Source organism: Cyprinodon tularosa, unplaced genomic scaffold, assembly GCF_016077235.1.
Source record: "Cyprinodon tularosa strain WSP-4 unplaced genomic scaffold, ASM1607723v1 ctg100, whole genome shotgun sequence".
Classification (NCBI taxonomy): Eukaryota; Metazoa; Chordata; class Actinopteri; order Cyprinodontiformes; family Cyprinodontidae; genus Cyprinodon; species Cyprinodon tularosa.
Genome location: NW_024037783.1, coordinates 8938 through 153116, shown reverse-complemented (window position 1 = coordinate 153116; position 144179 = coordinate 8938). Strand labels below are relative to the sequence as shown.

At 37.7% G+C, this 144179-nt stretch overlaps 5 protein-coding genes across 5 annotated transcripts; 3 read left to right on the top strand and 2 right to left on the bottom strand.

The window, feature by feature from the left end:
- The first annotated feature begins 858 nt into the window (after positions 1-858).
- Positions 859-3128, top strand: LOC119798111 (von Willebrand factor A domain-containing protein 5B1-like). Its single transcript, XM_038307494.1, has 4 exons — positions 859-1053; positions 1279-1384; positions 1570-1693; positions 2308-3128. Exons 1-4 carry the CDS (start codon positions 933-935, stop codon positions 3067-3069), a joined length of 1113 nt encoding a protein of 370 aa, XP_038163422.1. The 5' UTR covers positions 859-932; the 3' UTR covers positions 3070-3128.
- Positions 3129-6455: 3327 nt separating this feature from the next.
- alg3 (ALG3 alpha-1,3- mannosyltransferase) lies at positions 6456-12567 on the bottom strand. The gene is made up of 9 exons (XM_038308690.1): positions 12348-12567; positions 10519-10618; positions 10280-10427; positions 9988-10148; positions 9747-9867; positions 9458-9663; positions 8227-8303; positions 7200-7344; positions 6456-7112 (listed from the first exon to the last, which is right to left on the bottom strand). Exons 1-9 carry the CDS (start codon positions 12526-12528, stop codon positions 6932-6934), a joined length of 1320 nt encoding a protein of 439 aa, XP_038164618.1. The 5' UTR covers positions 12529-12567; the 3' UTR covers positions 6456-6931.
- Positions 12568-20121: 7554 nt separating this feature from the next.
- On the top strand, positions 20122-26894 carry mul1a (mitochondrial E3 ubiquitin protein ligase 1a). Its single transcript, XM_038308586.1, has 6 exons — positions 20122-20255; positions 22273-22414; positions 22811-22898; positions 23000-23120; positions 25549-25780; positions 25868-26894. The coding sequence occupies exons 2-6, from the start codon at positions 22298-22300 to the stop codon at positions 26384-26386; spliced, it is 1077 nt and encodes a 358-aa protein (XP_038164514.1). The 5' UTR covers positions 20122-20255; positions 22273-22297; the 3' UTR covers positions 26387-26894.
- A 13083-nt stretch (positions 26895-39977) lies between these two features.
- camk2n1a (calcium/calmodulin-dependent protein kinase II inhibitor 1a) lies at positions 39978-41616 on the top strand. Its single transcript, XM_038308477.1, has 2 exons — positions 39978-40435; positions 40864-41616. Exons 1-2 carry the CDS (start codon positions 40267-40269, stop codon positions 40932-40934), a joined length of 240 nt encoding a protein of 79 aa, XP_038164405.1. The 5' UTR covers positions 39978-40266; the 3' UTR covers positions 40935-41616.
- Positions 41617-59841: 18225 nt separating this feature from the next.
- On the bottom strand, positions 59842-123702 carry ece2a (endothelin converting enzyme 2a). The gene is made up of 4 exons (XM_038308287.1): positions 123415-123702; positions 115009-115153; positions 111380-111663; positions 59842-60948 (listed from the first exon to the last, which is right to left on the bottom strand). The coding sequence occupies exons 1-4, from the start codon at positions 123700-123702 to the stop codon at positions 60658-60660; spliced, it is 1008 nt and encodes a 335-aa protein (XP_038164215.1). The 3' UTR covers positions 59842-60657.
- Between the last annotated feature and the right edge of the window lie 20477 nt (positions 123703-144179).

The window sequence follows — 144179 nt, the reverse complement described above, 5'->3', positions numbered from 1 at the left end:
AGTTTTTTTTTGATAAATTCAGCTCCTTAAGTGGTATTAGCTCTCTTTCTATAAGCTTCTCTCTCTGTCCTTCCTCTGCTTGTCATGGTCGGTCTTGCACATAGGTTTGTAGATTTTCAATCCTCTAAAGAGTACGCTGTTTTCTTTATGCTGATCAACCAACACATTTTAAATCATTTCAAATTGTTGTGCCAAGTCTTGACATTTCCACAATTTCTAAATTTTGATACTTATGCAATACCATCTTCCTCAACATTTTACTTCCCATCCTTGAGCTACTCATATTTTCTTCAACCAGATAAGATTCAAGTTTTTCTTTGTAATTTCTTTTCTGATTCAGCTAATTTTATACTTTTCAGCTTCTAAGATGAGTTTGTTTCTGCCATTTTACTGCCAAATGATTCTACCCTACAAAATCTTCAGATGATTCAACTGTTTTCTGCAGTTTGAAGTTTCTGATGACTTCCTATCACATTTTCATATGTTCTTCAGGTAATTTCAGCTTTTTTCATTCAGCAAAAGCATTCCCACTTGCTGTTTCTCTGAAACAGCTTTTTCTAGTTTTTCTTATTATTGCAAACACATAAAAACTCAAAATGTCTAATGGAAGGTGAATATTAAAAAACTTAAATTCCTCTCAAAAAATAATTTTAATGTATATCTGTTTTCCATATCGTAACCTACGCAATCATGAGGACAGCTACTGAGTTGACAGTCATTGTCATGTCAATATATTGAGTAAAAAACAAACATCAGTGCTCAAGAAGGTGGTTGTTCAGAGTGCTGTATCTGGGAAGATGAAAGGAAGGAAAAAGTATGATTTGGGTTTAAGAATAAAGTCATAAAATGTTTTTTCTGTGTAATAAATCTATATAGATATGATTTTCACTTTCTCAAAAAATGTATTGTATGTTTTTTAAGCAGGAATTCATATGGGAAATAGGCAAACTTCTCAGACTGGCGCTCGCAGGCAGAGGGTCTATTCTGCCGGTCTAGGAAGACGGCGGATCAGTGGAGAAACAGAGGAGGTGGAAGACACTTGGAACTTTACAGGTAGACATACCAAAATTACCTTTATCCATTAGCCAGACTACATCAGTCTTTGTGTTTCTCTCAGGTAGAGACCCTGGTATGGAGAAAACTCTCTAGCACACCACAAAATATCTTATAAATAATTTTTAAAGGAAATCTCCAGTATTTCCAAATTACCTTTGGTTTTGAGAAAATATACACTCAATACAACAACACTGCACATTCTAGTCAAAAGTCTTCTCTCAGATGCAGGTGGATACTGCACCATGGCTCCTGTAACAACAGGAATGTCGTGCAATCGTTCGCAGCGATCTATAGAGAGCAAGTCGATGGAGAGCTTCTTTAGTACCAGGTAAAGCTAACATCCATCTCCCTGTAAAATGTGGAGAATTCCCTATGAAGTTAAAGGATAAAAAAACTGATAAATGAGGAGCCTAAAGGACTGAAGTGCTAATCAGAGCAACATTGTAGTATATCTAAACTTCTCTTTCTTTCTTCTTGTGTTGTTTTTAAAGTAATATTTTTTTATATTCCCAGGTTCCAGCTGGGTAGACTCAGGTCCTCTATTTCTTCAGGAAAGCAAGTTCCCCTTAAGTCTCACTGTTTATCAGCAGAGGCCGACAAACAACCTGAGAGCGAAACTCCAGACTACCAACCCCTGGTGAGGTGAACCTGCATCACTCCAAGCTCCAATTTTATCTTCATTTTCACTTATATCACTAATTGTTTTAGCTTATATACGTATATACTGGTTCTTTTTATATTAAAATATATGTTACATGTTAATTTGTTTAGTAATTCAAAAAATTCTGAATCAGAGATCAACCAATAAAGGTTTATTTAAGGGTGATACTAATCCAAATTAATTTGACATCAATGTAAATACTGGACGTACAGTCTTGCTGTTTTTTTGGTTGGTATTTTCTTGTAACAGAATATATTTTTTTCTGATAGTGCTTGAATAGCATTATCCTTTAATATTTATACATATATTATTGCCAATGAAGCCAATTTCTAAAACATCTAGTTTATTTAGTTGGTCTTTTATTATAAAACCCTTAACCCCAGACTGCTCCCTGGGTGCCACACAATGGCAGTCCACTGCTCCCCAAGGGGATGAGTCAAAATGCAGAGAGTGAATTTGCCTATTGTGGGACAATAATGGGATTTTTCTTTTTTTTTAATGCAGGGACTTTTGCAAAAGTAGCACATATATATCCTGACAAACAAATAATTTTGTATTGGTCTGAACACTGATTTATGGTCCTTCCATAGGTGCATCTGCAGCTTGCATCTGGAGCTTTTCTACTTACGGAGATCTACTCAGAATGTGTACAAATTCCTCTTGACCGCCTTAAAAGAGCGTCACCTTACAGCCTTCACCGACGAAGCCTGAGCCCAGCATTCCGCTGCACTTCTCCCAGCGCTCCCTCTTTATCCACCTCCGCCAAGATGCCAGGTGCTCCCACCATTCACCATGTCACCTTTTCTCCTTCCTCGTGCTCTCTGGCTAAATCGGCTGCTCCTCCCTTCCACCACACTCCAGTCGACAACCCCTTAATTTTGGAGTCAAGGCTTTTGAGAAGACACTTGTCGGACCGAGACCCCGTCACCTCGCCCCCTGATCTCCCAAGTTCTGAGGAGGGCTCCTTAGAGCTGTCAATTGGCCGATCTCAAAGTCAAAGCCTCGGACAAGCAGACAGTGGCCGTGGTTCAGAGACAGACATATGTGAGGGGTCCTCAGTAGAGCCGGCAGACCTCCAGGGCAGCAGCCAGTTGGCTCAAGAGGATTTAGAAGGCTCGACCTGGGCAACCGCGGTGGCTCTGGCGTGGCTGGAGCACCGGTGTGCTGGCTACTTCATGGAATGGGAGCTGGTGGCGGCCAAAGCAGATTTCTGGCTGCGTGGTCAGAGTCTGCCGGAAGGAGTGGACCTTGCAGGGTTGAGAGGAGCAGCCAGACAGCTGTTTCTGCTGCTGCGCCACTGGGATGAAAACATCAAACTCAACATGCTGTGTTATAACCCTAATAACATGTGAGAGAAATGGCTCAAAGCAGCAAAAAAAAAAAAAAAACGATTTATTGTAATGTGGAAAAATTAGGACCCTCCATATATATTATGTCTCATTAAAAAGTATTTTTGTTGGTATTAAGAAACTGTAATTTTTTATTTTTTTCATATCTAAAAAAAAAAACTTACCGGTAAACAAAACATTGGGTTTTGAGTACGCACTGGCCTTTCTCGTTTCTTACATCAGCACATCCTTGTTTGATATACTGCTTGGCTTTGATGCTGCAAGGACCAGTTTTGCTGCAACTTTAGGCGTTTTAAGAGGGCATCTTACATTTCCTTCAAACATCCATTGACAAAAATCAAATGTGAGCGGCTGGTTCCTGCTTGAGCAAAGCGCCCTTAAATCATGACACTTCCACCTCTGTGCTTTACAGTAGGTGTAAGGTTCTGTTCCCACAAAATTATGCCAAATAATGTCATCTGTTCTGACATGCAAATAGTTTAAAATAATCTGCTCAAAGAAAATGAACTCCTGTTCCAAGTCCTGTGTTTTTTCTTGGAGAGCAAAAGGAGACCTGTTTGAAGAGCTCCCATGATGTTAATTAGTTTTAAAGCAGAAGCTTGTTGTACTGTAAGTCCCATTGAGGCTTCTAGATATTTTATAGACTGATGATTTTTGGAAAAATCTTTACTTACTTGGACAGCAAGACCTGGGAAAGTGGGTGGAATGTTTTGAATGTTCCCCATCTCTAAACAGTTTTAATTCAAGTCGAAATTATAATTTCAAGCCATTGAATTAAAGAATTAAAGAACAGATTCATAGGCTACTATTAGGGACAACTCCTTTATGACGCCTTTTCCCAGGCTCCACTTGATCTGGCTTTAAATTTCTTTTTCGGTACCAATACCGGCTTTTTTTAACCCTGCTCAGAGAAGGTACAGTTAGAGTTCTACAGGGGTGAAAAAGAAAACTGCTATCAAAACAGTTGAAAATAAGTGGAGTGGAATAGACAGAGACCAGGTGGAGTCAGAAGGGAAAAGGAAGATAACTCCTGCCTTGGTTTTCACTCTTACTTCCACAATCAGGGGCAAACCAGATGAAATGATAAATATAAACAAAGGAAACCTCCTTTACGAAGCATTTTTTTCAGTCATGCACTTATCACTCTAGAAATCTTTTTTTTTTTTTACATTGACACATTTTGAATGTTTCTTTCAGTTGTCAGTTTACAGTACATGAAACCATTTTTTATTTTATATAAGATATATATATATATATCTAATATATCCAAGTCTGTCAGAGAAAGGCATAGGCTGTTTTTGGGCGTCCTAATTTTTTCACAGCTGCTTAAACATTATTAGCAGATATTTTAGCCAGTGCCAAATCCATAATAGTTTAATCAAAGTGACCTTTTATTCCAACTTTGCTTTATGGAAACACAGGAATGCCTTGACCATCTGAATAAGCTTTTTGTAGTTTAGAACAGACCATAAGTCTTTGTTGTGTCTACAATGCCAAATAAAAAAAAAAGAAAATCAACTGATGAATGTATGGCTTTGTTAGTTCTTAAACAGGTGAAATTTTAGCTTTTGCAATAATCAATAAAATAAGAAAAGTAACATGATGAAAGCCATGTATTTGTTATACTATGTCGAAATGAATAAAAAGGAATGAAACATTTAACCCGTGTTTGATTTATTTTAATCTGCCATGTTTTGTCCATTTAAAGCACAGGTCAGAGAAACAGAAAATTATAAAACTTCATAAAATTAACCTTTTTAAGCTGCAGCCATTTATTTGTCAGCAGATGAAAAAAAAAAAACAAGACTAAAACTGAACTTTCTGTGGACCGTTAGTCTCTGTCACAGCTTCATACTGATGTGCACTCGCTTATCATAGCCTACTTTCACCAAGCACCTTTACTTGTATTAGGACTCTGTGGTCAATCAGTATATTGAATTTTTTCCAATTCCGTTCATTTTCTTCTCCAATCATTTTTATTATTTTTTTTACCCATTTGAAATATGGACTAGGGAAAAAAACCTAAATGTAATTGAACCTGATCCATGTGTCCTCTGGTTGGCAATGAAACCGACATGAAGGGAAGGAGCTAAATGATCGTCCCCTCCTTTGAAAGGAAATTTGACCCAAGATATAATTTACAGAGTAAAATTAGGACCATGCTAAGAGGTATGTTCTTCCAGTTAGGAGTCTGAATTCAGAATGATAGATGTACCAGATTGAAGTCGTAACCTTAGCGTAATTAAGTCAAGTACACAAGAAAAAAAGTTGTAATACTGTGAAAATAAAATATAAAAGGTTGTTTTACACTTCTTATAAAACAAATATTACAGCTTTATATGCCAATATGATTTTATTTTGCTTATATTGGCTTTATATTTACATTGTAACCCCATATGTCAGGAGTTTCTGGTAACCTCAGGAGGATTTTCCTTAACACACTGTAACATACCAATGCATTTTAAAACTCAACAACGCATGCAAATAAAAACTGGTTCATCCCAAAGCATCTAAACCAAAGCTGAGTTGCATTGTTAATGCGGCCCAGTGCAGCGAGGACTATTCAGAGTCCAATGTTGGACAAACCACCAACAACCAAACACACGGCACAGCGAAGGAGAGCCAGCAGCTCTGGGAAAGATCCAGCTGTACTCTTCCGTCTCAAGAAAAAGGACATACCTTTAAAGACCTAAATGCTGAGAATTTGGAAGAGATAAGCCGTGAGGGAAGCCGACTTTGTTCAAAGGGAAAAGCCATTTTGTCCTGGAATTCTCATCATGATTCCAGCCTAAAACATAAAAACCCATAAGATACAACAGACTAAACAGCCCAGGAGAACTCCAGGTGGGTCTTTAATTTGCAATGTGCAGAATTTGCATATTTAATCATAATCAAGTTGACTTCTTCAATAAAGCTATTGCAATAACTATCAAACACTACCAATAGGGCTAGGTGTTTAAATGATTATTCCTTGTAAAGATAACTTATTTTATCTCTCCCCCCCACCAATGCGCGCCATAGGTTTTTATAGCTCCTAGTGACATCACTTCCTGTTCCTAGATTTACACCCATTACTAATAACCTAGCTCACTGTTAATACCAGTAGCTGCAAACTAGCATTTTTCATAGCTTGATTTCATTGCCCTTTAAACTAAAAGTCACCAACTAGAGGGCATGATTAAAACAAAAGTTAGTCTTTAAAGTAATGTATGTAATTTGTTAATTTATGACAATGAAACTTGAGGGATAAAAAAAAAAAAAAAATGATTCATTGGATTAGGGGAAAAAAATGGAAAATTGTGATTTTTAAGCCATATTGCCCCGTGTCAGTGACTAATGGTTTTTGTGCCCAAAATAATGCAGATGTGTTAAATGCAAATTCAGACTGGTGACCATTACTGTTTACAGTTTATTTTCAGTATTGCCTAAAATACAAAAAAGAAAAGAGATAATGCAGGACTTAAGTAATATCAGACTCAAGATGATATACAACAATATGATTGGGGTCTTTAGTCCATCGCATTCTTTATTTGCACGCCAATAAATAAAGAGTTGTTTTTAGAGAATCCATTTTTTTTTCATGTTGCAGATCATTTCTAAACAGCGATGATATGCACACAGCTCTTTGGCACTTTGAAACTTCCAATTATGTAACAAGAAAACTACACCTGAGAATTTTCTGACTGCAAGCCACAGCAGTGAGCACGTCTGTGTGCATCAGCAGCTTGAATGACTTAAACAGGAACAAAGATGAGAAGCTTAAAATGGTTCCTAAAAAAATTGTCTTTCACATTCACTTCCCTCGACATGGATGCATGCCGATCAAAGGGAGGAGCATCCGATCAAAAGTCCTTTTCCCTCAGGCTCAGCGTCTCTTGTCCTTGATCTTTGAGTGTTCTTGGTTTTCCGTCTGGGACAAGGTCAGGGGTGGCGCCAGCCACAGACATAGGAGGATGATGAAGTGACAGACATGAAGGGCTGCAGAGCTGCTGCTAGTGGAGGGGTAGGTATTCCACGAAAGCTCAATCAGGCCCAGGATGAGTACTCTGCACATCAGAAACAGCTTGTTTTTCCCCCCATGTACACGTGGCACAAATCTGGCCTTTTTTTTTTTTTTAAAGACATCATCTTACCTGAGTAGATGGGCCAGCTTCTTAACGCCTCCACTCCAAAGCAGGTAAGGAAGCGTATGGAAATACCACACGTAAAACTGGTAGTGCAACGAGCGGCTGAAGCACATGCCGATGAAGTTAGACGTAAAGAGTATCAGCACTAGCTGTAGGTCGCCGTTAAGGATTAACAATACAAAGGATATTATTTCATGACCAATATTAGTTGCTTTCAGGTGATTTTAAGTACAAAAAAAATAGAAAATAGTTTTTAAAATTCAAATCTTGATTGATACCCTCTGAGTGAAGAGCTGCAAAAATGATAGGTGAGGACAGCTAAAAGTATTGCTGAGTGGTCTTGAAAAGATTTAAGATTTAGAGATAAAAGAATAAGTCAACAATCCTGAGTATTTAGCTTTTAGCAAAATAAAGCACAATTTAATTCTTGCAATGAAGCAAGAAAATGCAGGTAATGCACAAATAGGTTTCCAACACCATTCATTATTTCCTGGATTGTTTTTCTAGAAAAAGAAAACAATCTGAAGGTATTTCTGTTGGTTGACTGGAAAAAAAACAGAGAAAACAACATCTCCCCTTAGAAGCCTGAAAGTGGAATAAAACCAGCTGGTCGTTTAAATCCTTATCACCAGCTTTCAAGAAATGAATGTTTGGGATCCATCTGTACTAATAAATATTTTTTTTTTTTATAAATGTTTTTAAAGAACATCATAGGATGTGCTGACATCTAGTGGTGGTACAGTAAACTGAAGGAAATAGAAACCAGAACCTCTCCTCTGTGATGGTGTAACATAGAAATATTATTCATAACTTAAAAACTACAAAAACTCTCCTTGGAGCCAGATTCAGTTTCTATAGACCTGGACTAATAAAAAATATAATTATCACAGACTCGGAGGATGGGAAGCTGGCATATTTTTCAGAAAACAAACCCACAATTGTTGGTATTTTCCACTAGAATTAAAAATGAAAGTTAAATCCATTTAAGTTGCATAAACAGATCCAAGGATGCATGCTATAACTGAAAGGATATGATCTGCAGTGATGTTCTGAGGAGGGGTTTTCCTCTTGCCCGGTTCCTTAAGAAGCTCAAAAATGCTTTCTCCTGGTCTAGTAAGCGAGAAACAGAAAATACAAAAATTAATGTTCACAGACAAACACTATAAAATAGAATAAAGTCATTTAAGGTGGACTAAATACTATAATACTGCTGACTTACAGTTTATGGATTGCATTACAGGTTACAAATAAAGCACAGTAAAGGGAATTTAGTAGGGCTTCATTATACTCGAAGATCAAAATACAGACTAGTAGGCAACATAATTCAAATTACAACAACAGTACAACTCAAAACTAGAGCTACGCTATATGCATTAACGTCTCAGTTCCACACAGATCTCCTCCTCCTATCCACTTATAGTTCCCCCTGCTGTGTCTTTGCTCCTTACTTTGAGGCAATATGACAGCAAATGGAGATTCACAGAGAAATCAGCTGGTGACTGAAACCAGGTAGTTTTCAGTTTGATTTCTTTGACTCCTGATTATTATCTGATAAGTCAACGACCCATTACCAAAGTCGCGCTGACAAAACTGCTCTGTGTAAACACATTTACTGAGAAGAGCAACTCAAATGTTGGTTTTCGTTGTAGCATTTCAATATTTCGTCAAAGGAAAGGAAACGTGCATCATGCTTTTTATAACATAGCTGTCAAAGATGGACCAATACAGGTTTTTTCGATGCCGATACTGGTTGTATTGACATCGGTCAGACCCATTCCCAATAAGCACACATCAGTTGATGCAAGAAAAAACGAATATAAGCTGTTATTTATCATATAAAATCAGGAGGAAAATACTTTTTTAGCAGAGGATGATACTGAACCACCTGTTGTTGATTGGACAAAGCTTCAAGTTGACCTAAGGTTAACTTTTATCTCCTCTTTTTATGAATCATTCTTTATTTGGAGATGCTTTTGGAAGTTTTAATTCATCCGACACAGAAAATACTCTTTTTAGTTGTCAACACCAGCTGAGCTTATGGAAAATAAAACATGTAGATGGCAGTTTCAAATATTGTTCATTTGAATTCAAATGTTTTGTGTTAATTATGGGTCATAAAGTATAACTTGTACAAATGGGAAGTTTGTACAAGAGGTTGGCAGTGGGCTGCAAATTCTCAAAAATAAAAAAATAAAAAATCAACAAAATCATATAATCTCTTTTAGATTAATGTCTCTAGAATCTAAGCATAGTATTCGGCTTACCTCTTCCAACGGCGGAAAGCAAAGAGCAGCAGGGTGAGAAGGTGAGCAGCCAGCAGGAGCAGGTGGAAGTAGCGATTCAAGAAAAGCCACTCCGGCAGGAAGCGCCAGTTCACCGTCCACTTGAACATGAACTGACGGCCCAGGTCAAAGGCCCGGCTCATATAACCCACAGGGTTGTTCAGAAGGAACGGCAAGCCCAGGAGAAGCTACAGTAATCAAAGAAAAATATTGGAATAATTATTGGTGAAAGTCTTTGTTCAAGGTTATCATGTTAGAAAGGAGTCTTTACCTGTATGGCTGCACATAGAGAAAGTTTAGGGATTGTTCTGATGAAGCCAAATTCCCACAAGAGAAGGAAAAGTAATCCAGGGGCAAAAAGAAGGACGTTCATTTTCACCGACACTGCTAAACTGTCAGAAAGAGGGAAATATTAAACTGCAATTTCATCACCACACTTATTGAAGGAAAATGATGATGAATCTGAATGTATATTTATGGTGAAGTCTGCTGCTGCTTTAAGGAAGACTTGCCTGTAAACCCCACAGCCCAGGGTCCAGTACCCATCCATAAAGAGATTGATGGCTGCAAACAGCAGCATCATGGCTACCGGATCGTTAAAGAGACGCAGCACAAAGATGGAATGGATCCGATAAGAGGCACAGCACACAAAGAAGAACACATAAGGGGGAACCTGGGGAAAAAAATGGGTACAGAGATTAAAAAATTTATACATTTACAGTATAACAGCTTGAGTGTTCTATTCTACATAACAACTTGATTTTTTAGGGTGTAGCAAATGCAATAGCCAGAAAAGCGACGGACCTTTTTGGTGCGATTGTATATTCTGAAGACAAGCAACAGCGTAACCAGATAGAAAACCGCAAAAATGTACTGGCCCAGACGGATGTTCACGCCGTGGCTGGTGATATAGTATAGGGCCGTGAAGATGTAGACGAATCCAGCAGGGTACCTACAATAACAGAGGGACCAATTTATCAAGACTTTCAGAATTAAAAAACAGAGAGGCCTACATTGGAAAAATTAAGTTTTTCAAATCTTACACCAAGGGGCCAGTGTCTCCTTTAAGCAGGGTGTAGTCGTAGGTACCATTGATGACTCCTTCTACCTCATCCATGTAAGCCTTCCAGTCGATCTCTGTGTCTGCACAACATGACATCAATATTAATTTACAATTATTAGTATCTTTATTAGAACATTTCTTTAAAAATGGCATTGTACTTTGAATACTGAAAAGTCAGCAATTAATTGTTTTATAAAGGATATTACTGGGTAAAAACACAAATTTTAATTTGACAGGTATGATCTATTTCCAAGCCTCAAATTGGTATGAGCCACTCGAATACATCTGCACACTATATCCGACAACTATTGCAATGCTACGGGGTCTAAAAATTACAAAATAAAGGACTGCTCATAGACAATAAATCTTTTTTAGGACAGAGAGAATTTTGTGGTGAAGTAAAATTAAGAGTAAAGTCAGGAATACGTGAAGTAATCATAATTAATATCACTAATCACTAAACAATTGTATTTACATGTTTGACTGATATGGTCAGCCTTGGTTTTATGCTTTCAGGTTAATTTATAACCTAGATTTAAATAATTATCTAATGGCATTTATAAAAGACAAAAGTAACATCTATTCCTTCAGATGCATAAATATTATAAAAATAATATAATTGCAACCATATTGTGATGATATGACCAGAGCTCCTTCAGTGACAGACTGCTGCACCCTAAATGCACCATGGAGCGTTATCACAGATCCTTCCTCCCAGCAGCTGGAAGACTTTATAACCACCACTGTTCCCAACAGCTTCAATAACTTGTTACATTAATGCTGATTTTGTAGTTTCTACCTCAGTTAGTTAATTAAATAACATGCTGATCTCATTTTGCACATCGCTGATGTTGCAACCATTTCCAGGTGCACAATTTTATATCGTTAAAACACTTTATAATACAGTATTTTATTGTTCATCTATTAACTCTTCGCTATTATGTTTTTCTTATACATTTTCTAAGGTCCATGTTTGTGACAATTTTTTTTTTATATATCTTTGTGTTGCTGGAAAGTTTACAGCTGTAAAGTTTACAGCAACACAAAGAGGCCAGTACAGTGTAAACACCAGAATTTCCCCATTGTTGGACAATAAAGGAATTTCTATTCTATTCTCCTTTGGGAATCACCTCGCTACTTTACTCATCTGGGCAAGGGTTAGAATTAAATAAAACAGATGTGTAGCAAAAAGTACCAAACAACCTTTTGATTTACAATACATATAGACCATAGTTTATGATCTTATTTTAAAGTACTAAGGCTTTCGATAATGTTACATCAAATACAAAAAAATTGTTATTTTGTGTAGTTTTTTTTTTTTTTTTTTTTTACAAAACATATTAACATATATATTTTTCATGTATGGTTAAACACCCACTCTTGTTTAACCAAATGCATTATTCTATTTAGTACATTTTTTTTTTTACTTTTGTAATTGAACGGTTTTATTTAATCTAGCTTTATTTCAGACACTAAAAAGAATCCATATAAAAATAACAATAAAACACACAAAAAAAAACTGTATCCATCTATTCACTTTATTCGTAAATAAACATTCGTATGTGTATTATTTATATAGCAAAAACAGCATATTCCGTGTTGAATTGTTATACGCGAAAACAAAGATATTAAAGATATTAAATATTTCCTTATTTAAAACAGCTCCTCCTATGACCAAAGTGAGTGTAACACAGTGACAGGTGGTAGGGTAGCTATGCTAAGCTAATGCTGAGCTAATGCTAGCCACCAGGCGCCTTCAATAACAGTGAATCACACTGCAGCATGCTAACTAGCAGCGCGGCTACTTACATGCTACTTTCTGTATCACCCAGATGTTTATTCCAATTTCCAGGATCCACAACACTGCAACAACCAATAACGTATGCTCTGTCTTAAACAGGACCAAATGCTTGTCCTGCCAAAGTGTGTGAAGTTTTCCCCACAGCGGGGACGGAGCACTGGGACTTTTTCTCCGCAGACCTCCTGCCATTCCTGCGCGTAGATTAAAAGCGACGTGGAGTTGAGGCGCTTTCTATGGCAAGCCAAGAAGGTCATATTTCGCATTGAATTCTCGCGTTAAGAATGAAGTTAACCCGCAAAAAACGCGCGTTCTCCCGAGATTACGCCGCTTTTTACGCCGTCTTTTACCAACAAGCGCCGCCTTTTACGCGCGTCATGATAGTACCGCAAGACGCGCGTATTCAACGCGCGTTGTGTCGGTCAGAACGCGCGTTAAATACGCGCGTTGTGGCTTGCCATAGCGCCGCCTTTTACGCGCGTCATGATAGAACCGCAAGACGCGCGTTGAATACGCGCGTTGTGTCGGTCAGAACGCGCGTTAAATACGCGCGTTGTGTCGGTCACAACGCGCGTATTTAACACGCGTTTTACTAATATGATAATGATGTTCTTCCTTCTTTTCCTACAGCCAATGCATTTGAACTGGTTGCATCCAATGGCTGATCAAGGCAGCCAGACCAAGAAAGTTCATCACAGATCTGCTTTGTGGAAAACTGCACAGAGCTCAATGTTGCAGCATTGCCAGAATTCACTGCATTGCCGTTTCACAAAGGAATAAATCCACTACATACACTTTGCTGTTATTTTGAATCCATTCCATGCCTATTTTCATGTAAAAACGTTTTGCATCAACATACATCGCCAACTAATGTTTTGTATTTACAGGTATTAGTAGGAATGTTTCACCAACTATCACCACCGAGAGGTGGCGTGGTGGCTTAAGTGACCTCCTTCAATGCAAACGTTTTGCTTCGTGGCAGGTTCGAGTCCGACTTTTCCCTTTATATTCTGTCTTGTCTCCAACCAAGCCCATTTATTTATTTTTTTTTTTCTGAGAATATAATCATAAATGTAGCCTACTTCACTGTTTTTGATCCATCGCCATGCATTCTGTCATGTAAAAACCTTTTATATTGTACTAATAAAATGACAATAAAGGGGACACTTGTCTTCCAGAAAATGTGTCGGTCTGACTTGTTTTCTGAATATTTTCCTGCATATCACCAACCTTTTTCCATAATGCTTTCTACAGCCATGGAGCAACTGCTGTTAAAATTAAATTAACAGGAAGATTTCTTATTAAAAGTGTTATTAGTGCAATGAGAAAAAACTTGCTTAGTTGAGCCAGTGGAGGTTTGATGATCCCCATAGCTCATGTTCTCTGTCTCATACATATACATACATATATATATATATATATATATATATATATATATATATATATATATATATATATATATATATATATATATATATATAAGAGGTCGCCAACTTTCTGCAGAGTCAATCACTACAGACCTCCAAACTTTATGTAGCTCAAGAACAGTGCGCAGAGAGCTTCATGGAATGGGTTTCCATGGGCGAGCAGCTGCATCCAAGCCATACATCACCAAGTGCAATGCAAAGCGTCGGATGCGGTGGTGTAAAGCACGCCGCCACTGGACTCTAGAGCAGTGGAGACGCGTTCTCTGGAGTGACGAATCGCGCTTCTCCATCTGGCAATCTGATGGACGGGTCTGGGTTTGGCGGTTGCCAGGAGAACGGTACTTGTCTGACTGCATTGTGCCAAGTGTAAAGTTTGGTGGAGGGGGGATTATGGTGTGGGGTTGTTTTTCAGGAGCTGGGCTTGGCCCCTTAGTTCCAGTGAAAGGAACTCTGAATGCTTCAGCATACCAAGACATTTTGGACAATTCCATGCTCCCAACTTTGTGGGAACAGTTTGGAGCTGGCCCCTTCCTCTTCCAACATGACTGTGCACCAGTGCACAAAGCAAGGTCCATAAAGACATGGATGACAGAGTCTGGTGTGGATGAACTTGACTGGCCTGCACAGAGTCCTGACCTCAACCCGATAGAACACCTTTGGGATGAATTAGAGCGGAGACTGAGAGCCAGGCCTTCTCGTCCAACATCAGTGTGCGACCTCACAAATGCGCTTCTGGAAGAATGGTCAAAAATTCCCATAAACACACTCCTAAACCTTGTGGACAGCCTTCCCAGAAGAGTTGAAGCTGTTCTAGCTGCAAAGGGTGGACCGACGTCATATTGAACCCTATGGATTAGGAACGGGATGTCACTTAAGCTCATATGTGAGTCAAGGCAGGTGAGCAAATACTTTTGGCAATATAGTGTATATATATATATATATTAACCACGTCACATAAATGTTCTTTCAGTCTACAATGCTTTCAGTCTGCAGATGGCGCCATATAACGAGTAGGCTACTGGCAGAGCAGCAAACAGGTGTTTGCACCAAAGCTGTGGAACAATATAGGCAAGGTGTGTCTCTTTTTCAAGAGAGAACTGGATACTGGATTCTTTCATCTTTTTTATTTATTATGAACTATTATCTATTTCCCACTACCTTTGACCACTAGTCAGTACCTTTACTTATGTGTACTAGAACAAGATCCAAATGTGCAAGAGTCTAATTACATTTTCATTGTGGAGTAGGAGACAAGGTATGGGTGCAGCACCTTCCATTGGGGGTGTATCCAGAAAACAGGTACTACGTTATTTAGATGTTACATTTAATTTTAACTGCAGTTGTTCCGTGGCTGCAGAAAGCATTATGAGCTTGGGAAAAGGTTAGCGATATGCAGGAAACATACAGAAAACAAGTCAGACAGACACATTTTCTGGAGGATAAGTGGCCCCTTTAATGTCATTTTATTAGCACAATGTAAAAAGTTGTTACATGACAGAATGAATGGCGATGGATCAAAAACAACAGAGAAGTGGGCTACATATATGGATTATATTCTTGGTTAAAGGCAAGAGAGAATATCAAAGGCATAGGTTTGATTTCAGCTTTGGCAGGGACACTATTGGTCTTCAGTTTCATTGGTCTAATGTCATTGGTCCTTTGCAAAAAGATGCATACTCTTTTTTTTAATGCTTAATGTGAGCATCAGGCTTTGATGTGTTTAAAGAGAACAGCATAATTTCTTCCTAGATTAATACAAATCTTATAAGCACTACACTCACTAGATGCTGTTTAGCAATGTTTAAAGCATCACTGGCTCTGATCAATGTGCAATTAGGACTTTTTCCACTTTGAAAATGTTTGCATTTAAACTTACCAGTAAGACAGAAGGTAAATACATTCCTATTTAACCAAATATAGTCTAAATATGCCTGTTATATGTTGACGTAGCATGTGTTTTCTTTTGAAGATGTATAACTGTACAGAGGTAAACAGGTGAAACCCACTCTTATTCTAGGCTAAAACAGGCGAAAGCTTCTGACTGCAGTTCTGTGAAGAAGCAGGAGATAGTTTGGATTTTTGGAACTTGAGAAATGAAAGTAACCAAAGTTAGGATTTCTTCTATAAAACAAAATATTCTGAGTCAGACAGGAGTTCTGAAAGCTGCTGTTGAAATGAGCAGTCTGTAATCTATCAACATTTCTGATTCCCTTTCACCAATATTTCTTTTCTATTACTGTTTCCTGTTTTTTGACGGCAGTTCAGGTGTATATAAAAGCTGTTAATTTATTTTGTAGAACATAACACGAGAAGGATGCTGACGTTCTTCTATTTTTTTGTTTTCCACATAAAAATAGTTCTATTTAATTGATTCTACTTCTAGAAATAGGATGAAGACAAACAGAGGAACTCTATTTACACTGATTCTATTTTTCTAGATTTCCACATGGTCCATAAGTAAATTAGTACATTAATGTCTGGTAAATAATGCTTCAATCTGGCTGTTTATTTTGGATACTATTACATTACAGATAAGATAGTGTTATATTGTCTTTTATAATTATTAAAAGTGATTTTATATTTGAATAAACTTAGGCTGATTCTTAGTGTTGTGTTTATAGATGATGCCACTAAAAAAGAAAATAGACATAAGGAGCTATTTAAACAGCAAGCAATATAGGATGATGATAAAAGGTTGTTACACATAATCCTTTACTATTATAAACGCACTTGTATAATAGAAACATTATATGATTGTAGGAAACAGATATAATGATGCAGGGCAGCCTCAGGGTGAAGCAGCTGCCCTTCACTGCTGCATGATGGAAGAAATGTGTTTGGAACGTTACCATAAAATATGGGTTGAAACTAATGATTATTCTGCAAATTGATTAATCTGTTGATTATTTTTTTGATGAATTGATTAATAATCAGATCACCCAAAGGTTCCTTAAAGTAGATTTTTTTACGAAATGACCCCAGGTGAAACAGAAACGTTTCCTCTGGAGGAGTTCTGGATGGAGAATATTGACAGACTAAAACTTTTTTTTTTGTCCTAAATGCAAAATGTTTACATATTTTTTCATAATCTTGGTATAATTCCTGCTCTAAGTGGGTCGCTCTATTGGCTAAAGGCACATTTTAGTGGCTCTATACTCCAGTTATTGATTAATCAATTACTAAATCAGTTGACGATTATTTAAATTATTGATAGATGTGATTAATTGTTTTAGCCATAGAACAAATTTATGAAATGGGCTACATAGACTAACTACAACCCAGATGTACAACTTGTATAGTGAAGTTAATATTTCAAAATCCTCAGTGTCAGTTCCTTTTATAGTTCCAGTGCACATGTAAATACAATACATTTATTTGCCGTCCGTTGAATGTATTATTTTGCATGACAAAGAGAGAGCATATTAGATAAAAAAATAAGAGTGGGTTTCACCTGTTATACATCTTCAAAAGAAAACACATGATACGTCAACATATAACAGGCATATATAGACTATATTTGGTTAAATAGGAATGTATTTACCTTCTGTCTTACTGGTAAGTTTAAATGCAAACATTTTCAAAGTGGAAAAAGTCCTAATTGCACATTGATCAGAGCCAGTGATGCTTCAAACATTGCTAAATAGCATCTAGTGAGTGTAGTGCTTACAAGATTTGTATTAATCTAGGAAGAAATTATGCTGTTCTCTTTAAACACATCAAAGCCTGATGCTCACATTAAGCATTAAAAAAAGAGTATGCATCTTTTTGCAAAGGACCAATGACATTAGACCAATGAAACTGAAGACCAACAGTGTCCCTGCCAAAGCTGAAATCAAACCTATGCCTTTGATATTCTCTCTTGCCTCTAACCAAGAATATAATCCATATATGTAGCCCACTTCTCTGTTGTTTTTGATCCATCGCCATTCATTCTGTCATGTAACAACTTTTTACATAGTGCTAATAAAATGACATTAAAGGGGCCACTTGTCCTCCAGAAAATGTGTCGGTCTGACTTGTTTTCTGTATGTTTCCTGCATATCACTAACCTTTTCCCAAGCTCATAATGCTTTCTGCAGCCACGGAACAACTGCTGTTAAAATTAAATGTAACATCTAAGTAACGTAGTACCTGTTTTCTGGATACACCCCCAATGAAAGGTGCTGCACCCATACCTTGTCTCCTACTCCACAATGAAAATGTAATTAGACTCTTGCACATTTGGATCTTGTTCTAGTACACATAAGTAAAGGTACTGACTAGTGGTCAAAGGTAGTGGGAAATAGATAATAGTTCATAATAAATAAAAAAGATGAAAGAATCCAGTATCCAGTTCTCTCTTGAAAAAGAGACACACCTTGCCTATATTGTTCCCCAGCCAGTAGCCTACCCGTTATATGGCGCCATCTGCAGACTGAAAGAACATTTATGTGACGTGGTTAATATATATATATATTATAATATATATATTATAATATATATATATATATATATATATATATATATATATATATATATATATATATATATATATATATATATATATATATATATATATATATATATGTATATGTAGGAGACAGAGAACATGAGCTATGGGGATCATCAAACCTCCACTGGCTCAACTAAGCAATTTTTTTCTTATTGCACTAATAACACTTTTAATAAGAAATGTTCCTGTTAATTTAATTTTAACAGCAGTTGCTCCATGGCTGTATAAAGCATTATGGAAAAAGGTTGGTGATATGCAGGAAAATATACAGAAAACAAGTCAGACCGACAAATTTTCTGGAAGACAAGTGTCCCCTTTATTGTCATTTTATTAGTACAATATAAAAAGTTTTTACATGACAGAATGCATGGCGATGGATCAAAAACAGTGAAGTAGGCTACATCTATGATTATATTCTCAGAAAAAAATAAATAAATAAATAAATGGGCTTGGTTGGAGACAAGACAGAATATAAAGGGAAAAGTCGGACGGCCTCTGCCGGATTCGAACCTGCCACGAAGCAAAAGATTCGCATCAATGGCAGTAACTTAACCCACTACGCCACCTCTCGGTAGTAAGAAGTGGTGAAACATTCATAGTAATCCTGGTGAATACAAAACATTAGTTGGCAATGTAAACCGTTTTTACATGAAAATAGGCATGGAATGGATTCAAAATAACAGCAAAGTGTAAGTAGTGGATATATTCCTAACATTAAGGCTTTGTGAAACGGCAATGCAGTGAATTCTGGCAATGCTGCAACTTTGAGCTCTGTGCAGTTTTCCACAAAGCAGATCTGTGCTGAACTTTCTTGGTCTGGCTGCCTTGATCAGAGATTGGATGCAACCAGTTCAAATGCATTGGCTGTGGGAAAAGAAGGAAGGACATCATTATCATATTAGGAAAACGCGCGTTAAATACGCGCGTTCTGACCGACACAACGCGCGTATTTAACGCGCGTTCTGACCGACACAACGCGCGTATTTAACGCGCGTCTTGCGGTACTATCATGACGCGCGTAAAAGGCGGCGCTTGTTGGTAAAAGACGGCGTAAAAAGCGGCGTAATCTCGGGAGAACGCGCGTTTTTTGCGGGTTAACTTCAATCTTAACGCGACAATTCAATGCGTAATGTGACCTTCTTGGCTTGCCATAGCTTTCTACCATAAACGATAGACTCCGCGTCATCGGGTGAGAGGCGTGCCGACAGAGCGGCCATCTTGGGTCAGACCAAACTGCTGACAGATAGAATACACGTAAATTGAGGCAAATGGTAATTTAGGACTTCAGACACACACAGAACCATATTAGCGAAGAAAAAAATGTATTGAAGAAAGAGAACAAAACTCTACCTCTCCAAGATTCTGTGTGAAATATTGAGTGAGGCAGGAGTGCCCCTTGTCACCCTATCCATTTGTTCTTTCTGCACAGCTCCTAAATTTATATAATCTTTAATCACATTATACGTATATACTTAAGTACTTAAGGAGCACAAATAAGGAGCAATACATATATACACACACACACACACACACACATTATATATATATATATATATATATATATATATATATATATATATATATATATATATATATATATATATATATATATATATATATATATATATATATATATATATATATATATATATATATATATATATATGTTGTTGTTTTTTTTTAGCATTTTCTAATTGCATATTTTTGTGGAATTGTACATTTTTCATTAAAGTAATTCCAGTAATTAAATACCGGAATTTGAAAGTGTATGCTTTTGAAATTTGATTTCAAATTGCATGATTTAAATTTTTTTTTTATATATATATATATATATTGTTTATATTTTTCTTTTTCAGTGACTCTATGGTCCTCCATACATGATCCTTTCTATGGGCATAGCGGTTGAGTGACGTAACGAATCTTAGACCTACATCACGTGACATGGGTACCGCAGCTAACGCAGATGTGTCAACTTGACAGCTTTTCATTTTCTTTCACAGGTAACGGAAGGAAAACACTAACTATTTGTTATATAATATTTCTAATCTTTGCTTGTATTTCTAATATGTCAAGGCGGACTTGTTATTTTAGTTACAATGTGAGCAAAATGTAGAGGTCAAAGATTGTTCCTGGAAGCCTTAGCTGGCTAGCAGCTAGCATCACAGTTGTAGTGGCATTTTTTAAGTTCAGATACTTGAGATGATAAAAGCTTGATAGCCAAAGTACATCCCCACAAAGCAGCATCTTTTTTCTTTAAAAATAGGCTGACCCATTTCTTCTTTTGTTTTTCAGTTGATTTACTTAGTCTTAATAAACTAGACCTGTCTTAGTCTTATTTCAAAAACATTTGTTCAACTTATATTTTAAGTATTGAGTTATTATGTTTTATAGTAACTTTATGGGTATTTTTTGATAGAAAACGTTAACAACTTCCCTAACAGTCAATGTGTTTTATTAACTGTAATTGTGTAAATATTATGGACAGATGAATGTCATAGTTGAAAGAAACTAGACCTTAAAGTGGTTCAATTGATTGAAGTTGTAAGTGAATTATTCTTAACTTGCATTCAATAAAAAACTACAGTTTATTGCAATCAATGGAATTAGACTAAAATGAATAGACATGTAAATAAAGATATTTGAATAGTTTTATGTTAACCTTCAAAGCTCCAGTTATCTCTAGTGCTTCAAAAACACAGCTTTTTTGTTTCTGTGCTATAATCTACAAAGTAAACATACTATTTCTATTATTGATTCAAGCTGATATAAATGTTTGCTGAAATGTAACCCACTGCTAACTTGCCAATTGCAGTTTAACTACAGTTAAAATACAGTCCACCTTAACAGGAGTGATGGAGAGAACTCCTTTAGTTTATAGATTGAGACTGATAGTTTTTTTTTGGTTTAAAGTAGTTGATGATGGCTGAAAAGGGTATTCTTGTAGGAAAAGTATGTGAGCTTTTTTTCAGACAGTTGACCAGTAATGCCTTACAACATCTGAGTGGGTGAGGGGGAGTATTGAGTACCTCATAGAGATACAAAAAACTTAAAATGACTAAAAGATAAGAAACGACATCTTTATTGTTAGTATTTATTTTTTACATTTTGAAATGGTATTTCTTTTTTGTGAGATGTTTATAGCTGTAGGCAGAAAGGGTTTTATATGTAGTGATCTGTCTTACACCAGATCTGGAGAAACCAATGGAAACTGTTGCTGTATGAGAGTCTGTTGAAGAGGAGGCTGATGGTTAACCTTAATGTTCCTCATTTTAGGAAGAATTCTTCTTTGTAAATCTAGGGATGTCCCGATCTGATATTGATATTGAATATAGGTCCGATATTAGCCAAAAAACTCAAATTGTATTTTCTACAATCTCCAATATTTTCATGCTGATAGAAACACTCCGCCTCTGTTAAAAGTTTCAGTAACTCATTGGTTTATTTAACATTGGTCCGTTTTTCTCATATCTTTTGTTGTTGACTTTTGTTCCTTGTTTTTGTAATATTTTTGATAAAGCTTTTTCTAGCATCCTATAGTATAAAATAAGTAATAAAAGTCGGTATAATTCGTGCTAATATTGTATTGGCTCAATATCTGTATTTGTGAGTTCTCAAAGCTGCAGCATTAATATTTTATCAGAAATGAAAAATTTGTATCTGGAAACCTTATTTAAAACATTTCCAAAGTTCTAGAGGAGCTTCTTTAAGTTTCTTGCTGAAGGACTTAAACTTCCCCAAGAAGTTCAGTCTACCCTTCCTTTCGTTTAGAGGTTCTCACTTATGTATATCCAGTTTGTATTATTTGAACACAAAAAAAAGTTAAAATTCCTGTTTCTATAATCTAAAAAGCTAAAGGGAAAAAAAAAAATAAATAACATTCCCAATTTGCAGAAGGGTTTATTATTATTTCTGTTTTTCACTTAGTATTCAGTGTGAAACATATCAAACTATCTGTAGGTCTTGAAAGGCACTGGATGGTTGTTGTGATGATATCTTCTTCCTTTTTTCTGGATTCAGAGCCATTACAAGACATCCAGGGAGAATGGATGGATTTTCCCTGAGCCTAACAGAGGTGGTATGCCTTGGGACCAGTTTAGGCCTCACTGGCATCTTCTACTATGTACACAAACAAAACCGCAAAACTGTCACCAAACTTGAAGTAAGTTGTTGTTTTTATATCTTTTAAACATCCTTAAAAATGTTTTCTAACTTTGTATCAATCAAAGAGTGTTTGGAACCTTTAAAATGTTTATTCAGAGTAACCAAGGTTTTGTAAAGCTGCAACTTCTGTTTTAAGAAAATCATATGACAAGTAAAAAAAAACTATATATATATATATATATATATATATATATATATGAAGATATATTGCTCAATACAGTGGATTATACTACACAAAAGACAAGTAAATTGTTTTTATAAGCTAAAATTTGCCAAAATTTCAGCCTTTGTTGGAAAATTATGCTAGTCAAAAGTTTTATTGTACAATGTGCAAAATCTGAAAATGTGGGGTGTTGTCCAAGTCTACAGATTTGTGCATCTTTTTTTTCCCCAGAATGCTCCACGCATTAGTATAGATGGAAAACTCAAAGACCTTTTAAATGTTACTCCTGGAGCCTGTCTAAATTATGCTGTGGTTGAAGGTAATCGCAACTTCACCGTTTTGACACAGAAATGAAGTGAATGCAATGATTTAGTGATTTGTTCTTACTCTGTGTGTCTGGATGTGTTCATCTATATGTAGGTACCGTAAAAGCGGTGGGTGAGCCTCTAAAGAGTCAGTGTCACAAGGAAATTTCTGGCGTGTTTCAAAAATTTACAATAAAGGAGCACAGGATTGTTTGGAGCAGCTTTTCTCGGACATGGTGAGACTTTGATTCAAACACTGGATGTTTTAGCTGGATATCAATCATCACAATGTTCTTTCATATCAGGTTCTATGTTTGCCATTTAGATACCCAGCAGGCGCTCTTTAATTTAGACTGTGGGCATTTCCCCCTGGCATTTATACACTATTTTATTTCAGCCAATTCAAAAAGAGTTTGTATTAAAAGCAAAATAAACTATCTATTGGATTATATAAAGACTGAACAGCTTCCCTTTTGCTTTCTGAAGAAAATAATCCCCACAGCATGATGCAGCCACCTCCATGGTGTTCTGGGTGATGTCCAATGTTAGTGTTTTGCCTCCCCTAAATGGGTTGTAGCAAATTTTAGCACAATGTCTGATTCAATTCTTTTTTTTCAATAACTTCTTCAAAGAAGAAGAAAGGAGTAGTTTTAGTGTTGTATACTTTTTGTTTTCACTTACATAACATTATTTTGAAGTGCTCTAACTTGATCACAAGTGATGCTACTGAACCCACCTCTTTACGTCACTAAGGGAAGACATTTTGACGAAACAATCACCAGACTGAGAAGCTTAACTACATAGTTTATGACAACATAAAGTGAATGTATTTTTCTATTATTTTATATTTTCCTAATTTCTTATGTTCTTTGCCATCTTCACAGATACTTAGTTTTAATGTTGAAAGCTAAAGTTTAGTCAAAAGTAATCTTTTGAAAATATTTCTTTCACCTGCAATTTGCTCTTTATAAATTTATTGTTAACTAATTTCTTATTGTATTGTTTAAAAAGGATGAATTATAACCAATCATTTCATTTTTTCAGTCTGATTAACATATTTTTTCAGCAAATTATGTTAGCTGTTACAATCAGATGTTCCTCAGTTCTTTGGTAGAATCTTTACCAGTTATTTTTTTTAACTCTTGAAGATTAAATTTTTTCCTGTACTTAAATAAAAATATATATAAATGTTACTCTTACTTGAATATAAGCCATCTCTGCCCATCCTTGTTTTCCAACAAGCAAATTTTTTTTGCTGGAGTTATGGAAGCTTCTTCAGAGTTTTTGTAACTGCAGAAAGCTTGAAGTCACATTTTAAAACCCGATTCCTTTCTTAAACTTTATCTTTCTAAACTTTATCCCTGATCTTTGTGATGTGTTCATTGGTCTTCATGATGTTTTTGTTTTTCATTAATGATCTTTAACAAATCTCTGAGGCTGAAAAGGTCCATTTATATTGTCTTCAACTATCAATCTGTGCTGCTGAACAAGAGAGAAAACTATTCACAGATATTAGAAGTATTTACTGAGTCTGAAAAATGATGAATTTATTGCACTTGGTCAAATGTAGGATTTTGCATAAAAGAGGAAGAAAGGTTCAGCATTAACTTGCTATGGTGAAAATAAAAAAATATGGGAAAAAAATGAATTTCAAAATCTGATTTAAAAAAAAGAATAGAACAATAAAAAAAGAAGAAAGCAAATTATGCTAAGTCATTTTAATAGATAAGACCCTCTAATGGTGCTGTCTACAGCGAGGCATTACGTACTGACCATGTTTGATTGCGTAATGAAGAGAACTTCACTTCAGTTTCTTTCCTCCTGCTGCCATTTTTACTTGCAGTTCAAGACAGTACTGGAAAAAAGCACAAATGTTCAGTTTATGTATGCCAAAATATTAATAAGAATAATATATTTTTGATGATTGCTTTGTTTATTTTATCTTTTTTTTTTCAAAGAAGTTTTAAATAAAATTGATTATCTCTATATGAAGCCCAGTTAGTCTTATTCCCAAATAAGAGGCTCTGATGGCAGTTCTTTGCACATTTCAATACTCTGCATTTCAAAAACTAGCCTTTGTAACCTGGTAGGGTGGGTTCCGTCCCTGAATTACTTCACAGCAGCCTGAGCTCCATTTAAACACCAGAGCTATCTAAGATAAAAGTTTATTATAAAAGATTATCTGATGTAGGATTTATTGTAAGGAATGATGTCTTTACAAGTAACTCCTTGACTTCTAACTGCTGCTCCAAAGTGATCCTCTATCGATTCCAAAGCATAGAGGGAGACCATTTCTGTCTGCAACAGTTGCCTGGAAGATACAGTTGTAGTGCCCCTAGTGGTTAAAAGTTACACTGTTTTACTTTAATCTACTAATCTACTTGTTTTTTCAAGAAATAGTTTGATTCGTTTCACAGCTATAAAAGTTTTTCTTCGGTACCTCACTTAAAATCACATTAAATTATGTTGAAGGTTTTGATTTAAAGCCACAAAAACCTTAAAAGTTCAAAGGAAAGGATGAATATGTCACTGGCTCTGTTAGGATAAAATTGCAGCTGTAAGCTCATTAATACGGGCATGGCATTACTACACATAGTTCAAAGCATGAGTTTTATTTTTTTGCTGAAGAGAACCAATTTCTCTCTCTGTCCCTTCGTGTTACAGGATGGATTCAGAACGCATCTTACACCAAAGAGTAAATATGGTGCCGTTTGCTCTGGCTGGATCGGACCAGGCTGCAGTCAAAGTCCAGTCTCCTCTGCAAGCCAATGGAGTGTTCACAGAGGTCATCAATGAGAAATTTCACCAGGCCAGTTATGGTTTTGGAGACCTTGTAGGGCTTTACATTATTGGAGAAAAGTCCAAAGGTCACCTGGAGATTGAAGAAATGCTAAAGGTTGGTAGTTGGAGGAATCAAACAAGATGTAACTTTGATGCTTTCAACTAAATCAGACATGTGAAGGTATCTCGATCTCTTCTACAGGTGGGTACGACTCTTACTGGTGTCGGCGAGTTGACCCTAGAAACAGATGGTACTCTGACTCTTCGACCCCCCTCTGATAACTCGCAGTATTTCTTGAGCTTGGCAGACTTTGAATCCCTGCGAGATGAAATTGAAACCGTGGCCGTTTGGTGGAAGGCGCTGGCCGTTGTTTCTGCTCTGGCAGGGGCAGCAGTCCTCTTCTGGGCCGGCTTTCGCTTCTACCGCACCCTACAGGTCCGCTGGGAGCAGGAGCGAATTAATGCGGAGTTTGCACAGCTGCAGGCTGAAGCCGCCAGACAGCGTGCAAACAGAGGAAACGCAGAGGGTCCTCATGATGAGACTAACGGCAATGATATACAGAATGTGTGCGTGATCTGTCTGGGTGAACCAAGGGACTGCATCCTGTTAAATTGTGCACACGTGTGCTGCTGCTTTGTTTGTTACCAGGCCCTCCCACAAAAAAAGTGCCCCATCTGTCGACAGGACATTGTCCGGGTTTTACCATTCTACCATGCGTAAAGCACCTGTGCGTCTATTTAACCTCTGCACTGAGGATAGATCTTAGTTTAATAATACTTTGAAAACGGTTTTCCAGTTGGCCAGGTAATATATAAAACACCTCATGACAATAAAAAGAGTTGTGTGTATTTTTCAGCAATATAGATGTTTATTTTTGGTAAATGTGCCTTATAGAAAAAATAAGGCAGTTGCTGTATCTGAGTGATAATATTGTACTGTGTACGTTTGCTCATAAAGGTTTTAATCTAAATTAAAAAGGGAAAACAGGTTTTCCAATGTAGTTTAAGTCACACACCTACAAACAGAAGGTTTTAAGTATGAACATCACTAGGTTAAAAGTGGATAAAATAGTGTGATGAAAGATTTAACTAATTAAAAAGCGACACTTGGAGACTTGTTATAAGTAGAGGATTAAATGAGCAAATGGGGGTTGGGTACTGTACCCAATTTCACTAAAAGCTGAGATCACAATAAATTTGCAATAATATTTAAAGGTTTTCAAAAATAATCTCATTTTAGTCACTTCCTAATGTTTTGGGGGTTTTTTGTTTTGTTTTGTCTTTCACTAAACCATTCTGATAACTGGATTCCTAAAAAAAATCTGAGCCATTTCTTAAGAAACTGCAGTAAATGACCAGACCTTTTGGAACCGCCTTAAATCTTTACTTTCTTAGGTGTAACAAGATGATTGAACATTGAAAAAAATAACACATTTGCTGCTAAATCTAATTAAATAACCTTTATAAAAATATTTGAAATGTGTTCTAACTGGGTGTTTTCTGGAGGCTGGAAACCATTTGACTTCATTGAATTCTAAATGTTTGAGATCATTTGAATTTTGAGACATTAAAAATAATTTTAATAGTTCAATTTACTTTGATAAAGAGTCAGATTGTCTGCTACATAATCAGATAAGCTGTGATGTTTAATATGTTAAACTAGTGCTAAGAAACAAAGACTAATCCATTCAATATTTCTAATATTATTACCCTAACTAACCCAACGCTGGTATTACCAACTCTGATGTGAGCTGATGTAAACTTGTTGCTTAGGTTCCTCCTTAACAGCAGCAGTTGGTCTCGCATCTGTTGATCAGTATAAACTTGATAACTTTAAAAAAAGAAGAAGATTTGGTGGTGTTTAAAGTGATTTAAATTACTTTATTTTGTTATTTGTTGCTACTTTAACATTTTACCTTTTATTATCCTGACATCTTTAGTTCATATATGTGTGATTTGGAACTAGAGATTATCGAATAAATTAAATGCTCTCTTAAAAATAATGAATTGGATTCAGTGTAGCACCTCAGCTGAGAGTTAGACACCTTATTACTTCCTGCAGTGTGCACATTATGCACAATGTTCACTGTAAGAGTATTTAAACTAAGCTTTCTTTCAGGAAGCAGCTGCTGAAAAACTTTTTTTTTTTCATTAAATAGTCCCAGGAAGCCATGCCGCCCTGAGCACAAAGCAAAAACTAGCCACATCAAAAATCTTCAACACTTTCAATAACCTGCAGCATATTATCAAAATTAGACTAAACTAGTTAATTGCAGAGACCTTAATGCAAACAAACATTAAATGCTCAGAAAAATCTGATATAAATTAGGGCTGAAACAATTGGATAATCTTGATTAATCGATTATTGAAATAATCCCCAACTAATTCAGTAATCAATTAATTGTTAGCCGGAGTGAAGAGACTCTGCTGACTACCAAAAAAATAAAACGATATATATATATAAATAAACATTTTGTATTTAAGTTTAAAAAAATATTTTCCGTCTGTCAATATGCTCCAGCCAGAACTCAATTGGAAAAGTTTTAGTTTCACCTAGTTTCATTTTGTAAATAGTATTGTTTTGCTATCCGATTATTAATCAATTAATCGCAAAAAAGAATGTAAAATGTGTAAAAATAAATGTAAATCCCTTTATTGCCCCACAATGGGGAAATTCACACTCTGTATTTGAACCATCCCCTTGGGGGAGCAGTGGGCTGCCATTGAAATAATCAATAGATAAACTGACAGCCCTTACATAAATACAGATGAGATCTTTATTTACACAAACAACTTGGGATTTGGTGTACATTTTAAATATCAAGAATATGGCATAAAATAGCCAAAAAATGTAAATTAGAGAATATGCTTAAAATCTTTATATGATGTGCATATGATACAGAGTTTAAAACCAACTTAAATGATGGGAGATTCAAATTGTAAGAAAGAAATGGACTAACAACTTTCCTATCATTTACACACAAAGATATACTCTGCAGTTTCTAGTCACTACGAACAAACAATGGATTGGAGCAGAGCTTCTTCTTCAGGTTCCTACAGATACAGACTACTTCAAACAGTGCAACATTGCTAATGTTGAACCAGAACAGTATGATTTCCTTATAAGCATTAAAGCACCAAATCGATGCTCCTTGAAAAAAAGCAATCTCCAAGTTATATAATGTCCTCTTACTACAATAAAGGAGAATACACTTTACATTAAGGAAAAGTGGGAGATTGAAGCGGGAGTAGTTATCTCCACTGACAACTAGGAGAATATTTGTAGGTTCCGGTTGACTTTCATTAGTTCTCTGGCTTGGCGGGAGCATTGCTGGAAGAACAAGATTGTTTTGGAACAGCCCTTCAAAGCAAATATGAGAATTTGAACGCAGATTTTTGGAGAAGATGTGGATCTGTTAAGGCAGAACATTTTCATGTATTTTAGTCATGCCTTGCATTAAATCTATTCTAGTCAGGGAGTTACAAGGTTCTAAACGAGGTCCATATTAATGATTTTATAAGCATATATTTTGGTCTTATTGTGACTCTGGATAGAGGAGGTAATATAAAGCTGCCACAGGCTCTACAAACAGCCAGTAAAAAAACGCAATAACCAGAAATTGGCTAAAACCAACCCCTCCAATACTAGAAGATGGGTTTAGCATTGTTTTAGTTATATTTAAATTGAAAAAGTTGACATTTTCCTTAAAAACCTAGTGGGAAAATCTTATATTTGGGATAAATGGTGTACTCCCCTTCCGAAATGATTTTGTATAAGTCTTATTTCTTAGTGAGGCTCTGCCACGACCTTCTTAAACTTGGAGGAAAAACAAAAGACTAAAACTTGCTCTTCTTTAAGAATAAGTAAAGATATTCTGGAGCTCCCTCTTAAAGCCATCACATCATACTTAAACACATATAATTCATTTCTGTCTCTTCATGTTTTATTTAAATATCCTTTTTTTTTCTTTTTTCAACAATGTTAAACCAAAAATATGACTCATTGTCTGTGTAAAACTGACTGTAATTTCATCTTTATATAAAAAAAAAAACAATGAATGAAAAAAATAATTTAAAATATCTATTTTTCTATGTTGCTGACTGTGTAGGGAGTCATTTAGTGGGATATTTCTGCCTTTTCTAACTAGCAACAAGTTCCTTAAAAAAAAAAAAAGTAAATTCAAATCTTTATTTATTCAGAAGCAAACACAAGAATTGAATTAAGAAAACAAAGTTATCAGATCTCAGCATGTTATTTTAACAATCAGTTCCAAGAGGAAAAGAAACAGGTGAAAGACTCAAATCCTCCACAGTTAAGATAAAAGACGTTTTCCTGACAAATAAGTGCTCTGAGGAGGACTTTTGTTTCTTAAATATGTATGAAAAAGATGAGTTCTTCCTCTTAAAATGTCTGTGTTCTGGTGCTATTGTGTTATTTTTCTCAGTATTAATTAGTAACTTCATGAGGATTTTTATTTATTTATTTATTTTTTAACAAATTTGCAGTTTCTACCACTAGGTGTCCATCTTTGTTCACCTTGAGTCTGGGAAACAGTGCAGCAGGGGTTGACAAAGAGGGGAGACCGTGACTCCTGTGGATGTTCCCACATCCCATGCAATTATGACACGTTGACGTCCGAATTAAGCTGAGCTGATGGCTGTCAAACTTTATAGATAACATGATTATTCCCTAATTGGATTTACTTAATAGGAGCAGACTGAATTCTTATACGGATTCAGGGGACAATTTAAAACTCAGTGCTCTGAATGCTTTCTATTATTTAGAAAAATGTCAGTTTAGTGCATTTTCTTTTAAATAGATATCTCACATTGCCATGGTTTCAAATATTGCTTGTTTGTCACTAATATTTTGGTTCCAGAGTTAGCCCATAAGCTACAAGCACAGCAGATGGAGAATTATTCTTTGTTTAGCAGCACAATAGAGCTTCAAATAGAAATGGCACAAGTCCATCTCTGCAGAAGTTCTGAAAAATCACTTCGTGACCTCATGTGCTTTAGCTCCTTGCAGTTGAGGCCAGCATGGGGAGCTGTTTCCCTTTGCTTTGACTCTGCTTGCCAGTTTTTTTCGCAGCCACCCCTGCAGAGATGCATTATCTCAGGAGACAGAGCCATCACAGCACGCCTCGGCCCCTGATGCCAATTACCGCTGTCACCCATCTGCTTTGGGCATGCAGTGAAATGTGGGATAGGTTGACCTACTTTCTGACAGCAGTGCGGCTGCAGTGTTTCTCCTCTCACTAACAGACGAAGAGCTCAGTCCCTGGGGAGAACCGGGCAGGGAAGGGATCAAGGGAAATTCACTTTGACTAGATATGATTCTTTTTTTTCTGGATTCTTAATGAAAAACTATTATATTCTTAAATTTACATAATGAACCATAATGTTTTCCATCAGTGCTAAAGTTAGTCATCTTACATTAAATTCTAAATAAACAGCATAAATAAACACAATGAGCCTCTCTGTTAATTTATCAATGCTTGAATTATTGCCAAAGATATTTTATGAGCAAAAGTACCATTTAGATAAAGAACTATACTGCAAATGTTGTTATTGTTGATACATTTTCATTATGTTCAAGAAGCTTTAAAAGTTTAAACAACGATGTTAAAAATAATCAAAGCTAAGATACAAAAAACAAACCTCCTTATCCAGGAATTTTGTATAAGGCTAAAATATTTATTCACTGATGCTTTATAAAAAAAAAAAAAAGGACCTCACCTGTTTGATATGATAGATGGGCTATGTTGCATTAAAGGAATAGTACACCCAAAACATGATTAGCCTTCATTTTCTACTCACCCCCATGCTGAACAACACTCTGGAGTACTTTTTTGATATCTCAAAAGCATCTGGAGATCTGGGAGGCTTCTTGCTGTCTGCTGACATTCAAATTATGGAGGTCTATAGCGCCCGAAGCAGAAAGGTCCATAAAAGTCCACAAAAAACGTGTCAATATTCCTCCATACTGCTCGTCCAATGTATTCCAAGTGTCTTGAGTGGATAGCGTCCATAATTTACTGGAAACGAAGTCATTTAGAATGTTTTTAGAGCATAAACAGTAGAGTATAGGATTTCCTAAAAGCGCGTTCACGAGCCTACGGAAACCGCGGCAGACCAAACCAGATGAAAGTGCGCATTCAGCGCCTGCTCTGCCAATAATGCAAGCGTAGAAGAAGAAATGTGCTGTTTACCTGTGCAAAGAAAGAAACAACAAAAGAAAAATGTCTGAGGACTTCAGTGTTGAGGACATATATATATATATATATATATATATATATATATATATATATATATATATATATATATATATATATATATATAGTAAGTTAACTAAGTTCAATATAAAGTTCATTATATAGTCCCTGCTCTATGTAGTGATTGAGGTATTTAGAGGTTAGGGCAAATGTTCGGGCACATTTAGCTTGTATGAGCTATGAAAACAGCACCTTTAAAACAGAGCTTGCAGGACGAGAAATGGGATCATGCATGCTCTCGCATGCGTTAAATAGGCGTTCCCTCTCAGGAGCGGGTACAGGGTTGTGCATGTGCATTTTTGTGAAGGGGGAGGGTTTTTTCAAAAATTTGTAAAAAATCCTCACCAATGCCTTTAAAATATTTCGAAATATGCTTATGTATATTTTTTAGATATGCAAGATAAATAATTAATTTTTGATAACGAGTAAAGCTGTTTTCCATTTTCGTTGTATTGGTGACGGATTTCCGCCCTAGAGTGCAAAAATCTTTGGCCATAGACTCTTGCTAAAAGTTGTACGTGCGCAGTGGCTCCTCTGCAATACAGAAGTATAGAGCGCCCAGGGCACACGACCCCTGCGCCCTGAGGTGGCAGGAACTGTTGTCACAGTTGTAGTGCGGCTGATTGACAGGTCAAATCACGGATGTGAAATCCCTTAAAGCAAACTTACCAAGAGAAGCTGGAGAAGAAACCATTTGGACCTGATCTAAATGAATCACCAGTCCAAAGACAGATGGAGAGGGTTCACTCTGTCTTTTTCCAGGACCTGGTTTAGCTGCAAGGCTTGGCTAACTGCATGCAGCAAGGCTAACAATATATTATTCTTTTCTGTCTCCTTTTTCAAATGTCAGGATCTCACCCAGCATGAATAAAGACAAGTAGGACTGATTTAAAGCACTTTTTAGAAAAGGCAAATAAGAATGACCAATCTGGGATTTACATGGAGAAATATATAATATAGTGTACTTTTCTAGGTGTTTCTTAATTTACAAAATTGCTCTTAAATAAAAACATTCTCAGAAATAGTTTTTATTTATATAGTTTTTATATATTAAAAAAAATATCCATAATCTTCATTATTAAACAGGTACACAGGTATTGGACCATACAAACTACAGATTTGCCTTCAGAAAAACTCAGAAGGGAAATTTTTATGTACAAAAAGTAAACCTGCACATGAAATTATGTTATGAACTGATTTAAGTTTTGATTTTGCATAAATTCATGAGATCTTACAAACATTTTTTATTTGCAGATGAGTCTCTTTAAATAGCTTTATTACATAAAACAATATAAATATATTTGCTTCTGTTGCTTGCGCTGCATTCAGTGAACAGCCTAATAAATCTCTGAGCACAAATAGAGAACATCTATACAAATATGAGATCTATACATTTTTCTAAAATTCTTTAAACATTCTAACCTTTTTTTTTTTTTTTTTACATTTTTAAAATTATAAATCTAGGTTGTTTAGAAAGAAATCAAAAAGAGGGTCAGACTGAATGAGATGACACTCCATATAAATAGCCCTCCACCAAACTGCCCCTTATTAGCAGTAAATTACATACCATTAAAAGATCTATCTCCCTCTTTTCCATCACCTACAAGCATTTGAGCACTCATGCACATTGAAATGCTCCATTATTTGTGACAAAAGTTATGTTTAACAAGGTGAGCTGTTTTGTTTGTAGAGGACTCACAGTGGTCTGTACAGGTCTGCTGTCCAGAGATAGCTCTGTTTTCTGTTCCACCTGCTGATCATCTCTATCTCGCCCATAATGAGGAGGCTGTGCTACCACACAGTCGACCTCACCCCTGCATGCCTCTGTTAATCATCCTGCATGCTTCAGCTTCCATCAGCAAGTGGGAAAGCTGTTGTTTTATGGCCTTAATTTAAGCAAAGGAAGGCCTGTTATAGAAGGGATCCATGGGGGGGAAGTTTGCGAGTCATAGACCGAGCAAGACTGCTTTTCCTTCAATGTTGCTGAAGATGCAATTAGCATCCGAAATTATCTGTTCAGGTAATTTATTACACATAATAGACATTCCTATGTGACGGAGAAGCCTAACCATAACTCTCTCTTACCTGAACATCGATAGTATCAAATGATTTTCTGTTAACTCAATCACATTTGTGTGCCACAGAAAAGTGTTATATCTTAATCATTATCATTAAGAAGGAATTGTGATTAAAAAAGTACTCTGCCTGCTCTAAAGTTATTTGTAAAATGTGGCCTTTGTGGTAATGTTGTAAAACCCCTCCAAAATAATATATATATATATATATATATATATATATATATATATATATATATATATATATATATATATATATATATATATATATATATATATATATATATATATATATATATATATATATATATATATATATATATAGCATATATCCTTATAACCTCAAATACACACTTTTTATGGTACAGCAAACAGGTGGTTTGCCAAGATATTCAGCTTCTGCTGCATATGGGAACACACCACAAGTAAAACATCCATGCAGATAATTACTGGGATAAGCCAACAGGTTGAATGTGTCCTGAAACAGACTTCTAAAAGCCATTTTCAATATAAGTTCTACATCATCTACAATGTCATCCAAAGATGGACATCCTGTTGTAAACTAAGTGTTTGGAGCTACTTATGGCCTGATGTAACGGTAATGGCTTTATCAGCTGTTTTCCCTCTTTATTAAAGCGTATTCTCTCAAACTTCATAATTATGAACTTTATTTGTAGAGCACTTTAAAACAACTAACAGTTGAAAACAAAGTGTGTAACATAGCTAAAAATTATACACAATAAAAGAATAAAATACTGCATAGAGATATAAAATAAGGCAATAATCAGAATTTGTTTAAGCTAAATAAACAAGGTCACAACAATTAAATCCTGCCAGTGTTAGAAGCCAGCGAATAAAAGTAAGTCTTGAGCAGTGATTTAAAATTTGTCAGTAAAAGAGGAGCAGCGATAGAGAAGGCTCTGCCCCTCTGAATGTCCTCTTAAACCTTGGTACCTGCAGCAGCTACAGTTCTGCTGACCTGAGGGACCAAGCAGGCAAATCAGGCTCAGCGGCTCAGAGAGGTAAGACAGGGCAAGGTCATTTAAGCACTTACAAACAATATTAAGACATAAAATCAACTGGACAGAAGTGATATGATCATACTTTGGGTTAGCAGTTAAAAGAAGAGCAGCTGCTTTTTGCACCAGCTGTAGGCGAGACGGCAAAGACTTTACACACCAACATGGAGTCCATTACAGTAATCAAATCGAGATGAAATAAAAGCATGGATAATGGTTTCAAAGGGCTGCATGAAAGAAAAGGTTTAAGTTTTGCCAATAGTCTTAACTGATGAAAACAGGATTTGACATCTGCTCCAATTTCATTGTGAACTGCAATTTTTTCCCAGCTTTTTTTTTTCTTTTTTTACATTACACTGTCACAAGTACAGAGCAATGAAATTTACCTCTGCATTTAACCCATTCCCTTTGGGAGCTGCCATCGTGCGGCGCCCGAGGAGCAGTGAGGGGTTAAGTGTCTTGCTCAAAGAGACAGAGTGGCAGTCTGTGGGAGTGGGGCTCGAACTCAGAACCTCAGGATTTTAAGCTCTATGCCCTGCCACTGTCGCCAATCTTTTCAAACACAGATGAACATTAACAATACTCTAATGGATAATTATAACGTTAATCATAAATATATTAAAAATTATAACTGTTTTTGACCGAATGTCAATATGTATCAGTGGTATTTAAACGTAGGCATTTTTAAAAAAAATCCCCAAATACACCAGTAAGAAAACAGATTTACGGAAATGTGTGATGTTGAAATCCTACGATATGAAAACAACAAACATGAAACATTACATTCATGAATGACAGTCCAAAGGGCTTGATGTTAAGTCGAAGAGAAAGCAAAACAAAAAAATTGATAGGGCAGGTTAGTCCAGTTTCAAATGATGGGACTCCATAGCTTGCACAGCTTGATCAGCGATCAACCACCCAATCAATCTTTCAATGACGTTACAATCAGCACGATATCTTGCACAGCTTCTTTAGACCCTTTCATTTATGTCACAAGAGTTTAGAGTGAACCTGCTTCTATCAATGAAAGGAATAAAGGCCAGTGTTGAACCTGCCAATTAGGGGGGTTCCTGTTAAATGCCAGTCAAGCTTCACAGTAGAGTGTAATGAGCAAAGAGCCTATCGGAGAACTTGAAGACAGATTTACCCCATTATATCTATTCTAATGAGTTGGTCAGAGACACTCACACATTATACATGTTTGAAGTCTCTTTGTGGGGCACTATGTGAAATTATCCTATTCCTCCTTGCTAAGAGCAGCAGGGCCTCATTCCAATGAAGGGTTAGGGACCTCTGTTGATTATGTACAGCTCTCCTAGGGTAAATGCATGTCTCCTGCAATCTCCAACATTGCTCCTCAGACTGTGGGGGGAGACACATCAAACTTTTTTGCAATGTCAGGAACTGATGTGCTGTGCTGTAGAGTTGGACTGACTGCAACCTCTGCAGAACCCAGATGTTGCCCCATGCTCTTACTACTGACCCTGATGTTGGCCAAATGCAAAAGCACTAAAAAGAAGTAAAAAAAAAATGTAAAGGGTGTTACTTTTTGGAGCCTCCACCATTGTATCATTGTTTTCCTTTAGTGTACCTTTTGATCATTTCATTTACACCAAGATACTAGCTAACTTGCCTTACCTTAACTTGACTACCTTAACTTTCCACATAGCCCACCAGATCAGTAATCCATAAGGTTAATTTACTGGATATTAAACTGTGAATAAATTGTTTGTTTCTTTTTTATCAGTGTTTTTAATAGTTTCCCGATAAATATTTTTTAAATTATATTTTATCATTCATAATATTAATTTTAATGTTGCAAATAAGCCGTGCTAGCTTAAATAGTAGGTGCCCAAATAAAACTGTGAGAACTGCTGTAAAACCAGCTATGGATAAAAAGTCTGCTGAGACCCATCACTTTAGATAAAAAAAAATAGAAAAACAGTCAATGACCAGTGCTGTCTTGATACACCACTTATTAGAACTCTTAAAGCAAAGCCCCCATTCTAATAAAACAATATCTCTGCTGCATCCCATGGCATTCAGTCCAGCAAATGCCAACTGTTTTGAGAACAGATTTAGCTTGTTGGTAGGTTTTTTGAGGTTGGACTTGCAGCCTTGCACCTGTGTAGCTTCAAAGTGCTGCACACTTTCTCTATGAGCATTTTTTTATTCAGCTGTGCACTTACTGATCCAAGACAAGGATCTGTGTCAATCCCTTAATAAACTGGAAGATGTTATTCCCTGAGAACCAACAGCAATAATCTTCATGAAGAGAAATGAAGACAGAGTGCTTTGTTATTCAGTGTGTGCAGAGGGCGTGAGAGTAACTTCCTTATGTATAGGCTTTATTAATAAGGTTTTTTAAATTCCCCAGCATATAAAAGCTGGATCTATCTTTCCTCCCTAAAAACAATAAACAAACCTGCTAACATGCAGTCATATACATGCCTTAAAAATTGCAGATAATTGCCAGAAAGTAACAACATTTATGTATAATCACTAATCTCCAAAGAGATCTTGCTGTATCTCTCTAGCCAAAACACACACTCTGATACACCTACGCAGAGGGACAAATTGATCCTGGCTCTGAGCTCTGGGGTCGTTATTGGTGTTTTTCCTCAGCTATAATGTTCCTCCAGGAGGAACTCGATGTGTTTACACAGAGTGTGGAATATTTTTGAGTCTATCTATATGGCCAAGTTGTTATTTTAACCTTATGGGGACACTGTAAGGCCAGGAATATAGTAGGTTGTGGGGACTGACAGGTACTTGCAGGGACCAGTCAACTAGTCCCAATGGGGAAAAGTCATCTTGGTTTTGGGGCTAGGTTTAGTTTGAGTTAAAGTAGGGATCTGGGTATAGTTGTGCAAAAAAATGCAAAATGTATAGAAGTCCTTGGAAAATCCCCGTAGGGATAGTTGAACATAATGTATGAGTGGCTGTGTCTGTGTATATGTGTGAGAGAAGAAGAGATAGAGAGGGGGGGAGAATGTGTAGTTTATTTGGTTCTGCTCCTTGAGAGAGAGAATGGGAGTGACTCAGCACAATGATTAATTTGTCCTTATAAGCAGTGCTCTCAGAACTCACACACACATATGCACACATTGGCTACTTTAGGGTGGTTGACCTTGTCAGAGATGCTGAGATCTATATAGCGAGGAAGATCATTAGCAACTGTTACCTGCTATGACAGAGATAAGCTGTGATCAGATGTGACATGAACAAAGCAGTGCATCCAGTTGGTACAGTATATTATGCACATGTGAAGCAGCATCTGGTAACATCTCAGGGCAGTAGGTAACATTTATTCCAACAGTCCTGAAATTAGTAACAAAACAAGGAAAATGCACCTGGTCTTTGTTTTAAAGAAACTACATTGCAGCTCATTGATGGCAAAAGGCTGCAGTTTATGAAGAAGGAGCAACTTTGTTTTGAAAGAAATCTGCAGGGACGAACCCGACATCTTAAAATTCAGGAGCCCTTCAATCAAAATGATGACATCAGTTTGCCATAATGTAAGTGTGGTCATTTGTGGGTGCACAGTGACACACTCATTCTCATCTTGCTATTCCCATGAACGTTCATTGATTTTCAGCCATTTTCAACCCTTTCTATGCCTCAAACTTAAAAATAACGCTACCATAACCATTCCCGTGCATACTTAACTCTTACGCGAACTTAATTCACACCTTCGACTGAAACTCAGCTGGAAGCAAAATAGGAACTGAGGACCAGCAAAATGTCCACATTTTGGTACAAAGGATCCTCAGTTGGATGGTGAAATTGAAAGTACCTGCAGGAGCACCCGCAGACACACACACGCATGTTAGGTTTCATTATTCCGGTGGAGATTTCTATTGACTTCCATTCAATCTTAGGCGATTTCAACAGCCTGACCCTGACTCTTACCCTAAACCTAACCATTTTGGGTCCCAAACCCTAACCAAGACTCAATTCATACCTCCTCCAAGGCAGAGGCAGAGCTAGATGGGGGCAAGGGGTGGCCGTTTCTTTCTAATACAGATGTTTGCAACATTAATAATCTCAAGTGCAATATTAAAAAAAAAAATGTTCATATGTTAACAATTACTTGACAAAAAAAAAAGTAATTAATTATATACATCAATATACTAACATTAAAAATGATAAGAATAAAAAAATAAATAAATAGATTTTGTGTTTTATGGGGTAAAGAGAAAATGATGTGTCTCTGCAAGTCATCTAGGAGTCTTCAGTGAAATCATAGATAAATAACTATTTTAATAAAAACTTATTGAATATTCAATTTATGTAGATATTAGTGCTTGTAAATATCAATTTTATGCATAATGATTATTAATAAATTTAGGTAAGTAATAACAATGGAAAAGATGTTCGCCCAAAACTCAAATCTGAAAGAATTTTATCCATTATACATTTTATATAGAAAGCACAGATGTTTGAATATATTCGTCTATTTGTTAACAAAGGCAATGGGAAAGTATAATTTGTCTTTATTTAGAAAATATGGATGTTTTGCTTGTTAATTTTCCTGTTGGAACAGAGTAGATTGAACGTGAGGTTTTGGTGCTTATCTATTTTCGGCCACCCCTCAGTGTACATTGATTATTGCCTGGCCACCCTTATAAAATTTTCTCGCTACGCCTCTGCTCCAAGGGGACCTGGCAGAGGTCCCCATAAGTTAAATGTTCATTAAGGCCAGATTATGTAATGCACATCTGGCCGGCCCCTACCAACATGCACAGTTATGTCGGATGGAAGCTATTTTTTCTGATATTAGTGGTAAAATGCCCAGCAGGGCCTGATCTAACCGGAGCTATTCCACCAATAGTCTGATGGTGTCACTCTTGCTCCTCGATCACTCTTATTACCCAACTCTCCCCCCCACTGGCACGCGCACGCTCTCGCGCTTCAACCCCGGATGGATGACTTCACCGCTTCGCCTGGGTTTCCTTTATGATCCCGGGATCTCCCACATCCCTCGCCAGACATCAGCCAGCAGCACCACTGAACGCAGCTCCCTCCCTCCCTCTCTCTCTCCTTCACGCATAAACACCATCTCTGGCTGCAGCTGCACCGCATCCACAGACCTCCCCGCACCGGGCTCCAACCTAAGAGAAGAGAATAACGGCTGCAACTCGCACCAAAGGGGATCTACAGCAACTCTTCCGAGGAGGGAAGACTACTTTGTGTTGCCTTTTCTTCCTTTCCTGTTCTACCCTTGCCGCGATGTCCGAAGTGCTGCCATATAACGAGGGGAAAATGAGCGGCTACGGAGCGGACAGCGAGGTCAGCCAGATGTCCTTTAGCTGCGGACTGCAGGACTCAAATGCCTTCTTCGCTGCGTCGCAGGCGAAAAGACCCCCAAAGCTGGGACAGATCGGCAGAGCCAAGCACGGTAAACGATGCTCTACACTAAAATCCATCAAAACTTAAAAAAAAAAAGATGCAAAAAAACAATAGCATATAAATAAATTGAGCATATGTGTTAGTGCGTCTGGAATAATCCAGCCAAATCTATCAGTGCGCAATAGAGCTCTTTATTCTAGATGGCATTATGTTTAGATTCATAGACAGATTATCTCTGTGCAGGCAGGGACACACCCTGAGGGACTCTGTTAAACCCTAAGAATAAAAGGGCCATTAAAGATGCGCCTTTAACCACAATATGTGCCAGCATTTACTTTGGATAGCTCGCGCGTCTCTAATAGACACGGATAAAGGGGAAACAAAGCGTGTGGTGTGTTATTATTGTAATCTTTTCTTGACTCTAAAGCACTTTAATATAAACATCGTCATTTCTTTTTTTCTCCCTTATGTCAACAGTGGTCATCGAGGACGACCGAATAGACGAGGTCCTGAAGGGAATGACGGACAAGTCCTCACCCGGCGTGTAAAGCGTCTCCGATGGCCTTGCAGACTTTTTTAATTTTCGATCACCCGATTTGAAGCACTTGTCGGCTGTGCATGTTCGAGGATTGCAGGAGAGAGGGAGACAGATGAAAATTAAAAACATGGGCAGCTCTGAGCAAGAATGAGGATGATAAAAGGAGGAGAGTGGGGAAAAAGGAGGGTAATGGACAAGGCTTTGAGGGGGAAAAATAGACAGAGGTGAAGAAAGACTGGTGGACTCTAGAGGAAGGGGAATAAAGACCAAGTTTTATTGTGGGATTGCTGGCAATTCTTCATAAGAATCCCGATTTTAACTATGTTGAGATGGCTGCTGTGTATCTCAACCTCTGCTGACTTAAAATGATGGATTAACTTGTCATTTTTTCTTCACGATCATCTCTTTCAGTTGTTCTTTTCCAGAAATATATATATATCTATATATACATAAAGAAGCGCTGTAAACAACAAAAGACTGCAACTATAGAGGGCAAAACTAAATCCGGCCCTATTTCAGTAAGTTGTACAATAGGTAAAGCTATAAGCTCTTAAACGACCCCCCTCCCTGTTCCTTTCTCAGCCCTTTAGGCTTTGTTTTGTTGATCCAATCAGCCACGAATTTTAAGGGAGCTGTCCTTTCAGCACTGATCTAATGCATCCCCTGTTGCTGCTAATACTTTTACAGAAAAACAAAAATCAACCAAACTTTATAGAGTAAAAGGAGATTCATTGTATGTATAAAAGACATATTATCCGAGGATGGTGCAATGTTTATATCTTCTGTAGTGGAACCCCCCCCTTTCCTGTTTGTTTCAGTGTCTAAACAGCAGACAAACAGACCACTATGCTCATCCTGCAGTTACCCCTCAGTGGTGAATGGTGCAGGATGGCACCTCCATGTAGCTGATTTATTCCTGCACATATCTTTTTTTTCTCCTCCTCATTTTTATTTTATTTTATTTGTTTGTTATGCATTTCTTCAAATATCTACAGGGGCCTACAGAAATGTGGAGATTTCCTGTATATGATTTAAATATTAGCCATGAGAATCATGGGGTAAACACGGTTTGAGAATTTTATTTTCCAGTTCCTAGTGGAAGTAGCTTTTTATTTATTTTATTTTATTTTTTTGCCTCCATCTATTTTGCATGAAGAGTCCCATTCTGGTGCCAATGCAGGTGCCGCAACTTGTAACCCTGGCACGCTTCTTTTTAACAACAACAAAGAAGTCATATTTGTATTTTTATATCTAAATATTTGTTATTTGAATTATATGCTAGTCTATCGTCTTACGGTTCATCAACAAAGATATTTGTACTTCAGAGAGGGTTTGACTATAGGGACTGGGCCTCACACTGGTAAATCTCAGTTTAGTAGACTGGTCTTGTTCTATATCAAAGGTCAGGCTTTTTTTAAAGACTTACTGAATGTGTCTGGGTTTTTTGCACACATCAATGTTAAACTATTATTAAGAAGTCGTATACTGTGAGTTCAGCTTCGTTGATGAATTTGTTAGAAAAAATATGGCAGTTTTAGAGTATATTGCACTGTTTACGAGTATCCACAAATAACGCATTGTTATTTGACCTATTTTGAACATGACAATTTTTTTGTTTTGTTTGATTGATTTGTTTGACTTATTTTATTTATTTTGTACCATACTTTTCAACAAATGGTTGTGCATGAAACCTTAATATTTTCAAATATAAAAAAAAAAACATTGTTTTACGAAGCAAAAAAGCAACAAAAATGTCATGACATTCTAAGAATGAGTCATTGTATATTATGATGCCATTTTCACTGTATTTGGTGAATTAATAAATGGTGACAGAAAATGTTAATGTGATTCCTTGACGTGGCTTTTGTTCTGAGACATTCAGAGAGAAACAATGAGCCAGCACTTAGGAGAACTAGATCCGTTCTATGAATGAAACTGAAGGCAAAAAATAAAAGGTCACAATTTGTACCAAGTTAGCCACTGCAGGTAAATCTAGCCTTAGCCAGCCAGGGAGAGCTTGCATCATTGCCAGTTTGGGCCTCTGCAGCTTCTGGAATTATTAGCTATGGTCCTAATGATAGAAAACACAGATCCTTAATTAAAGAGACACAAATGAATCAGTGATCCAAGACTTGAGCTGTTAAACAGCTCTGTGCTGGCCTACACAAGTGAATCCATTAAATCACAAATCCCCAGTGAGCCACAACTAGGCACATAATCGCCCATAGGCATGTGCATGCTCACTTTACACAGCGGACTAATATATCAACTCTACAAGGTAAAGGCACATTTTAGGATCCTGAAAGTTATGTTTTAAATGTCATAATTTATCACAGGGTTAAGCTTATTGAATTTGTTCTATTTGCTATATCCTTCTACGGAACTGAATTTTTCTATCAGAAAAACACAGGGCCAGTGATGACTGAAATCATTCAGTTATTTGGACCAAGTGTGTCTACAGAAGACAGTCATCTGACTGCAGAAACAGTGTAGGTTTCTGGCTCAATATTATTTAATTTTTTCCTCTGGTAACTTAAGAAATACTCTGACCCAGGTGGAGAATCACTACCTTGACACAATGAAAGATCTGCAAATTCATCTTTTTAAAATTGTACAATGTATTAACCTCCTCTTCAGTGTATTTTAACTCTGAATTTAAGGGCATAAAACACAGAACATAAGCTGTAAAGAAAGGGAAACATGGGTCTCCTTGTTTTTCCCAAAACTAAACAGTGTGCCATAATTTGGTTGTATTTAGCCCTTCAACTCTAACATATACCATGCATAAAGTTTAAGACACAACAAGGTTATAAAAGAACGAGGTTTAAATATCTAATGGAGGACTGTTCAATGCACCATCCGGAGCTCTACCAACCTGCCAAGACCCACCTGTCCTCCTAAAATTGAAAAGTGATGCAAGAAGATAAATAATTAGAGATGTTCAAGAGATATTCAGGGTTACTCTGGAGCAGCTGCAAAAATGCAGAGCTCAGGTGAGAGAAGACCACTGTTATTTGTGGACTAAAAAATCTTGATGTAATGCAGCTTACCACAAAAGCAGGGTAATGTGGAAGAAGATGTTGTAGTTAGAAGAGAAGAGTAATTTTTTACTTTATTGCATGCAAAATGCTACACATAGTCAAAAAAGAAGCATAGTTCTTCACTCAGAAAACACTATTCCTGAAAGAAGGCTGCACAACATTGCAGACTGAAAGGCAGAGGTCCAATCGAAAGGTTTAGCTCAAAGCATACAGGTGCTGGTCATAAAATTAGAATATCATGAAAAAGTAGATTGATTTCAGTAATTCCATTTAAAAAGTGAAACTTGTATATTATATTCATACATTACATACAAACTCATATATTTCAGATGTTTATTTTGTTTAATTTTGATGATTACAAATGACAACAAATGAAAATCTCAAATTCATCATATCAGAAAATTAGAATATTGTGAAAAGGTTCAAAATTGATGGCCCCTGGTGCCACACTCTAATCAGCTAATTAACTCAAACCACCTGCAAAAGCCTTTAAATGGTCTTTCAGTCTAGTTCTATAGGCTACACAATCATGGGGAAGACTGCTGACTTGACAGTTGTCCAAAAGACGACCATCGACACCTTGCACAAGGAGGGCAAGACACAAAAGGTCATCGCTAAAGAGGCTGGCTGTTCACAGAGCTCAGTGTCCAAGCACATTAATAGAGAGGCGAAGGGAAGGAAAAGATGTGGTCGAAAAAAGTGTACAAGCAAGAGAGATAACCGCACCCTGGAGAGGATTGTGAAACAAAACCCATTCAAAAATGTGGGGGAGATTCACAAAGAGTGGACTGCAGCTGGAGTGAGTGCTTCAAGAACCACCACACACAGACGTATGAAAGACATGGGTTTCTGCTGTTGCATTCCTTGTGTCAAGCCACTCTTGAACCACAGACAGCGTCAGAAGCGTCTTGCCTGGGCTAAAGAGAAACAGGACTGGACTGCTGGTGAGTGGTCCAAAGTCATGTTCTCTGATGAAAGTAAATTTTGCATTTCCTTTGGAAATCAAGGTCCCAGAGTCTGGAGGAAAAGAAGAGAGGCACTTCATCCACGTTGCTTGAAGTCCAGTGTAAAGTTTCCACAGTCAGTGATGGTTTGGGGTGCCATGTCATCTGCTGGTGTTGGTCCATTGTGTTTTCTGAGGTCCAGGGTCAACGCAGCCACATACCAGGAAGTTTTAGAGCACTTCATGCTTCCTGCAGCTGACCAACTTTTTGAAGATGCAGATTTCATTTTCCAACAGGACTTGGCACCTGCACACAGTGCCAAAGCTACCAGTACCTGGTTGAAGGACCATGGTATCCCTGTTCTTAATTGGCCAGCAAACTCTCCTGACCTTAACCCCATAGAAAATCTATGGGGTATTGTGAAGAAGAAGATGCAATACACCAGACCCAACAATTCAGAAGAGCTAAAAGCCACTATTAGAGCAACCTGGGCTATCATAACACCTGAGCAGTGCCACAGACTGATCGACTCCATGCCACGCCGCATTGCTGCAGTAATACAGGCCAAAGGAGGCCCAACTAAATACTGAGTGCTGTACATGCTCATACTTTTCATGTTCATACTTTTCAGTTGGCCAACATTTCTATAAATCCTTTGTTTTTATTGGTCTTCAGTAATATTCTAATTTTCTGATATGATGAATTTGAGATTTTCATTTGTTGTCATTTGTAATCATCAAAATTAAACAAAATAAACATCTGAAATATATGAGTTTGTATGTAATGTATGAATATAATATACAAGTTTCACTTTTTAAATGGAATTACTGAAATCAATCTACTTTTTCATGATATTCTAATTTTATGACCAGCACCTGTATTCATGTGATAGCATGCCCCAGTCAAAGCCCAGACCTAAATCCAATTGAAAAATCTATGGCAAAAACCTGAAAATGTAAGTGCACAGATAATCCAAAACCACCCAACCAGGCTTGATTAATTTTGCAAAGAAAATGATCAGCATAAACTATCAGCATCTAGATATGCAAGACTTGAAGGTACTCTGAAAACATACTACTGTGAGGGGGTTCTTCAACACTTTTCAAAAGAATTTGGAGACATTCTAAAATAAAACCTGTCTACATTTCCTTCTATTTTGAAATGATACACTCATTCATGTTGTTGTATCACATGAAACCCATTAAAAACATGAACAGACTAAAGGTTGTAATGTCAAGATACTTTTTGAAGGTAAAGTAGGAAGTTATATCTGATGGGATAAGAAGCAAAAAATAAATACTGTACTACAGCCTTTGATAGCAGTATCAAGGAGGAAATTAGGTCAGCTGGTAGCACCCCTCTCCCACCTGTAGGACACAAACATGACTGATAACCACTCAGCAGTAATGACTTCCATGCAGCCGCACCATAATGTTCCTTGAAACAGGCTGGTTAGATTAACTGTTATTGGTTTAAAATAGCATCTTCAATTCCAGGACACATCCATAAACAGTTGCATGTACTGACAACAGCACATGCACAGCTATCTGTACGCTGTTCCCACTTGCGCTTTGAAGGACATAAACAAAGCATCACCAGTGTAACGCTTCCATTCCCATCAGCAGGATTATTGACTTCTCTGATAACACCAGCACTGCGCTGAATGAACAAATAGTGCTATTGATCATGTTGTTGTGGATGCTGGGGATGAACTGCTTGTATGCGTGTGTCTGTTTGGTGCCATGAACAATTACTCTTTAGCAGTAATGGGTAGCCTCTGCAGACCGGAACCGGACTGACATATTTGGGCAGATATTGGATTGTGCTACAGTAGCTCAGCTTCAAGCGGCTCTTCCTGTCATATGAGTGTCTGTTTGTTTATAGATAATTTTTACTGCAATTTATATTAGCTGACAAATATCTATTTAACAAATCAGTCAGTCTCGACTCATAAAGACTCAATAGATCCACATATTGAATTTCCTACAGGATATTAGGATGGACCATATCCATCCACAATCTGACTCAGTCTTTAACATTTGAATGAGAATTTATAACTTATATCTTAACAGTTTATATCATCACACAACCTGACAACAAAAGTATGCTTACATAATTATCCCATTGTCACACACTGACTGAGACAGAACATGTGCAAATTTAGTACATAAACAAAGCCAACCAAAAAGGGATTGGGTGAAAGACAGTCTGTGAGTTCAGAAGGAAACAAAGTAGAATATCTAAGGATGTAAAGGTCTATTTGAGTTTCACCTTTGCTCATGTTAGTTTGCTGAAAATCTGCAAGGTTGCTAGGCTGAAAAGATTAAACAAAAGCTCTTAAAAAAAAGAGCGCTGCTGTGCATTTTTACAATACTTAGGACCATATGGTTGTACCAAGAGACTGCTGTAAAACTGTGAGGCCATGAACACACAAGTCAGGAAAAAATATGAATGGAAAATAAAAGAGGAGCACTTCATTCCAGTGCAAAAAACATTTATGGTGTTTGAAAAAGGGTTATAGTAGTATGAGTGTCGAGGCATTGTGTTGTAGCACTGCAGTCAGGAATTCATTCATCTCTTTCTAATCATTTAGCAGAAGCTATTTCTACAAAATGGGTCTAAAGGAAGTAATACTGACACAATCTTATCTACTTAGATAAGTGTCTTGAATGTTTTTATGCTTTGTTCTATAACAACCAAAAACAAGATTTCATGTGATGGATCAACACAAACTGGGGCATAACTATAAAGTTCAAGGAAAAGATAGTTTTAAATAAAACACAAAACTACAGGAAAGACAAAACTAACGCATTGCAACTAATGCATTTTTAGTTAAAAACTATAACCATATACAGCTGCATGTCTTTTGACTACGTGTGCTATTTCATACTAGAAACTTATACCCCTGGGGAGTACATTTCAGGTTTTAATACTTTTGCATTGTTTAGATGAAGCCTTTTAGGGAGCCCTGCATTTACCTCCAGTATTAGGTTAATGCTTATTTAGAAAGCTGAAAAGGGACCATGTTTGGGAGCCAAATTCTTAAAGGGAAATATGGGTAAAACCAGAGTAGACTACTGTATAACGCATAAAGCAACATTTCTAGGATATATAGACCTATCCAAACAATATATTCCCTTAATTTCATTTTTAAAAGTGTTTCTCATATCTGCTCTGCTTCCATTACATTTATGTGGTGGCTATATTTTTTGTCTAATCAGATTTCAGCTTCTGTATGTTGCTATGTCCATCAAATCTGCACATGGCCTTAAGAACCAGCAGTGTTGGCTGATGTTCCCTAAAAATATTAGTGAGGAATATTTTCTTCAACCAATCAGATTTCAGATTTGAATCAGCATTTTCTGTCATTTCATTTGTCAGTTAGAGCAAAATGTTTACAGCCAATAAGCTAGCAACAATCTGCACTTGAAGGTCACTCATGTTAAAAGTTTTTCTGGCCCATATGGCTGATTTTAAATAGAGATACTAATACCTTTTGCACAAAGACAGAAGGATGGATTTTAACTTAGATAATCAGCATCTCTGGTGGGTGCGATATATATTATTTTCATGTTTTATTCTCTATTGTATCTGGTAATTAGATGCATATTGAATCTTAACGGCTACTCATGAGGTAAATGTGGTGAGGCTGCGGTTATAGAGTAGAGGTTTGCTGTTGTCTCAACTGGCCTTCTAGCGTAATTGATCTCTGTACTCACCTTCACACTAATCTGCACTGCCGGCCACTGGTGAATACAAATGGTTACTGTATAGATCTTTAGTTTGAAAAAGAAAACCATGAATTGCTCCCACCATTCACTTCAGAATTATTACTGCTTTGGTTTTCTCTGATGCATGATTTCCCACAAAGTAAACGAAGTTTTAAAATAATAAGACTGAACAAAACAGAGCTTTATAATTTTAGGAACTTAATTGAAAATGTTATAATGCCATTAATTGAATATTTATGAGGTTTGTAAACTTGTATTACTCCACACACTGCAATTTGTGGTTCATACCTCTTTCATGGAGAGTGTGTATATTTTGTCTACATTTTAAAATCCCCCTAGCAAACTTTACAGTAGATGATAGAAATACTCACAATGTTCCAGTGTTGTACTTGTGACAGCCAAAAGGTTCTTTGCATAATTAGAATCTAAGAATAATTATTATTTTGTAAATAATCTACACTAACTTTAGTCCTGTTTCTCTGACTAGCTGGATGTGCTCTTTTCATTCTCGTACATGGGAGCTGGCTCAGAGTTCGTCTGCCTGGCTGTGTTTCCATGATATGCGCCGCCTTTTACCGTTGCTTTTTGTATCTCTGCTTCTGTCTCCCTGAACCCCAGTCGGCCTCGGCAGATGGCCGCTCACACTGAGCCTGGTTCTGCTGGAGGTTTCTTCCTGTTAAAAGGGAGTTTTTCCTCTCCACTGTCACTACAAGCATGCTTAGTGTGAGGGATTGCACTAAGTATGAGGGATTGCCAGTCGATGCAATCAACTGGTTTTCCTTAGATAGAAAACTTTGAATTAATTTGACTGTATGATCTGGTGAACTGTAATGCGCCTTGAGATGCCATATGTTGTGAAATGGCGCTATATAAATAAACTGAATAGAATTTAATTAAACTGATTGTCCTTGTGGATTAAAAAACATTTTAAGAGTTTATTGCATGTATTGCATTTCTTTCTGTTAGTTTTCCAGCACCAACAATGTTTTTTTTTTGTATAACACTAAATGTGTTCCTTCAAGTTTTCTAACAAAATATGCCAAAGAAAAAAATGCATGCACTCTTTTAAATTCTAATGAATGATCATAATCTGGCAGATTTTCTGGATGTGAGGCTCACAGTGGGTTCAACTCCAATATGCTATGTGCCAAATTAACAGCTTTGTAACCAGCTCTGTAACCACAGGCTGATAGTTTGGTAAGAAGTGTGATGAAGATGCAGGACACACAGGGTTCGAAACAGGTCAATCCAAAACCACAGCATGAACCGGCCAATACTGTATAAAAGTCACTGTAACCTCTGGTGTCATCGCACTACGCCAAAAAAAAGAAGCACTTTCCATCCATCCTGGACACCCATTAATATTTCTCCTCTTGTTACATAAGTTTGCTATTCAATACGCTGTATTATGCCATTGTGCTGCCTCGGGAGTCATTGGCAGATAAACCCTGCTGTCATTTCCCACATTGAATGTGGTGTAATAATAATTTGTGTACCCTCTCTGTACTGCTAAAAAGCAAAAAGTCAAAGGAATATTTTATTTATATATTTAAAGAAGTTTTTTTTTTACATCTAGATTTACTAGTACCTATTGAGAACTTTTGAAAATATACAACTGTTTTGATTAGGATGGCAATCTATGTTTCAACCAGGCCTTCTGCAACAACCCTTGATAAACAAGTGAGTAGATATTTTGATGAAAGTCAGCAGTTAAATGTCTATGATTAGAAGATTTTACTAGTCCTGACCTGCCCTGTGCAGTGATTGCAGGGTGGAGCCTAAAGATCACGGCCCTTAATCACTAAATCCGAATACTTGAAAACACTAAGGACAGATAAGCCACAGTGGAAGTTTAGCAAGATTCAATACACTATCCAGAGTAATAATTCTAACCTGGATAGTGTTCTTACCGTTGACCCACAAAAGGTGAAAGGATAGCAGCTACAGTGCCTTGGGAAAGTATTCATGAAGTGGAACAACACTATTGGATATTTTAAACTGATAAAAATAAAAAAAAAACTGGAAAATTGGGTGTGAAAAATGGTTCAGCCCCCTTTGGATAATACTTTATAGCACCACGTTTTGCTGCGATTACACCTGCAAGTTGCTTGGATTATGTTTCTACATCGCTAGACAGAAATTTGGAGAGCGTTTGTGGACTGCAGTTTTGAGTTCTACCCACTGATGGATTCAGGCCTGGACTTTGACTTTGCCATTCTAACCTGGATATGTTAAATTGTGAATCATTCCATGGAAGATTTTCCTTTATGTTTTCAATGTTGGAAGATTCATCTCCATTACAGTCTCAGCTCGACTCAAAAAAGGTTTTCTTCCCATCAATTTTATCCATCTTCCCTATCCCCGCTGAAGAAAAGCAGAGCCAAACTATGATGCTGCCACCACCATTTCTGACAGTGGGGATGTGTGTTCAGGGTGAAGAGATGTGTTGCTTTTACACTAAACAAGTGCAAGTACAAGTTTGGTTTCCCTAGAGCACCTTCTTCCACATGTTTGCTGTGTTTCCCACGGCTCCTGGCAACCTTTAAACAAGATTTTTTATGGATATCTTGGAGAAATTGCTTTCTTCTATAAAGGCCAGATTTGTTTAGTATAAGTCTGATTGTTTCCTATGGACAGAGTCTCCCACCTCAACTCTAGATCTCTGGAGTTCATCCAGAGTGATCATGGTTCTCTTACCTGCATCCCTGATCAGTCATCTCCTTTTTTTAGATGAAAGTTTAGAGGTACAGCCAGGTCTTTGTGGATTTGCAATGGTCTGATGCTCCTTCCATTTCAATACTATTGCTTGCCCAGTGTACCTTGGGATGTACAAAGCTGGGAAAATCTTTTTGTATCCAAATCTAGCTTTAAACTTCTCCACGGCTCTATCTTGGACCGACCTGGTGTGTTCCTTGTTCTTCATGCTAGTCTCTATGCTTTAAACAAACCTCTGAGATGACCACAGAGCAGGTGCATTTATACGGAGAGTTGATTACACCCAGGTGGATTGTATTTATCATTATTAGTCATTCTGTTCAACATTGGATCACTCAGGGATCCTCACTGAACCACTGGAGAGAGTTTGCTGGACTAAGAGTAAAGGGGCTGATTCATTTTGCACGCCCCACTCTTCAGTTTTTTTTTTTTTATTTGCTAAAAAAGCATAAAATATAAAAAAATATATATCAAAATTTATTAAACTTTCTAATTGTGTCCCACTTGTCGATTCTTCACAAAAAAATAAAAAAAAAATATATTTTATGATGATTTTATGATTGAAGCCTGAAATAGGGAAAAATGTTGAAAAGTTGAAAGGAGCCGAATACTTTTGCAAGACACTGTAGGAGCTACAACTTATATATATATGGACTGGGTGTTTGGCCCTCATAGGGTCAACGGTTAGAACTCTACTCTGAGTAGGAAAGGATATATACTTATTTAATCCAGATAGCTATATGCTTTACTGATATCATGGCTCAGCAGACATGAATGGTGCTGATCAAATTGGGTCTAGAGCCTTTCAGAAATTAACAACAAAAACCAGAGTTACAGAAATGTAGCGAAAGGCTGAAAGTCGCCATTATAAAGCCCCAAATATATGAAGCTGAGGATATTATAGGAAATGTCACCACATGTCACCAAATAATGTATTTTTGTTAATGAAGTGAGCTATCCTATAAGGTCTATCAGGCAAAGGATTGTGGCTAGCCTTATAGCTTGTAGCGGTGGCTATGGACATCAGGAGGTCTCTATGCTAATTGTATTGCCGCCAGGAAACTAACTGCTTCCTGGTTCTAGCTCCTTCCTATCTACTAGCACCATTTTGACAGCACCAATTATTGTGACTTTGGACACACTTCCACTACAGCTTAAGTGTCATTACCGATTTAAGATATTCTGATTGAGCCAAAAATCCTTGAAGCCCTTTCAGAGCCTGGCAAAGGTTGGCTAACCTCCTGGAGTTTTACTTTTTATTTATCTAATTACTGTTAGAGACCTTGAGTGACGAAGGGACAGACAGAAATTTCAGTTGTAATCAGAAGGTGCTTTTGACTCGGTTTCCACTCGCTTTTCAAGAACTGTGATTGGTTGATAAATGAAAAAAAAAAAAAACTGAAAGCAAAAGTAACCAATCAAAGAAATTAAAATAGATTAAGAAATCTGTGTCAAGACGATAAAACTAAGCAAAATTAATTTGTAACACAGCATCAAGATGTTAAAACAAATGCTATTTACATCCATCCCACTATCTTAAATGTGTAGAGGACAATATGCTGCTGATTATTCTCAGTCATCCAGGTCATAGTCATTCCAAAAAAAAAAAAAAAAATCCACTGGACTTGGTTTCCAAGTTTGAAGACATTTCGCTTCCCATTCAGGAAGCTTTTTCAATTCAAAATGTCAGGACTAGCGTTGAGTTTGAGGTTTGTTCCAATTTTTGTCTGTTCTAATATGCATGTTTTCAAAACAAAAACAAGGCTTTGTTGGGCTACTGCATAAAATATTCCTGACATTTTGAATTGAAAAAGCTTCCTAGAAGGGAAGCAAAACGTCTTCAAACTTGGAAACCAAGTCCAGTGGATTGTTTTAAATTTTTTTGGAATATAGAGGACAATCTTTTATTTCCGGATGGATCATCTAAATTAGTGGTCCTCATAATTGTCAATCATTCTGGTGATATGTTTACATAAGGCCATCCTACCAGCTCATCCCATTGTCTTCTTCTGCGCATGCGCACTTTCGGGCGTATATCTGTGGTGACCTATGGTTTCAGACAGTCATTGAAGCTCACCTTTTTTCACCGCGGTTCTTTGAAAATGGCCAAGGGTCATAAGAGAAAAAGTGTCTACGAAGTGTAAGAGAAGAAAAGAAGGGCTTCATAAGAGGCAGATATATCCCATAATGCTTTGCGAGGAAAGCTGTCCTCGCAAAACATTATGGGATTTGCTGTCACAGCGGCCTGCTGTTGCCATAGGCTGCAACTACCTGACAGCGGCAACTAATAACTAAGATGACACAGCCACCGTGCAGTGTTCACTATATAGTCCCCGCTCTTTATAGGGATTGAGGGATTTAGGGGTTAGGGCGGAAGTTCAGATACAGTAAGCTATGAGAACTGCAACTTTTAAACAGAGCATGCAAGAGGAGAAATAGGATAGTGCTCTTGAGAAAATCCTCCACAATACCTTTAAGTTGCTTACTGTTAATTGTGCTCATCATCCTGGTCATTTTAACCTTGTGCCACAAGCTGGATTGTCGCGAGATCTGACTTTTCAGTCTCACAACAGATCCATCTAGAAAGATTCCCACTATGTCCATCTCCGAACAACCAGAAGGTGGGACCAATGACATGCCAGCAGTTTTATATGCGGCGGAACATGTAGGAAAGACGACAGTCAGAAGGGCCTTGCTGAAACATGGCAACTCTGGAGAACTCACCTGTCGATACCGCAATTCATTCGGTTCTAGCTAAAATAGCGAGAATTTCTCATTTAAAAAAGGAGCAAAGAGAAGCACTTCGAGCGTTTGTAGATGGGAAAGATGTCTGTGCTTTTCTTCTAAAAGGATTTGGCAAAATTTTGATTTATCAGCTTACAAAACGTCACGATTCGCTACTACGATTGGCTGAAAGCGTATTATGGAAGACGGGTACTAGCTGGCACGTCACCCAATCAGCTCGAAGTATTGTACAAAATGTCTCTCCTTTTCAAGGACAGACTGAACAGTCATCCCAGATCAGAGATGGGAAGTAACGAAGTACAAATACTTCATTACTGTACTCAAGTAGATTTTTCTGATATTTTTACTTTACTACTTATTTTTATGGCGACTTTTTACTTCTACTCCTTACATTTTTACACAAATATCTGTACTTTCTACTCCTCACATTTTAAAAAATTGTCTCATTACTTTAGTTTTGAATCGTTTCAATGGAGTTACTGTTATTATTTTTCACGTCATCAATACCAAATTCAATCTAATTGGATGGGAATCTACGTTGCATTTGACGCACCACTACAAGATGAATCGACAGATTCGGCGGTATTCATTCGCGGCAAATCACTGCAGCTTGGTGGCGGTGGTGTTAGCATAGTAGTATGGACGACGAGATGATTGAAAATGAACACAACAGAGATCTAGTCCTATTGGCAGACATCCATTTAAAATGTAGGCAACGGCATGAAAAAAGTGGTTTCTACTTTTACTTTTATATTTTAAGTAAATTTACAAGCCTGTACTTTGTTACTTTTACTTGAATAAAGAAGTTTAATCAGTACTTCCACTTTTACCAGAGTATTTTTTAACACAAGTATCTGTACTTTTACTCAAGTACGGAAAGTGAGTAATTTTGCCATCTCTGTCCCAGATTGATAACATAGAACTCAACTCTGTTCTATACATATCAATCTGGCTTCTGCCAGGTTACGGTCATTCTATTATTTTATTTTATTGAAATTAATGTACACTAACCTGTTGGTGTTTTACTGTGATTGCCTGCTTTCGTGAAGCAGTCTGATTTCACAAAACCATAAAATGGAGGAAAAAACAAGGCTGAGAAAACCAGAGGAGTGACAACCTTTTAATGTTATTCTGGGAGCCTTTTATATCCCTTGGAGGAGTTGCTGATGTGCTGGTAGGCCAGCCACTCCTGGGAAGTTTAACCGCTGTTCCATGTTTTCTTCATTTGGGGACAACCACACTTGCTGTGGTTCACTGTAGACCTAAAGCCTTAGAAACCATCTTATTCTTTCCTGACTAAAAGGGATTTGTGACCTTTTCATCCTTCTTAAATATATTTATCTCAAAGCACAATACATTGTTTTTTTTCTAGATCAGTTTATCAACATATTCTGAGAAAAGTTCTTTTTTAAGGATTCTTTGATTCTACAGATCTGGTAGTAAACGGGCCCGAGTAAGCTGTTGAAATTGAATTTAGTTTTCCATAAAACAAAGATTTTAAATGAGTGATCTTTCATTTATGATTACCCAAGGAAGCTGTTACTTTTTGTAAGTTTGTGTGTGCAGGTCAGATTCTACCACTTTATATAGTCAGGTTATCATGAACAAATATTAAAACCTGTTTTAATATCTGTCAGAAACAATTTATTGTGTAAAAAGACATAAAAGAAGATTTGCTTCGTAGCTTCATCCCATCTCACATCTTTTCAATAATGCTGTAGTAAAGCAATTGATTTTTAATTTCTGAAAGCTGTTGAAGGTAAACACATTTCTCTTAAGAACAAGCATATAGTTGACCATTTAAGTCGCATAATCTACCTCATTAAACCCGAAAATAAATCTGTAAGGGACAAATAATGCTTCTAGAGGAAATAGAGGTGGTTCTTAAAAAGATTAGTGATTGTAAAAGTTATATAGAGAGAAGCACTGAGTCGACAATAGATTAGTGCTGTGGGCAACCGAGCATGAAGGACAATTGCATTGAGAGAAAAAGAGAAAAAATTGGGCTTTGCTTTCTCACCTATATAATGACAAATAAAGAAAGGAACCATGGATTTTATCTGAGGGGAGAAGAAAAATGAACAAGTATCTGAAAGACAGGATTTGTGTTGAAACAATGATAACCCTCTCCTGTATGAGGCCCGTGTTTTGCTCGCTGGTTACATAACCTAAGTCCAGGCAAGTTAAATCGCACAGTGGGGTCTCTGCCACTGCAGATCCATCAGTCCCTCCGAGGCAGCAGGAAGCCTAATGTAAACCACTTCTCATTTTTAATACATTCTTATAAGCACAGAATAAGATAAGCACTGAGATAGGATAAAACGGAAGGAAAGTGTCGACGCTCAGGGGCGTTAAAAAACAGGAGTGGAAAACCTCTCCTTCTGAGCAGACATATCCAGTCTATCCATCCACAGGGTAATGAATCCATCAAACATCCCAGTGCAGCACTGCTGCCGCATCCTCTCTAGTCAATATAAAAGTCTTGGCCATTTTGGACTTACATAAGCACCCTCCATGTTGTCCAGGTCAGTTAGGTTCCAGATTATTCTTAAATGCTCTTTTTCAAGTAGCAAGGTCTTTACACCCTTTTTGTCACCATGGAAGCCAGTTTGTAGCCAGACAGCCATCAAACGTGCTGTAAACACAGTTTTGACTGTGTATAAATATCATAAAAGGACAAGTTAACGTCATTAAAGATAGCATGCCAGACACATTTCTTGCTTGCCCTGGGACAGATATGACAAAATGCTAAAAATAACCAAACCCTCTACTAGAGAGCACAATCTTATCCTATTGAATCTAGAAAATTGTAAACCTTGCAGATATGTACAGATATTTAGTCAGGGTAAAAATAATCCCAATTAACTAACTTGATATTTAAAAGTTCAAACAACTACTACTAACCCCAACAGGTTGGTATTTAAATGAAACTGAAGCAATTTTTTTACGTCTATACTTTAAAATTGTTTACCACTGGCACAAATACATATGGTCAACACTGGGCCTGATCTTCAGAAGGTTTGCAGATTTTGAGACAGGTGCGAACCTGTTTCAACTCGCAGAGTGGATCTTAAAAGATGGTGAAGTGTTTTGTGTTTGCAATTCAGCAGTGTGCTCAAGTCTTTTTTTTTTTTTTGCATGTTTGCCTTCATCAATAAGCACAGCATACTGTATTTCAATGACTAAACTGCGAAAATGTAAGGGTAAATTATATGCATATGTGACCATTTAACATGTGCAAAGCAATTTTCCAAATAGAAAGTTAATTGCGGCCGCATCTTATTTTAGTACTTCTGATTGACAACCGCAAACTGACAACAAACATCTGAGGGAATTAGTACAAGGCCAGATATTGGAGAGAGATTCTGTGTGAATCTAAACATATTTGGAACATCAGAAATAATAAGATTAATATTAATAATTTTGTTTATATTTAACTTTTACATTTTTTTATTTTCTTCCTATTTTACTGTTGTTGGTAGCACTTTATGATAGGATACTGATTTCAGGTACACATCAAATATCATTAAAGGGGTCAGAATGCAAAACTGAGTTTCCATTGTCATAGAAGAATAACAATAGTTCAGTGGTTGAATGGACTGAAGTTCAAACCCCATGGACACCTCCTTTCTCTGCAAATCTCACAATTCTAACCTTCCACCATAAAACAGGCAAATTCAAAACAAGCCCCGAATTGACGTCAATTTGGGGCTGTTGCCTTATTTGGTTCTGGGGGGCTGCTGGGCCACTGACTGGACCAGACCGAGCATTTGCACTGGAAAAACGATCTAGGAATAAGGAAATTTTTCTTAAATTAAGTGTATTAATCCTTGATTTCAGTAGGAAAATGAGATAGCTTGCCACTGTAATTAGTACTTTTACTGTTGATGTAAGATAATTAGATAACATGCACTTGAAATAAGACAATGCAATTGTGTTTTCTTATTTTAAGTGTAAATAGTCTTTTTCCATTTGCAAAATGTCTCTTTTACCTCCTCAATCCAAGAACAAATGCACTTATTTTAAGAAAAAATTACTTATCAAGATTTTGATTTTTTCCAGTGTCAACTGAGCCAGCCGGGACGGAGCGACCGAACCTGACCCGGTGACAGTATGCTCCTCCCACCCTGCTGCTGGTACAGCGTGCAGGTTTGCAACTGTTAACATTTGTGGAGCAATATTTGTAGATCACCTCCAACAATAATATACATGCTAAAAAAAAACAAAGTATGCACAGGCAATTTAGCGCCTCTTATTTCAAATCTTTCAAGGTCAGATCTTTTATCTATTCCTAAACTTACATATTTCTCTCTGCATAAAAACACGAACAAAACGTTTCTTTTTCTTTGTACGAGATCAACAGTTAACTTCGGATCACAGATTTAGCTGAACATGCTGGGTGGATCCAGGGTCTACACAAAATTATACACCGGTTGTTTTTGTATAACAAAAGTCAAACCTCAACAACTTCTAAGAGAACATGCAAAAAATAAAACCAGCCATTTTTGGTTGGTAATGCATATTGTGATGGCTCCGATTCAAACATTGCTATCAGCATTGCAATATACAAAGGTAGGCCATAGGTCAGGATGACTGAGAACCTTCATCAGCCATAGGTCAGGTTTTAGGACAGCCTTATTGGCTGATAAGGCATTTAGTCTGCACTCCTGAGTGGAAAAAGGACCCCTGGACATTACTGAAAGTGTGATAATCTCATGATTAGCAGCCTTGTCTTAAGTTACAAAGCTGTCTGTGCATCTTAAAAATAATTTACGATAATAACCTTGTTGTACTAATAAATACATAGAAATGTATTTTCCTTGGGAAGATGACGGCTAAAAAGTAGAAAATACATTTAGGCTGTTTGGTTAAACAAAGCTAAATCTGACCAAACCATGATGTTGCTCCAGCTGCAAACTGGGGGAAGAAAAAGAGCCTTCAGAAAAATCACATCTTTTTTTCCTCCCAAGTCTTAAAAATAGGCGTTAATTAGATCTCTGTGGTGAATTAAAAATACATGATTTTTTTTCTTTATTAATGTGATCCCCTTCCCTCCAGTCAGAAGTCCTCATCCCTGTCTGCACGCATGGCTGTGTGTGCCGTTAATGGGCTATATTTAAGCAGTGGAGAGCACATGACCCGCCAGCCAGTATCATGTGTCTCCAACAAATAACATGCAGGGTGAGACATTTCTTCAAGATGCAAGGACATGTGTATAAAATGCAGTGTGACAGCCAAAGGGCATTTTTTTTTTAAAGCTTTTGGGTGGAATATAAAGCTGATTGTAGTGGTAGGGAAGGAGAGCAGTGTCAGACATGCAGACTGGAGAAGCTCATGTGCAGGCTCAACATGTATGGTTTGTTTGTTTGGAAAATTGTTACACTTCATTGCTCCTGGAGAGTCATTTTCTGTAGTATTTTCTGTCTCTTTCATAAGCTGAAATGACCATTTCCACAGTTCACAACATAGATTGCATGGTTCAATAACAACCACACTGCATTCTCGGATTTTCAGACAACTGGAAACAGTTTTCTGTTTGTCTACATCTCAATCTTGCATTTGTTTTCTTGTCCTTTACTTAATGAAAAGTTAAAAACATGGGGCGAACAGGCAGTGTCATTATCTGTCAGAATCATTTACGTGATGGACGTGTTAAGATTTTCAGCTTTTCAAGAAATGTAGAAGCAAAAAACCAAGGACAACTCAGATGTCATAACTAACAAAGATAACTTTGGTTGATGTTTTTTATTTACTTTTTTTATTGCCTTTATTTAGCCAGGTAAACCCTGTTGAGATCTGGATCTCATTTTCAAGGGGGACCTAGGCAGAGATCTGCAATACAGTTCTACATGTATGTTCTACAGTCACATTAGTTTGTTGCTTTTTGTACATCAGAATAAGACATTTAGAAGCCTACTGAGAGGCGTCCTGTCTTGGTCTCGGCCTCTAATGTACTTGGCCTTGTCTCTCCACTCCTTGGTCTCAGTTGGTGTGGTCTTGACTAGAACACTACTAGTTTGTAAAGTAAGTAAAAATGTAACATCCATTAATCAAAACAGCTAAGATATTGTTTGTAATATGCAATCCCATCACTAGTTCAGCAGTTTTATGATCCATGTTGATCCTGATCTGTTTCTCATAATCTTTATGTTGTTTGGTTAAGGTGTGTCAAGTTTTTATTAACCCTTATTTAAAAAAATATCTGTAATGTAGCCTCTTGGTTCACATGTTGTTAGACTTTATTTTTTGTTGCTAATTAATGTCAGCAGAAAAAAGAAGTTATGCTTAAGGGATTTTGTTCAAAAACAAATTCTTTAAAAAATTCAGATTGTTATTAAATGCAGGTCCAGACGACAATTATATGAAATTCTAAAGTTAAAAATTTTTTTTGCAGCAATCATACATATAAAAGTTCACAAAAGCATTAAAACATTACAATAGTAATAAAAAAAGAGATAAAATTGTTTTGATGATTTAAAAAAGTCTGTCACTTGGATTTAGCTTCTGCTTCAAAAGGCTGACATATTCCTGAAATGAAAGTCTACATTCCAGCGCGATCACAAGTTTATGTTGGAAAGGAAGTCGTTATCATCTTCATCTTGGTGGGTGGGAATGCTGGTGGGCTGCGATTTAAATTCCTCCAGAAGCTTATTTTCCAGAGCTGCATCTTCAGGGCTGAGCTGCTCCCCTTTGGTCATTACATACACAAAATATTCAAAGCCTTCTCCGTAGCTGTCATGTCTGACCGACCAGTTGTACTCGGTGCGGGCATAGAGGCGTTTCCTGAAGAAAGGCTGAGCGAATGTAATGGAGACAAAGCGGCCTCCGGGTCTCAGGCAGCGACTTATCTAAGAGAAAAACCAGGAGACAAACAAAAAGAATAGTTGGTGAAATGTCAAATATCCTTCATTTGTTCATTTTTATAGTGGCATTCTCAGTTGTTATCCCTAATAAGAAAGTGAAAATACACAACAAAGGCAAATATTTTATTACATATACAATTATTTGCTTTTACTATTTAATTTACTATTTATTCAATTCTTCTTTCACAAAAAATATATATGAAAAGAATTTCTAAACAGATGTTAATATAGTTTTAATATTTTTTTCTTTTCAAAAACTTTAATCTTAAATCCATGCCTTCTTCTTTGCTGAGGGTATAAATATCACATTTCAAGAGGCCTATTTCTCTGAACTGTTAATCTTAAATAGTTCCTAACAGAATATAGAAGAAAACATGCTAATAATTACAGTAGGGAATGGTACAAAAAAAAAAAAAAAACAAGTTACGTGTTAATTGTGAAACAACTGAAACTGCGATGTAGAAAATCAAACCTTTAAAGCTTGATGTTGAAGAACTACAGCAAAGACTAACAGTCTCGATACCAGCATTTTACCATAAGGGTCTGATCTTCAAAGTTTTAAATAAAGGGTTCTAAATTACATGTGCAATAATCTTTTTTTTCCCTTAGGTGGGCGATATAGGGGTGATCAACAAAAATTGCTGAGCAAATGTCAATATATGCCAAGTGGTTCAGTCCCACCCCATTAAAATGAACAGATTGTCTGTGGTACTGGTAGCTGTCTAAGAAATATGAGGTTCTGAGCCATGTGGTTGGATGTGAATGATGTGTGGATGTGTAAAGATAATTATCTTAACAATAAAAATGATTACTTTACATAGGTAATGTATGTCAAAGTGCTACGAAAAAAAGTAAAAATCAAAATCGTGAAGAAAAAAAAAGGAAAATGTAAAAATACTAAATACTAATTTAACATAGAGCTTCTCTAAATCTCAGCATTGACCACTTCGGTGACATTTTCCTGACTTTGACTTGGGGCAGGGTTATGCTCAGGTTAAGTTACACTTTAAGGATTTATTTTTACGTGCTTGATGCCTTAGATGGTAAAACCCCAAAGCAAGGAAAGCTTGAAGCTCTTTTTGGCCTTACACTGCAGCAAGCTTTAACAGGATATATAGATCAGGCTGTATAAACATGCAACATACTAATGAAAATGAAGCAAATATAGGAAATCGATTGTGAAGGAAGTCTGAAATATGTACGAATGGAGAAAAATAGCAGTTATTGATATACATACAAAAAACAAAGCAGAAAAAAAAATGTAAAACACTACATTGCAGAATGTACACAGCTAATAAAACTTTCAGCTTCTACTGTAAGAGTCAGAGATATTTGCAGGAGTTCTGTTCCACCAGGTAATTATAATTACCCACTTGGTGCACCATTATGAAACCTCCAAGGTATCTAATATATCATTATTATTATTATGGACTGTCACTGCTTTTGGTGACCTAATAATAAATCACTGGTTTATTTATTACGGCTGTGGGGGAAGCAATCATTTAAGTGCCACTAAGATCTGAGCTATCTACTTTTTCCTTTGCTCAAAATTTAATAATAAAATCCATCCCCTATCTTTCAGTGTTGTTTTTTAAACCTTTGGCGTTTGAAAAAAAAAAAAATCCAAATGCGACTAAGATTAAGGTACAAACAGGTTATCCTGACGAGACGCTTCAACCACTAATCTGCTCCTTAGTCATGGAGACAATGAACACGGCGAGAGCACAAAAACACTGCTATGTTTATACAAATGCAGCAGCTTCTTGAAGGAACTCCATGGCTATAAACAGCAGTACAGGACAAGCACAATCACACATTCACATACACTTACAGTTAAAACAGCAATAGATAAATAGATTAAGTCAGACTTTGGCAGCAAGTTTAATAGGAGACAGAGTGTGAGTGGGAGCAAGTGGATGGGATATGAAGAACACTGAGCTGTGTACAACAAAGTTTAAGTATTCAGTAAACAAGTTTCACTCACCAGGTCCTGCTATTGTCCACTTAAACAGACCAGAATATCATGTCGAAATGCTTGACCAAATCACAGGAAACTGCCCATGTAAGAAATTCTAACAACTGTCTAATGTCAATTAGCTTCCAGAGCAGACTGGTGTTGGTACAAAAAAGAAGGAGTTGCAAGATCTCGTGGATCATGGAATGTTTGCCTTTCCTTGAGAAGAAGAAAAGGAAAAAGACAGAATCCTGACTCTGATTAAGACAAGATGAGATGGGAGAGCTGATCTGGGGCATTACACTGCAGCATAGATCAATCTTCTTAACTATATCAATGAAATAAAAAACAACTAAAATTGCACTTGAATACATTTGTTCGTGCAAGAACTCTGAATACAACATGGCTGTGGTGGATATAAACACATGAGACATATATATACATATATATATATATATACATATACACATACACATATTTCAGCCATGGCTCTAATAGGTGCCATCAACCTCCAACTACTTCTGGTCTTTTTACAAGGCAGTAAGGTCCAGTTGCAGATCACGTGACTCGTGTGATGCAAAAAAAAAAGTGTTTCCATTGCAGTTTTGCAAAATATAACAATTTCAATACCACCGATAAACCACCCCACAAACTGCAGTGTTTCCATTCAGCAAAATTATTTCCATAACTACAAGATGTGAAATTTGATGGTTAATGGAAATACGGTTACTGTAGAGTAAAATAGTTTAAAGCTGTTCCAAATCTCGAATGCTATGTCTTGTGTCAAAATGTTCTCCAAGGCAGTCGAGTATAAAGGCTTAAACCAAAGAGGTCCAAAAGTTATGGAAACAAGTCTGTGCATGAGTGGAGAGAAACCATGGATGCATGGGGAACACACCATGATGAAAGACCCTAGGGCAGGAATCAAAACAAAGACCTACTCGATGGAAGGCAACAGCGCAGAAAAACTGTGCCACCGTGCAGCCCGATACTAGAGTACTGAAATTCTTTCAACAAAGCAATGTAACCGCTAAAGCTAGAAAGTTCCTGTACGGCTACAGCAGGTGAAATAAGTAGGCTATTGAACACAGCACCCTTTCTCTTAATAAATATATTTCTAGAGGTGCTATCAACACCAGAAAACGGTAACAATCCATGCAATCCACACATACAATGAAATCAATCCACAGATGTCCAAGAAATGAAGTTATTTGTAATAACACACATGGAAAAAGTATTGAACACGTGAAGAATGGGAGGTGCAAAAAGGCAAGGAAAGCCAAGACACCAGAAAGCAATCTTGCCCCTTGTCAGTGCAACAAATATCAGCTGGTTCATTCCCAAATTATAGCCTATAAAAAGGTGTCTCTGATAAGAAACGTGACATGATGTGTAAAAGTGAAGAACTTTCTCAAGACGTTCACAACCTTAATGATGGCATTGGTTACAGAATGAATTCTTAACTTCTGAATGTTCCAGGGAGCAAGGGTTCCAGGGTGCCCGTTTTAGAGGTATAGAATGTAAATAAAATAAGAATGACAGAGACTAACTTTATATTTCCATCTTTGTTTTCTAAAATTAGAAAAAAAGGAATTTTACTGATGGTATGGGGTAAATGGTAGTTATAAGGTTAAAGGTTTTCTACCTATGATTGTTGTTACATCTGTTCTCAAAAATGTTAAATGGTCACTTCTGTAAGAGAAAACATGGAATTAAATTAAATCTAAACTAATGAGGGAAACTTTATGATATTTATGAATGGGGTTATTTATTTTAGCAGACTCGAAAAAGATTTTCCTGCCTAAAGCAAATAGGACACCGAAGTAAACAGATCACAGGTTGTAAAAACTTAATGTAAATCTGTATTTCTGTTTGTTAATACTTATAATTTTAATTTAAGCCAGATTTTTAAATCTGAGCATAATGAAAAGCCATCATGGATAAGTTATGAGGCCAGAATAAAGAGGTGCTCCTTCTTTCTAAAGAAAAAAGAAAAAAGATGTGAATGTGTCATTGGAGTGAAGAGTTTCTCTAATAAGAGCATGTGTATTCTGCTCTTTTTGAGTGATTCATATCCAGCAGCAAAGCAGAACATAAATTATTTACCTTCTGCTGCCACTTGGAAGTAATGCAGAGAAAGTTTGAAGAAGCAGTGGTTTAGGAGAAATATATTTATCCCGCAGAAACAGGAGAAAGATGAAACCATCCATCTTAATTCCTCTCACTGAGAAAGTGAGAATGATCGAAATGCAGGGGAAAAAAACTGCAATGATGGCAAATATTTATTCATCTTAAACAGCAAATAATCCACTGCTTATAAGACAAATAACACAAATTGTTGTTTTTTTTTGCAGAAATTTGTGTCCAGAGTAAAACTGAATTCAGTTGATCTTAAATGAAGTTTCATTACAGTCTTACCAATATAAAGTGATCCATCCAATCACTTTTTCTTCCAGGCAAACCACAGATTCATAAAGTGAACAAATAAATCTTAATTGAATCAGAAAAATAAGAGGCATATTACATTTAACCCACACCTTCCTGATTCTTCTCTATTTTCATTCAATGCAGTAACTCACCCGCCCTTTATTACCTTATCTCAGTGAATAAAAAATAAAATAAAAAAAATAATCATCCTGGGCTATACATTTCTAAGGTGAAACATGGTGGTTGCACAATTTCCTCAGAAGAGACAAGGATGCAGCTCAGAGTTGATGGGAAGGTCACTGATGGAGCTAATTACAGCACAACCCAATGACCCGTCAGAGGCTGCGAAAAATAAAAACAACAATACTGGGGCTGAGGTCCACTTTCCAACTGGGCTTCACCAAAAGCACAACCATACTCCATAGATACGTTTAAATTACAGAAAAATCATCTATTCTAGGGATCCTCTAAAAGTCCATTGATTAAAATTACTTGGTATACAAAGAAAAACAAAAACCTGCAAAAAAAAAAGGTGTTTTACATAGTATCTGAACTGAGATGTAAAGTGACCCAATGGGCTCTTAAGAGAACACTGAGAAAACTATTCTGTAATTCCTTAATGAACACCTAGCACATATACAGACGTAAACACACACTAAAATAAACTCACATACACAGCGTCCAGACCTTTGCTGAATTATTCAGCGAGTTGCTGGAAGCCTGTGTCAAAGTGACCTCACCTTTCTTGGGTGTAACACTAAGAGGAAACATGAGCTCTGGTGCTTAGTTTCACATAAGAATTCCCTGGTGATCCAATTAACACTCAGGTGATAGGAGAGGTTTGAGGAAACAATTTTTAACGACTGTCACACTCAACAAGAGAGACAGGTTAGGGCACAGTGACACTGCTGGTCCAGTCCATGGAATGGTTAAAGTGGGAAAAAAAACTCACACCTTCAGCTGACATGGTTTACTTACCCAGATATTTTCAGACCAGACTAAAACAGTGTCATGCAGTTCCGATTGACAGTTTCAAGGACAATACAGTCACAATTTTGCACATATTAAAGAAGGAAAAATAAGCGAGATGTAGTAAATCCGTCTAATGGAGTTTCTGTTGCTTCATCTCTCCACGAAGACTCCATAGGAAATTAGAAAAGATTTTGTCTTCGGTTAGGGCCTCAATTTTTTGTTTAATTGTATTTCTTCTTCAAGTGAGCTATTGTTTGTGCTCTTCTCTTCCTTGTTTCAGGACGCCCGGCTGGCAGCTGAACCTCCTCAGGGTTCAGATAAACCATACAGAGACTAACAATTATATGCAGGCTGGTGTATAGTTCCAGGGTCAGTTTCAGGGTCCTGGATTGGGTTCACAAAGGCATCCTCCTCTAAAACCAGACCCTGGCACAGTTCAACGTGTTCCAAAGCTTTTATCTGAAGCTTTATTAAACTTGCAAACTGAAATATTCTAACCACTGGTAAATTGTGTTGTTTTCAGAAGACCGTGAGGGCACCCAATGTGGTCCTTGAGGGGCCCTTGGAGCCTGTGTGCACTGCATTGGTGACCCCTTGCTCTTGAGCATTACAACTCCAAGCTTGTAACTTGAGCTAAGACAAATTATAACTCAAGTAACCAAGAATTCTGATATAAGTTGCAAAAAATAAAAAAAATTATGTGACAAGACTTAAAAGTATTGATAACAATGCCTCCAGCCTAAATAGTTTTGTATCCAAGCTAAGGGCAATGTCTTGGAGACCTAACAACCTGGCCCAGGAGACTTCAACAGCTTCTATAATAAGCATCACGCAGGCCATCAGGGGGGACAACTGGGTCATTTGTCCTGGGCCCAGGGGAGAGGGGGCACCTGAACCAGCCCCCTCCAGCTATGGTCAAGACCATTTTTTTATGTGAAAAAAAATAATGCTTTATTTATTAACTTAAAACCTTTTCCTGTCATTATTTTCTTCCAATCATCCACTGCAGTACCGGGGAAGTATCCCCACCTGCCACTGAAATATAAAATACAAAATAGCAACAGGTACAGTGGAAAAGCAACATATCATTATTTTAAAATTGGAAGCAGGATGTGGCAAGAAGCTCATATATTGAGAATTAGACGTACCTTTAGGAACCTTTTTCAGATCCACTCTGTTTAAGTTGGCTTATTGTCCCTCACTGACCTTTCTGTGATAGTTGTAAACAAGACGAGGATCCTATGAAAGTGACATTTTGTTTACCTGTTTCTCCAGTTCTTTGTCCTCATTTCTCCATTTAACACTTAAATATTCAGTTCATGGTGAACCACAACATTACTGTTCTATCCCCATATCCTCCTTCACTCCCGTTTTGAGGTCAGTGCCATAAAATGAGGTTCAGGACATAAGTTAACCAATTGTTAGTGGTGAGCAAGTGAGGACACAATGATAAATCGCAAGGGTAAAACTATGGATGATATAGTGTGTTCTAGTGCTTTAGTACCAATTTGTTAGCAGTGTTTTATATTACATGTGACCTGAATAAAACAACGTCGCTGCAGCTGATGAGAATGAGAATTAACCTTACCTTAAAAAAAAAAAAATCATCAATATGCCAAAACAGGCTAACATTTTATCTCCACAACACCTCAAACATCAATATATTTTATTTAGTATTTATTCTGAGGAGATCAAAACTAAGAAGTGCATTGAAAGTAGATGGAAAATCACAGTTGTCTTTTGCTTTTTGCGTCTAGAAGCCATTTCTTTTTTAATATTCTCCTATTCTCTTAAGCTTTCAGATTCACGGACGTAATGTAGGGTGGATGGACACAGGGGGACATGTCCTCTGCACTTTTTACTGTCCAAAAACAATGTTACGCTACAGCACACCGAGACTCCTCAAGCACTAAGACCAAGTGGAAAACCACCGTCACAGCTTTATCTGAAGCCCGCTTCCCTGAGTTTAGTCTACCCACAAGCTCCTGATTAGCCGTCCATCTTTTCTTGTGTGATAGGCTGTGACCCTGTCACTGCTGAGAAGCTTAATTTTTAAACATCTGATGTGCCACTGAATCGGGTCTGTGATTGGATGGTCACAGGGCTGCTGAAGTCTTACGCCCTACCGTAGTTAGAACTGGTAGTTCATGTCATGCATCCATATATTTTTTCAGGAGAGGGAGAGCAGAGATACAAGAGAAAGCGGAGGAAACAAACACAGAAGAACTACTAGAACTTATATATAAGAGTTATAATAAAAAATACTTGCGTTTACCCCAATTCTGAAATTAAAATTTCATCCATGATCTAATTGGATGGAGGAAATCAGTTTCGACGCTATCTGATCAGCGCCTCTCTTCTTATTAGCTGTGTTTTCTAAATTGTTTAACATAAACTTGAAAAGGAACATTGTACTGCTTTCTATCAATACTGACTTTCTTCTTATCACCGTTTCTAATGGTGCATTTTTATCCAACGCATTAGATGTACATGGTATCTCAATGCAAACTGTGCGGACAAGTGCCGTGAAGCAGCCAGCAGTGAATTCCAAATAGTGAGAGCGTTCACTGCTCCGCCCTTACTGCGAGCTGCTTGATAGAACTGAGGTGTTGCCAAACAGCTACACCTCATGGAGAGAGCAGCGTTCTGACCACTGAAGTTCAGAAAAAATCTGAACTTATCTGCACAATTGCATCTCAGCAACCAATCAGGGACTGGTTGTGGCTGTGACCTATGTTGTAGGAGAGCAGTTGAGACAAAGCTTTTTCTGTTAAACTGTAATATAGAAGAAATCATGTTGACAAAGCATGACTGAAGGAATGCTCTTAACAGACGTTCAACAAAGCTATTTAATTCAGCCCCAGAAGGGCTGTAAATCGACCTTCCTTACTACAGAACAAACACCGGCCAGTTTCACATCTCACTGCCCCTTGGTGCACTGCGCCAAGCGGACTTCCACAATGGACCACTGTACTCCTTCCATCCTCCAGAGGAGGACTGCTGAATCATTCATCTTCCTATATCCATTGCAGACCCTGGCCAGCTGCTGACTCTCCCCAGCACTAATGCCCAGCTAGATAAAAGGAAGTACAGCTAAAATCCAACCATCATCCAGATGCAAGCTCTTGGAATCGGTGGTGGTGATTTTCAAACTGGCTCCATCCCTGGAGAACCGAGTGGACCCAAAGAGATTGACGCCAACTGTGTTTTTCGGCGTTCCACAGGAAAATAAGCTCCATGACTCGATTGATTGTCCTCCATGTTGAGTTGAAATAGAAACTTAAGCCTCCTCCTATTGGATAAAGTGGTCCGTGATGAGCACAGTGAAAGCCTTGTGCCCTCAGCTGTCAACTGCCCCCATTATTCGTGGGAATTACTGTGCACACCTCGTTCACTGTGAGCACACCATTGGAGTCAGGGTTGTAGAGGGTATTACTGATAGTGGTCCTGGTGACTTCCATTGTTACCATGGGCATGCTTCACTGATGAATTACCCTTACCTGGCCTGTCACTTTGGATGGATGACCATGTATTGTAAGGTTTGGAACTATGACGCTTGTTTTATTTTAACATGATTTCTGAAAATTGTTATAAAACAGCTTTATGTGGAAGAGTATAATACAGTTAAGTAAATCAAATTTGTGGTTGTTAACATAAATTAACATAAAATTGGACAAATGAACAATCCAGAGACTCATTCAATGGTCGTTTTTCCTGCCCCCAAAATTAAAAGGAAGCAGTTTTTAATTAAATAATTTGTAAAGACTGGATTAATAAAACGACTTGATGATTTTTTCATTTATCCAACCTGAAGTTGGATGCTTAAGTTTGCGGAAAGATAAAACAGGATGCATGCAGGGGCTGGTTTGGCACTTTCTGTGAAGGCAGTGGGTGAAGCGAAGCGGGAAGCTGTATTTGGACAGTAGACCTTTGCAAACCAAAGCTACCGACTCCTTCAGAGATACTGTACACCCACGGAGATGCAAACACACATGCAATGCAAAACAACACATTCTCACACACAGGTTTTATATGCTGTTTTCAGTGTGCAATGAGCACAGAAATACTTGAAGTGGGGTGAAAAGAAAGAGAAACATGAGGAGAGATGTACTTTTTATTTAGGTCATGTTTTCATTTATTTTTTAAATTCCAACACATTCTGAACTTGTTTACTGGGATCATCTAGCACTGCAGTACCCCTCATTAGAGCCCCCTCCCCGCACTCTCTGAACGAATGAGTATCTTAAATCAAATGCCTCCTTTCCTTTCCATCTCACCTCACCCATTAGCCTGCAACCAAGCATGTGGATGGCAGAAACGTGTAAATGTCTTGAGGAGACAGAGAAGCGATGAGGCAGTGGGTGGGAGTAACACATGGAAAGGAGATAGGAGTGAGCATTAAGGATGGGGAGTAATTGCAGGTCCCTTAACAAGGAGATCTGCTCTTCTTTTTCTCACCCCAGGACTGCAAAAATATACCCGTTTAATCATTTGTTGTTGTTTTTTTGTTTTTTTTAAGTAAACTCTAACAACAGTTTTTAGCTTTTTTATTTTCTGCAGTGAAGCTGAAAACCTTAACATGTATAAACACACATGTGACAGGTGGAAAACAAAGCATTATTCCTCCCAGAAGACTTACGAAGCTCTAGTGATATGCAGAACGTGAGCGTGCTATATTTCTTGTCCTTCCCTCCCACTCCCAGCCTCCTCCCTTTTTTTCCCACCCACCTTTCCTCCACTGAATTTTCCTTTTCTCATCCCCTCTCTTCCACCCACCAACCACGCAGCTGAATTATACATCAGAAAGCTTCACTTCCTTTCTCATCGCCCTTCCAATGCTGAGACAAAACTGCTTGTTTGCGCCTGAATACGTGTGCAAGCATAAAGCCTTCTTAAGGGAGTGAACATCAACTACTTCTAGGCTGAACAGCCTCCTTTAACTCTGACCTGATCCAAGTCAGAGAGCAAACTGTGTGGGCTTGTATGAAGACGACATCATCCTGCATTTGATTAGGTGGAACTTTCCTGCTCGGGTTGCCATGGAGAGAGAATAAAAACTTTTGCATTGGTCACAATAATCTATGTAGGTCAAACTGGACATCGCTAAAAAGCTGAAAAAAGAGCAAACTTTTATTTACAAGTTCAGTTCAAAAGGTATGTTGTGGAAGCATTATTTCTCAGAGATTTGATGCCAACATGAAAGAAGAAATGTTTCACTGTGGCCTAAATAGTAGCTTAAGTTAAGGTAAAAGTGATGGTTCAATAAAGAAAGGAACAGTACCCAAAAAAGTACTTGATTTCTTCTTTTTTTTTTTTTTTGACACACTTAAATATTACTGATTTATTTTACAATCCAATAAAATAAAAGATAAACCATTTTCAACTGAGGACCTCGAGTTCTAAGTGGGAGAAAAACATCCAAAACCTACATGGTTCTGTGTGAGAAAGTCAAACAATAATAACATCTGCAATCTAGTTCTGAGCCAGTATCTGATTTGGACAAGGGCTTCCAGGGCTTGAACAGATTTTAATTGAGGCAAACTTTGGAAATGATCCTAAAGCAAAAAAAATAAAAAAATAAAATTTTATATATATATATAAATCTGAACCATTCCCTTAGTAGAATTGATAGGATGCCTAATTTTACCTGATATGGTTTCAAAATGAATAAATCACCAACTCCCTCTTATTTAAAGATCAGAGTGTTTTGAAGTTTTTGTATATTTACAGTAGCAGCCATTTTAAAAAGGTCCTTCCCAGTCAAACGCCAGACATATGGGAGCCCACTTCCCTGCATCTCCAAGCAAAATCCCCTCCAACTTCCAGCCGCTGGACAGACCCCTCCTCCCCCTGGGCGTGCATATTTTTTACTCTGACTCCACCCTTTCACTGAATTATATCTTAATGTCCACAAATGATGACAAAAAGTATAATTTAGTACAAATATTGATCTTTAAAAAGGAATTGTAGGGGACCAGCCAATGACCCATGAAGGAAAGTGGGGAAACTTTAAATAGCTTCTACTGTACCAGTCATCATATCTTTGCAGCAACTGGTAAAAAATTGTCATTTTTATTCATATTTAGTATGAGCACTCTGTTTAAGGTTATGTATCTTGAGAAGATTTAGGTCAAGACTTTAGGCCATTCCTTTTTCATTTGGAACCACTAAGAGTTGAATTGTTGTACTTCATATGCTTTAGGACTCTTATAAGCTTTAGAACATAAAAAAAACATAAGAGTTAATTGGAGTAATTTTCTAGGTCACCCACACCTGGAATAGATAATCACTTTCTTGCATGTTTTCTTTTTCTGGATAATGGCTCTCACTATGGATTACTGGAGAGTCAAACCTTTAGAATGTGTTCTTGTTAATTGTATGTAGAAGGGAACATATTGTTTTTAATGCTCCAGGTCTTGTAGCCCACTTCATGTTGTCAGCTAGGTTCTGTTGAATATTCACCTGGTGTGGGATTAATAAGATCTGGCTTATGCACCGACTTGAGACTCAACTTTTGACCTGATCACTATTGACTAGGGCCTTAAATTCAACTTGACCATCTTTATAATAAAGTATTGATCAGGGTAGATATTGTGCTATCAACACTTTAAATCTAACATTTTAGAACAGAAAATTCATCAAAATAAAACTAAAATCTTGATCAACATTGCTTCTCTACATCATATACAGGAGATGGGACTGTAACTTGCTAATGACTTGAAATTTCAAGCATAGGGTGTGAACTCAACTTGAAAGACACCAGTCTTGACTTGTAACTTTACCTGGTTAACTATAATGACTTAAAAGTTTTTAGATCTGTGACTTAGGAAACAAAGTTTGATCCTACCTGTGGTTATGACTAATAAAATATTAAATAAATGTATGTATATCTATGATATAACAGGGTGATCTACAGCTTCATATCCGGCCTGGATGGTCAGGAAAGCTTCTGTCCTTCCTCAAATGAAATTATCTGTTGAAAGCAACTCATTGTTTTAATTTAGCTAATCTTTTGTTGGACATTCAAATTAGTTTGGAGATCTCAAAGGTTTAAGTTTAACAAAAAAGCAAAAGCCGACAATCTCTTTCGGGGTCCAAATACTTTTTATGGCTCTATGGCTCTAAACTGGGTCACTGGTAATGCATTCAGAAAGCCGCTATTCAATGGGGAGATGTGAAAGGATGAAAGCTCTCGTGAGCTGGTGAGCTGGTTGTCTCTGCCTTTACAAAAGGAGAAACTCTCATCTTCAGGCTAATTTTAAACAGCAGACTCATACTGTGAGATATATTGTCACCATGTGTGCATCTTGGGTCCAAGCAAGGACCCCTACCTTAGCAATCATCATCCTCATATTCAGCCACCAAAATGTCAACTGACTGCAGTCTGACAGGCTAGGTTAAAATTAACACCTCTCTTGTGATCAAAAATAGCTAATACCATTTTTGCTTTTATCAGGTTGTCTTTTATTTTTCCCGCACTTTCCTCACAAGGTCCTTCTGTGCAGGAAGAGTAGAAATAGGTTTGCTTTAGCAACTGAACTACTTCTCACACCGCCTGAGAAAGACGAACATGAGCTTCAGACAATCGCATGTGCCCACTCATGCTTCGCCACTACATTTTTTTATACGGTTACTCCCTGGTGTGTGGACACACACATATATGTGTATATGTATATACATATATATATATATATATATATATATTTATATATATATATATATATATTTGTGTGAAAGACAAATTTCCTCACAACTGCTTAAAACATCCGGCTGTGGTCCAATATGCTGAATTAATTAAGCAGGGTGTGCTATTTTTGGGCTTGTACGATTAAGAAAAGACTGATGCAGACTTTGTAAAAAACCTTGTCATGCTGGGAAGGCACAAAGTCAGCGAATCTGTAATTAATAAACTCATCTGCCTTTCAGAGCAGCCGAGGGAAAAAGTGAAACTCTGAGGAGTAGAAGCTGCGGAGAAACTGGAGCAAACGAGAGCTGCTGGTTCACCGACACGTTCCGCTTAAAAGAAAGCAGAGACGGATGAAAGAGTGTTCCCCTCTATTCTTGCTTGTTGGCTTTCATAGACTTTGTATCCTTGTTACTTCAGTCTCAAAATTCAATGCAAAACCAATAATAGTGTGCAGATCTTCATGCAGTTATAATTAATGTTGATATTTAAAATTAATCCTTTATTGAGAAAAGTAGCAAAAGTATCTAATCTTGTCGGATTAGTTGGTATTTAATTTTTTTTTAAATCTATTTTTTATTCAACCTTTATTTAACCAGGAAAAATGTAATTAAATAAATTAAATGTTAAATGCTAAACGTGGTGATGCTTTTTTTATTTTATTTTAGATCATGTTATACATCTGCCAGTTAAGTTTTTGTTCAGTCTACTAAACCAAAACAAAATCAATGATAGGTTCAATATAACTCATATTTTATCTTACATATATAATGCTGTATTTTATGTGCAGCACTTAAAAAAAAAGTACAATCCTTTCACTTTTTTCACATCTTTGCCACTGTGCAAATACAAAATATATTTTATTGCACATTTTATTTGAAATCTAAAACAAAATACAATTTAATTCTGTTTTATATATATATATATATATATATATATATATATATATATAGATATAGATATAGTGTTTATTTATAACACGTGATCTTATGGCCCTTTACAAAGACACTTCAATCAAATCATACAGTCAGATTGGTTAAAAGTTATCTATAGGCCCAACTAACAGCTAATCAAACAACACTAACAGAAAGATGTGAGATGGAAGAAAAATGAAATGCTTCCCAAAAGGCTTTAATAAAAAATAATGAGGAGCAACCCTGATGCCGATGCCCCCTTCACTGTTACATCTCAGCGAAACCATAGAAGGTTCAGTAAAGAGCATTAGTGAACTTCATGTCCAAGGAACACTACAAAGAGGTCATGGTATAAGATGAAAGCAGGGACGGTCAGGAAACAAATTATGCAGCAATGTTCTATCCAGCGTTTAAAAAAATGGAAATCAATGACACACCTTTCCAACAGAAGCAGCCAAGATCCTTGTGGTAACTCTGGAGGAGCTGTAGAGATCCACAGGTCAGGGAGAAATATTTTTTCTACAGGACAAATAATAGTCATCCCCTCCACCGCCCCTTATGTTGGAGTAACACTAAAGCCTCTTTCCCAATGAAATTAGCGGGTTAATACAGGGTTTTCAAACACAGGTCAACCCACTGGGCGTTTGCTCCCATCCCATTGACAAAAAAATCTGAGTGTGATCCCCTGCTGGCAAGCGGCGTGACCTCTGTCCCCCCCTCGCTGTGTGTAGATAAGTACGCTTTCTGTTTCGCACTTCTATCTCCCTTAATCCCTCTTATCGGTGCTGCGGCATGTTTATTTGATGAATATATACAGAGTTGTTTGGCTTGTTAGATCAGCCGCAGCTGGCGTGCTGTGTTGGTGTCCATACGCTGCATTCAATTGTATCATGGAAATTAGGGCATCAACCTCAGTCTGATATTCCCACTGTATTCCGATTGGAGTTTAAAGGAGAGTTTAACCAGGGAACCTTACCGAGTCATTTTAGCCGGGTTGACACAGGTCAGTGAGCTGTTCCCACTGCCACTAAAAGCTGATTGTTACCGGGTTCAAACGGGTTTTATGGCAGTGGGAAAGAGGTAAAAGAAATCTATAAGAAGTTTTCTTGTCAGTTTCCTCCCAAGCTATCCAGATGAGATTAAAAACTGACTTCTTACTCTAGATGCAAACTCGCTGCGTTTAAAAAAAAAAAACACCCCCCTGAACACACCATGTCCGCTTTGAAACATGGAGGTGGTATGGAGATGCAAACAGAAGCATTTATATGTCAAATAAACAGTTGCTTCAACACTTTGAGGCAAGACTTTAAAACTGCTGTTCACAGATGTGTTAGTTTTTCCTTTATAAATGAGCTTCAGCTATTCTGTGAAAAAAGGATGTGCAAAATGTCCAGTTTTTTAAATTGAGAAACCAGGTTAAAACAAAGCCCATTACATGGTTCTACGATGGACTGGCTAACACAGCCACTTTTCAGATTTTTATTTGTACATTTTTTTTTTATTATTATTTAAAATGCCCAACATACTCCTAACAAAACACATTCTGGTTAAGGGTTTCACATGATCTGTGGCTACAGTGACTCATGAGTGAACGCATATGTGTTGTTCACCAATAATATGAATTTAGGAGACAGGAAGTCATGACAAGCCAATCAAAAAAAAAAAAAAATTAAACACACTGTGCAAGAGACAGGAGTGAATAATGGATCCATCTTCTGTATTTCAGTTTAAAAGGTTTAATAATTTGAGGTCTTCTGTTTATTTCTAATTCATTTTAAAGTTGGATGTTGCTTGATTCCGAAATGAAGAAACCTCCAATGTAATTATACATAGTGTTCTTGTGGGTAGACTTCCATTAGTACAGCTGACTCTTGTTAAATAGCTGCTCTTTTTGGTCACTCTTCCCTGTTGCATCTTACACAACTTATACGTATTTACTGCTTTATCTAATTGACCATTTTGTCCTAAGCTGTCAAACAGAAAAGATAAAAAGGCAATCAACACTGACACCTTTTGTGGAAAGACTGAGAGCCCAAAGGGAAACAGCATCAATAAAGTGTGTTTTGTCCTTTTTAATGGGGAGCCACATATAAAAAGCTTGGCAGCAGCTGGAGGAGGAGAGAGATAACTGTGAAAGAGGCAGAGCAGAAAGTAAAAATGGGCCAGCGTGTCTGGCTGCCGAAGGTTTCTCCCGTGGGACGGGGAAGGGGGACAGGACAGCCGGGTGGAGGTTCCCACAGTAGCACACTAACACAGTCCAGTCACTTTAATGGGCCACTGGCACAGGGAAGCCTCCAAAAACTGGAGTTAGATGACGCACAAATTCACCCAGTAACATAATAATTCATACAAGCTTCAAAATCTAGAAGACAAAAACCCGAAAGTATTACCGAGAGTATTGCACCTTGTTAGACTAATATTTCCCCTTTAAATAAGAGTTTGTTTGAAGTGGTATATATGTTATCACCGTCAGTTAAAAAAGAAAAAAGCAAAAATGAAAAGAATAAGGTGTTTCCAGGTCTTTAAAAGAATAGCAGTTAACAGCTGTTTAAGCTTTTGAGATTTAGCTTATATGTTCTTCTTCTTATAAAACTAATTTACAATATTTGAAGTATTCAGGTTCCATCTGCACTGACATGTTGATTATCATAAAATATATGTCAAAAATGAATTACACATTTAATTTTAGTTAAACTGCTGCATTACCCACTCAGGTGAGGAGCATTGGTATTAAAAAAAGGCCAAATAGTTCTTTGAATAAAACTAGTTCATCTGCTATCATGCTTGATTAAAAAAGATCAAAGCCACAAGTCAGTTTCCCATATTAGGTTAAACGACCATGACATACTACGTCTACCTCAGACTGGCTCCTCTTTCACTTTTAAAGCACTTAGAACTTTATGGATGTGTAAAAAAAACTGAAGCCTAGTACTTGTGGTGATGGTGGTTCACTATATACTGTATACATGTTATGTTAAAATTGGTGCATTGATTACCTGCTCCTGAGAGACTCTATGAGGCATTAGCTGGAGGGAGCTTGTATACAGCACAGGAATGCTGATGTCCCATCACGTTAGCAGCACATCAATTAGCAAAGATGGAGGAATGGTGCGAGCCTGCAAATTGATCTTTGTTTGTAAAACTCTTTAAACTGTTTAAACAAAGTGCAGCAGAATAATAATGGTTTAATTGATTTTCTTTTGACTTTGCTAAAGCTTTTATTACTCAAAGAAAAACCTTTAAATTCTGGCTAAAATCTGAGAATTTTAAACAGCATCTCTAATTTGCCCTAAGTTTCAACCTTCAAAGCCATCTAGCCTTAGAGATAACATAGAATTACCTTTAAAAACATCAACGTTTTAGAGCTTAGTGTATCTTTTGCTTTAAAAAAGAAAGAAGTCAGGATGAAAAAGATTGGTGTAATTGCTCGTGGGTTGTAATGTTTTCAATCATACCTTTTGGATCTAAAATACTCACCATGAGATTAAGCTACTTCTCATAAAACCCACTGAGTTGCAATTATGGCTACTAATAAAACTCTAAGGTAGTGTAATAATGATTTAAAGCTTACATAAAAATATCTCAAACCAGAGCCTGTATTCTTGCATATATAAAGGCTTTCTTTAAATTTCCCCTGATCTGAACATGACAGCAATTATCTTTTAGTTTTTTTTCTTGAGCTACCATACAAAAAATATATTTTCTTTTTTTTTTACTTTTAAATGTAACAGCTCCCCTTGCCACACCGGGCTAAGACTCATTAAGTGTTAAATCACAAAACTGTTTCAGAGCGACGCCTCTACTGTCTCATTATGGAGTAAGAACAGAAGACAAGTGTTGGAGCCTTCAGAGTCAGGCAGTCATAACTGCAGAGGGTAACGAGTGATGGGCTGGAGCTCAGTGTAGTGTGACTGTACTGTATGTGAGGGAGGAGATGAGAAACTGAAAACTCATTAAGGCACCGATGACTACAGAAAGCAAGAAGCAGAAAAAAGGTGATTGGAGCAGCAGATTACAAAAAGCAGGATTCATTTTAGAGAAGAATAAAACGGTGACTGTCACTTTATTATGCAGGTTTTTTAGTCTTAAGCATATAATCCTCTCTATATAAAGGCTAATGCAAATGCTTGTAAGCTAAAAATGCGCACACTGTTGTATATGTTTGGGAATCCACCTCTAAGCTGCAAAAAAAGTGAAATCTGAATAAGTCCTTTTTTCTTAAAATAAGTGCATATATTCTTGAATTGAGGAGGTAAGTGAGATACTTTGCCAATGGAACAAGGCAATTTACATTTAAAATAAGAAAAAACAACTCCATTGTCTAATCTCAAGTGCATAATAGCTAATTATCTTATTTTAAGCGTAAAAACTCTCATTCCATTGGCAATTCATCTTATTTACCTGCTCAAATAAAGGAAATTAACTTAAGAAATTTTTACTTGTATCTAGATCATTTTTGCAGTGTATACAAGTGTCATAGTGGGTAGTTAATCTAATAACACACTAAACTCATGAACCTTAAATACCTATTTTATTGTTATTTGCTTAGCATTTATTCATGGGTTTCAGTTTTTGTCTATGTCATTTTATTGACAAGCAGTGATCAGAAACCAGGATTTCAACTAATAATGCAGTGAATAACTGAAAAAAAGTGTTCTGGGGAGCAGTGGGCTGCCATCATGGGGCGCCTGGGGAGCAGTGTGGTGTTAGGTGCATTGCTCAGAGACCCAGATTGGCAGTCTGTGGGAGACGGGCTCGAACTCAGAACCTCAGGATTCCAAGCTCTATGCCCTAAAGACTAGGCTGCCCCTCTCTATTTGCATATTCACACTGGAAAAAATCTAAATCTATATGAGTCTATTTTTCTTAAAGTAAGAGCATTTTTTCTTGGATCGAGGAGGTAAAAGATAAATTTTGCCAATGGAACAAGACAATTTACACTAAAGATAAGAAGAGATTTTTGTATTGTCTTATTTCAAGTGCATATTATCTAATGATCTTATTTTAAGAGTAAAAATACTCATTCCATTGGCAAACTATCTCATTTACCTACTTAAATTAAGGGTAAATACACTTAATTTAAGAAATTTTTAATTATTTCTACATAATTTTTCCAGTGCATCAAGGCACACATGGACAAAAAACCTGCAACTTCTGTCTGTTTAAATGTTTGGGTACATCCAGACCTTTTGAAGATCATGCCCAAAATGGAGTCGACCACAACACTCTTACTTGTGGATGTTCTTACTTAGTGAAGAAAACATGAAACTAGCTGCTAACTGGCATTTTGTTTTATTGTTTATATTCAATTATCACCTGACAATCTAAAAAATACATTTCGGGGGGCATAACACCTATTTAGACATGCCCTTCTCTGCACAACAAACGTTCCCCTGTTCCTGTCAGAGTAACCGCATCTTTAAAATAAACTGCACCTATTAGAATCACATCAACCAATTAAAAATATTACAGCTCTGTGCATTAGCATAGTCAAGAAATCTCATCTACCTCCAATTTTCCCAGCAGCAGCAGTGTGGGCATTATTTGCACTTCAGTGTAGCTGGTGTTGCGGTTCAGAGTTGCAGCACCATGGGCACCACTGCGTGTTTGTTTAACGTAGAGGTCACACACAAGCTGCGTACTACAATGCATTAAAATAAAAACTTCCTCATTAATGCATGGTAAAATGAAGCATAAAAGTAATTTTTCTGTGAACAAAACTGTACAAATTTACCAACGTTACAATTTCACTTCTCTATTTTTTTAAAGAAAAAAAATCTTACAGTGTAATTATTAGAACACCATTACTTTTCTTCATGCCCACCCCCTAGTGGCAACTTGCAAACCCCCAGGGTTGAGCACATCACGCTTAGGGAATCCCTGTCGTAAACAATTGTGTTTTGGTGGTAAGAAGGCATATATCTGTTGTGTGGCCAATGAAGGAGTAGATGGACACAGTGTGCCTAGAAGAAAACAACATTCACTAGAGGATCCTCTAAAACAGAGTTGGCATCAATCTCCTGTTTGATTGCATTGCTGGCAGTGTTTGTGCCTAGCTTTGGCTGCCTGTGCGGCTGCTGTTTAAACACGTCTAATGGTGTCAGTAAGGACACCTAAGATTTAGTGAATCCTGCCAAGAACTTGAGCTGGATTTACAAGGTGCAACTGCATCACTGTCCTGATGGAGGGACTCCAGAACACCGTTAGTTCACAGGTGTTTTCTACCTCTCTTGTGGTTGGACCTGACTCCAACTGTGAGCTGAGTAACTCTGCAGGAGCTGATGTTGGAGTGACTGAGTCACTGTTTAGGAAGCTTTAACACCTATTTAACATGAAAAGGTGCTTATTACGTACGCCGCAGTGCTGCAGTGGAAAGCACAGTGAAACACAAAGATCTACCAAGGTCTACAATTTGACATGATGACCAATGGTTTTCAAAACATTACCCCAGCTGTTAAAGAGTTCTTATGTCATGCAGATTTTGATGAGTGCAATTGTTTATTTAACAGTGAATAAATATGGCTATGATAAGATCAAAATCAACATGCTGCAAAAGAATGCAGCAATCAAGGGTTGTGTTCTTTTCCTGAAAAGAATTCTATTTTCAACAAATTTAATTTGGGACTAAAATAAGTACAGATTTCATTCATAATCACAATAAAGTGAAATTAACAAAGAATATTTGCTGTTTTTGTAAAACATATGAAAATCATTAAAGCACCTGCATAGGCTATGAATCACAGAGCAAAAATACAAAAAATACACAAAAAACAAAGATTGCAGATTTTTTTTAATACACAAATATTAAGTTATTATATATTATATATGATGCTTTTGTCTTTTTTAGGTTTACAAAACAAATCGAGCTTATGAGGCAAAATTATAGATAACATTGGCTTCTTAAAATCAAACTGACCGAATGTTTCTGTGTATTAGGAGCCAGTTCTTAAACACTTAACAATAAAAGCATTTTTTTTTATCTTCTCTTACACTCTGTCAGTTTTGGTTTTAATAAGAAGCAAAATTAAAGTGGTGAAAGATTGAGTTAAGTCCTTAAAAACCAGGAAGTATGTCTCACTATTTAATCACTATCTTTGTGGAGCCTTTCCATTGACTTCCCTTCATTTCTATAGCCTAACAGTGAACCTTACTCAACCATTATGGGTTCATACCTAACCCTAAACCCCAACCCAAACTCAATCACACCTTAGTCAAAAACCTGACCCCTGACCCTAAAACAACGCTTCATCTCATGGTGTCTAGGCATCGGACCCAATAAGGAGCATTCAGTACCCACAAGATGCTTTTTTTCCCAAAAATGGGCCCCCTAATATATTGAGACATGGACACACACATGTTGCGGTGTACACTTTTCCTTTTTGTCTACAGTAGGTTATCCAAATGTCTGCCAATTAAACCATTTTACAGTGGTTAACCTTTTTCGACTACTTCTGTAACCATGTGTAGTCAGCTAGTCAAAAAAGACGTCTTATAGCCAATTTAGAACAAATGAAAACACAAAATCTGCCTTTTTTGCTTTAGTAAAATAAAAGAGTCTCAGACATTGAATTACAGTTGAAAAAAAATGTCCAACGTGAAGCACTCAATTTGCAATCTGGGTTATATCATTAATGAGACATCATAGTAGGATTAATACTATGAGATGTTGTGTCACTTGATCAAATTACATATCCAGAATAGCTGCAGTAAAAAAACAAGAATATTTTCTCCTTTATGAAGAGCAGTGATTAGCAGTGAATTCAAATACCGCTCTAACACCTGATCGCAAAGAACAACTTAGAAAATCAAGGGCAAACTGCCACAGCCACCAAAACAGAAAAAAATATTATCATCAAATCCAAAAAAATGCCATAAGGCATAAACAGACACTGCTACATTTTAGTATTTTAAGCCCCTCCGAGAGCAAAACAAATACTGCAGTGAGCTGTCCAACCTGAGAAATGTCAAATCCAATTGAACAAACGCTCAGACCATTCAGGGAGCTATTTTTGTGTTAACCGTCGATCCTACAGGCAGGAAGCACAGCTTGGAGACTGGCTCAGCAGCCTCCAATCACGTGCAGTAAACCAGGTCAGCGGAAGAGAGTGGGCTGCAACTCGCCCACCGAGGTCTCCTTAGATCCTCCTTTCTTTACAAAACTCCCTAAAACTGGGGCATCCAAAAACTTTAAATATTTGTTGTAATTGTTGCTGAGCAGCAGACGATTTTTAGTTTTTTGTTAAATATTTTGTTAGATACCAAATTAAGAAAAATTAGGTTTGATAGCTACAAGGAATGATGCCACATCAGCAGCAGTCTGTAACTCTCTCACACATCTTCTGTTTGTCTGTTATTGATAGTATACCCACACACACACACACACACACACACACACACAGACACACATCTCCCTCCATCTAAGGACTACACAGATTGAAAATGCGGTGGTTGTGGGAAGACATGGTGCACCCGCGGCTGTTGTTTTTCACGATTAATTACTTGGAGCAGCATTCTGGCTACAAGTAAAGCCCACAATAGACCAGGATGGATGGACTGCTAAGCTGTCCGAACAACGACTCAATATTAAATCCATTGACAACAGGGCAGAACAAACTGACTGTATACAATAATATACAAAGACTTTTAGCAAGTGTGGAGACTCCAGAGCAATATTAACTGTTCTGAATAAGTAAAACCTCCCCCTCCGCTGCTATTCCTTTTACACGTGAGGAGCTTTGTCTTTTGAAATCTATGCTGTAAGGGTTTTCTTCCCATCTATTTCTAAATATGAACTGACATAAAAGCCCACTCCTTTTTTTTTTTTTTTTGCTGTTTCTATATAATTGCATCATTAGTCAGTTACTGGAGTTATTTTAGGCACCTGGATATTTTCCTGTACAGATTGCATAAAGGAAGTAGGATACAGACTTTTAGATATACTTTATTTTTATGAGGAAACCATTGATGAAAGACAGTAAATATGCCACAAGATTAACAGATACGCAAAAAGGCAAAAAGGTAAATAGACACGTTAATGTTTGATGTATCTTTAGATTTTTGATCAGTTTTACCAGAAATGTAGCTATTTAATAGTGACATAAAACTTTATGGATGAGATTTAGCTTGTGGCACTGATGTGTACTCTTCTTAGCAGGTAAATATACTATACAGAGCATTCAGGAAGCTAGAAGTGAGGAATAGCACTTTCTGAAATTAGAATATAGAATCGGCACACAAAGAGGGTTTAAGTTAATCTCTACATAAAAAGTCAAATAATGTTAAAGACAAAACACAGAAGTAATGGATTAGATAATAATAGAAGTCTAATAATTCTTGATTTAGGCCGTAACATTAAGAAAATTAGATTAGAATTTGTTTTAAACGACATGAAAATATAGACCCATCCTGCCTCATATTGTCAATTCTGCACAAAAGTGATGGTATCATAATGTAAAGGATATCAATGTAGTACCAAAAGAGCTGATATAATAATGCAAAGGTATACTGATCGAACATATACAGTGTAACAATCTTCTAAAGGGTACTGGCAATTTATAACAAAGCTCTGATCATCTCATCTAGTCTTAAACATGACAATAAGGCCCTGAAAGTTAACAAATCTTAATCCAATAGACCACCTTTAAGGTGTATTGAAACGGGATCTTTGCACCATTAATAGAAGGCCAGCCACGATGCCATTTCCAATATCTTGATTGTAATGTGTGGCTATTCTTTTCCTGTTATGCTTCTACTATCTTGAACCATTCTGTCCATTTTTCTCTTATCTTTCTCTTCTGGGAGGGTACATAACGTATTTTAGCCTAACAAATATTGCATCCAATGCTTCGCATTTCGGATTTTGCACACTTTCATACTGCGATGGCAGCTGCAATTCAATATTTTGTCCAGCTCTGGTTTGCATGCATGCAATCTAAACATCTTTTTAACACTGAGATTTTTTTGGGGGAAAAGATTTCCGTTCCCTCTACATTCTCTGCATACTCAAAATATAAGGTACAAAAGAAGAAAAGAAAATCAGAGAGAGATAACTTTCCCTCTCTCCAAACACTTCTTGCATGGTGAGAGCTAGATGGGATGGGATGGGAGGCTCTGCACTGTCACCCAGTTTCCATGGTGACCTGTTGCTATAGAAACAGGCCCTGCAAGATACTCGGGAGTTATGCTGGGAAAGAGGCAAACAAAAAAAAAAAAGGAAAGGAGGTGAGGAAAGTCTTAAAAGTAACCAAATCACAGAGCGTTGCATATTAGGTGTGATTTTACATTTTCAAAGTCCCTAATCATTAGCTGGAGCTCATTCTAAATTATATAAGCTCAGAGATGGGTGGATTAATGTTGAGTTTGGTCAATAGGTAAGATGTTACTTGGAGGGTAAAAAGGGATCAACTTCATTTCACATGTTGTTATGTAATCACTGCGGTAGCTCGTAATAAAAGCTGTGTTTGGAGATATTTAGACTGACATGATTTTCATTGTTTTTTTTTTCTTTGCTTTTTGTTTTTTATTTCTGTTGAATAGGTAAAGAATAGGAAATAAATAGGGAAAAGTGTAACACATGCCTCATAGTGTGCCTTAAACCCATGGCTAAGGTCCAGGGGTTTTGGCTCTGTTTAATACAATGCAGACAGGGTATATCTTAGTTTTCTTTTTTGTTTTGTTTCTTCTTAAATTGCTGTAGTCCTGCATTCATGTTGTGACTGCCCCAAAATAATCTGAAGTGCAGTAGATCAGGCATATATAGTCCTGTATTTAAAGAAATGCTCCTGTTTAAGATGCATTGCTGTTAAATTTGCCTTCCCAGCAGTTACTAACATCATATAAAGCAGAAAGAAGCAAGGAGCTTAATTTGTTTGTGGCTTAGAAAATTACAAGCAGCGAGTGCAGCCTGCCAGCAGGTAAATCAAGTTATAACACTCATTTACGGCTGTCCATAGAGAGTGGTTGCTTCCCAGAAATTACCGACCTACCAACCAGTCGTGATTTCCCGTAATGTCTCCTTGCACTTGAACCACCACCAACCATCTCCTCCTCCTCACCTCCATCTAGCTCTCGAAACTTTTTTTCATTTCTTCTGACTGAATCTCAGCTGCAGCATTTTTTTTTATGTTGCCACATAAAGAGCGTGGGAACAGGAATGTGTACAAGAGTCGGAGATTCACAATATGCAAAGCAACTGGCAGGGAGCTCTAATGGACAGATGGATGCATACGAGAAAACAAAATCAGACATTTATGGAGTCTAAGAATGCTGTGACAAACTGCCCTGCAAAGTTCAGTCACACTTCCTTCATTATGACTGTAGCCCAAACATGAGTGCATAAACAAAGCAATCAGCAAAGATGGATGTGCGAGGGAAAGTTAAAGACATGCACCACAATCCTTTCTATGTGTAAGCTTGAAGTAAGATGTTGTATTAAATCAAACCCTAATGACACAAAGCACGTCAGATGGCGAGTGCTAAGGAATGCTTTGCAAAAGTACTCTTAACTCTCAACTTTATCAGATTTGGTCAAGTCATGAGATCTAAGCTCATTGCGTTAATCAAAGAAGTAGCCAAGATGCACGGTACCATTCGAGGAAATGCAAAGAGCTTATGCGTATAATTCAGAAGAAGACCAGTTTGCAGTTTGGCGTTAGCTACTGTATGTAGGGAGAACGAGCAAGCAAACGTGAAAGAGCCAGTGTTTTTTTTTTGCCTTTAACTTGAATTGCAAATTAGGTTGAACTCATCATTCTTATTATAAAACATGGTGGTGGCGTAATCAGGGAGACGAGATGTTTTTTGGACATTAAGTAGAGACAGGGAATTAAGATTAAACATGACAATATATATATATATATATATATATATATATATATATAGAGCTGGGCGATATGGCGATATATATCGTGAGGACGAGAGAAACATGTCTATCGTGACCTTTCTCCTCTATTTTTTCTATCGTGATAAACTTTTTTATTTTATCTAGCCAAGATTCTATACTGTTCACTGTCATGGCCGCAAATTGCATAACTGGTGTTCTTGGTTTGAGGTTGGGATTCTCATATTAGGAAACAAGATGATGGGTAAAAAATAGGCAATGAATGATTTTTTTCAACCCTGTCCATCTGACAGACTATGAAAACATAAAATGCAACATCAGTTGTGGCATATCGTGATATATATCGTTATCGTGATATAAAATAATCCATATCGTGATATAGTTTTTTTTCCATATCGCCCAGCCCTATATATATATATATATATATATATATATATATATATATATATATATATATATATATATATATATATATATATATATATATATATATATCAAAATCAGGCTGGGAAGGAAACCTGCACCGAACACCTCTCCTTAAGCTCGCTGTCCTGTGTGTTTTTAATGTAATACTACTTCAGCACATATAAATTCTGGGTTAAATTACCTCTTCAGCAAGGCATCAGTTTCTGCAGAGGCCCTGTAATGAAACAGGAGCAACACTGACAAGGAGGAGAAATGGAGTTGAACAAACCTGGCCTAGCTGTAGAAAATCCAATGGAAAATCTTTTGTATTCCTGAAAGTTGTGGTTAACAGCTCAACAGTCAAATTGTACTACTTTGCAAAGAGAAATGGGCAAGTATTTATTTTTTTCCTTAATATGTGTAAACCTGGTAGATACATACTATCAAGCTTGTTGCAGCAAAAGGATATTCCACATAGTATTGCCAAGGTAGTACTCAATACAAGGACACACTTGTTTTTTTGTTGTACAAAAAAAGCATTTTAGAAAGTTAGTGTTATATTTTCTAGCAATTGACCGATCTACAGCAATCATTGATAACTTTTGGATGTGCTTCAAGACGATTCTTTTAGGTTGGTCTTGCCTTCTCTTCCTCTGTTTACATGATAAAAAATAGCACTATAATAAAAATGTTAAACAAGTCTCAATTTAAACAAAAGGAGCCATTTATGAACAGGTCAAAGAAAACGTTAACAATAAAGAGCAAGTGAAAGGATAAGCAATGCATGCAGGTTTTATAATCTCAAGGAATGGCTCCTAAATGCGCAATTGAATAAGTGAAGACATGTATATATGGATTGCTGCCCATAGAAGAGAGAAACACTAATATCTGACAAAAGTATTGGCCAGCCTAAAAAAACCAAACAAATTTCTGACTTTATTTACTATTATTCATGTTGATGAACTGGATACAACTAGAAGCTTATAAGCAATCGGCCAATAAAAACTGGAATCCCAAATGCCCTGGATCAGGTAAGAAATGGAGCTGAGATGGACAAAGAGACTTTAAAATGAGAACATCTTAGTTCAAAACCATCAAACAGGTAGTTGAGTAAAAAGGCATAGCTTCCCATTATCTGATTCCTTGCTCTCAGGCTAATTTCCCACTGCACCTGATTGGAAAACACGCCAAAATACATCACTTCCAGTGAGCCTAAACCTCTTAGGGGGTGTATGTATGCAGGGGCAGGTCATCAAGCAGGCTGCTTGCACCTGATTGGTAAACATACTTAAAGGCATAGAGGACCATCTTTTATTTCTGGGTGGATCATCTAAATAAGTGGTCCTCCACGTCGCGACAGCCTATGTCGACAATGGGCCGCTGTGACAGCAAATCCCATAACGCTTTGTGAGGAGAGCTCTCCGCCCAAAGCATTCGGGATATATGTGTCTCTTCTGAGGCCTTTCTTTTCTTCTTAGTCTTTGTCGACACTTTTTCTCTTACGGCACTTGGCCATTTTCAAAGAACCGCAGTGAGAAAGGTGAGCTTCAATGACTGGCTGAAACAGTAGCTCACCACACATGTAAGCTTGAAAGTGCACATGCGCAGAAAAATTTCGCTAACAGGATGAGCACGTAGGACAGCCTTACGTAAACATATCATGTGAATGATTGAGAATTAGGTGGACCACTTATTTAGATGATCCACCCGGAAATAAAAGATTGTGCTCTATAGCTTTAAATTAATGATGTCAAATCACAGACATCAAATCCAGATCATTTGTCAATATCGGAGTAGATATATCTGAACCAGGTATCAGCTCGGTGGATCTCTCATTTTAATAATACTCAGGCAAGAACACTGCAAACTATAGATTACAAAGGCAACAAGAATATGAGGCCCGAGTTAAAAATCATCTCAGATGAAGCCAAGAGCAGCTTAAGGATGTAAAAACAGTATATGTATACAGGAGGCAAAAAAAGTAAGAAAGAAAAAAAATAGAAACACACAAATGCTTATTTTTTCTTCTGAGAATGCGATATACGAGTCTTGGAGTTGAATTGTTTAGAAAGATTCCAACCTGTTGAGGAGTCCAAGGATGCTGCCTGAGCTCAGCCCCAGCAGGACAATGTTTGAAGCAGGTAATCACAACTCCCTGAGCTACAATCACATTCTTATTTCAGCCTTTCAATGGAAACTTTGATGTCTTGATCAGACCTTACTATATCAAAACACCGGCTGGCTGGTTTATAACAAAAACAAACTTTCAGAGGGGAAAATGTTAGCTCTGTTAAAAGATTTGATCAGCACTCCGATGCAGCCTCCCTTCTTTGCCAAAAGCAAGTAATCAACATCAAATCTGACCAAAAAGATGCCTACTTTGTTTGGATTGGTATTTACAAACCTCTGAGTTCAGCAAAAATATAGTTTGTAAAGTGCAGGAGAATTTTTACCTTACAAATTATCGACAGGGATCATCAGAGAATTTCTGCAATTATTGCAAATTGTATTTGGTAAAACTAACTTAGTGCAAATAGGGCTTTACTGTTATAAAACTATGGATATGAAGGAAAATGTAACCCCTTTCAAATATGAAATCAAGCCGTATTTGAAAAAGTCGCCCCACACCGAAGAAAATTTTAAAAAGTCCGGCCTAGGAGGGCAATGTGCTAGAGACACGGCCATGTGTGGGGGATGAACAGCGGTTAAGTGGGGTTATGTTCAGGACGAGGGAGATTTAGAGCTAAAATGGCTAAATAATCTAATTGAACAACTAAAATTAAAAATCTATGGTAAGCATTGGGTAATAAAATGGTCATCCCATAATCCCAGGATTAATGCTTACAATTCCATTTCCTGACTTTCGAAGATAGCCAGTGACTGACTCATTTGGTTTTGTGTTCTTAAAATTAAGAACTAAGATGCTTTTAGGTCAGATATTTCAGGATAAATCAAATCAAAATGAAAAAGTCAACATTTGCACAAGTAAAGTTGGCAGACTGAAGTGATTCTGAATAAGGTTTGATTTTTGTTTTAGTTACTTTAAGGATTTCTTTAGTGCCTGCCTTTTCTGGCACTTTGAGTAGAATAACATAATCTTAACATCATCCCAAATTTTCAAGTGATCTTTTAATACCGAACGGAAATATCTTTATAAACCAGCCTGTTGAAAAAAAAACAACAACATATTTCCCACGTTAACTCTCTTACATCCTAACCAGTCTTTGTCACAGTAAAAGCATATGTACTACAGCTGTAGGTTTTACTTCATGCTCTATCACCTCACTGGTAGCTCAAAATGACAGCTTATCTGATGTAAATACATATGGTCTGTTTAAATATGAGATGAAGTAGTAGTTTTGGTGCTGCAGAGGATAGTCAGTCTGTTTCTATGCGGTTAAAAGGAAAAAAAGAAACTCATATCACAGGGTTACATCTGTGTATGCACCAAAACACATTTTTTTCCTCTGTGCGTGTGTCTTTAGCAGTAAAGGCCAGCTGTTTTGAAGTGGAATCCCTGCACATCTGGCAACCTGGAGTCCAGAGGGTATTCGCCGTGCAGCAATGATGAGAGAACAAGAACAGATGACGAGATTAAAGAGAAAAGAAGACAAGAGATGGACTTATGTAAGTAAAGCATGAAAAAAATGATTTATAGAAAGACACTTGCACTAACTATTCTGACATGAGGTTGAAGAGCAAGGACACTGGGAATTCATTTATGCTACAATGATCCTTTAAAAAAATCTGAGACAGGATACTGATCTAAATGTCTTAAATGAGGGGAGATAACTGCGGCCGGAAGATCAGAAACTACCAATACTCACTTCAAGACGTGTCTGCGCACTACAGTAACAGAAAAAAAAACACAAAAAATAAATGAGGAGCTTCATGTCTGGTCTGGAAACAGCAAAGGTGAAGACAACACATTCATATGTGAAATCTTGCTCTTCCATTCGCACATTTTTTCTGTTTGAGCATGTTGAAGGAAAAACAATCTGCCAGTGATAATATGCTCACATAAAGAATTCAGGAGCAGCCCTGAGTTTTATAAAAGAGTGACAGATTAGTATCCTCCCTCTTTAAAAGCTAAACAGTAAAAACATAATGACACATTTGCCCCATTTATACTACCCCTCTGAAACTGATCTGTGCCGAGTTTGGACCGAGCTTGGACCAGTTAACTGTGCCGAGCTTTGTTTTTAAGATTTACACATCACTCTAGCACGGTTCCTCACCTCCTATCTGAGGTCCACGATTAGGGCTGCAACTAACGATTATTTTAAAAATCGATGAATCGGACGATTATTTTTTCGATTAATCGATGAATCGGACAAAAAATATTTTTTATATTAACCTCTTTATTCCAAAATAAACATTTTAGACAGAACAAACAAGCACACAAGTACAGGTTGCTCATTAACTGTACTGGTGCAATATGAAAAATAAATGTTTGTGTTAAAACTACGCAAACTTACATGAGCATTCTGACCAGCTGTCTCTCTCTGTGGTGTGGAGGCTGCAGAGCTTCTGACTGGAAGAATGTGAGGAGGGTGGTGAGGACAGCGGAAGGAATCATTGGGGCTCCTCTTCCCTCCATTAAGGACATTTCATCACAGCGCTGTGTGTCCCGAGCCCGTAATATCATCAAAGACCCCTCACACCCCCACCATGGACTGTTCTCCCTGCTGCCCTCTGGAAAGAGGTTCCGCAGCATCCGCTGCAGATCCACCAGGTTGTGCAACAGCTTCTTCCCCACTGCCATCAGACTGTTGAACCTTTGATCCACAATCCGAACTCTGCACCTATTGCACATTATCGGGCATCAAATGCTGCTGAACTTTTAACTTTTAACTTTTAGCCCTTTAAATTGTTCATCTCATTGTATTTTTCAATAACGCATTTTTTGCACAAATGCCATTTTGCACTGAACCACTGCAACTTGCACACTGTCTCTTATCCTCTGCACTGTTCACACTTTGACCACTGCTGCACTTTTTGTATTTTTCTATAACTCGTGCCATTTGAAATATCAATGCAACGTTCATAAGCTGTATGTAACGCAATTTCGTTCTGTATGCACCCTGTGCATACAAAATGACAAATAAAGAAGTCTAAGTCTAAGTCTAAGTCTAAGTCTATGAGAAATGTAGCTGTACATCCACAAAATATAGGGTACTTTGTTTCATAAAGCGCAAAAAAAGACATTTTTGTTTTTAAAAGCCCCTAAGGGGTTCAAACAATAGGGCCCCCCATTTCAACAAATGAGTTTTTTTTAGACTAGAAGAGTTCTGCCTTTTAAGACAGGAAAGTACAGCAGTTAAAGTTGCTACTTGAGAAAATACTGAACCATAGAGATAAAAATAGCCCTGTGATTCAAATTATAAATTGTATTTGGAATAAAAATGAGAGAACTAGGGGTGCTAAAAAACACATCCTCCAAAGACAGATATTTACATGGGAATGTGGCATATAATTAATTGACATATTACTGATCTTGCTGGATTTTATTCTGCTTTACTTCTATAAATTGCAGGATCATCTTTACTTTATCTTTACCAGAAGATTTAAACTTTAAAAGTCTTGCCCTCATAATTTGCAAGTTAATTTATTTATAAAGTAAATATAAACGCTGCTTAAGCTAATTCAAATGAAATTAAAAGTAAAATAAGTAGCCAACCTTATCACTGTCTGTAACCTACTAACACGGTAAGGAAAGCATCAGATGAGCTACCTGAGAAACTAACGTTACGTTTCCCCACTTTAAAACCAAACAAACATGGTGGTTCCGTGCCATGTTAATTTCTTTTGAAAAAAGTTGCATGTTATCACTTTTTTCGCTTTACAAAGCGCAGGCTATTTTAATTATTGTGATCAATTTGCGCCGTCAATCCCGGTGCATGCGCGCTTCATTTGCAGTCTGGACGCTGAGGCTCTGACTGAGAGGGACTCCTGCGGGAAAACGCGGTTGGGGTGGGGGAGGCGCCCCACGGCAGAGTAGGAACATGCATGCTTTCACGTAAGAGTCTCCAAAAGCCGCCAGTGACACCGAAAAAAGTCGCCAGATTTGTCGCTAGTCGCTTTTTTGAAAAATAGTCGCTGGAGGGGTCTGAAAAGTCGCGGAGTTGGCAACACTGCACCTGCGGCGCTGACTCGCTCTGCCGTATTTTTTTTTCTTCCTCTTTCAGTCAAGAGGCAGTGATGACGGCGCGGCGGATGACGCAATAATCGCGCGACACAACTAATCGATGATGAAATTCGTTGCCAACGCTTTTAAAAGTCGATTTTTATCGATTTTATCGATTCGTTGTTGCAGCCCTATCCACGATAGTACAGCTCTCAAGGTGGGAATTATGCAAACAAAAATGGCGGCGTCAATAAGAATCAGGAACTTATGTGCCTGGATAACTGAGAGAACTTACAAAATAGCAGGGTGTTTAAATACTTATTTTCCTCACTGTATCTCCGTTACACAGCTTGGACCGCTCTTGGATTCTCTATAGATTATAATTAAAGGGCACAAAAGCACTTGTACTTCCTGCGGAGGATGAGGAGAGCCCACCTGCCCCCACCCATCCTCACCACCTTCTACAGAAGCACCATGGAGAGCGCTTTGACCAGCTGCCTCACTGTGTGGTGTGGAGGCTGCAGCGTCACAGACTAGAAGAAGGTAAGAAGAGTATTGAGAACAGCAGAGAAGATCTTCGGGGCTCCTCTCCCCTCCAGCGCTGCGTGTCCTGAGCCTGTAACATCATCAGCGACCCCTCACACCCCCACCATGAACTGTTCTCCCTGCTGCTCTCTGGGAAGAGGCTATGCAGCATTCGATGCAGGTCCAGCAGATTCTACAACAGCTTCTTCTCCACTGCAATCACACAGCTGAACTGTTGAGAAAACTCTTAATCATGTCATGATTAAGAGTTTTGTGACTGAAACTGCTTGTGCGCAGAAAGGATAGCAGAATCGGGACAAGCACGTAGGATGGCCTTACGTTAACATGTCACCAGAATGATTGACAGTTAGAGGGACCACTTATTTAGATGATCTACCTGGAAATAAAAGGTCTTCCTCTATATCTTTAAAGCAGCCAATATGTGCCCTTTACTTTTCATGCACCTCTTTAAGCAGGTAATAATTAGTTGGTGCTTTCATTTGGTCCATTGCCTCAACTCTGAAATAATCATTTTAGTCACTTGCTTTAAGCCAACATATTTCAAAATGCCTATGATAAAAGAAAAAAGGAGATAAACAAAAATTAGATCACAAAGATGAACCAGACTGTGAAAGAGCTGACCAGATTAGAGAGAGGAAATGAGTGCAGAGTAGAAAAAGTTACGCAAGTATTTGGCTGAATGATCTGCTGTGTTTAACAATAGAGTCTTCATCATTGGCTGAGTTTTAGCAATCCAGAAAGACTCTACATGTATGCACACACTCTCATACGCAAACAGTGTCTGACAATGCATGGTATGTGGATGAACAGTTGTTCTTTTAATGCATTTTTAGAAAACATAAAAAATCCATTTACCCCTGAGAATAAAATATCTAGTTTTCCTGTGAAATGCTGAGAAAGAGGAAGAGAATTGCAGCTGTCATTTGGCTACTGCAGGCATAACTGGAGACGTTAAAGTTTATTGTTACAGTCACAATCTAATCTGTTTTTATAGAAACTCTGATGCCATAAGAGCAGATGTTATTGGGATTATTTTCCTACAAAAACAAGAACCTGATTTTACTAGGCGTTTATTATAAAAATAGCTAAAGTTTTGTTCTAAAGGTCCAGTAAAATTGCAATATATAAATTTTTAAAAGTTACTTCCAATTTGAGAAAAGGAGGTCCTCAGCTTGACTTTGTGTCTTGACAATAATTTGTTTTATTGCTAACATCAAATGTTAGTCTGTAGCTTAAAAGACCCTTAAAATAAGTTTTCTTAAATTTAAAGAACTCCAAGGATAAATACGTAAAACATTATAGAACCAGAACAACCCATCAAGACCTAATATCTCGATGTGTAAATTCCAAGAGAGAAAAAAAAATTTTCTGAAACATTTTCCTTTTCATCTCACTCCAAAGCCCTTGTTCTGTGAAAATCGCATGTACCTGAAATTTTACGTAGAAGCACAAATGGGAGTAATGATTAAAATGAATGAAAGCAGATAAAGAAACGGGTTTGTCCTATTTTGAATCTTCTAGACCAGGGCTGCAAATAACAATTATTTAGCTAATAAATTAATTAGTTGATTATTTTCCCAATTAATCAATTAATAATCAATAATAATGAAGAAGATTTTTTTTTACAGAATTAAACCAGGAAAAACAAAAACCTTTCCACTGGAGGAATTCTGGATAGAGCATACTGACTGATGAAAACATTTTCTTCATCTTAAAAGCAAAGTATTCAGGGATTATTTTACAATATGCTATATTAACTAGGGCTGGGCGATAATTCAATAACGATATATATCGATCGATAGACGTGTGGCGCAATAGAAAAAAAGAGGGTCGATAAAAGTACGATAAAGAAACGCAGTTTTCCTTCCTTCTCATTGTAGCCTATCATGTAGGTTTATGCTAGTCACTACTTCCTCCCAACCAATTGCAATCGCGGACACAGGCACGCCGTCACAAAGCGCCGCCCTCCAAAAAACCACAACACAGAGCACATGAAGATGTTGCAGCAAGGAGAGGTGGAGGAAATTGTTCCAAAGAAGGGTTTTTGTAGTTCGGCAGTTTGGCAGTATTTCCTTCATGGCAAGTCGGACAAAAAAACAAACCACGGTCATCAGTAAAATGTGTCGGGAACCAGTGAAAACCAAGTCTGATAACACAACCAACTTTTTTTTTTTTTTTATCATCTCAGCAGCTCACACCCGCAGGAGTACGAGCTGTGTAATCCCCGGCGCGGCTCTCCTCCGAGGAATCTTCGGGAATTTCGGGAAAAAAAAAATTGATGAATTGATTTTTGTTTCGGTTTTTGTTGTTGTTGAGTGGAGTTTACATGGTAGCCTAGTCCTACAATCTTTCAATGACCACAAGCTGGTGGTGTACTATTCCCACCCAAACTTTTCTGGTCATTTTTTTAGTTTATTCTTTGTCAGTATTTAATAACATAACCCAGGTCTCTTAAGTTATTTTTCTTCAAAACAATTCTGTTATGTTTAAAAAAGTTGGTTAAATAAATATTTAATTGGAAGTCTGTGTTTGTATTTTTTATTAAAATTAAATCATTTAGCAATATTATAAAAAGTCCAGGCAGAGCTGCACATAAAATATGGTTTCAAATCTTTTCAATAATTATCGATATCGATCAATATGCATTTTTTTTTATCGATAAGCTTTTTTTCTATATCGTCCAGCCCTAATATTAACTGATTTAAGTGGGTTGATTTTTCAGCTAAAGACATTTTTAAGAGTCTGTATATAGTTCAGTTAAAGGTCAATCAAGTACTAAGTTGGTTGACGGTTATTTTAATAATCAATTAATCTGATTAATTGATACACATTGCAAATCTAGTAGATTTTTTTTCATAGTTTTAGTGAAATAAAAGAGGGTATGTAAACAGAACAGGGACTGATTAAGTATGAGCGAAACTAGGGATCCTGAAAAAACATTACTGATAGCCTTCTTGGAACTGTTTGACAGAGCTTTAGAAATATGCAACAAAAACAGTTTAAAAGTCTCAGCAATAAAAATGTATGTTTCAGTAGACAAGATTTGGAAGTATACAAACCTGTGTCAAAAGACAGATTTAAGGGATTGTGTTTTCCATAAGTCTACTATAAAGATGGATAAACCCTTTTAGTCCACATGAGAGAATTTTAACCAATCTGTTAGAAACATAGTGTAATATGGAGTAATTCAGGCTGAGCATTATGTCACATACTGAGAAAATCATGAGTAAAACACAGTCTGTATGATGTATACTAGTGTGTAACAAGCTATGTAGTTACAGTACTAGGCTATAAATGAAAAAATGGACACAAAAGTAACACCTTTCAGGACATCACTGGTACCAATAACCTTCATGCAGCAGACTTTAAAACAGCGATTTGAGATTGTGTGAGGAAATGTGTGTTAAGGATAAAATAAATGGATGAAGAAACTATTTGTGAAAACAGCAACTCAGACTATGCACTTTATCTGACTCGGGCTTTCACTGTTCACTGGTGGGAATCACTTCAGCACCAACACTGAGCAGAAGTGATAAGGAGATTGAGCTTCAGCAGAGGACATGAGGAATATATAGGGGAAGTCCAATTCTTTAGCAGATTTGATTATACACTAGAAACAAGTCCAGAGTAACAAAAGCAGCCAATATACTGATCTATTTATATCCTGAGACAAAGAGACACCCTTGATTGTCTCAGAAATCTGTTTCCCACCCAACACTGCAAAAAAAAGAATAAAAAAAAGAAAAGCTGTGTTCAGTTTGTTTTTCTGTCTTTAATGCTATTGACAAACTAAATATAACCTAAAACGATTAAACATCAATGTACACTATGTGCCATTTTGGTGTCGGTGTTATGTGTGCGAGGCAAGCCATCTGCCCATGTGAGCAGCAGGCCTGTATGAGAACAAACAGGTGCAATGAACCATTCACAGGCCAGGAGAACACCTCAAGGGAGAAGGGGCTTCAGCTCAGCCGTCAATTCCCTCACACATATCTAACCATTTTTTCATACATATAAAGCACATCGAAGCCTTCATGATGATGCACACATGAAAAGAGATCTTACCACACTATTCGTACAGAGCTACACAAACACACAAGCAAAGCAATAGGCAAAGGCATGCAAGAGAAAATGAATCTGGAGACATCAACAAGCATTCAGAGACATGCTTTCTTTCTGATCCTGAACTCATATCTTTACACATGCGCAGCTAGATTTGCAATCGCACACGCTCTCTTTACCTCACGTGTGCTCCAGTGCTCTACTTTCCTTCTGCTGGAACTGGAAGGGAGGGGCTCCTATAGGGGCCAGCATCCTCACACCTTTGTGCACACTCAGTGACTTTTGTAAAGAGTAGAGGTACACAAAAAGATCCATGCACAGGTGCAGTTGCAAATCTAAAAGCATGCAAATTTAAGGATACAAATAAAACAGAAAAACATGTATACCCATTTAAGTATTATCGAATGCATATGCATGCATATTTGAACTGCAACTGTAAAAAACTAACTGTTCACGCTTGCATAAAAAGAGCAGCTCGTGTATGAAAAGAGATAGAAGAGAAGCAGGAGGAAGTCATTAGGAAAGATGTCAATATTGAAAATAAATTTTGATACTAAGTATATACTAAACAAGTAGAAATTATTCTTAAATAAACAACTAGATGTCAAAATGGATACTTAGCACATCAAAAGAATAAATCAACAGTTTTAAAGAATCTTTACACGTCCATCACTGTTCTGAACCTGAGCTGTAACCCAGAATGGAACCAATGCAATCATGTTGTTTACATTGGATCCTGACCCTAATACCTCACATGATGCAGCTGAAATCACAATTCTTCAGTCCAGGGGACATCAATGCCTGTTGCTGTTACTATAAGATTGTGGTGAGTCTGTGTGAGCTAAAAAGGTACAAAATGCACTGGGGGCTCATGTATAAAAAAGTGTGCAGAATTTATACTAAAAGTTGGCAGCAGGAAGTTTTTCTCAAAAGTAGGGGTGAAAACAAAAAAAGAAAAAGACATATAAAATACTTTTGTTACCAAACACCTTTCCAAATACACCCTTGCAGAAAATAAGACGCAGTTGGAGGATCTGCTTGGAACGACCAGTGCCCGCCTACAAATTAATATGTAAGGTAGTATAAATACCCAGGAGTCACCCGCCATGTGAAAAATAACCATGGCAACGTGCTGTCATGCCATAATGGCTATGTCAACACACATCAAGCAGATTTATTACAGCCAAAAACTCATTCAGTGACACAGGCGACTAACCAAAGACATGGCAAAAACTGAAAATAAAATCTGTCATCTCCGTTTTATTCTGAAAAATTTGTATGGAGTCCAAAAAGGGCTGTTTAGAAGCTGCTTTGTGCTTTGATATTTCTTTACACGGACCTTTGTGATGTTTAGGAAGAAAATTATTAAGTCCCCATCATACAAACTATTGAAGCAGACCACATTAATTTGTTAAAAAAAAGGATCTGGCCCTCAAAACAAAAAAAAAGAATAAAATATTAATAGAGAAATAATACCTTGACCAATGAGATTTCTAGGAGTATGTTCCTAAAATCACTATAATTTAGTAAAGTTATAATTATTACTTTAGTGGCTATAAAGAGCTGGTTAACCCGGCACTTTGTCAGACACCTTTGTGCATCAAAAATACAAACACAGCTCTGTCATGAAAAATGCCTTGATTATGGATGTGACTTTTTCATCAATACGGAAGGAAGGAAGGAAGGAAGGAAGGAAGGAAGGAAGGAAGGAAGGAAGGAAGGAAGGAAGGAAGGAAGGAAGGAAGGAAGGAAGGAAGGAAGGAAGGAAGGAAGGAAGGAAGGAAGGAACGTTGTCCCCCTGCCTATGAGAATCACACTACATAAAACATTTTTAAATTTTTAAATATATAGCCTACTTTGTATTGTCTTATCTAAAAAAACTTTTTTTTTAACTTAGTACAGCAATACAAACACTAACATACACTAAGACACCTATAGACATGGTAACTTTTCTGCATCTTATTTCCTGGTTAATTATGAAGTTTAGTCATAGTTCAAATCTAATAAATTGAAATATATTGTAAATTCAAAATAGACTGTATATTCTAAATCCCTTTTTGAGTGTCATATTTTACACAAATATGAAAGAAAGTCATATGGAAAAAGAATAGTGTAAGCGCAGAGGAGAAATAAAACGGATTAGCGTAATCCATTTTATTCTGGGACAAAAGGTTCAGACAGCAAACATGCATAAATGGAAACACATAGAACACAGAAACACACACACTGGGGGGGTGGGTGGAGGAAATTTAGGACGCATTATATGTTCTTCAAATTTACCTGCCCTTGTCTTATGTTTTATCTCTGAACCATACTAACAAAAATGATCAAACTAAATCAGTGATTCTATGTTTTGCTTTTTAAATATTTGCTATCCCTACAAAATCTAATTTGTTTAGATGAAAGTTCCTTTTTTAGAAAAAAGCAGAGGTCTTTATCTGCTGTCTTTGCTGATATGGATTGGTACTACTTTTTTCTCTAGCGGCTCCCACTGTTCGGAATAATACCTGCAAAAGTATGGGAATGTCTTGCAGGACTACAGGGGTGGATGAGATTAGCCCTGAATACCTCAGGTGTCTGGATGTTGTGTCTAATATGCCTCTTCAGCATCATATGGAGGTCAGGGACAGTGCCCCTGGATGGGCAGCCCGAGGTGGTGTTTCCTATTCACAAGAAGAAGGAGCCAAGGGTTTTTTCCAACTAGAGGGTGGTCATACTTTTTATACTCCCGGGTAAGGGATTGTCGAACCTCGGCTTCAGGAGGAGCAGTGTGCTTTTCATCCTGACAATGGGATGCTCGACAAACTCTGCAAGATGCTCAAGGCTTCATAGGAGTCTGCCTAAGGGAAGAAGGCATTCAACCTTGTCCCTCATGGTGCCCAATGAGGTGTGCTCAAAGAGTATGGAGTCAGTGGCCTTTACTAGGGACATCCGGTCTCTTCTAGGAGAGCAGGAGTTTGGTCTGCAATGCTGGCATTAGGTTGAACCTGATCTCATTGCAGGTTGGACCCCAGCACAGCTTCCCCCTGTCAGTGGTTCTGTCCAGAACATTTACCCACAGGATTTCTAGGTGAGCCAAGGTCCAGGGGTAGAGTCTGTTCTGAGGACCAGCAAATTTCATCTCTGCTTTTTGCAGATGACATGTATGTCCCTGCCCCCATCCCCCAAGACCTAAAGAATGCCCTAGACCAGGTCGCGGCAAGGACAAAGATCAGCTTCTTCAAGTGTAAAGTCATGTTTCTTGACAGGAAAAAGGTGGCTTGCCCTATTCATGCCAGAGAAGAGATCCTACCTCAAGTGGAGGAGTTTGATTATCTTTGGGGTCTTTTTCATGAGTGAGGGTAGATTGGAGTGGGAGATCAACACAAGGCGGTTGCTGTCAGTGCGGGTGCTGTTGTATCACCCAGTCTGTTGTGATAAAAAGAGAGTTGAACTAAAAGGTGAAGCTATTGAGTTACTGGATGGCCTAGGTTCCTACCTACAGTCATGGATCCGGATCAGGACCAAAAGTTACCAGAAACCAGCTGCGATGAGCTTCCTTAACAGTGTAGTCTGGCACTTCTTTAGAAATAGGGTGAGGAGCCTGGCCATCCAGGAGAGGCTCAGCCACCTCTCCACACCTAAAGGAGTAAACTTAAGTGAACTGGATATCTTATTTCAGATGTCCCTGGATGCCTCCCTTGGGAGGTGTTCCAGGCATGTCCCACCAGAATTAGGTGCACAGGACTGCCCAGGACATGCTGGGAGTACTATGTCTCTTGGTTGGCTATGGAACATCCTGGGCTTCCCCCAGCTCTGCTGAGGGAGGTGCCTGGGAAAAAAAAAAATAAGCCTGAGCGTCTCTTCTGAGACTGCTCCCCTCTGCAACCTGATTCCTGATATGCAGAGGACGATGAGTACAAGTACAAGTGTGGCAAAAATAAAACTGACAATAATGTTTAGAACCCAGTTTTCCGTACACAGCTTTAACAATCCAAATCATGTTAATCATTTAAGTTTTCTTTTCAATTAGCAATATTAGGATAAGAAAATATATATAAAAGAGAGCATATAGAGTACAGTCAGATAAAGAAAAAACTGAGCACATATCTATGTCTAGAATATAAAGAGTACTGAAATAACTTGTTTCTGGAAAAAAATAACCTATTAAGTCACAATCTGATTAGATATAGCGATGTCTGATTCAAAATCTGTTGTCATGCCTCATGGTTAATTAATACATATACATTATAAAGTGTTATTTAAAGAGTTTGTTCCAAGTGATCTCATCTCAGGAAAGAATCTGGGAGAGAAAGTTTAAAGGTATAGACATATTGCGTTGCTTTTACACAACTCTTTATTCTTAGCTAGATTTTTTGTTCCTTATTCATAATCTAAAAATTGCGAGGCTGTCCTTAAAAAGAAAAGTTCCTGAAAAACGTATACACATCTGTTGAAAGGGAGCTCGTTTGTAGACGAGGTATATGACAAGCCTTGTTTAAAGATGATAGAGCCCGATTGTCAGATTTTGATTCCTAGAGCTCAGCTGAGACAGTCTAAAAAGGAGCAGGAAGTCACTACTGCACAGAGAGGGTGCAGACTGGATGGCAGCGAGGGCAGGGGCCTCAGCGTTCAAACTACTGCTATTAAAATCTGTCTCTGGGTCAGTACAATGTCACCTTACTGGCAGAGAGGAAGTAAAAGCTTGTTAGGGAAATTGTGTAATAACAACTAATTATAGCTGGGCTCTTGTCTCAAAACCTAAAGAGGGGCTGCATTATCTCTCCTAATCTATAATATGGTTAAGGCAAAGGCTACAATTGGACTCCAAACTTTCTGATGGGGGCCACTTTCATTCTGCTTAATTCTGCTTAATTCTTTCTCTATTCTCCTATTCTTCGATATTTGTTAGTTCAACCTCTCACTTTATGCTGTCTCTGCTTTTTCTCATCATAGTAGCTTCACCTGGTCTGTTCCTGTTTGGCTGTGACTCCAGCCTTGAGAGGATGTATCTTTCCTGGACAGGGCCGCCTGTGGAGCTGGTTGACCAGTACTTTTTGTATCTCAGCGTCTGTTTCTGTCTTCTTGAACCCCAGTTCAAGCTTCGGTAGATGGCAGCTCACACTGAGCCTGGTTCTGCTGGACGTTTCTTCTTGTTAAAAGGGAGTTTTTTTTCTCCACTATCGCTACAAGCATGCTTGGTATGAGGGATTGCTGTTTGGTCAATGAGTCGATGTTATCAGTTGGTTTTCCTTAGACAGAAAACTTTGAATGAATCTGACTGTATGATCTGGTTGAATTGTCTCTGTAAACTGCCTTAAGATGACGTGTTGTGAATTGGCGCTATATAAATAAACTGAATTGAAATTGAATTTAACTGAACTTATTGTTAGGGGTCATTGTTTTTTTTAGATCAAATCCAAGGACTATCCTTACCTTTAAAAAAGGACTTAAGGTTAGCAATTAAAAGTGTTAGTGTGCAATGATATCCAATGAAAGTCTCCATAGCAACAACTAGAGTGATTCATAGAGCGTGTCAGTCTGTGAAATAAATTTCACACTTCAATGAACCACAGCCTCTGCAGCAAATTTGGATGTACAAGTAAAGTATGCAAGTTAGAAATAAAACATAAACCTGATAAAATGTATTGTTCCATGATTCTGTGTCACAATTGTCAGTTCTTCAAATCATATACCGGTAGGTATGACTAATTGTTGTTTTGTTTCTTAATTGGCTGTAAATCCTGCAACATTTGTTTTGATTGTTTTTTCCAAGAATTTGAAAGTGAAAATCAGGACCATTTGTCATTTATCTGCCGTTCTTAAAGCTAAAGTAATTTTTGTGGAAAGCCTTAAACCTTTTTATTATGTTTGCTCCATCTAATCAGCCTTACAACAGCACTCATTAGCTTTCTGGAGTGTATTCCTTTTTGTTCTTGCCTTCTACTTACAAACTTTCTCCTGTTTGTTGTCGAGCAACCTATTCATTCTTGTTTGGCTCCGACTTCATCCATTTGCTAGTTTATTGGTAAAGATATACCTTTAAGGGATTCACATCCTCCTTATTGCTGCAACCTTCCATTTGTTTCTTTTTCTATATTTGCTTCATCCAAGTTTTTGTCATAGTAAGTACACTTTGTGTAAGAAAACAGACAAACAACAGACTTCCTGCATCCCTACAAAAATCTGAAGACACTCAACCAGGAGTAGAATCATGATTCCTGTATCCAAATAATCTACTGTTCTGCATAAAAGACTGCAGACATTTCAATCAACGAAACATAAAGTCCTCAAAAAGTCCAAAAAAAAGGCACTACAAAGACTTTAGGAGAAAATGTATACTTTTCAATCATCACACAAGAAAAGAGCAGCGGATTTTGAATTGGAGTCAAATCAAGCCATCTGTGCAGCAACAAAACTAGCCGATCCTTTGTTAAAACCTCCCTCTGTTGGTGGAAAATACACAGAGAAATGCCTCATTTTCCTGTAACCATGTCTGTTGCAATATGGCTTTGATTAATGGAGTTCAGCTTTTACCTAATAAAGCTTATATCCCTGAAACCTTGGCTAATTTGGTAATACCTAATATTTGTGGTGGCGTGCACGGCACAAGCAATAAAGTTACAAAACCAGACAACTTGTAGAAGTAGAAAACACAGGTGTTTGAAACATTTTCAAATGATATTTCCCCAATCTATTAATAATTATGCACCAATCCATAAGATATCTCTAAATGTATATATTTGCAAATGCATCACCAGAAGGAGCTGCCACTTGCTTTCGGTATGGAACCACGTAGTTACAAACTTTTCTAGGTACACGATATGATATACATTAATTCTTAAACACCCAATCCTAATCATTTGGAAAAACATGCAAAATATGCTCCCAACATTTGAAGTCACATAAAGAAGAGTAGGGGGTTCTTTTATTTGTCCATACTGTGATAACCAACTTTAGCTAACTTTAAGTCTTACCAGAAAATGTTAAGCTGGACTGGTTTTATCATGGGTTCAAAAAAATAGAATTTAAAAAAGCACACATGGTCATTTATTTACATTTAACTTACACATATACATATATATATATATATATATATATATATATATATTAAGGCTGGGACATTAACGCGTTAATTTCGATTAATTAATCATACAAATATTAACGCGTTAAAAAAATTAACGCATTTTAATCGCACACCACAGTCTCCTGGAAGTCGTTTGGGATTTCACCCAAGTAATTATTTCACCTGTGGGGGCAGCATTAGAACTATGGCCAGAATACCGTCGGACGGAAACTGAAGAAGAAGAACAGAGAAGAATGTTGCTTTAAACTAGAAGGAGAGACAACCATGGAAGAATTAGACGAAGCAGATGAAAACATTTTAGTTGGTCCTTTGCAGGGGAAATTTTGTTTTAAAATACAGGAGGGAAGAGTCGATAAGAGCGCGGTCATATGTAAATTATGCAACAAGGAATTCGCCTATCACCGCAGCGTATCAAGCCTCAAATATCACCTGAACGCAAAGCATGTAGCAGCTAGCTTGGCAGATACTAGTGTGGAAGCTAGCCCAACTGGGAGGAAGACGAAACAACCCACACTACACCAGCTGACTGGCTTCAAGGGCAGGGTAAGCAAGACCAAGGCCGATAAAATGACCAACGTGCTGGCTTACTGGGCGGCTCTCGACTGCAGACCCATTGCTGTGGTAGAAGATAAGGGGCTGTCTCAGCGTGAGGATGCCCTAAATCACAGATTTCTACAAGTGGCTACAGCACTCGACCCTCGCTTTAAGGTGTGTAATGGTCTTCTTTATTTTTCTCTTTTATTGCTTATGACTCTTTTATTTCCTCGGCCCCCTCCCCTCGCTTATGGAATAACAACATCAACATGACTTGTATAGCACATTATCATACATAATTGTCATTCAATGTGCTAAAGAGTAAAAAAAATGAAAACAGAAAAAAATAATCCATGTTGTTTTATGGATTGAAGATAATTAACCAACTATTACCAAAGGCAGATGAGAATAATGCTATTTTTAATTTCTTTTTAAAACAAGATGCTGTTGGGGCAGTTCTAATTTGGACAGTTTAGACTTGACCATAGGCACAACCAGTAGAGGAGATTCTGGATGATGGAAACCATGTATACTAATGAATTTCATCCAGCTTGTACTCTGTAAATCTCTGATTAATGTGACCACAAACCTGATTCTGATTCTTATTCTGATCTTAAGGACCTAAAGTGTCTACCAAGAGGAGAGCGAGGAGATGTGTGGACCAGCATTGAGGAACTGGTGCCCGAAAATGTGAACAGGCTAGTATGTCTCAGCAACTGGCTGAAAGAGAGGAAGTAATCAGTTAAATGTGTATCCTGAGGCCAGTTGGCCAGTTGTGTTTCAAATGGGAAAAATTGGAGGTCGATCACTGTCACTTTATGTTGAACTGAACTGTCTGAATGGCCAATGTTATAAAGAGTTGGACTGAATTTCATTTAATTTCTGACTTATTTTTTGTAAACAGTTGAACTGTTGATAAATCCACGAATTGTGTTAAAGCCTCAGAGGCTTTTTGTTCTGAATGTACTTGAGAGTATTGCATTTTTGCGTTTAAAAAGCAGTATTAAGCTCTACCTATACCTATAGAGCTACCTGAATTTCTGAGTTTAGCGTTCCTAAATATGTTGAACTTTAAAATTTGCACTGGCCTGTTGATATTTCTTTAAAAAAATAAACAAACAATATTTTGTTTATTAAGCTTGTGTGTTGTCATTCAAAATCCATGTGGAAAAAGTTACTTCCTGCTGTTTCCAAGTATGCGATTAAAATGCGATTAATTCGATTAATTAATTTCACAGCCATGCGATTAATCGCGATTAAAAATTTTAATCGCGTCCCACCCCTAATATATATATATATATATATATATATATATATATATATATATATATATTAGTGCTGTCAAAATTATCGCGTTATTATCGCGTTAACGCGAGGCCATTTTAACGGCGATAATTTTTTTAACGTGAGATTAACGCTATGTGGTTTTATGGTACAATTTTCCAAGTACATCCCGCTGCAGCCTGCGGGAAGGCGGGGCTATTTCCCCCCTTCTAGAGCGGAGCTCCTCAAGGGAAAAAGACGCTCATACACTGGGTGACGCTAGTGCCTTTTCTTTAAGCCCCACCACCAACAAACAAGTTGAGTGTCTGGTAACTAGTAGCAACCTGAAATACGCTGAGAAAACAAATTACTGAGGTGAAATGGAATCTGCTACGGCACTCTTGCCGTCTGTGTTCGCCACAGGTCGGTATCGTGTGTGTGTGTGTGTGTGGGTGGGTGTGTCTGTGTGTGGGTGGGTGGGTGTGTGTGTGTTCTCATTTTTGTTAAGAGGCTGAAAAGTAACTTTCTAGAGCATATCTTGGTTAATTAACATCTAATGTTAACTGTACTACATTTTATAGCAGTAGGGTAAAATGCTTGTCTTTGTTCAAAAGACTGTATTAACTGTAAAGACTGTCTTTTACATCAGCCTGTTTTCAGGGCCTTTTTTTTTGGCTATATATTTGTTATTTTTTGCTACATGCCTCCCCATCTTCTTGCCATATGTTTCTATGGCATAAATCAGTGTCTGTGACCTGTTTTCATTTAAAAAAAAGAACATTGGCACAAACCTAGCCTGTATGTATTTTTTGTATGTCATTGAGAGTATTTAAATGATTTTCAATCAGAAAAAAAATTTGCGATTAAAATGCGATTAATCGCGAGTTAACTCAGGCATTGATGCGATTAATCGCGATTAAAAAAATTTAATCGATTGACAGCACTAATATATATATATATACATACATGTATATATGTATATATATATATATATATATATATATATATATATATATATAAAAAACTGTTTTCTCACCCCTCGTGGGGTGGTATGTGTCATCCTCAAGCTCGGGTCCTCTACCAGAGGCCTGGGAGTTTGAGGGTTCTGCGCAGTATCTTAGCTGTTCCTAGGACTGCGCTCTTCTGGACAGAGACCTCTGATGTTTTACCTGGAATCTGCTGTAGCCACTCTCCCAGTTTGGGGGTCACAGCCCCCAGTGCTACAATTACCACTGGCACCACTGTTGCTCTTACTTTCCACATCTTTTCCAGCTCCTCCTTCAGTCCTTGGTATTTCTCAAGCTTCTCGTGTTCTTTCTTCTTGATGTTGCTGTCGCTTGGGATTGCCACATCTATCACTACTGCCTTCTGCTGCTGTTTGTCGATCAACACGATGTCTGGTTGGTTAGCCAGACATATATATATATATATATATATATATATATATATATATATATATATATATATATATATATATATATATATATATATATACATACATATATATGTATATATATATATACATACACAGACTTGAAGTTGGAAATTTCAAACATGGAAAAGTGATAAATAACCTCCAAACTGGCACCAAACCCAGCATCCCATGAAACAACCAACAACATTTAAAGCACTGCAAGTCTCACTTGTCAGGATGAAGAGATGAATTAAAGTGTCATGTTAACCCAGCAATCGTTAAATTCTGATCTGATTGAGCAAAATCAGAATGAGATTGTATTGCAATATGTTAAATTTACATGGACAAAATTTCCTGATTGATTGAAATGCATTTGTATTACAAAAGAAAAACAATTGGATTGCACCTTTCATTTGGACTTAGGTGATCAAAATAAACCACCAGTTAGACTACAAATATGTCATGTAAGCACGCAGATGGAAACAGATGCATCTTTAGACTGTTGACCCAACTTTGATTTGTAAATTATGAAGCTGCACTTCAAACCTGCCAGTAAGTGTATCTTGAGCCTTTTTAATAAAAACCCTGAGCTACCTACTTCAGTTAATAGCGGTGTTCTCTTGTCTTAGTGTGTCAAGGTCTAGCATGGCTAATGGCCAAAGCATTGTCATTTTCAAACTGATGCGGTGGTTAGTGCAGCAGCCAACAGCCTACAACACTCAGCGTCTTGTCAGTCCTCCTACGGGCAGTGGAGTGGAAATGTTAAGTGCCACTATTACGGATTTCACTGTCAGAGAGTAATTTGCTGGTGTACTGTTGTTATAGTGGGGCATTCCAATCATCACAGTGGTGACATTTACTGTTTGGACAACAATCAGAGGTGAAAGACAACGAAACTTGAGTCCGTGAAACAGTGCAAACATTTACTCCTTTCTTTTATCTCTTACTCTAAAGAAAGTAAATAAAAGCTTATATTCAAGTAAACAGTTAATAAAAGTAGCTGAGTAGGTAGTTAGATATGCAAGTAGTTAGTATATTTTCTGAAGTTAAAAAATAGCTTGCATCCTCATCAAGCATGCATCTAGATTAGCTCTGTCGTTCATGTTTTCTACTTAATATTTAATATTTGTCAGAGTTATTGTAGCAAAAAGAAGACAACAGTATGAGAGATGGTAGAATTAACCAAGATATGCTACACTGAGACATTTTATTCTTTAGTGAAGTAATGTGTGCCTGGGACTTTATGTGCTTGCTTAAGTATGAAGGTAAGTGATATATTCTAGCTATGCTATGATGCCCTATCCCTTTGAAAATGATGTTTTCTTCATTAGAACACATGTGTAGCTGTTTCATCTGGGATTCCTTAAATGCAAATAAATGTCATTTGACATTTGTTCGTCATTTATACATATAATGGTACATTCACACGGAACGTGAAAAACATCCCCAGTTTCATTCTTCTAGCGCCAAATTAAAACAGCGTTAAGTCTGCTAGGGAGACAGAGCGCAGAAGGCAGGGGAGAGGGGGCTACGGCTGGCCGGGAGGGGAACAGCGGTACATAGCGGAAGTCCGCCAAGGAGATGGAGTAGGAAGAGGCAAGCTACTGGAGATGTAATGAGTACAGTGGTAGAGCAGATAAGCCTGTCAGGGAAACAGAGCAGGAGGGAGAAGTGGTTGGAGTCTGCACTGGAGGTAGGACGACAAAACAGCCCTTCTAAATTGAAACTGCATTTTTAAAAGCCACCCACGAACCTCTTAAGATCATTCCCCACTTCTTTCTATGTCAATATTTTTTCTCTAACTTCCATTTTGATTAAGAGAAGCCCATCTCCGCAGCCTCCTTCACTGTAGCTAACAGCTCCATATATGGTATCAATATATCGAATTCAGGGGCTGTGTCCTGCGAAGGACAGATTCATCTGCCGATTGGAAGATTTTTATGCAGCCAACAAATGCAGCCTTCTTTTTGCCCGTTTTGAAGGACAGATCTGGTGTATCTTTCGTAGCCTTGGGTATCCCTTGATTTATTGCGAGTCCAAGCATACCGGTTGCTCCGTGCTCAGAGGAAAAAGGTAAACGGCGGTGAACATAGGTGAATATTGTAAGTGCAGTTTATCCATCCATCCATTCATCCATTTTCTTAACACGCTTAATCCCAAGTGGGGTCGTGAGGGGTGCTGGTGCTGGTCTCCAGCTGTCAATGGGCGAGAGGCGGGGTACACCATCCATCGCAGGGCAACATAGAGACAAACAGGACAAACGACCATTCACATACACTCACACCTCAGGAGAATTTAGAGAAGCCAATTAACCTAATGGTCATGTTTTTGGACTGTGGGAGGAAGCCGGAGTACCTGGAGAAAACCCACGCATCAGGGAGAACATGCAAATTCCATGCAGAAAGATCCCCGACCGGGAATTGTACCAGTGACCTTCTTGCTGCAAGACAGCAGTGCTACTCACTGCGCCACTAAGCAGCCCAAGTGCAGTTTAATATATATATTAAACTAATATATATATATAATACAAGTAAGTGAATATTTCCATGTGGAATTAATTGAGTGAGTAAATGTGTGTGGCTGACATTTAAGCACAAATTCGAATATTTGTACAGTGTGGGACCTTTAAATATGATATGCTTGACAATGGTACTGCTGCTGAAGCTCCTCAAAAATGTTATTAGCACCCAGAACAGTAGGGTTCTCACTACTGAGAATTTGAGTTTGCTAGGCGATAGAGCGTACAGGCGATGAAAGCTGGAGAAGGCTGGACCTGTTTGAACCCATAGCCAAAAAACTTCCGGCCTCCTTATTTTCACAGACCGAACACACCCCTGGTTCATTACTGGATTTCATTAGGCGAATGTAAACAAAACTTCAGATTTTTCAACTCCTGCAAATTTCAGTTGGCATATTTATCAGGCAAACAGTCATTTGCTTGGCTAAATTTTCCCCTTTCACCTCGCTCAGCCTCAATGCTCTCCAGAGCTGCCCTCTACATAGCAATAACATGTCAATCCTCAGCTCCAGCTGTGAAATTCACATTTGATGTGAACATATCTTAACAAAATTTTATCAGACATATTTATGCTTTGTTGATAACTCCTTAAAACAAAGACTGAATGAGAAAAGTACTCTTTGAAACAGAACCACTTTAAACTTTTCTCACACCATGAAGTACTATAAAATACAAAGAATTTTACAGCTACCTCTGTGAGAGCTTGATGAATGAAACACAAAGTTTCAGGAGTGACCTCCCATGGTGACTTCTCCTCTACCATGATGGCATCCAGCGTTGCCTTCTCAAGGATAACGTCGAAGGAGGCATCCGGGAAGGAGAGTTGGCGAACGTCCATCTGGTGCCATGTCATACCGGGATGGCTGCTGTACCTGGCACTCATAAGGCCAATGCAAACTGAGGAATAATCTATGTTGGTGATTGCATGGTAGCCGGCATTATATATGTCTCCACTCAAACCACTGTTTCCACAACCTGAGGGAACAAGTGAAAACAAGATAAGAGACCAATTGGATGACTCTAAACATACAGAAAACAGCTGAGAAGATCGGAAAAATTAATAGCAACAGCTGAACATAAAAACCGAGGACATTTTTTTTTTTTTGTATTACAATGCATAAAAAAAATCAGTTCCTCTAATTGGCTGTCATTAAAGGCAAACTTTTTTCATCTAACGAAAATCTCTCAACATTTGTCACAATAAGCATGGGGTAGTTCTCAGTTTAAAAGTGGAACACAGTTTTAAAATGAAAAGATTCAACAAAATAACTATATGTCCTGCATATGTCCGTACTTTTCCTACAATGTTGCTGTTTAATTTGAAATATCTAAAGATAAGATAACCAATTAGATGATCTGATGTCAGAACTGGCTCATTACTTTGAGCAGTGAGCTGTGCTGATTCTGTTGCAGTAGTGCACATGGCAAGTGTGAGCTGTGGCAATCATGTCGTGTATATTTCGCAACTTGTCAAAAGAATCCTAGGCAGGCTCACCAAAAAATGCTTAACACACAGCACTGTCCACAACAGCTTAGGTGATATTTCACATATCAGGAAGCACATTTGAAGTTATGCTGCCGTGCAACAAAAGTTGGCTTTTGAGTAGATTTATGGAGCGCCTTGTCTCAAGTCAAAACATTTGCTTTGTGACTAAAAAGCTGAGAGGCTTTAAAAAAATAATCATGATTTCAACCTATGGATAAGAGGTGGATGATTTGAAAGGCAGGGAATGGAAGTAAAATTAAAGAGCATTGAAGAGAGTTTCAGATGTAACACGATGAAAATAACCAACTGAATGTGGCAGCTCACCTTTTGCCTACAGTGACTCAGACTGTGTAAATGGAGGAGGAGGAGGAGGCGGCAGAGGAGTAGGGTGGCATGGAAAAGAGGCAAAGAGGAAAAAAAAAAAAGAGTAGTAGAAGGAAGAGTTATGGTGGACATATAGTCACTTTAAGCAAAAACTTACAATCTGTGAAAGCATGAAATGGGAGTATTTTGATTACATTATCCCAGTTTGGGTACATGTTCACCTATTTACAGGGTTCTGGGTGCCATAGGTGTGGCTGTGACTTTTGGCAGCACGCTTGCACCGACACCTCAGCTGCAAACGTGTGGCTCCTGCTTGTTAACACCTTCCTGCTTCCACTAATTACCACCCTGCAACAGCTTCACAAATGTGAGCGTGTGCCAGAGAATCCAGGATGATTCAGTTTGCAGTCTCACACTAAACAACATGTTAGTAACCTATTGAGATGCGTGTTTGCTTGTCTGGGCGCTGTACATGCTGAAACCTTATGTTGCACAGCCACAGGTGGCAGGAACGGAGCAGGAGAGAGAAAGAGATATTAATAAATAGGGATTTAGCAGTAGAAAAACAAGCCACTAATATGTATTAATCAGCCACCTTTGCACTGATCAGCTCTTACTGGTGATCTGCATTTCAAATAAATGAGGAAAAATGGTGACATTTCTCTCCAGCCTGCTAGTTAAAAGCAGAAAAACTGGAAACGCACACTGGTTTCATTGGTAAAAATATTGAAAATCAGCAACAACAATAAACCTGGGACTTCATTATTTAGACAAACAAGAATATTTATGTGTGCACAATTATGAGGCATTTATTAGTCTTCATATTCATGTCACACTTGCTGATTTCTGTATAAATGAGTAATAATCCAATAATTCAAAGTTTACAAATAATACAGATCTATATTAACAAGATATTTCTTGATAAACGATGTGTAGGAGAACTTCTCCCTACTTTGTGACTTAACCATCTCCAGCCCTTGTGGCAAAGATAAAGGCTTAGTTTCCATCCCGTATTTGACCCCACAGTGAGTCATATGTTCTCTCCAAAGGGTTTTCCCAATAAACACAATGAGGTCTGTGTTGTGTTTTTCATGGCATGCCACTCTTAGGAAGCTTGTCACCTGATGCATCATTCCTGAGGGTCGTTGAGATAAATTTACTTGCAACACTCCTCAAGGTCGCAGCTCTTATTATAGGTCAGTGAGATCAGTGGTTGGTATTAAGCCTAACCTCCAACCCTTTCAAACACACCCCAAAATAAGATACGTGCAGAAATCCTAAAGAAAAACACTGTTTAAAATGTAATATGTTTTCACATAAAGTCAGAGAGAGAGTCTGATTGCAGCATAGGATGGAGTATCTAATGATAGCATGTCTCATTCCAACATCTGCATTTTTCTACAGGAGATCAAGGCAAAGCAGACCTCAAAGAATGATATACTTATAAAATCATAGCTGTGATGTTCTGGTTGTGCCCATCTAGGTACAATTGCATCATTATTATGCTGTTTAAATTGCCTGGTTTTGATAGTTTAATTTTTTTTTGACAACAACAACAAAAAGGAAACAATTTCCAGATATAAAGGTTTGATAATCACACATAAGTGCATGCACCGGGTCAAATATGTTTTGAGGCATCTTTTGATTCCCTTTCAGCAGTCAGTTTGGTGTGAATCTGTTTTCTACATTCCGACTTGTCTACATTTGCCCGTAGTGCCGTTTTGCAAATCTGTCAGACAGTGAGGACGTCTCTTCAGCGCAGCCCTCTGCAGTGATCCGAAAGGTTTCCTGTCAAATTTAGTTCTGGTCTGATGAACTAAATTAATTCCAAAGCTTTAATCTTCCTTTCATGAATCATTCCTTGGTTCATTTAGACATGTGCCCAATGTGTTACTAAAAAGTTTAACTACTTCGCAACCTCTTTGGCCATTTTTTCTGGGCTTTGACTAAAAAAATAAATAAATACAAACTACTGAGAGCTCTAATTTATGGCAAGGATAACCAGATTTAAAATCAGGCTGGTGTAAACTCAAGAAGCACAAATGCACAAAAGCATGAGTTTAAGGATGAGCTTAGATTCCTTCCCTACATCGTAAATTGTAAGAATAAAATAAGCTTTGATGTTTTATGTTGTTACATCATTTTAACAGAGGTGTGTTCACAGAAAAATGGAGAAACTATAAACTGCAAGTAAAGCGAGAACACAGACTGATTGGATTATTCAAAATGGAAAAGAAGAGACTAAAGTTAGAGGTGTTATATTATCCTGTTTCAGATGCCCATGTGAGTGTGTGATGGAAAAATGAATGCTCTTCAAAATGTTTCCTAACACTCAAAAAATCATAACACGAAAACATAAATAAATAAAACAAGTAAGCACTGAGCTACTGAGTAGCTTGATGAGTAAACAAAGGTGTTTGCTTTTCTGTTTGCAAAATACAGAACATTCTAAAATGGTGTAAAGACATATTTTTCAGTGCAGAAATGATGGCCATAGATGGACATGGTACCTTCCAGTCCATCAATGGTGGGATATGGAAGAGGTGGTCTGGAGTCTGCTCCAACAAATCCTTTGATATTTAAGAACAAGCTGAACATGTGAGTGACAGCTGTGGAAACCTCTGAGGTAATCCCCAGGAATAACGCCAGATTAGTCTGCTGATAAATGGGGGAGGGGCAGACTAGTGGTTAGGGCATTGGGCTTGGAATCCTGAGGTTGTGAGTTTGAAACCCACTCCAAAAGACTGCCAATCTGAGTCTTTCTGCAAAGACCATTAACCCCTGATTACTCCCCGGGCGCTGTACAGTGGCAGCCCACTGCTCCCCAATGGGGATGGGTTAAATGCAGAGAGTTAATTTCTCCATTGTGAGATCAATAAAGTTCAATTTATTTATTTTTATTTTATGATGAGAAAAGCGTGGAAAAGGGCCAAATTACATTTTCACATACATCTTGCAAACCAGATAATGTTTTCAGTCGGTCAAATAAACTATATATTGGGCATTTTTCAAGTAGTTAATTATTATAAAAAGTGTTTTTCAGAGGTTAAAAACAAAAGGACAGACATTAACCACTTCAGATACGTATTGAAATTATTCAGATAATTAGACAGGAAACAAAAAAAAAACATATAGCAAGAGACAATAAAACAATCAGGTATTAAAAGTATGAAAAAATCAATCATTCAGAATGAAGAACTGTGGAATGGTGTTAATTATTTAGATTGACGGGTTAATGTTCGTGATATATGAAAACTGTATAAGAAGAGATCTAAAATGATGATGTATAAGTAAACATAACAAAAGTTACAATATAAAACAGACTTACACAGCAATAAAAACAAATTAAAGCTGCTTTTGTTTTAAAGAAAAAAAAATTTTGAGAATGGTATAAAAGTGAATTTAAGAGGCAGACTGAATTAGTATAGGAATATGTAATCATGTCATCTATTCCACTTAAGTTTAGAATATATACTAAAGAAAGTCAAAGTTTGATGATAGATTTGGAGGACATGTTTGGTCAAGGAGGGGTGGGTGAGTGAGTGGGTGGGTGGGGAACCCCTGTGCTTCAGCCAAGCAATGTGAAACATCCAAGCCGCTAGCCATGAGCTGAACTGAACTGAGCACAGCAGTGGAAACTCCATGATGTCAGAGGCATTTGTGGTATTCATCCATATGCCAGATTGGTTCCGACACATTAAGGATGGTGACCTAGGCCCATGCTGATGAAAGGTGATGTTCATATGAACACATAGCAACACAGAGCTCAACCAACCCCCTAAACACCAAGGCTGAGGGCAAGCCCGGGGTAAACTGATGCCATGATGACACCTCGCTAAGTTTAGTTGTGACAGTTGTAAATGTTAACCAGTGGAAAGCTCCCATGTGGAGCGTATTTGTTTTTGTGTCACTCTGTGTGTGCATGTGCATTAACTCTAAGCATCATGTAAGTGCATGTTGGAGCCAGAGTTTATGTAACTCATATTAACCTACATCAAATAAAGATAAGAAAGGAGTGGGATTTTCCAGCATGTACACAAGTGTGGAGCCACACTAAGCATCTTAGTCTAGTCATAAACACTAACTGGAAAGCAGTTAAACTCCCTAATTGGTTAGACTACCAACTTAGTTAGCAACATGACCAATTAGGGAACTGGGTTAATCAGATGAGCAACTGGGATTGGTTTAACTGGTTTTCAGTGTGCTCAGGGACCAGAATGGTCACGGAAAAAAATAAATAAATGGAGAGGAAAAAGCAAAAACAAAATGGACCTGTTTTCGATTCAGTTTGCATGTAAGCCATGACAAGACTTTAGTTGGGCTACTCTATAAACGCCTGGAGCTTAACGCCAATCCAGACATTTTGCTTTCAGGATGGGAAGCAAAAAGTCTTCAACTTGGGAAACACGCCCAGTGGTTTGTTTTTTTTTACTTTTTTTTGGAAGGAATAAGGAATACCTTTTTTATTGTGTGATTAGGAAAGGTATTTATAATAAGATTTTTAAATCTCCATTTAATAAGCGGATTTATATTTTGGTGTAGATGCCATCAGAGTCAACTCATTTAAATATTTTAATATTTAGTTAAAAACAAGAGTTAATACATATTAGTATTGAAATTAAAAGTTCAATCATAAATAAATAAATAAATAACTTTTACTAAATTTATGTATGTACATTGGTTAAAAAGCACATTAATATTTAAGGAGGAACCTATATTTTTGTTCCGCATGTCACGTTGTTGCCCATGGGAAAGATTGATTGACACAATTCTTTTTTGCACCTGTTTTTCAAGAAGTTTCACCAGAAAGCTTTAAGAAATAAATTATCTTTATTCCTCTGGAGTTTATGCGACCAATGAGGCATGACTTTGTTTTATTTGGAATTATTTTGTGTAAACCTTTATATTTGTTTTGAGCTGGGTTTCTGTTTCCCCCTTCTTAGTTCTGACGGCATTTTTTGGGGCTTTATAAGACATGTCCACAATAAATGGCTGTTAAAACCAAAAGAACGATGTTGAGCCTTGATTATCTAGAGAGGAGTAACATTTGGATTATACTTATTATTATACTTATGGATAAAAATAAAATAATTGAATTTATTATTAATTGATTAATAAATACAGTTTACAATTCCTTTCTAATAATTCCTCTTAAAGTGTGCAATTTGATGCAAAAATGACTTTCCACTTGGAAAATGTTAGATTTTTTTTAGGTGACTCTCTGGGTCCTTCATAACATGTAGGTCCCAATAAAAAACGAGTATGAATTGATCCTAATTTATTTAAAAGACTACATTAGTAGCCATTAAAACCTCCCCACTTTCCTTGATGGACCCTTGGCTGCTCCTTGGCTGGTCCCCTATAATTCCTTCTTAAACATCAACCTTTAATGCTTAAAATATTCTGTCAAGATTTGTGGACATTAAGATCTAAAGAGAAGCATCATCTCCTGGTCAAACCCTGTAATTCAGTGAAAGGGTGGAGTCAGAGTAAAAACAATATGCACGCCTAGGAGGAGGAGGGGGTCACTCCAGTGGCTGGAGAGTTGGAGGGGATTTTGCTGGGAGTTGCAGGGAAGTAGGCTGCCATTCGGCTGGCGTTTGACTGGAAAGGGCCATTTTGAATGGCTGCTACTGTATAAAAGTATGATGGCTGCAGTAATAACGGGGTTTATGCCAACATTAAAGCTGCATATGAATTGGCAGGGATCTACTTACATTATCCAATAAGGCAGCAGATAAAGTTCAGAACATTATCTGTATCTACACTGAAATGACTTGTTAGCTACAAGGAGTCAGTGTATCCCAATGGGGAAGGACTCAAACTTGGTAATGACACACCCAAAAATCTGTTAAGATCGCACAAGTGAACACGGATGCTGGCATGTTTGCTTAAAACGTAAAATCATACCTGCTGTAAATCTATTGTTCAACCACTGCAGCCTCCCAATGCTGTATGTTCAGCAGATTAAAGCAGGCATGGAAAGGTTAAGTTTAAATGTTGTGCTTACAAGGAGTAACAACTAATGCGGTTGTAAAACAATAAGCTTAGAGACTTTATGAGCAATGGTGCAGATTAAGCATCTGATGAGGGAACAGAGGGGGGGAAGAGATAAGCAGAATAACATGCTGGGAACCTTCAAATGAGACACGGTTAGCAGTGTAGAAAGAGAAATTTAATGGAAAATGAAGCAATTCTTAAAACGACTACCCCACGTCATAGAGGTAGAGATGAAAAAAAAAAAATCTCCCTAATGGTAATGTTTAAATTCATCTTTAGTAAATCTAAAACTTAAAAGTAAATGGTTCCACTTACACTTTTTTAATGCAACATTAAATAGTCTACAATCTGAGATCCAGCCACGATGTCAAGTCAAGGGCATCTTAATTTTTTTAGTAATGCAGTTTCAGAAACGTACAGTAAGCCAGTGTCTCTTTTGTTACGAAGAGGCGTTAAATGGATGAGGAAGCAGTTTGCAGTTTTAATGACTAAGCTAGAAAAATGGTGAGAGGATGAAGAAAGGAGAACACAGAAAGAGAAATATAATCTACCAATATGTGAAGCTGTGAAAAGGTAGGACTAAAATATAGTTAGTTTCAGTTTGAATAATTGAAAAAAATATTTATATAAGTAAACAACAAAAACTAAAGAAAATAACTATATAAACTTTTATTCTAATCTTAAAAAAAATAACTCAATATTAAGTAGGTGGTTGTTCTCTTTAAAAATCCAACAGTTAGAGCCTGACGTTATATTCTAAAAATACATTATTTGGATACAAGAGCAAACGATATGTTTTAAGTATATTTGACAGTATTTGTAGAAAAAATACACAACAAATGTGAAGCATGAAGTTGGAAGGTTCATAGTTTTGAGATGTTTTTAATGAAGCAGGACCTGGTCAGCTCACCACCAGAGATAAAACTCTATTATTAAGGACTTTAAATAAATCAATATAAAAGTTTAAACTGCACAATGCAACATCAAAAATGACCCAAAACATGCCAGTAAGTCCAGCAAGGTCTAACTGAGAATTAAGAAGAATAGTCTTAGTTAAAGGAATAGTACACCCAAAACATGATTAGCCTTCATTTTCTACTCACCCCCATGCTGAACAACACTCTGGAGTACTTTTTTGATATCTCAAATGCATCTGGAGATCTGGGAGGCTTCTTGCTGTCTGCTGACATTCAAATAATGGAGGTCTATGGCGCCCGAGACAGAAAGGTCCATAAAAGTCCACAAAAAAACGTGTCAATATTCCTCCATACTGCTCGTCCAATGTATTCCAAGTGTCCTGAGTGGGTAGCATCCAGAATTTACTCGAAACAAAGTCATTTAGAATGTTTTTAGAGCATAAACAGTAGTGTATAGGATTTCCTGAAAGCGCGCACCTGCGCGTTCATGACGCTACGGAAGCCGGCAGACCAAACCAGATGAAAGTGCGCATTCAGCGTCTGCTCTGCCAATAATGCAAGCGTAGAAGAAGAAATGTGCTGTTTACCAGTGCAAAGAAAGAAACAACGAAAGAAAAATGTCTGAGGACTTCAGTGTTGAGGAAGAGCATGAGTTCTTTGCTGAGCTGAATGCGCACTTTCGTCTGGGTTGGTCTGCCGCGGTTTCCGTAGCGCCGTGAACGCGCTTTCAGGAAATCCTATACACTACAGTTTATGCTCTAAAAACATTCTAAATGACTTTGTTTCGAGTAAATTCTGGATGCTACCCACTCAGGACACTTGGAATACATTGGACGAGCAGTATGGAGGAATATTGACACGTTTTTTGTGGACTTTTATGGACCTTTCTGCCTCGGGCACCATAGACCTCCATTATTTGAATGTCAGCAGACAGCAAGAAGCCTCTCAGATCTCCAGATGCATTTGAGATATCAAAAAAGTACTCCAGAGTGTTGTTCAGCATGGGGGTGAGTAGAAAATGAAGGCTAATCATGTTTTGGGTGTACTATTCCTTTAAAGCCCACATGATAAAAGACTGTACATGCAAGGAGCATGTCAGATATCTAAGGTGGGATATTGGGCTCACCAGCTATTAGTAAGCATGATGTCTCCACTTTTTCCTCAGTTATCAAGCTCATTTGAACTTTTCCTTAACCCCTACTGCAACTAGACTTGTGCAATGTATAATGTCCAATTACTAATTGATACCCTGTGCAATAACCTGTTTCTCTGTATTTGACACGCAGTGCAATAACTGTATATATAAATATATATATTCATCTATGTAAATACCCATGTAAACATCCTGTGCAATAACCCTGTAAAATAATCCTACTATAAAAAGAAAATATATACAGACGCACTGTATATACTGTTTATGCACCTTTTTCCTCCTTTGGCACATTCTTCTCCTATTTGAGCTGATGTAACAAGTACATTTCTCCACTTTGAGATTTAATAAAGTCAATTAATCAATTTAAATAAATAAATAAAATATATGTGTGTGTTTTGGGTGATCAATTCTAAAGAACTACATATATTTTCTTTTCACATGAGGTTCCAACACCAGTACCAGCTGATATATCCAGATGGAAAAAGAACATTTAAAACCTCTGTATGAATCCATATTCCTTAAATTAAATGTTTCTCAAGCTGTTTCAGGAGCTCCTGAAAAGTTGCGTCAGCACATCAGCCAGATGACTTTCAAAACTTTCAAAAGCTGGTCTTTTTTCGGCAGCCTCTCTATAAAACGTCTTCTTCCCTCCCCTTACAAAAGAAACCTCAGTTATGTAAGCGGTTGCAAAGATAATTAGTGACTGAATAATTAAGCGTGAGGCTGTGACTGTTTGATGGAGTGTGTGTTGTATATGAGCGTGTTACTGTGTGTGTGTGTGTGTGTGTGTGTGTGTGTGTGTGTGTGTGTGTGTGTGTGTGTGTATTTGATAAAGAGATGGAGGACTTTGGAAGGACTCCACAATATGAATCTGCCTTTCTGCTGTGGTAATAAGACTCAAGCCTCTCTTTCTCATCCAAAACACCAACTGGCACCAGGAGTTGGAGAGAAGTAAACTGCTACATAAGAGTCATCTTTTCTCACTTTATTTGCCAGAACCAACAGTTGCTAAAAGCCACCCACGCCCCTCTTTAAATTACCATTTATTTCTTATCACTGGTCGAGCATTTGCTGAGCATCTTTTCTTGTGGTTTCAGTGCATTAGAGCACACTATTTGCAAACAGGTTTACCAGTGAAAACTGCAGCACTGCTTCCTACATTTAAGTCTTTTTTCCTAAGTTATGGCAAAAAGAGACAGACTAATTTATGGATTGTGGCAAAATGCTAGAAATCCAAATAATGGATGATGCAATAATGTGAAAGGTGAGCAACTGCAAGATAATGTGATTGACATGAAAACAAGTGAGGCTAAAGTTAAAACTGGGAGTAAAACAGAAAAGAAGTTGACAATGATAAAGGAAGAACAAAAAACTTATCTGAACTTTACATCGTATAGTTATGGCATTGTGCTGTGACACAGCATTAACTCCTTAAAATATGTTTTTTTCTTTGCATTTAACATATAAATTATTCTATTTCATAAAACAACATATAATGAGACACATAAAACCTATAGACAATCTTGTCTTTGAAAGTATGATTCCATTTATTATAGTAAAAGGATATCTGATCAAGATAAAAAAAATAATAATAATAATCAACTTCCATGTTAAAATGATAATTTACTGAAGTTAACCATATCTCTCAAAATGTGGGATTATTTTCTAAGGCTTTATACCTGAGGCCTGGGAATGTCACCAGATAGAAAATGTCCGATTACATGTAGTAGGTTAAAATAAATGTGTCTAAAGAAATGTGAGAAAATATGACAGCACATATTGTCATATTCCTCCTGGAAAAATGGAAAAAAAAAAAAAAAAACTTTCTTGCAGTCAATTCCACTTGTCTGGAAGAAACCAGTTTATTCTTTTCCTCTCGTTTCTGTGTTGTTGTTTTTGTTTTTTGTTTTTTTACATTACTCAAGTAAAGGTATCTAAGTAAATATAACTTGTTAATATCCATCTCTGCAAAGGAAACACTTTCACTTATTTTGAATTTTAGACTTTCTGGCTTTTAACTCCATATTAGTTGTTAAATGTGACCTAATTTATCTATTCGTATTAATTCCTGTGTACCTGCATTTGATTTTATTATAGCACTTTGATGAACCTTGTTTTTTTTTTCAATTTTTGTGTAAAGTTGTATTAGGTTATGAAGGATGATGCTGTGGCCTGTTATTATTCATAAAATAAGCATCTGTCCCTCTTCAAATTCTCACTAGTATTGTAAAATCCTGAGATCGTATAATGATAAGGAACAATTTATATAACTAATGTTTCAATCCATCCATCAAAAGAAATATTCATTGTTTTGAAGTGGACGTACATAATAATATCACTCAACAACCTACAAAGAATATGTAAATTCATCCATCTTCACATCATTACGTCTATTGTCAGCAAGATATAAAGTGACAGCTCTCACGTTTTTAGAATCCCTTAGAGGGATGATTTTATTTTTTATTTTTAGGGCTGTACATAGTGGAGTTAATATTGGTCGGTACATGGTCACAAATATGGAAGGTCTGATTTATACTGAACCCACAGGACCTTTTGAGGAATGTTATTGAATGAATGGATGTACAGGCATATTTTTTTAAATGACTTGTTTGTGCCAAATACTTGGAAACTAGTCTCAGTGATGATGACCTCTTTCAAACTTCAGCACTTTCCATAAATCCACAAACAGTCCAATTACAGTACCCCTCTACTGTGAACCATTATTTAAGTTTACATAACCAAACAGTTTTTCTTTACAGTGCCTAAGCCAAACTGAAAAGAGAATCCTCTCAGCCAGAATCTGGGAGAAGCAGTCTAGGAGGTAGAAGTTGAGCACACGGCCCCACCAGCATTCCCTGCGGACCCCCACTGCTCAGCTGGGCCTGCCCAAAGTATCCGACTTCCTCCTCTTCCAGCGTGTCCAACTCAACCAAAGTGTCCAAGATATGCGGCAGACAGTCTGAGGATATGAATACAAAGTCAATCATCAATCTCCGACCTATGGTGTCCTGGTGCCACGTGGACTGGTTGGAGGAGAGTCCCTGCCTGAAGTGGAGGGGTGAAAGTATCTTGGGATCCTGTTTACTGATGAGTGGAGAATGGAGCGGGATATCGACGGACAGCAGCCTCCGCATTATAACAGCAGCTGCACCGTTCTGTCATGGTGAAGATAGAACTGAGTAAAAAGACAAAGCTCTTGATTTACCGGTTGGTCTATGTTCCTACCCTCACCTATTAGGGGTGGAACGGTTCACAAAATCCACCGTTCGGTTCGGTTCACGGTTTCGTGGTCACGGTTTTCGGTTCCGTTCGGTATATGTTAATTGTTACACTGAAAAATAAAAAATTTATAAAAATCATAAAAATGAATAAACATTTTTTAATGATATTAATGAAAAAATCCAAAAAAATTTATGAATTGTAATAATTTTTAATGATCCGCGGAAACCCTGGATCATTTCCGCATGTTTTGCTGCTTTGAATTTAATCATCTGGCACATGCCCTCTACGATCTCCAAGGAACTCAGAGCGGAGCGGACGGGAGCCACAGAGGAAGCTGTAGGCTTTGCTTTGTGCAGGCGGTCCCGAGCGGAGCGGGGCGCTGATGGATTATGTGCAGACCTATAAAGTGCTGCTGGTGCGTCTTCCAACTCCTGTTCTTTCCCACTCGCCATACCCACACAATTCTCCACAACAATTGATTTTTTCTGCGACACCCGACTACGCTGCTTCTTCTTCTTGTTTACTACTGGTGGTTGGCTATGGTCGCAGTACCGCCATCTTCTGCTCTGGAGTGTAAACGCTTCGCCTATGAGAAAAAGGAGCAGCGCATGAACCGAACGCAACACACACGAACCGAACCGAGACAGTCGAAACCGAACGGTTCGGACGGTTTTTATAAACCGTTCCATCCCTATCACCTATAGTCATAAAATTCAGATTATGACCAAAAGAGCAACAGCTTGGATACAAGCGGCTGAAATGAGCTTTGTCCACAAGGTGGCTGAGCACTTCCTTAGAGATAGGATGATGATCTCAGTCATTTGGGAGGGGGTTGGAGTAGAGCCGCTTCTCCTCCACATCGAGAGGAGTCAGCTGAGCTGGTATTGGACATCGTTTTCAGATGTCCCCTGGGTGCCTCCCTCATAGGAGGAAGCCTAGAAGAAAACCCAGGACATGTTGGAGGGACATTGTCCCTTGGCTGGCCAGGGAGCTTCCCCTTCAAAAGACTTAAGTGATCTTATATCCCATAATGCATAACTTTACAGAAATATACATAACATCCACATGCTAAAAAGGAACACTAACACAGGAGTAAATTAATTAAATTTTCCTATTTTTTCTAACCAGGTAGAATAAAGGATCCACATATATGTCATTACAATTAGCACAAGATGAGTGAATCAATGACGATCTATTAGGTATCCATCCTTTTGAGTTTTATAAAGGTCATATTAAAAAAGAAAAAGCCAAAAGATGATGCTGGTGAATCGTCTGGATCATACTATGAAGGAGACCCAAATACACAAAAACAGACGAGCAAAGAAAGAGTAACAGCAGTATAGGTTTTTCAATTAGCCTCCTACTAAGTCTACGTCTGTGCCAAAATGAAAAAGCAGAAAAAGTGCAGCTTTTAAGCTTAAAGTTACACACATACACAAACTTGATTTGACTGGTTAATTTTATGCCTGGTTGGCAGGCAAGTTTGCAAGTTCAAGGTGCCTGCATCAGTATGCAAATGGATCTTTTTCCTGACCTTGGGGTAATTATGCACAATGGATCAGGTTTTAAGGGGGGCAGTCCCCTGTAGGAGCTTTCTGGCTGACACAGCATATTGATCCCTATAGGCGGAAATTGCACGTCTTCCTGCAGTGTCATTGTGTCTTAACGTGATGAGTACAGAAACCAAGTCGACTGTAATTTCAAAAATTAAAGGTTATTTCATCACATTTCAAGAGTGATACATTTAAAATTGTACTCCTTAAACAAGTTAGCATCAATTTAACTTGTGCTTAAAAGAGGGGTGTCAAACTGGTTCCAGAAAGGTCCATGTGGCTGCAGGTTTTGTTTCCAACAAAGCAATAGAACGCCATCATTCTCATCAAGTCATCATGTTCAGACTGGACTCACTTGAAGAGATGACTGGAGTCTGGTGTGCTTTTGCTTGGTTGGAAAGAAACCCTGCAGCCACATGGCCCTTTCTGGAACCAGTTTGGCACCCCTGGCTTAAAAGATTGACAACATCTAGTTAATATAAAAATAGCGAGTTAATAAAAGAAAAAAAAAAGATGACTCCAGTAGTTGGTTAAGATTCACTGATGGTGTTCATCCAAAGACAGGCCTTGGTTCTCTGCTCCCATGAAAGAACTACTACTGCATCTAAAGGTGCGGCTAAAGAACGAAGAAGATGAGTTGCGTGTTTTTGGTTAGTTATTTATGAACATACTAAGAAATGAAGTGCAACATGAAAAACTACTGGTCATTTAAACTAGCATATGGGTGGAGGTTGTTTTTCCATTCAAATATTAAAGAAAGGTAGTGGCTAAAGGTATCTTATTGACCCAAGTTTTTGTTTAATTTGATTTAATGAGGAAAAAGCTCAGCTTTGATCGTCATTGTCTGTAATTATTATGCACAGATTTGTACTTGAAATTATGGTTAAATCATTGATTGGACCAATCAAAAACATGAATATGCCTCCATTAAAATGTTTTCATTCTAGTCCTGGCTTCATGTTTTTTGGTTAATTTTCTTGTCATCTTGTTGTAAAGTACATCTACACCCACTACAAGAATTGTTTAGGATTTAATCACATCTTTACTTTCCAATTTATATTTGTAATAAAATAGGAAGGGAAAGACTATTAGGACTAATTTCATGCTCAACATTTTACATTGGTTCAGTGATTTCAGCAAATGAACCTGAGGAAAAAAATAGGCAAACAACCTCCAACAGAATAAGTAGTATTTGCTAAAGAGCCAACAACAAAATGCAAGCGTATACTATTAGGGAAGCACGATATAATCGGCCCCCTATCGGTATCGGCCTGTATCGGCTTTAAAACTGAATATCGGACATCAGCCACCCCACCGATATTTAACCCGATATTTGATCAGCTTCTGAGTTTCTAAAGTCTAAACAAAAAAAAAAATATACTACTTCTTCATCTTCCTCAAAAACTTATTTTTTACAGACTTAAAAACTTCTAAAGACGAGGGAAAAAATATTGATACATTAAAATATCACAATATCTTCATATGCTGATAAATTGCGATTTAAAAACACCATATCAATCTCTTTTACTAATGAAATATTGCTATATGTCATCGATATGCTACGACATCCCCCGAAAATTCACTAAATTTTGCCATATTTTTATATGTTGATATATTGACGCGGTATCGATCTATTTTACTAACAAAATCTCACAAGAATTTGCAAAATATCACGAGAGTTTGTAACAAAACGATGAAATTTCACAAGATTTTGAAAGTAAAATAGATCGATAAAGCGTTTTTAAAAATCTATTTGATATCAGCATATGAAAATATATTTCAGTATATTATTTTTTAAAGTGTCAGAAATGGATAACAAAACTGCTATTTTCAATGACTACTTATTTTTGTCCAGCTTTAACATCAGTATCGATATCGGTTATCGGCTACATGAGTTTTAAAATATCTGCATATCGGATATCGGCCAAAATCCCAATATCGTGCATCCCTATATAAAGGGAAAGCGCTCAAAGTAACCTGAGAGGCAAACAGGGGGGCGACCACCGGCAGCATCTCAACCAGAGGCAGTCGCTGGATCCAAACAGACAACGTTAACACACACATTTGGTAAAACCACTCTGTATGAAAAGACAAGCAAGAGTTGGAAAGAGGTAACAGAACCAGTTATTTTTATCATGCAAAGGAAAAGGTTTTGTTCAAGACGGTTGAAAACGAGGGGTTCAAATGCTTGTTCAAAGCAGTTGACCAACTACTTTGAGTCCACTAGCAAGCTAAAAAGAATCGGCACATTCAAGCGCTCTATTGAAACCAGCCGTCACCACAGGTGGCAACAAAGTCACTTGTCAAAGCATTACTCTCAGGCCAAATAAAGTTGACAAAATTGTTTTCTCGGCTAAAAATCTGTGATAGGAGTCTGACTTGATTTCTCCTTTTAGACGAAGACTTGAATCCTTTTAAAATGACTGCTTAAGAAATTGAACACTCGTGTCTTTATTAATGTTTGCCCTTTTTTTTATTCTTAAAATAAAACCAATAACAGTTAAATAAGTTTTCATTTTTGTTTGATAATTTTCAGAAAGTTATTTAGTATTTTAATGCACAGAAATGTAGTTAACTATTGAAGAAAACAAACAGCATTGTCTTCATTAATATATTACAAAGTTTCAGGTTTTTTGAAATCTACTTTTTATGTTGCAGGAGTGGGCTTTGTCTGAGTGTTGTTTACCTTTTAGTATGTTCATGTTCTTTGCACGTGTTAGCAAAGCCAATTCTATTTTAAATAAAATCTGCACAGAAAGGGAAGTCTGTTATACAAACAGCAATGGTTTGCAAGTCTCTGATGAGTGTAAATATTCTCAAAAACACAAGTAAGATTTTGATATAAAGTAAATTATGATTTTTATGATACAAAAATTGCAATATTATATTTTTGCAATATTGCCCACCCCTAACTATGGACTTTAAAATAGTACTTAGCTTATCTGCTTAACAACTTATCCACTTACAACTGTTGTTAACTTTTCTCTCATATAGAAAATACTAGGTATACTGTATCTGTGTTCCTTTTGTGTCTGCTCTGTCCACTCATAAAACACTAGTGACAACTGACAGTGGATCGCATTGAGCCTGGTTCTGCTGGAGGTTTATGCCTTTAAAAAGTTTGTTTTACTCTCCACTGTCGCCACATGTATGCTCAGTGTGAACAATTGCTAAAGAGTCAAAGACATGTTGCAAGTTTCTGTCCACTTTCACTGCATGCTCAATCAAGACAGGAGATGGCTGTAGTGCAGTGACTGGATGCAAGTTTGCTAAGACAGAGACCTTTTATTTAGGATTTTGCAAAATAAAATTAAATTGTATAACCTTGTTTAATAGCTAGGATCAAATTGTGATAATTGCAACTGACTGAATCTGTATGTGATTGGATTAAATTGTGTTTTCATTTTATTTTTTTACATAACATTTCAGGAAATGATATGTGCTATGAATTAGCACTATAAAGATAACCTGTAAATTGCACTGAAAATTGTTACTGCATTCTGTACTATCAAGAGTGTGTGTGTGTTTTATAGTCGGTACTTCAATGAGCAGCTGACAGCATTGAAGCTGCTAATGAAGAGTGAGTCAGCCTCTAAGACAGGCTGGTGGATGAAGATGGTGATTAATGCAGCAAGCTTCGTCCCCTCCTCTGGTCTTCTGCCACATGCAATATGCCGGAGAGTCAACGTTCCTCTTTTCGCTGCACACATCCAGCTGCTCCTCTAAAAATCTTCTGGGAAGGTGTGATTCTGTCAATCTTTTTTATTTATTTAGATCTTTCTGCTTTTCAATGCTTACCAACTGGTGTGAAGCATAGTTGGAAAAAACATTGACTCCTCACTATTATAAACACACATTTGGACCCGTTTAGTGAATAGTTTCTATTGTATCGTAATTATATCCTATTTTACAGGAACTGGGTGTCCTTATTGTGAGGAAAAAAGGACAAGATAAGTCAGACACTATGAGTGTAAAACAATTATGTTGCGGGTATTTCCCACATGGCACCACGCAGTACGAAAAACATCCGATCACTTCCAGCTTAATGAACACTGATGTTACACACTTGGCACAAAGGAAGTACAAATATGGGCATGGTAACAGGAAGTCAAAGAGAGGCTGTGACTGTCATAGTGGTGATATCTGTGATGTGGCAGTGTGCAGCGTAGAGATGGCTACTAAAACTCTGAATATCTGTTTTTTGGGCTGCAGAGGAATGAAAGAGAGTTATGAATGACATTCAATTTGGTGGAACTGAGAGAACATGGGATGTGAATTGCTGGAGAAATGAATGAGGATAAGAGTGGGAAATTTAGGGGCTGGCGTAGAGAGTAAAAAGGAAGAGATGCGGAAGAGGAGCAGGCTGAGATAGATAAGTGTGAAAAGGCATAATTGGCAAGAGCAAAGATAAAGAAGAGAGCACTGGGGCTGGATGAGAGCGGGTGGTATGACGTAGTCACAGTTTTTCTCCAACTCTGTCTTCTCTCTGCTGCTTTCTCTATTAGGCAACTGTGCTGCAGAGTCGACTCTAACAGCATACTTGATGAGAGAGAGAAAAGAAGACCCAAAAAGCATACAAACACACAAAAGAAATAGCATCATATATGAACAGTCTGGAATCAACGATGAACTACAACTAAAACAACATTTCCAAGCCACTAAGGTTTTCTTTTATTATGATGTAGAATGAAAACACCTAAAACAAATCTTTAGCCACCCCACACCAGTGCTACAAACTCCTACAAGATAACTGGTTTTCCTGCAAACTATTTTCTTTTTAAAGGAATAGTACACCCAAAACATGATTAGCCTTCATTTTCTACTCACCCCCATGCTGAACAACACTCTGGAGTACTTTTTTGATATCTCAAATGCATCTGGAGATCTGGGAGGCTTCTTGCTGTCTGCTGACATTCAAATAATGGAGGTCTATGGCGCCCGAGACAGAAAGGTCCATAAAAGTCCACAAAAAAACGTGTCAATATTCCTCCATACTGCTCGTCCAATGTATTCCAAGTGTCCTGAGTGGGTAGCATCCAGAATTTACTCGAAACAAAGTCATTTAGAATGTTTTTAGAGCATAAACAGTAGTGTATAGGATTTCCTGAAAGCGCGCACATGCGCGATCACGACGCTACGGAAGCCGGCAGACCAAACCAGCGCATTCAGCTCGGCAAAGAACTCATGCTCTTCCTCAACACTGAAGTCCTCAGACATTTTTTCTTTCGTTGTTTCTTTCTTTGCACAGGTAAACAGCACATTTCTTCTTCTATGCTTGCATTATTGGAAGAGCAGACGCTGAATGCGCACTTTCATCTGGTTTGGTCTGCCGGCTTCCGTAGCGTCGTGAGCGCGCATGTGCGCGCTTTCAGGAAATCCTATACACTACTGTTTATGCTCTAAAAACATTCTAAATGACTTTGTTTCGAGTAAATTCTGCATGCTACCCACTCAGGACACTTGGAATACATTGGACGACCAGTATGGAGGAATATTGACACGTTTTTTGTGGACTTTTATGGACCTTTCTGTCTCGGTCACCATAGACCTCCATTATTTGAATGTCAGCAGACAGCAAGAAGCCTCCCAGATCTCCAGATGCATTTGAGATATCAAAAAAGTACTCCAGGGTGTTGTTCAGCATGGGGGTGAGTAGAAAATGAAGGCTAATCATGTACTAGGTGTACTATTCCTTTAAGAAATATAGGTCTTGCGCAATAAAGGAAACCCTACTTTTGGAGAACCCTGTAAAATTAACTTTACTGCCAAAGGAGAATAAAAACTGTAATCTGAGAAAAAATCCCACTCCTCCATACGAGTTAAGCTGAAGTGAAAATTGAGTCTAAAAGACTTAATTTTAGTCGTACCTGTCATTGAATTGTCATCTGATTATCCTCTGCTGCAAACTCTATCTCTGTGTCAATGTCTCTCTCACTCATAGCATACAGCTTGATGTACAGTGATAATGGGCCAGATCCATATGGGCAGATGTACTCCATTTATTTATATAAATTTAAGTTAGGTAAACTTAATAGTCTTTCGAAAAACCAAAATGTTTACCTCTTTATAAGCATCTGCCTTCCATTTAATAAACACAGTCAATCTGAGCCCTTATAGTTTTTACATCTTTGTTTTTAGGATAGTAATTGTCCTTTTAACACGATGTATTGTTTTTTGGGACTTCCTTTTCCGGCTCGATATTAATCTCAAGTTCCTTTGGAATATAAATATGTATATTTATATACACTGCTCAAAAAAATTAAGGGAAACACTCAAATAACTCATCCTAAAGCTGAATGAATTAAACATTCTCATTGAATACTTTGCTCTGTACAAAGTTGAATGAGCTGACAGCATAATCACACAAAATCCATCAATGTTAAGCTAATTTGTTTACCAATGGAGGCCTGGATTTGGGGTCACACACAAAATTAAAGTGGAAAAACACACTAGAGGCTGAATATACTTTGATGCAATGTCTTTAAAACGGGTCAAAATGAGGTCCAGTATTGTGTTTGGTTTCCACATGTTGTATGAGCTCCCTACAATGTCTGGGCATGCTCCTGATGAGGTGGTGGATGGCCTCCTGAAGGATCTCCTCCCAGACCTGGACTAAAGCATCCGTCAACTTCTGGACAATCTGTTGTGGATGAATCGAGACATGATGTCCCAGAAGTTCTCAATGGGATTCAGGTCTGGGTGGGCCAGTCCATAGCTTCAGTGGTTTCACCTTGCAAGAACTGATTAAACACTCGATCCACATGAGAAAGCCAGGGCCAACTGCACCAGTATATGGTCTTGCAAGGGTACCGAGGATCTGATCTTGGTACCTAATAGCAGTCATGCAACCTCTGGCGAACACATGTAGGCTCTGTGGCCCTCCAATGAAATGCCACCCCACACCATTACTGACCCACTGCCAAATAGATCATGCTGAAGGATGTTGCAGGCAGCAGTTTGCTCTCTGCCGTGTCTGCACACTCCACTGAGCACAAGCAGCTCTGTTGCAACTCATTTGCATGTGCTTAGTATGAACCTGCTTTCAACTGTAAAGATCACAAGAAGCCAGTTGAGAATTTGCTGGAATGTGCTGGGAGCACAACCCTCATCTGTGGATGTCAGGCCCTCATACCATCCTCATGGAATCAGTTTCTAACAGATTGTACATGGGGAACAACCCTGCTGCTGGTTGTTACCCTCCTTTGGCCTCCTCCACGTCTCCTGGTATACTGGCCTGTCTCCTGGTTGCGCCTCCAGTCTCTGGATACTACTCTGACAGACACAGCAAACTTTCTTGCCACAGCTCCCATTGATGTGCTATCCTGGATGAGCTGCACTACCTGAGCCACTTGTGTGAGTTGTACAGACTGTCTCATGCTCCCTAAAGTGTAAAAGACAGCCAGAAAGGTAGTGAGAAGTGGTATGTGGTCCTCACCTGCAGAACCACTCCTTTATTGAGTGAATCTTGCTAATTTCCAATAATTTCCACCTGTTGTCTATTTAAATTGCACAACAGCATGTGAAATTGATTGTTTATCAGTGTTGCTTCGAAAGTGGACAGTTTGATTTTACAGAAGTTTGATTTTATTACAGTTGTACTATTTTGTTTTACGTGTTCTCTTTATTTTTTTAGCAGTTTAAATCTTGCTTGCTAGTAGAGGGGAGATTATGATAGCTTCATTAAAAAAAACAAAAAAAAAAACCTTCATGATAACATTAAAACCAACAGAGCTCTGGTATAAGAGAAGGTTCAGGATCTGCAGACAATTAAGAAGCTGAATGGGATTAGAAGTGAAACAATGTGGATTGGTGAATCACTAGCCAAGACCTTTACTAAAACACAAAAGATAAAGATAAATAAATAAACCATGTTTTTTCTGCTTGATACAAGAGTAAGGACACAAATAGAGAGAACGATGGAGAGAGCATTGATCTGGATTAAAGCTTTGCCTTTTAATGCTCTGGCCTTTTCAAATCATTATATACACAAACGTTCCCCATCCTTCTGTACACACACGCACAATTACGCTGCCCTAGACAAATGCTAAGATAAACATCAAACTAATACCCACAAGCAACCGCATACAAAGATAAATGCTGGATTAAAATTCTGATGTCTGACAAAAGGGTACTTGGAAGTCTCACAGTCCACTGCACTGCTAAGAAGAAACAAAAGGTAAACTCTACTAGAGACAGTGTGTGTGATCAGACAATGATGTCATCTCACTGAGTCCCTGTGTGGAGGTTTCAACATCTGAGTCCTGCTATGACATACAACCTAATTTCCTGACTCAAGAAGCAATTACTCTCAGAGTGGAATTACAAGAACTCCAGTATTATGGAATCTAAATTATGTCCTTGGGGAGCAAATGACTAAATGTTAGTCATATTTTCATACAGCTGATGCAAATTCAGCTGTATGAAAATATCAGGGAAAAAAGACATAGAGGAAAGAAGACTGCTTGCATTGACCAACTGTGAGCATGTTACACACCTGTGACTTTATTGTAATCATGTCAACATGATACAAATAAATTTTATACTTGTCAGCATTGTGTTTTACAAAGATATCCAATATGCATCAATCTCTATGCTATATCAACTGGACTCAAAAACATAAACATTTTACTTAAAGTTTAATATTCAATGAACCGAATTCATTAGTGGTGTCATCAACTAGAAATCTTTCTTTTCCATGATAAAGTATTTGTGTTGGGCTTTATTTAAAACCTGGAGTGCGACAATGGCTTGGTTCATTTGGGTGGGCTCTTTGTTTAAACTAAAAATACCAAAACAGTATAACAAAGCGTCGTATTGGTCCTCCTCCGTGATTAATATTAGCCATTCTCCATTTCAACACAAGGTATAATTCCAACAATCAGGGACTCACCCTTTGTAAGAAAAGCTGCATGATTAAGTTTTAACTTTAGGGATCAGTGCTAGGATCAATTCTCTTTATTATAGCTTTGCTGCCAATTGGTAAAAGTATTAGACAGCATAGGATTAATTTACACTGTTATGCCGATAATACTTAGTTGTATCTATCTATAAATCTTGATGAAATTAACCCATTACATAGAACACAGGCATGTCTTGAAAACATAAAAACCTACACGACTTATATTTCTGCTCCTGAATGCAGAAAAATCAGACATTAAAGTCTCTGGACCAGAGTCTTGAAAAAGAGGCTGATTAGTCAGTCACTTCATCTGAATGGAATTAAATCGACCTCAGATAATAAAGTTAAAAATATTGGTGTTGCCTATTATTTAAATCACATAAAGAGGTTTCTAAAACATCATTATTTCATCTCTGTAATATTGCAAAAATTAGAAATATCTTGTCCAGAGGTGATGCTGAGAAACTATTCCATGCATTTGTTACGTCAAGGATGGACTATTGTAATTCTTTATTATCAGGAAGTCTACAAACTGTAGTTAAAAGCCTTCAGCTGATTCAAAATGCTGCAGCCAGAATTCTGATAAAAGTTATAAAGAGAGATCATAGAAAACTTTGAACCGATCTGGTTTAATTCTCTCTCTAAAGTGTGTTGAGATGACGTGTTGTGAATAGGCACTGTATGAAAAAACTGAATTGAACGGAAATTGAATTGAAATGACTGATTCTGTAAGACTGGAGAAAAATTGTTACTGAACCATGGCAAACTGCTATTGCTGCTAATTCTACGTTAATATTAAAGTGCATACCCACAAGTTGAATTTTTTGTGTGTGCACTGCGGTTCCATGCTGACAGCACTGGAAGAGGAGAGATCACAAGTTGGATGTCTGTCGGCTTGTAGGAATCTTTCCATTACCAAGTCAACTCCTCTATCTAAGCCAAGATATCAATTCCTTGTATGTGTGGACTAACTTTAATACATAACATTTTGGCAAAAAAATGTCTATTTATGCTGTGATGTGACATTTACCAGGTAATTATTATTAGTCAAGTCCATTCATGAGAACAACCAACTTTTGGAATAAAAATTTGAAACACATCTCTTCTGCAACACACCTGAATCAAATTATGACTCATTACCAGGCCTCAGCTGTCCCGCATGACTTGTTTAAGGGATTCAGCCCATTTAGGTCCGGTGTTTTGAAGAAGACATGCAATAAAGCTGCAGGTTGGTATTTATTCAGAATTAAGCTTGGGTCCCCCAGTCTAGTACATTGATTAAAATATTTTTCTTATTTAAAATCCACCCAATACTCCTTAAATTGCAGTACTTTAAATTATATGCGTTCTTGAGTACTTTCTGTGATATTGCAAAAAAAAAAAAAAAGACAGTGATCATGTGTTGAATAACAAGATGACAGGAAAAGCAACCATCCTCACAATGTCAATTTCAGTATTTCATATAAATAATCAGCTCCAACTGATGAAGCCTAAATTACAATTCCAACCATGAGATATTTTACAAATAGCAGAACTCAAATTAATGCCCGTTCCTATTCTGAAGGATATCACGAATCAGAAAACACTGAACTTGGTGCTCGGGTGCTGGTTTTGTAATAACCTTTTCAGATATTAAAAAAGCAGGATGTGGTATGTTTTATTGTTGTACAGCTTAAGCATCAAATCATGGGGGAACTCTACTACATTCTACACCCGCCCATTTTAATCTCATTCTCTCCACTCATGTCAACCTACTGCGGGAGAAAAAAATTGCAGACAAGATTAAGACCTGAAAAAAATGCTCCTGAGAGAGAAGAGTGGGAGGCAGAGATGAAGCGCGCTCTGAAAGATGGGACAATATAGTGCTTAGTAAGGGTGAAGTCTGCTGGCAAAGTGTAGTTACATCATCACAGGTCAGCGAGGCAAACCGTAATCATGACTGAGATGAGCAACGGATGAAAAAAGAGTGAGAGAAAGAGAGGGAAGGAGGGAAAGAGAAGAAGTGGACAGGCAACCCAGATGTCCGCTCCTGAAAATGAAAATGAGCTAGTCTGGCAGAAAAAGCTTCATCCTCTTAAAATTATGCCATGCGGGGATAAGAAAGGAAAGCGTTCAGAGGAAAGAGACAGGCTAAAATCCTCAAGAAGAAACAGGGTAACAAAGCTACCATATACAGACACCTCAGCTTCCCACTAACAGCAACCTTTGACCATTTGGCAAAAAAATGAAGGCTAAGATTCAGATTTGTCCGAAAACAAATACCACATCCTATTTCTTCTTCCCTACTTCAATCAATTTAACTCGCTTGATTTCACTACTGCATCCAGACCCCCCCCACATCTCAGTTATACACATTATGTAACCTAGGATACAAGCTCCCGAGAGGAGGAGAAGCACTCGAGATGAGGAAGGGGGATGACTGGAAGCCAAGGGTGAAGGCAGGAGGGCACATACGTGTGGACAGGCATAGAAACGGACCTGAATTCAGAAGATGGCGAGCAGGTGAGATAGAACAGGGGAGTGAAGCGTGAGAGGAGCTGCACCATGTCGTGCAGAGCAACGACAGACAGAAGAGTTAAAAGGCAGACCTAGGTGGAAGGCAAAGAAAAAAAAAGTGGAAGGAAAATACTTTTTAGGATCTGTTCATGGAAGAAGAATAAAATAATAGACAGCAGTCTGTAAATCAGAGGGAGTAACTGATTCTCTGATCATCAAATAGGTATGGCCCTGACAGTTATTGGCATTCATGCAGCCTCACGGGCAGCAGACAATGACAGAGAGCACATTTATCATCCAAGCATAATGCACAGTAGGCAGGGCTCAGATACTCTAAACTAAAAGCTGTGTCTTGTTAGAGGGCTCCAGGAAACCTCATGGGTTGAAGTTTGCACTGATTCACCACCTGAAACATAACATGACAGCTTCTGTCATAATACGCAACTAACATTACAGTTTAAGGGGGGAGTGCAGTTAAAGTGTGTGTTTTTTGTACGCGTGTGTGTGTTGGATTTAATCAGCAAAGGAACATGAGGTTTGGAAGGACTCCCATATGTGGGATTTGTGAAAATCTAAAGCTCAGCTCTTCATCTCAAAATCTTTCCTTTTGCTCCATTTTTCCTCTTTTCATGGCAGTAAAGAAGTTATTCTCTTTATCTGAGCTATATCTTTTTTTTATCTCCAGAAATGTAAGTTTATATGCTATATATGTTTTTGTGCAACTTTTAGGCCTAATTCCTACTAACCCCCTACTGAACACCACTAGCTCTTACTGCTACAACTAGCCCTCAACCACTACCAACGGATGCTCGAATTGAAGCCACAACAGTTAGGGCTAACCTTCCCTAGGAATTGGGACACCCCTTGCTGCATGGTTGATCTTCTGGTACGTAAGCAACTGTGAATCTTCGTATGCACATACATAGGATATACGTGCCACCATGAGAGAGGAGCTTTAAAAAAAAATATATATATCCTTTACCTTATCCTTTTCCATTTCTATTGTAATAAATTACAAAACCATAGGACAGAGTTACACTGTGTGTAGGGGCTAAGCCGACACTTAAAGCCACTGGAGTGTTTTTAAACTGGAATCTTATGATTGATGCGGTTTACCGGGGTTAGATGGTGTGAACAGGAAATGTCCAGACGCTGTTCTTGCTGTTTAAAGGCTGATTTATTCCAACTCTTGCTGATACAAAACAAACAAAAAAAATGATACAACAGCCAGCTGTGAGTTGACAGCGATTTGCCCTTTCCGGTGAAACACACGCACATACACACATCATTTCCCTTATACATAATGGCTTCTACATAGTGCAATGCCATTTTTTTTTATCTAAATGGAACATAGAGAAAATGATGTTAACAAAGGATGAAGCGGTTAAAGCTCTTAGGTTATTAGGTGGGTTTTACAAAACTAGTTTAAATTTAGTCTTAGACACTGGACAGCTGATCAGCCAGCAGAAATGCTGGACTATTTGCCCTGCAGGCTTCACTGACCATCCGCTTTATTGCTTTCATATCCTGCAGTTAACCTTTAGAGGCTAGCCCAGGCCAGTCGTAGCCTTTTCCTGCTCTGTCTTTTTGACAGGCTTCTCCAATGTAGCGCCGCCCTCCACCCAGCCAGCCGTAGCCCCTACACCGCCTTCAGGCCCCGTCCACACGAAGTCAAACCCTGGCCTAAACACACAAATTTTTCCCCAAACCAGCCTCTCATCCATACGAAGCCGGCGTTTCGGGGATCTGTAAACAATCTTTTTTTTTTATTAAGCCTTCAGAGTGGGAAGATTTTGAAACGCCGTTTTCGCGTTTCCATCTTTAAGCTGTAACCGCATTTTTTTTCTTACACGCATGCGTCATAGCGCCGCCTCTAAACACGCATGCGCAACACAGTATCACAACAACAATGGCGCCGTACTGTGTTGAATGGTTGCTGCTCATGCTACTCACCCTGCTGTCGGGCTTACAACAGAATCTTCTTCTTCTGGAATATCTCCAGGAAGAACAGAGCAATATAGACGACATAGTTCAGCGCCTGGATTTGACTGAACCACGAAAATGGACCCGCAGGGCAACCATGTATAAATATTAGTGCGCATGCCCAACATTTCGTCGCCTATTTTTGCTTTGGCACCACCGCGCCACTTATAGGCCGGGCAAACATTTTGCAGCGTTTTCATGCATTCGTGTGGACGCTCACATTTATTTTACGTCTCCGTCTTTACGACAAACGTTCTGGAAAATATTAGCGTTTCGTGTTCGTTATGACTTCGTGTGGACGGGGCCTCAGTGTTTTGCCTTGGCAGCGGACTTATCCAATCTGTTACTGTGCACCTAGTCACTATAGCTAGCCCCGGACAGCTCTAGCCTCCCCCCCAGTGTCGTTTCCCTGGCGGGCTTCTCCGATCCACCATTATGGTTCTTTAGCTCTAGATGGGGGCACGACTGGCAGCCTCCTCCTGGTTCTGGTTCTCTGTCTGTCAGTGTTCTTGCACTGATTTCCTGCTGCTCCTGTCTGAGCTCCAGAACACAGTTTCACCTTAGCTCGATTATCCGTGAGAATCTGGCAAATCCAGGGACGTTGATTGCTTGGTTTGGTTTTCAAAAGTAAAAATAGAACTGTGAGTTACTCTGTAAAATCCCTGTCCTCCATGTTTTCTGGGAAATTGCCTCTGGCTCTTCCTTTCCAAGCCAGGACCTGAAATCCCTCGTTAAAAAAAGGCCTAGATTCATACCACCTACCCCTTGTTATGTCCACTACCCCTACAAGCAAAGAGGAAGTGGTAAATCATTACCCTCACAGGAATGTGCTAAATTCCGGGGTAGGACTGAAATGTAGGGCTAGGGGGTGCATTGGGATTTGGCCTTAGAAATGGGAAATTTAAGGTTTAAGACATTTTTGAGATTGTGATCAATCTTAAGGGTCAATCACACACAACACAAATGTGGTAAATTTTCCATGTGGTTTGCCCATTGCTCAGCTCGCTTCACCACGTCATAAAATCAAGCGTCTGTCTGATTGCCAAATCCGGATGTCTTTTTATCTGACCTTGGCAGACTTCGATTTAAGTGAGCAAGTGACCCTGGATGTGATATGGAGAGTCAAACAATGGTGTTGTTATCTCTACGTACAGTAGACATGTACTATTAACTATTTCTGGAGCTACCGCTGGATAATCACTAATCCAATCTGTAAAGAACCAAGCAACTTCTGATACTGGGGAATGGATCAACCTTTGGTGAGTTATTGAGTGAAATTAAGGTTTGTCTCACTTCTTCACAATACATCATAACCACAGCCAGTCCCTGACTGTTTACCTCAATGTGAATTATAAAAATAAAATTCAGATTTTTAATTCTAGTGAAACCGCACTTTGCTCCATCCCAGTTTCGTTCCGCTATAATCTCACTCCAATCACCACATTATCATTTGGTGTGAATGCACCTCAAGACAGACATATATGATAAAAAATTAATACACTATACACTGTTCTCCTGAAAGAAATGTATTGGATACAAAAAAAGAAGTGTTTTTATTCTAACCCCCTAAACCAGATATACTAACTGTGAGGCACACGGGCAGAATCTGGCTCACAGTGAATTCAATGCAAATCCTTTGATACATCTTTATCAGTTGCCTGTCTATAGATAACATTGTATTCACACCAGTCATACTATATATCCCAAATTGCCTTGCAAGAGCAAGTCGATACTCAGTCTGGTGTGCACACACTATGCTTGTGGAACAGTCAGCTGCAAGAAGGCAGCATTTGGCATTTAACAGGTAATGACAAACCAGCTCAGTCCCCTTAGGTCACCGAGGGCACATTTGGCTAATAAACAGATTCAGCTTGCAAAGTGAGTTCAAACAGTACTTTATTATTTAAAATGGGACACATCACATGAGTGAAAGTAGTAAACTGAGGGGATTAGATGCCTCCTGATTATGTTTATTGACCATGTACGTCGTTCAAGTCGTTAGTCGCTGCAACCAAAAAGATTAATTTCTGTGAGGCTTTTCGAGCATTACTAAACATAAACAATAAAAGCTTTTATAGATGTTATATTGGGTCATTGCCATTCTTCTAGTGACATATTCTTGTTTTTTAGAAACATTTCAATTACATTTCTCAGCACAGCAAAAGGGAACTGATGCATCTCATAGGTCATTTATAGAATGTTTCTAGAAATTAAGCAGCCAAAGAAACCGACGGATGCTTCATTTATAATTTAAACTTCATTTATGTCAAACACTAATGCAGCTTGATAGTGCATAGAGGTTTTAAATTAAGTAGAGGGGATCGATGGGGATGTATAAAGAAGTTTTTTTTTTCCATGTATACATCTAGTAGTTAAATCACCACAAACTCCTGAAAAAAAAGCTAAATTCTTTGTTTTGTGATCCCTTAGGTCACAAGTCGGCAACCCAAACTGCTCAAAGAGCCATACTGGACCAAAAAAACCTGAAAAACTGTCTGGAGCCACAAATATGTCAAAGTCTGATATAAGCCTCATGGCAACACAGGCTCTAAGTGTATTAGCCCACTATAAAAAGGAATACAAGGACTTAGATATATAATAAGCATTCATGATGAAATGTTTATACTGAAACACATGTCACATAGTAGCATCAAATAAGGAGGGGCAGTGAACGCTTTGACCGAGTGGAATTCACCGTGCGCCGCTTTACCATCCTTCACCAAACAGTTTAGGTTTTGTTACATTGATGAAATTATAGAAACACAATACCGGAATCTTTCTATGGTGGATGTGTTTCTTTTGGGAGGAGTTGATTATGCTCTTATAGGACAAGTACATAGAAATCACAGTGAGATCCTGTCTATGGTCCAGATTCTTTGACAACACATACATGGGATGCTATCCAGAGAAAATTTGGAAGGAAGAAAGAAAGGTAATTTTTTTTACTTTAAATCGTTTAAATTAAGCCGTTACTAAGGGTCTGGTTCCATATTAGTTGATGATCATCTCTCCTTAAGGTACGTTCACACCGAAACGCAAATTTCGCAGCTGGAGCGAAGGTTCCCAGTGTTATCTCTATGTTCAAGGTTGGATCTGGAGAGAAGCAAAGAGGAGCAAAGGTGAACGAGGCGAGGGTAGCATATGTAGCGAAGCAAATGCCACGATTTTGGCGAAGCTGGCGATATCCGATTGCTGCCTTGCCAGCGAATGAAGCTGATAAAACTGAACTTTTGTTACCCTTTGCTCCAAAAACGAGTCAGGGACTAGAAAATAAAGTTGACAAATGAATTTGGAATGCTCTGAACAGGATTTGTTGTGGCTATTAAAAAAGCATTTTAATTTAGCCCAATAAGGACTATTTTGTCGCCCGATCTCCAGCCTAGATGATGCTTTCCCTCTCCAGCTTTGCTGATGTCTGCATGGGCAAGCTTCGCTGATCATCGCAGTTAGCTTCTATAGCTGGTCCAAAACCCGCTGTAGCCTCTCCACGCTGGTGCTACTTCCCCCAGTGGGTTTCCCGCTCTGCCTCCTGTCCCCGCTCTTTTGCCCTGATTCTCCAGAGGAATCCTCTGATCTCCCGCTGTGGTTCCATAGTTCCAGATGGTGACACGGCTGGTGGCCTGGTCCCAGTTCTATTTTTGTCTCTGCCAGTGTTCCCCAGTGAACTCCAGAATTCCTTCTCACCTAACTCTCTGTTGTCCGGGTGATTCGCCCGTCAATGCAGGACACAGGGGCCCTGAAGTGGCTCACAGATTCGCAGAAGTACTGCTGCAAACAACCAACATCCAGACGTAGTTCCTGGAGTAGGTGGTGACATTCCCCATAATTATTCCATCTCCAGAGAATACCGTGAACCCAGGTACGTCGACACAAACGGTTTTGTTCTGCTTTCAAAATTAAAGAAAGAAATGTGAGTTGCTCTGAGAAATCAATGTCTGCCATTGTAGGAATCAACAACCAGTAGACCTGATGACATAGGAGCTGTTTGCCCCCCCAGGAGAATTTGTCTGCTTTGCCAATTGCTTTTACTGGTTAGGTCAGTTTCAAGGTGAGGAAAAGTCTTTGTACCATCCTTCCTTGTGTCCTTTGCTCCATCTTGTTTAATCTTTTTTGCTGTTGTTTTGGGTTCAGTATTTAAAGCTTCATCTGCCATTAATTAATCTCCATTATTTGATACCTTAAATTCAACATTTTAGAAAGAACACCCTTGGAAAAACAAGTTAAAAAAAAGCCTGGAAAAAATGGCAAATGGAGAGTTACATAAGAAAATCACGACCAAGCTTAACTGCTATGCATTTCACATCAGCAGTAGAAGATAGAGGGAGGTAATATAGCCTCTGATTGAAGAAAACACACTAAAGAATGATTAAGGTAGAACAAAGGACAATTTAAGAAGAAACTAAAAATCCCATGTAGACATTTGGGCTATTAATCGTAGAATGTACAGGCTTTTTGTGTGTAAAAGTCAGAAAGTGAGTTAATCATCAATTCACAGAAATCAGACTAGATAGTGGGACAAAAGTCTGAAAGCTTAAAGAAGCAGATAGACAAGCTTTAAGATACAGAAGTCGGGGTGCAGGAGTCTGTGCCTGCAGCGTTACAAGCATCATTATGTAAGAGTGCTGGGGACTGCAACGCAGAGAGCCGGCGCTCTTCTAATAAAGATGCTAGCGGGCAGACACACATACGCAACAGACACTCGGAGACAAGAGCAAATACAGTAAATAAAGATTAGCTGCAATAACAGTCTTCGAGAGGATGAGGGGGGCATGAGGAGACAGAACGTTGATAAATCTGAAAATTAATAAAAGCCTCCTTTAAAATGAGAAAAAAGGGTCATCATAAGGACTTTGAGGGTATGTTGACTAATAAACAGCGACTAAAACTTTGGCAAAACAGCAGCATGAGAAATACATGGTAAAGATAATATAAAAGCAGTGAATGGATTCTTGAACGAGAAAAAATTTTATATGGAAAAATCGACAAAAAAAAGAGGTTCAACTTTGACACTGAGGCTCTTAACTACTAACATCAAAACAAGGAGCCGTTCACACTGAGTTACTGCTAATTCTGCTGTTACTGTGGCTTTCTGTTAAATAAAGCAGAAGACACACTTTAAAAGACAAAATTCCCACTGCATCAACCATTTAACACCTCGATAAACAGACAACACGGAAACTGCTGCTTCATATAACCACTTCTCTTAAAGTCATGCTGCACAGGTTCCTTAAAACATTGACTTCTGTCACCTATTGTAGAAGCATATAACTCTCCATTATCACACAAGGCTTGGGGCAACAGTGCGTCACCACAGATAACTAGATGCATTGGGACAAGAGTGACGCACTCGCACTGCTATTACCTAGCTGATGGGGCATTCCCTTCTCATAGCTCAGAGGAAACAAAGTGATGACGCAACTAAAGCATCACACACAGACTCCTGTCATGCATCAGCACA

Bases quoted from the DNA above. Each gene is read 5' to 3' on its own strand.
- mul1a (XM_038308586.1), top strand. From the start codon at position 22,298: ATGGATGGATTTTCCCTGAGCCTAACAGAGGTGGTATGCCTTGGGACC. The intron at 22,415-22,810 runs GTAAGTTGTTGT...TTTTTTCCCCAG, and splicing joins AAACTGTCACCAAACTTGAA to AATGCTCCACGCATTAGTAT. The intron at 23,121-25,548 runs GTGAGACTTTGA...TTCGTGTTACAG, and splicing joins AGCAGCTTTTCTCGGACATG to GATGGATTCAGAACGCATCT.
- alg3 (XM_038308690.1), bottom strand. From the start codon at position 12,528: ATGGCAGGAGGTCTGCGGAGAAAAAGTCCCAGTGCTCCGTCCCCGCTG. The intron at 10,619-12,347 runs GTAAGTAGCCGC...CATGTTGTGCAG, and splicing joins GGTGATACAGAAAGTAGCAT to ACACAGAGATCGACTGGAAG. The intron at 7,113-7,199 runs GTAAGATGATGT...TCTGATGTGCAG, and splicing joins AAGCTGGCCCATCTACTCAG to AGTACTCATCCTGGGCCTGA.
- camk2n1a (XM_038308477.1), top strand. From the start codon at position 40,267: ATGTCCGAAGTGCTGCCATATAACGAGGGGAAAATGAGCGGCTACGGA. The intron at 40,436-40,863 runs GTAAACGATGCT...TTATGTCAACAG, and splicing joins GATCGGCAGAGCCAAGCACG to TGGTCATCGAGGACGACCGA.
- ece2a (XM_038308287.1), bottom strand. From the start codon at position 123,702: ATGCGGAGGCTGCTGTCCGTCGATATCCCGCTCCATTCTCCACTCATC. The intron at 115,154-123,414 runs GTGGGGCCGTGT...ATTTATCAGCAG, and splicing joins GGGGTCCGCAGGGAATGCTG to ACTAATCTGGCGTTATTCCT. The intron at 111,664-115,008 runs GTACCATGTCCA...TTGTTCCCTCAG, and splicing joins CACCATTGATGGACTGGAAG to GTTGTGGAAACAGTGGTTTG.
- LOC119798111 (XM_038307494.1), top strand. From the start codon at position 933: ATGGGAAATAGGCAAACTTCTCAGACTGGCGCTCGCAGGCAGAGGGTC. The intron at 1,385-1,569 runs GTAAAGCTAACA...TTATATTCCCAG, and splicing joins GAGAGCTTCTTTAGTACCAG to GTTCCAGCTGGGTAGACTCA. The intron at 1,694-2,307 runs GTGAGGTGAACC...GTCCTTCCATAG, and splicing joins CTCCAGACTACCAACCCCTG to GTGCATCTGCAGCTTGCATC.